The sequence below is a fragment of the Dryas octopetala genome, chromosome 5 (genome assembly GCF_963921425.1).
Source record: "Dryas octopetala chromosome 5, drDryOcto1.1, whole genome shotgun sequence".
In the NCBI taxonomy this organism is placed as follows: domain Eukaryota; kingdom Viridiplantae; phylum Streptophyta; class Magnoliopsida; order Rosales; family Rosaceae; genus Dryas; species Dryas octopetala.
In genome coordinates this window covers 14,104,174-14,245,744 of record NC_141370.1, presented here as the reverse complement: position 1 = coordinate 14,245,744, position 141,571 = coordinate 14,104,174, and the positions used below count along the sequence as shown (strand labels likewise).

At 36.2% G+C, this 141,571-nt stretch overlaps 17 protein-coding genes and 2 pseudogenes across 25 annotated transcripts; 9 read left to right on the top strand and 10 right to left on the bottom strand.

The window, feature by feature from the left end:
- Positions 1–7,659: 7,659 nt before the first annotated feature.
- On the bottom strand, positions 7,660–9,037 carry LOC147284615 (F-box protein At5g07610-like). Its single transcript, XM_086245712.1, has one exon. It carries the CDS (start codon positions 8,941–8,943, stop codon positions 7,660–7,662), a length of 1,284 nt encoding a protein of 427 aa, XP_086101838.1. The 5' UTR covers positions 8,944–9,037.
- Positions 9,038–17,545: 8,508 nt separating this feature from the next.
- On the bottom strand, positions 17,546–21,764 carry LOC147284614 (F-box protein At5g07610-like). Its single transcript, XM_086244720.1, has 2 exons — positions 20,388–21,764; positions 17,546–17,763 (listed from the first exon to the last, which is right to left on the bottom strand). The coding sequence occupies exons 1-2, from the start codon at positions 21,668–21,670 to the stop codon at positions 17,589–17,591; spliced, it is 1,458 nt and encodes a 485-aa protein (XP_086100846.1). The 5' UTR covers positions 21,671–21,764; the 3' UTR covers positions 17,546–17,588.
- Positions 21,765–23,107: 1,343 nt separating this feature from the next.
- On the bottom strand, positions 23,108–26,684 carry LOC147284613 (F-box protein At5g07610-like). The gene is made up of 2 exons (XM_086245167.1): positions 25,456–26,684; positions 23,108–23,354 (listed from the first exon to the last, which is right to left on the bottom strand). Exons 1-2 carry the CDS (start codon positions 26,682–26,684, stop codon positions 23,180–23,182), a joined length of 1,404 nt encoding a protein of 467 aa, XP_086101293.1. The 3' UTR covers positions 23,108–23,179.
- Positions 26,685–30,953: 4,269 nt separating this feature from the next.
- LOC147284612 (F-box protein At5g07610-like) lies at positions 30,954–35,521 on the bottom strand. 3 transcript variants are annotated; one of them, XM_086244997.1, is made up of 3 exons: positions 35,245–35,521; positions 33,890–35,145; positions 30,954–31,190 (listed from the first exon to the last, which is right to left on the bottom strand). In XM_086244997.1, exons 2-3 carry the CDS (start codon positions 35,095–35,097, stop codon positions 31,016–31,018), a joined length of 1,383 nt encoding a protein of 460 aa, XP_086101123.1. In that variant the 5' UTR covers positions 35,098–35,145; positions 35,245–35,521; the 3' UTR covers positions 30,954–31,015. The 3 variants fall into 3 exon arrangements, with proteins under 3 accessions (XP_086101123.1, XP_086101124.1, XP_086101122.1); XM_086244998.1 differs by having other exon boundaries at positions 33,890–35,053; XM_086244996.1 differs by having other exon boundaries at positions 33,890–35,521.
- Positions 35,522–38,326: 2,805 nt separating this feature from the next.
- On the bottom strand, positions 38,327–39,992 carry LOC147284611 (eIF-2-alpha kinase GCN2-like). Its single transcript, XM_086245711.1, has 7 exons — positions 39,933–39,992; positions 39,803–39,845; positions 39,617–39,734; positions 39,479–39,533; positions 39,023–39,150; positions 38,724–38,899; positions 38,327–38,631 (listed from the first exon to the last, which is right to left on the bottom strand). The coding sequence occupies exons 1-7, from the start codon at positions 39,990–39,992 to the stop codon at positions 38,327–38,329; spliced, it is 885 nt and encodes a 294-aa protein (XP_086101837.1).
- An 8,778-nt stretch (positions 39,993–48,770) lies between these two features.
- Positions 48,771–50,457, bottom strand: LOC147284610 (anthocyanidin 3-O-glucosyltransferase 5-like). The gene has a single exon (XM_086243619.1). The coding sequence runs from the start codon at positions 50,376–50,378 to the stop codon at positions 48,933–48,935; it is 1,446 nt and encodes a 481-aa protein (XP_086099745.1). The 5' UTR covers positions 50,379–50,457; the 3' UTR covers positions 48,771–48,932.
- A 5,016-nt stretch (positions 50,458–55,473) lies between these two features.
- On the bottom strand, positions 55,474–57,995 carry LOC147284609 (protein BZR1 homolog 1-like). Its single transcript, XM_086244555.1, has 2 exons — positions 57,493–57,995; positions 55,474–56,813 (listed from the first exon to the last, which is right to left on the bottom strand). The coding sequence occupies exons 1-2, from the start codon at positions 57,715–57,717 to the stop codon at positions 56,085–56,087; spliced, it is 954 nt and encodes a 317-aa protein (XP_086100681.1). The 5' UTR covers positions 57,718–57,995; the 3' UTR covers positions 55,474–56,084.
- Positions 57,996–63,367: 5,372 nt separating this feature from the next.
- LOC147284608 (Major facilitator superfamily protein) lies at positions 63,368–66,983 on the top strand. The gene is made up of 4 exons (XM_086243942.1): positions 63,368–63,583; positions 64,614–65,237; positions 65,441–65,616; positions 65,767–66,983. The coding sequence occupies exons 1-4, from the start codon at positions 63,501–63,503 to the stop codon at positions 66,363–66,365; spliced, it is 1,482 nt and encodes a 493-aa protein (XP_086100068.1). The 5' UTR covers positions 63,368–63,500; the 3' UTR covers positions 66,366–66,983.
- Positions 66,984–67,321: 338 nt separating this feature from the next.
- Positions 67,322–70,479, bottom strand: LOC147284607 (NEDD8-conjugating enzyme Ubc12). 2 transcript variants are annotated; one of them, XM_086243943.1, is made up of 6 exons: positions 70,304–70,479; positions 69,359–69,469; positions 68,542–68,650; positions 68,016–68,094; positions 67,778–67,894; positions 67,322–67,688 (listed from the first exon to the last, which is right to left on the bottom strand). In XM_086243943.1, exons 2-6 carry the CDS (start codon positions 69,462–69,464, stop codon positions 67,551–67,553), a joined length of 549 nt encoding a protein of 182 aa, XP_086100069.1. In that variant the 5' UTR covers positions 69,465–69,469; positions 70,304–70,479; the 3' UTR covers positions 67,322–67,550. The 2 variants fall into 2 exon arrangements, with proteins under 2 accessions (XP_086100069.1, XP_086100071.1); XM_086243945.1 differs by lacking the exon at positions 70,304–70,479 and adding an exon at positions 70,226–70,254.
- Positions 70,480–74,756: 4,277 nt separating this feature from the next.
- LOC147284606 (geranylgeranyl pyrophosphate synthase, chloroplastic-like) lies at positions 74,757–76,414 on the top strand. The gene has a single exon (XM_086244191.1). The coding sequence runs from the start codon at positions 75,085–75,087 to the stop codon at positions 76,204–76,206; it is 1,122 nt and encodes a 373-aa protein (XP_086100317.1). The 5' UTR covers positions 74,757–75,084; the 3' UTR covers positions 76,207–76,414.
- Positions 76,415–76,679: 265 nt separating this feature from the next.
- Positions 76,680–85,171, top strand: LOC147284605 (uncharacterized). Its single transcript, XM_086245710.1, has 6 exons — positions 76,680–76,700; positions 76,859–76,943; positions 80,503–82,362; positions 82,485–82,997; positions 83,134–85,092; positions 85,158–85,171. The coding sequence occupies exons 1-6, from the start codon at positions 76,680–76,682 to the stop codon at positions 85,169–85,171; spliced, it is 4,452 nt and encodes a 1,483-aa protein (XP_086101836.1).
- A 2,231-nt stretch (positions 85,172–87,402) lies between these two features.
- LOC147284604 (UPF0496 protein At2g18630 pseudogene) lies at positions 87,403–89,113 on the top strand (annotated as a pseudogene). Its single transcript, XR_015122443.1, has 2 exons — positions 87,403–87,638; positions 87,835–89,113. The product of XR_015122443.1 is annotated as a UPF0496 protein At2g18630 pseudogene (transcript).
- Positions 89,114–90,287: 1,174 nt separating this feature from the next.
- Positions 90,288–94,009, top strand: LOC147284603 (UPF0496 protein At2g18630-like). Of its 3 annotated transcripts, none has more exons than XR_015122425.1 (2): positions 90,288–92,410; positions 93,682–94,009. XR_015122425.1 is itself a non-coding variant. In XM_086245108.1 (2 exons), exon 1 carries the CDS (start codon positions 91,120–91,122, stop codon positions 92,281–92,283), a length of 1,164 nt encoding a protein of 387 aa, XP_086101234.1. In that variant the 5' UTR covers positions 90,288–91,119; the 3' UTR covers positions 92,284–92,294; positions 93,682–94,009. The 3 variants fall into 3 exon arrangements, 2 of the variants coding, with proteins under 2 accessions (XP_086101234.1, XP_086101233.1); XM_086245108.1 differs by having other exon boundaries at positions 90,288–92,294; XM_086245107.1 differs by lacking the exon at positions 93,682–94,009 and having other exon boundaries at positions 90,288–90,744; positions 90,939–92,553.
- Positions 94,010–95,996: 1,987 nt separating this feature from the next.
- Positions 95,997–99,223, top strand: EMB3111 (Tetratricopeptide repeat (TPR)-like superfamily protein). The gene is made up of 2 exons (XM_086244760.1): positions 95,997–96,875; positions 97,418–99,223. The coding sequence occupies exons 1-2, from the start codon at positions 96,104–96,106 to the stop codon at positions 98,419–98,421; spliced, it is 1,776 nt and encodes a 591-aa protein (XP_086100886.1). The 5' UTR covers positions 95,997–96,103; the 3' UTR covers positions 98,422–99,223.
- A 4,718-nt stretch (positions 99,224–103,941) lies between these two features.
- On the top strand, positions 103,942–106,711 carry LOC147284601 (calcium uniporter protein 3, mitochondrial-like). The gene is made up of 2 exons (XM_086245159.1): positions 103,942–104,591; positions 105,992–106,711. Exons 1-2 carry the CDS (start codon positions 104,019–104,021, stop codon positions 106,481–106,483), a joined length of 1,065 nt encoding a protein of 354 aa, XP_086101285.1. The 5' UTR covers positions 103,942–104,018; the 3' UTR covers positions 106,484–106,711.
- A 5,031-nt stretch (positions 106,712–111,742) lies between these two features.
- On the bottom strand, positions 111,743–113,905 carry LOC147284600 (fatty acid elongase 3-like pseudogene; annotated as a pseudogene).
- Positions 113,906–121,084: 7,179 nt separating this feature from the next.
- LOC147284599 (uncharacterized) lies at positions 121,085–122,721 on the top strand. Of its 2 annotated transcripts, none has more exons than XM_086243465.1 (2): positions 121,085–121,241; positions 121,822–122,721. In XM_086243465.1, exon 2 carries the CDS (start codon positions 121,849–121,851, stop codon positions 122,524–122,526), a length of 678 nt encoding a protein of 225 aa, XP_086099591.1. In that variant the 5' UTR covers positions 121,085–121,241; positions 121,822–121,848; the 3' UTR covers positions 122,527–122,721. The 2 variants fall into 2 exon arrangements, with proteins under 2 accessions (XP_086099591.1, XP_086099592.1); XM_086243466.1 differs by having other exon boundaries at positions 121,091–121,241; positions 121,839–122,721.
- A 6,016-nt stretch (positions 122,722–128,737) lies between these two features.
- On the top strand, positions 128,738–130,269 carry LOC147284598 (putative galacturonosyltransferase-like 1). 2 transcript variants are annotated; one of them, XM_086243463.1, is made up of 2 exons: positions 128,738–129,923; positions 130,071–130,269. In XM_086243463.1, the coding sequence occupies exons 1-2, from the start codon at positions 128,917–128,919 to the stop codon at positions 130,195–130,197; spliced, it is 1,134 nt and encodes a 377-aa protein (XP_086099589.1). In that variant the 5' UTR covers positions 128,738–128,916; the 3' UTR covers positions 130,198–130,269. The 2 variants fall into 2 exon arrangements, with proteins under 2 accessions (XP_086099589.1, XP_086099590.1); XM_086243464.1 differs by having other exon boundaries at positions 128,738–130,185.
- A 3,355-nt stretch (positions 130,270–133,624) lies between these two features.
- Positions 133,625–137,405, bottom strand: LOC147284597 (PQ-loop repeat family protein / transmembrane family protein). Its single transcript, XM_086243882.1, has 12 exons — positions 136,988–137,405; positions 136,749–136,791; positions 136,497–136,523; positions 136,057–136,155; positions 135,827–135,933; positions 135,533–135,704; positions 135,119–135,220; positions 134,874–134,969; positions 134,706–134,726; positions 134,529–134,587; positions 134,300–134,390; positions 133,625–134,007 (listed from the first exon to the last, which is right to left on the bottom strand). Exons 1-12 carry the CDS (start codon positions 137,209–137,211, stop codon positions 133,906–133,908), a joined length of 1,143 nt encoding a protein of 380 aa, XP_086100008.1. The 5' UTR covers positions 137,212–137,405; the 3' UTR covers positions 133,625–133,905.
- Positions 137,406–141,571: the final 4,166 nt, after the last annotated feature.

The following is a 141,571-nucleotide window of genomic DNA, read 5'->3' as shown; positions in this document are numbered from 1 at the left end:
AGTGCCATCAAGGTTCAGCTTGGTCTTGAAGATCCATTTGACCCCCACAATAGGTTTCTCACTTGGTCTGCTAACCAACTCCCAAGTTTGATTTTTCTCTATCATTTCAATCTCATCCTCCATTGCCTTTTTCCATGCCATATCTTTTGCAGCCTCAGCATAATTCTCTGGTTCAATGACACTGAGTTTGCAGTGTGCAAAAACCTCAGTTAAATTCTTCCACTTCAGTGGTGTGTTGTCATAAGTGTTTGATACTTCAACCTCACTGGTTTCTGTACCTTCAACAACATCTCCTTCTTGATTCTGTGCCTCAGTCTCCATATGTCTACTCTCTGATCTAAGACTTGATCCAGACGAGCTTGGTGACATGGTTGGAGTTTGCACAGCTTGTGTTGGGGTAGAAAACTCAAACACAGGTTCAATACCACTTGTCTCATCTTTGTTATCCCAAGGAACAGATACATAGACAGCTTCCTTCCTTTCCCAATTCCACATGCCTGCTTCCTCAAATGTCACACTCCTTGAGACAATAACTTTGTCACTGGTCAAATCATAAACTCTATAGCCTTTTTCCCTTGTTCCATACCCTACAAAGACTCCCTTCTGGCCTGTTTCATCCAGCTTGGACCTTTGCTGAGATGGAATGTGCGTGTAGCAGATGGAGCCAAACACTCTGAGATGCTTGACACCAGGCTTCCTTCCACTGAACTCCTCAAATGGAGTCTTGTTGTCTAAGGCTTGAGTAGGACACCTGTTCAAGAGATAAACAGCTGTATGCACTGCTTCACCCCAAAACTTCCTTGGCATCCTTTTCTCATGCAACATTGTCCTGGCCATCTCAACTATTGTCCTATTCTTCCTTTCTGCTGTTCCATTCTGCTGGGGTGAGTATGCAACAGTGAGTTGCTTGTCAATTCCCACATCTTCACAGAATTTCACAAACTCATGTGAAGTGTATTCTCCCCCTCTGTCACTTCTCAGTTTCTTCAGTTTGTAGCCACTTTGCAATTCAACCATAGACTTGAATTTCTTGAAAACAGTAAATACATCTGCCTTGAATTTCAGAAAATACACCCAACACATTCGAGTCTTATCATCTATAAATGTAAGGAAGTACCTGTTTCCTCCCATGGACTCAGTCATAGGGCCACACACATCTGTATGGACCAATTCCAAAGGTTCAGCAGCCCTTCTCACTTGCCCTTTATCAAATGTTGCCCTGTGAGTCTTGCTTGCAGCACACCCTTCACATACATGTATTTTGCCAGTTAACTTTGGCAGACCAATCACCATCTCTTTATCTTGTAATCTTCTCAGACTCTCAAAGTTTAAATGCCCCATTCTTCTGTGCCATTTCCATGTGGAATCAACAACAGTGGCTTGATTGACCAACATTGGATTTAGACTGTCAAATGAGAAGGGAAAACATCTATTTCCTTTCATTGGCACAGCAGCAATAAGTTGTTGCAGACTCTCATCACCATAGATTTTAACCATGAAATCACCAAACACCAACCAGTACCCATTCTCCACCATTTGCCCCACACTTAATAGATTTTCATCGAGTCCAGGCACAATCATCACTTCCTTGATGTATCTGACACCACCTTCATGTTCTATGGGAAGAGTACCTTTCCCAGTTGACTTCACCAACTCACCAGTGCCCATTTTCACTTTACATGTCATTGATCTGTCAATATCAATGAGCATAGCCTCATTGCTAGTCATGTGGTTGCTGCAACCACTGTCTAGGTACCAGACCTCTTTGTCCTTGTCAACAGAGGCCTTATGGCATGCATAGAACATGGCAGCTGGTTCTTGTACCTGATTTGCATAATTCACTGAATGTTCCTTCTTAAGTTGATGGCATTCTTTCATCACATGCCCAAATTTGCTGCAATTGTGACACCTTACTTTGCCTTTGAACCAACAGTCTCCAAGATGCATTTTGTCACAGATTCTGCATTTTTGTTTCCCTGCATCACTGTGACTCACTTGCTTTGAGCTTCCTGCAAACTTGTTATCCCACTTCTTGGGCTTGCCTTTCCAGAGCCTTTGATTGTGCTTCCCTCCATCATTGCCATAGGTCCTGCCTTGACCATTTCGATTTTTGGAACCAATGCTCATGCTAGCAAAGGCCTTTTCAGAATTCTCATCATCCTCTTCATGCCTACTCAGTCTCACTTCATAGCTTTTAAGTGATGCAACAACCTCATGAACAGATACAGAATTCATATCAACTGTTCTTTCTATTATCACACACATTGGATCATAGATTTTAGTCAAGCTTATTAAAACCTTTTGAACCAATCTTTGATGTGACATAATCTCACCATACTTTTCCATTTGATTAGTTAGATCAAAGAAACGACTAAAATATGCAGGAAGAGATTCATTATCTTTCATTTTCATGTATTCAAATTCCTTGCGCAAACCTTGTAGCTTTACAGATCTGGCTTGTTCATCCCCATGGTATTCCTCTTGCAGCAAATCCCAAGCTCCTTTTGCTGTCTCTTGGTTCACAATTCGAGGGAAGATTGTCTTTGATACAGCTCCTTGAATGATTCCAAGTGCTTTGGCATCTTTCATGTTCTGGTCCTCAACATAGGCACTGATCTCATCGTCTTCATCAGCACCTCCAGCCTCTCCATCTTTCTTCTTCTTCTTAGAGTCAGGGACTGTGATCCCTTTCTCAACCAGCTTCCAAAGCCCTTGAGACTTGAAAATTGTTACCATTCTCACCTTCCAATAATCAAATTCTGTTCCATCAAATACTGGAGCTCGTAGCTCCATACTGCCAGATCCAGACATTTCTGTAAGAAATCCTTATGTTTTCTTCAGTTTTTTTTTTTAACTTTCAATCACTCCATCACAGTAATACGCCCAGCTCAAGGTCGAATCCATGGCTCTGATACCATGTTGATTTTAGTGATTTCTTAGAGACATTTTTGATTAGGAAGAAAAAGGAAAACAGAGCTGTGTAAAAAATGGAGTAGCTCACAATTGCTTACTCACGTTGAGGGTGTGATCTTATATTCATTAAGGCAATTCTGTTACAAAAACTGTAAGGATGCGTGAGCCTATTACCTCACTCATTCCACACACACGCACTCGATCAATTACACACTGCCAACTGTCATGCCCTATTACATCATTTAATGAAACTAACTAAAATTACCACATCAGCATTACTAAGCTGCTGAGCTAAAATCAGACCCGAGAATCAGTGGAAGCTTTACTTCCAACAAAGACATCAGAATGTGGACTTATTGCATAGGGTTCAAGCCTTCAAGTCTATATAACTGAACATCTGCCACCTCAATCTTTTGCACCAAATACTGTATCTGAGAATCCATTCACCAGATTCACATCGATCATCATAGAGAAGGTCCGATGACACCCCAAGACATCCCATCACACGAGAATGAACTGGTTATGCTGTATAACACAGGGTGCAAGTATACAAAATGCCATGACTTGGACACCCTTTTGCATTTCACCAGGTCCTTCTCTGATAATCTACACAAAACCTTAAACAACAAATCCTCACACAAATTCCCCATATACCCAAATCTCAACTGTGCACTGCGGTGGTATTCAAGTTGAGAAACCGTACAACTAGAACTTAAAAGGCTTACAAGTCTACAATCCTATTTGCCTATTTGAATTGGGACTTGATCATTTGATTTATTTTGGGTCGGTTTGCTGAAACCCTAGAATCATATTATTCTCCTTTTGGCAGGGAAACCGAGAACTATTTTGAAATACAAAGACAGGAATTCTATCGACACACAAACTTCTTTCACAACTACCAAATCTCAACGAATGAGGCACAAGCACCAAATCTCATAAGGGTACAAACTTATGAATGAAGTTGGAAACCTATGTAAAATCAACTAAACTAATATTCCTCTGAATTGGATAACATAAATTTAACCATCTTGGCCATTAAAAATACAAACAAAAACAAAAAGCATGAATTTAATATAGAACATATATAAATTCATCTATTCGCTATTATATTTTTCAATTATTAACGTAATTCATGGTCAAACTAATAAATTATTTAAAGCTTAATTTTTCATTTCTAACCAACAAACAAATAAATAGAGTCATAATCCAAATCATAAATATTCAATAATTAAATAACCAAAATTCATAAAAATTGAAATTAATCATCTGCACATAAATCCATTTCACTTGGATAACTAAACGGTCTTGTTATAAAACGAGAGCGACATTTAATATTTCCCATGTATAGGTAGCCATCTTGTTCATCACCTTCCTGCTCATCACATGGCACTTCCGCACTCAAAATCTCTGCTCCCTCAGAAACCACTGGCCTGTTCAATAGGGAAAATATGAACAAAGGGCAAAGGGTGAAGAGCATGACACAGAAACACACCAAAGCTTCATGTAAAACAACAAAGAGTCAATCAAACATACCAATAATTTTTTTTTTCCTTTCTTGAATTAGTGTATAATAGATTAAAGCCCTGTTTGGGATTGCGGTAGAGGATCCAAAAGCTGCTGTGGATGACAATTCTCAATCACCTATAGCAGTTTTGGTATTTGGTAAAAAAATTAAAAACGGCTTTTCCCCACAATTCTCAACTCCTCACATCAAAAACAGAAAGCAGGTTTCTAGGTGCTTTTGAAAGCTGCAGTGAATCACAGTAACAATTGAATATTTTATTTTACATATAATACGTACCCTCATTGATTTTTATAATTTTTATTTGTTTATTTTAAATTAAAAAATATGTCAATTATTAGTTATATTTTATATTGTGATGATTAATTATAACATTTTATTTGTACGATTAAAATTATAATATACCTAAAAAACTAATAGGCATACTTATTTAATAAGGTTGTCCTTAAAAAAATTAAAGCTAATAAAAATTTATAGCAAAAAATTTCAAAAACAAGTAAAAAAACATTTTATTTTTATCAAACAAATAAGTGAAAGACACTTTCAGCATCATGTCCATTTTAGTAATTATATATAATAACAGCACTTTTACATTAACATTTACCAAACACTTTGATACTGTTTTTTGCACTCACAGTACTTTTGAAAACATAGTTTACCAAACACTCAATTGTTTTAATTACAGCTGACGTTACTCAATTGTTTTACTTCACAACTGTTTTTCCTCACAGCAATGCCAAACTGGTCCTAAAACCAACAAACACTAAACCTTTCGCTTATCAACAAGATCTTTTCCATGTCATGCAAGGTTGCAAGCTTACCCTTAAATAAACCCAAGGATTCAACTATTGGCTTACACCTAATTGACATTCTAAACATCTATTTTCTACCATGTTTATTCATACTCATACCAATCATATGGGACATGCATTCCCATTATATCATGCTTAAGCATGCATCCTCAGCATTTTCTGAAAGCTTAGAAAACATAACTTAGAAGTGTTTCAAGTATCATGTAATGGACCCTAGAAAAGGTTACTGCAGAAAGGTTTGCTTATACAGAAAGTAGAGTATAGCATCCAGAAAATTTCTTTCTTTTTAATAAGATATTAGAAGAATCCATAGGAAAAGAGGAAAAGTGGAAAAACAAGGTAAGCTTGAGCAGTGTAGTGGAAGCATGGCCAATACAAAGTAACAAATTTAAATTTAACTCCCTAAACTTTGAGGATTGAATACTTTCAATAACACCATAAAAGAGCAGATTTGGGGATTCACCCCAAGGCATTCATTCGGTGAAAGAATGATTGCAGAAGCATTACCGTAATCTTGTATCAAGAAAACTTGAACCATCAAGTTGCACTAAAAACTCTAATCCGACTTTGAAGATCTTTCTTTCTGACGCTCCAACAACTGTATAATAATCTAAGACAATATCAACTGAATCTACGCAGCAAAGATGATGCTCTGCCAAAAATCCCATGCAAAGGAAGAAATACAGCTAGTAGCAGATGTATAAATATACCAGCATTATCTTTAGACATAACACCAATCAACAATTACTTTCTCTTCCTACACAAGGTTCTCAATTATTTGCCAACCAAGCAGCCGAAGCAAAGAAACAACCTTTCTAAAGGCGTCCTAAGATGCAGTATATTCTTCGGTTCTTCCAAGGTAACACAGCAGCAGACACATTCTTGATGCCTCCTAATAGAAATAGTACATCAAACTGTATACCATAAACTTCCTACTGTTCCTATCCTCTCCACAAATCCTCAAGAAACAACAAATTTCTATCCTGAAACCCCCACAAATTAAGATGCCAGTGAAGGGTTCCTTCATATTTTCCAAATAAGAAGTAACAATGCTTGCTAGTCCTCATTTATGGGGAAAAAACTCATGTACAAAGTTTTTTAACGTAATGTTGTAATCACCAAAACTCACCTACAATCACCAAGAACTACTATGAAGAATGTTGTAATCAACTCCCAACTCCTCATGCCATTCCCAGTTTCCCACCACAGTGAAAGCCCATCGACCTTTAAATCCTAATATACTAAGTATTCTCTCTTGGTGCAGCATAGGCTGCATCACACTATTCCAGTTCTCTCAATAAAGCTTAAATAGAAAAGTGAAACAATGTTTTAGCTTGAGCTGAAACAGGGTATAAATTATGTTGTTATCACCTATTTTGACAGAATCTGTAGCAACTAACCCAAGTCACCTTGTTTAGCAAAACAAACATATAGAACCAGATGCACTAACACAGACAAACCTATTGAAGTAGAAGGAAGGATAAGATAATAACCAAGGAGATACAAGGAAAGATGAGTAAATAACCAAGACCTTTAATTGTCAAAGGACATCAAATTGTACAGACGCAATATACTAAGAGCAGGCAGGAATAAATAATTACAACTATTTCTTCCATATTTTTGTCTATCACCAACTGCACTCCTGATAATGGTACCATACAGTTAATGAAATAGGTAAGTGCCTGTCTAAGAGCAGACAGAAGACCATCTCTGATACTTCGAGCAAGCATGTTTATTTGATACCATTTCATACCAAATAATAATCAATCAATGTTTGTTTGTCAAACCCAAGAAGGTTTTTCATGCTCTTGAATGCTAGAATAACACCATCTATCCAATTGGAAACTTATGTGCCATTACTTAGCTATCTTTAAGTGCTCCATTTTTTCCATTGCAAATTAGGGTATTTTTCAGTTCCCATTGGTTTCAGGTTTTCAATTTGAGAAAACCAAAATATACATATTAGTCATCAACAAGAGGTGCATAAACATAAATTTTGGAAGGAATATGACTTCAAAAATAGTATATCAATACTTCATGTTTCTAATGATAAACTGAATGTGTTGGCATCCCAAAGCAATATCATAACAAACTGTTGACACGAATTCCTCCGACGAAAGCTTATGGCTGTTATTACTCTCAAATTTCAAGATCTATATGACATTAAATATAACAAACAATCCAAAAACCCTAATATAGCATCAAAGTTCAATGAAATTGAAAATGTGAGTTTAAATTGACATTATGTAGTAAGTGTTTAAATTGGTTCTACATATGAAGATGTGTAAATCTTACAATTTATATTAATATATGGGTTGAGTTGCAAAAATACTCTTCTTAATGGAAAGCTCCACATTAAAAGTAAAAGCACCAAAGACAACAACGGCCTTAAAGGGAAAAGAAACAGTCTACTTACAATGGAGTAGAACCCGAATTCCTCTTATCCAACCGGTAGAAAGGTAGGAAGCAAGCACGAAGAGTAAAGAAACGACCAGTAACGGCTATGTTAGACCTTGTTTGACACACGAATTTGAGCTTATTGCTTTCAAAGTAGTAGCTTAAGATAAAGTTGCGAGTGCCAAAGAATAAGACATCAGAATGTGGACTTATTGCATAGGGTTCAAGCCATGGGGTTGTACCACAATCATAGTCTATACAACTGCTTATGGGCCACCTCAATCTTTTGCAACAAATGCTGTATCTGAGAATCCATTCACCAGATTCACATCGATCATCATAAGACCAAATGCGAAATGTATTTGATCTATCACGCTTGAAATAATGGACAACGTCCGATGAAACCCCAAGACATCCCATCGCACAGGTCTTGTCAGCCTCAGGGTCAGGGAGTTCAATGGCACGAGAATTAACAGTATTGAGGTCAAAGCATAGAAGTTTCCATGACCTGGCTATGCTGTATAACACCCCGTGCAAGTATACAAAATGCCTGCACAACTCGAAACTTTTGAACCCCTCTGTAAACATGGGGTCAAGTTGCAAACCATGTCGAACCCACTGTCCAGATTCGGACGAGAATATGTCCAGCAGCGTCGAGGTTGAGGTTGGGGTTGAGGACATGGGTTCAGAATAATCAATTCGGACAACTCTGTAGTGAGGAGATTCGGTAGGGTCAAAAGCCAAGGCAGCACCAAAATGGTCATGGTGGTGTGCACTGACTTTAGGTATGGCCACAGTTTCTTTGGTGATGGGATTGCACACATACAACTGATAAGTGCGTGACTTGAATACGAGAAGCAACCCATTGCAACAATCAAGGTAAGCATCGCCATAGCGCCTCTGATGTCGAAAAAACTGCATCCATTCCTTGAAACGCCAAAAATCTCGTGAGGATTTGAAGCGGGTGTTTTCCTTTTCCTGGTTATCTTCCATGTATTTATAATTATAGAGAGAGACATAATTTATATGACGGAAATCAGATGCGACCCAGTCCATAGTGTAAAAGTAAAGACCCAAAACAGGGGACTGCGCCCAAAATCTCCGCACCCAAACATCTGAAATTATTCGATGCCATGACTTGGAAACCCTCTTGCATTTCACAAGGTCCTTCTCTGATAATCTACACAAAATCTTAAATAACAAATCCTCACACAAATTCCCCATATACCCAAACCTCAACTGCGCACTGTGGTGGTATTCAAGTTGACAAGTCTGATATTTTGGGGCCAAAAAAGACATCACCTTTTATCCTGATTTCTCCGTCAGAACAAAATGTTTTGAAGGCTGCTCTGAGTGGATGATATCTTCTCTTTCTTCTGATCTCCAAGTAGCAGACTTTGGGTTAACGGTGAGTGGATTGGTGGTTTTGAAAGCTTCTCTTTCTTCTGATATCTTCTCTTTCTTGTGTAGTTCTATACTTGTTTCTTTGCGCATAACTGTAAAGTGGGAGCCCTCGGTTTAAAATTCGCTTTCCCTTGGAACAAGTTTGTATTCTAGAAGTGGTACTTTTGTAGATATCCCTCTTGACAATCTTGACTAGTCTTTTTGGGCGTGACACTTCTCAATATCTTATTACATCTGTAGGTCCTAACTCTATGGTCATTTGCACTTTTTGTTGGCTTTTAGTTTATTGTATTAGTTTTCATGCCTTTTGCTAAGTTGTCGCATGTTTGGTTGGTCCTTTTGTTGTAAATATTTTTTAAACATCATCTTTACTGTCATGATGTTTAGTAGGGTTACTTTTGTATACTCCCTAGCAGGTTCTTATTCGGGTTGTTATTTTTGAAGTATTTTCAGTTTAGGTCTTGCGCGCATTTGTAGTCTGATTCAATCAGTATTCTATTAAACAAAGGGTTTAATTTGTTCTAGGAAACTTGAAAGTATAATACTCGAAGTAGGAGTATTGTATTTCCGGAATTCTTAGGATGGGTGCTGTTGTGGTGCTCCTAGATGAGACGTCACTTTTGCAATCTTAGAATAATTTTGAAATTTCGTCAAAAACTTTCAATTTTGGGGATAAATTACAAATTATATGTTTGTTTTATAAAAAAATTTTGTTGGGGGAATGAAAGACCTTTTATGGGCTTTCTAAAGATTAATTTCTATTTTCATGTTTATTTGCTGAATAAATTGAGGTTCACAAAATTTTTCGGGTTTGAACCTTAAGTTTAGGATTTATTGGATTACTTATTTGAAAATCAAATTCAAAGCTATATACAAGATTTTCGGCAATTCTTGAATAAAACTTGTGAGTTTAAAAACAACATAAAATATAAGTATCAGATTCACAAAATTTAAACCACAATGACCAAAAACCTAAACCACAAAGACCAAAGGTGATTTTGAATCAAAACATAAAGACCAAAAATGTAGTTGACCCTTTATAAATAAGAAGAAGAAAAAGGGGAGTATCTAGACGTTTCACGTTTGGGTGTGCATATATAGAACTCTCATTTATGATATGTGTGCAACCTCCAAACGGCTATGACCATTGTAGTGCAATTTTGTTTTGGCATCATGCCATCAGCCCTAGGGGTTAAAGTTGGATTAGAAAATCCGAATGCAATTTGAAAGTTTTCAAGTTTACCACACCTCAAACAAATCCGAAATCTAAGTTTTAAACACCTAGTGTGCAAGTTGGGTTTTTTTTCCGTCTCTTTTGAGAGAAGTGCAAGTTGGATTGAAAAATCTCATTAAGACTGATTATGGCCGGTTTACAAATTCCCACGTTTGCACACCTGAATCAAATCTGAGGTTAAATTTTTTTGACGGAAATCTGATAGAAATGCTTTTGTAAAATTAATCTGATTTGAATTCCAATCCAAAAAGTTTTGAAATTTTCCGAAGACTTTTTTTCCCATATTTCTGAATCATTTTGAAATCATTTGTTTGATCCATTTTATTTTATTTTTTCTGTTTCAAACATTCATATAGATAGATATATATTAAACAAAACTAATACTATACTACAAATATACACAGATATATACAAATATACTAATGCTATAATATAATATAGACACATATACTAAACTGTGAATCACCCTAATATAAATATTTTGCATCCTATAGTACATGCCAGTAAACATTAGCATATGTAATTACTAATTATTTATGCTTGTTATAAAAATATATATACATACACACCTAGTATCTATTTGTTTACTATATTTAACCACACAATGTGACAATATTAGATGAGGTTGAAGGTTAAACTTAAACCTCCTACCCAATATATAAATGCATACATATTTATATATATAGTAAACAATTTCATCCATTCTAGAATATATAGAGTAAACAATTTAATCAACTATAGGTGATATATAATGAAGCACGCGAAGTATTTATGTGACAAGTGGGAAGCACGTGAAGTATATAGGTCCCAAGTATATATGTGACAAGTGGGAAGCAGGTGAAGAATATATGTGACAAGTTATTTGACAAACAAGTTACTAGTGTATCTTCAAATCAGTTCATGCCCGCTTGGAAGCACTACAACAAATACCCCTTATAGCCACCTTGAATTGAAACTAAATTGAAGTTAGTGACAAATGACATTTTTTAGAGTCACCAATTAATATTTTAGTTGTTAATATTTTAGTTGTTTTAAAAAATTTTAGTGGAATTAATAGTTGCTTTACGATCCACTAATTTATATAATAATTGACTAATAAGTAGTTACACAAAAATGGTAACCAAACTAGAAAATTAGCGGGAGATTTATTCCTTTCCCACAACAATTCCAACTGAAAGAGGCAAATGTGGGATTCAAAAGTTGTCTTAATTATCATTTGCCACTTAAGGTTTAAACTAATTTTAGAACGGTGACATTGTTGTAGTTTATTGTCTGCAAACAATAGATGTACTCACACTGACACACCAAAATGTTCTCATTGCAGATTATGGGGAAGTGTGGAGCAGCACTGGAACACGAGAGCAGTTTTGCTCACCCCCTTTAACTAAGGTGTATGCTTACCTCCCATCTAAAATACTGACATGTATTTAAAAAACTAACCATGAGTTAAAAAGCTAACCATTTCATTATTTCTTGTTTATTTTTTTTCCCCAAAACCCGGTTCCCCCCTTTCTCCTTTTTTTTTTTTTCTTTTTTCTTCTCCTTTCTCTCTATCTCCCGTGCTTCTCTCTCTCGGCATCTCCATCCCCAGCCCAGCTCACCGGCGCCGACCACCTACAACTAGTCAACTACGCTCTCCCTCTCCCTCTCCCTCTCCTCTCCCTCCTGCAGCCTCTTTCTCTCCTCTGCTTTCTCTCCCTAGCGCGAAAGCTGCACACATCCAGACATTTAGAAGCCCATGGCATTTTCTTTTCAACCCTTTTGCTTTGGTTTTCTTTGCACTTGTCCCTTATATTATGTCAGCTGGTCCATTTTTTATAAGGTCTATATTTAAAAGAAAGAATAAATGACAGCAAGGTGTTGTTATTGATGCCATCCAAATCAAACATCAAATACCCATGAATATGTGCAGACAACCCACCCCAAAAATTTAATTGATAAAGAAAAATGGTGGGCTTCTAGATGTTCTGGGTTAACTCATGGTTGCAGGTGTTCGAAAAAGAACATGCATGTATGGTGGGAGGAGGGTGGGTGCAGAAGATCAATGGCAATTGTTGCTTTAATCTTTGTTGTGTGTTGTCGCATACAATCTGTTGCCACTTGTGCGGATCAAGAGTTTTTCCCAGTATCTAGTGGGTGATGGAGAGAAAGGAGGAGAAGAAAAAAAAAAAAAAAACAAAGGGAGAACCGGGTTTTTGGGGGAAAAAAGGAAAAAAGAAAAATAAAATATTTATGGGTTAACTTATGTTAGTTTTTTAACACTTGGCAATATTTTAGATGGGAGGTGAGCATACACATTAGTTAAAGAGGGTGAGCAAAACTGCTCTCCTGGAACACACACTTGCGTGTGAAATGAGACTTAAAGGTATATGTGTTAATAAATAACTCATCCTTGGACCATTTGATATTTCCAAATGGTGGGGCCGCTTCAAAATTGTGAAGGAGTAGATGTCTGAACACCCTTTAGATCTCCCTTTTATCAGATCTCTTGTTCTTAGTAAAGAAAAAAAGAGAGCTCTTGATCCTTTCATAGTTTCATCCCATCTGCTTCAGATCTCTCTCTCCCTTTCTTGCTCTTTCTCCCCCACATGCTTCCGATCTGTCTGTCTTTATTTTTTATTTTTTTATTTTTTTATTTTTTTACTTCAGATCTCTTGATCTTTCATGCACCACACCTGCTTCACATATCTCTCTACACCATCCCAACACCAAATAAATCGGGAAAATCTAAACAATAACAGGACCATACTAGAATCGATCGGCATCAGGTCTGTGTGTTCAACTATTTTTTTGTTTTTTGTTTTTTCTATTTTCTTTATGATTTTAGGGGTCTTTATTTTGGGTTTTGATTTCTCATTTCTGGCATGGATATTTGATTTCTCATGTTTGTTGCCATCTGCTGAATTACTATTTGAATTATATATTTTTGTTAAGATTTGGGTGCTTCATTTTTATTATGGACCAAGTATTTATTGGAATTTTTTTTCCAGAACACAGAAGAACCATCAACACCAATGGTGAAGAACAATCACACTTCAACATCAGCAGCAACAGCCATAACCACTTTACATATACGTTCCTTTTTTTTTTTCTTTTAAAGTTAGGGAATTTTTCGAATGACAAGAGAGATTAAAGCATTAAGATCTACAAATGTATTTTCTTTCATTGTTTTCTTTTATATCGTTATACACTGTATTTCAATTGATTTCAATGTATAAAGGGTTTATAATAATTAATTAATTATTTGCTTTGATTTTCAAATACTGATGTACTATCATAAAATTGTTAATACTATTATAATATCATATTGCACACAGACAATTACTAAAGTCGATGGAGGCATTCTTTTAATTCAAGTTGCTCTTCATGAATACAGCAACTATCTTCAAAACAATGGTGAGCCTTTATTTGCAACTACCTTGCAACTTCCTGCAACATTGGTGGAGGGAGAAATTGTCAGCAGCGTTGGACAGTTTTTGTCTCCAAACTCCACCATTCCAAAAATTTGGTTTGGGTAGCCACCTTGCCACCCCTTTCTCTACAACCATCAGCCTAAAAGTGACTGCATGGTAGCTATTGATCCTTTAAACCAATCTTTAGTTTCTAATGCATCAATAGATAACATAAACCAATAGTGGATTTAAGAGCAAAATGGTGTAGTGAAGACTCTCAAATGGATAGAAATGCCACAAGATCAGATGCTGAAGGCCTATTGGATGGGTCCTTGTCCAACATGCTGAGCAGAAGTTTTGTATGTGCATGATGAGTCCACGAAGTAGGAAGCTTTCCTGAATTCTTCAGATCTTCGACAACATGATACCTTTCAATTACCGTCGTAAATCTGGAAAGCATGACGAACAGCAGTAGCCCAGCACTGTATATGTCCACCTTAGTATTAACCTTTTCATCTGGTGCATGGTACAAACCTCGTCTGTCCTCCTCTTTAATTTCAACATCCTCACCAGTAATAAATCGTGCTGCAAAGAGAAAGGGAACAGTGTTGAATTTTTCTTTCTATAGCACTGACAGTGGCAGAAGTGAAGGAGATGCAGACGAATCTATTGAGCAAGGAGGGTCAACAATCATGCTTGATGAGGTCCTTGGTTTGTTGAGCCGAAGGTGGGACACAATAAATGGAGCTCAGGCACTCAAACTTTTGCCAATGGAAACTAAACTACAGGTATTGATCATATTGATTAAGGATTATGGACGTAAGAAACTAGTTAATTCCTATCAAATAACCAGACAAGGCAAAGTATCTCGAGGAATAACTAATCATTAGTGTCACTCTTGTTTTATGATTTTATCTACCACAACATAATGTGTTTGCAAATTGTGGAAAAGAATCTTTCAAATTTGTTCTTAAATATTATTTTAAAGCATCAATGTTGATACGTTCCTTAAATCCGGTTTGTTCAGACATGGTTTTATACTTATCTCCATGCTGAAGCCATGCCTTATCATCATTTTTCTGCAGGACTTGCTTCCATTTATAGGACCCCTACTGAGAAAATCCAGTGAAGCTTACAGAAATCTTTCAGTGATAAAGATTTTGAGATGCAAAGTGAGAACCTGCAGGTATATATGCATATATTCTGCTTGAAATCTTAGTTGGTGTTGGAGCTAAAATTTTCGGAAAGAAATTAATTAGCCAACAATAAATAAATGGTCGTAAGAACCTGACCTAGAGATGAAAATTATCGACTGATAAGCTCTTGTTGTCCGATGCGCGGGGGGTGTCCTCCTGTCATAGACATTCCGATGCCAAAGTAAGTAATTGCTCAATTTGATAGTCTAATTCAGAATTGGTTGCGTACCTTTTACTGTTGTGCATGGGACTACTTATACATCCCCAATCCTTGCTCTCCAAGCAACTCTTCCTATCTCCCCCACTTCCATTTCCCATGATTCCACGTCCTGCATGGATTGATCATGCTCGGAGTGGGGAGACCATGAGCCAGGTAACTCTCACGTTCCAAGTTAATAGGGACGTGGCTTGGTATTCCGCACATGGTCAATACATGGTCCTCAACCGGGGCTTTCACATATTTGTTTACGGGCTGATTCCACCATGGGCCTTATGTCAAGTTACAACAATGTTTAATGAGAAAAAGCCCATCGATCTATAATCCAAACAAGAGTGAACAATGTTTTACCTTGACCCAGATGCACAAACACAGACAAACCTATTTAGGTAGAACTGTAGAAGGAAAGGTAAGTAAATAACCAAGAGCTTTAATCGACTTTTTTTTGTGCGTAAAAAAAAATGATACTGACACAATATACTAAGAGCAGGCAGGTATCAATGCACTCCTAGTAATGGTACCTTAGATTAATGAAATATAAATATGTGCATATCTAAGAGAAGATAAAAGACCATCCCTGCAACTGCCGGCAAACATATTTATTTCATACCATTTCATACCAATTAATAATCAATCAATGTTTGTCAAACCCAAGAAGGATTGTCTTGCTCTTGAATGCTAAAACAATGTCATCTATCCAATTGGAAACTTAGCTATCTATATGTGCTCCATTTTTTACATTGCAAATTAGGGTATTTTTCAGTTTCCATTGGTTTCAAGTTTTCAGTTCTAGAAAACCAAAAGGTGCATAAACAAAAATTTTGGAAGGAATTAATGTGACTTCAAAAATAGTATATCCATACTTCATGCTTATAATGATAAACTGAAAGTGTTTGCAACCCATAGTATATCCATACATATTATTCATCAACAAAAGGTGCATAAACATAAATTTTGGAAGGAATATGATCGACTTCAAAATAGTATATCCATACTACATGTTTATAATGATAAACTGAAACTGTTTGCAACCCATAGCAATATCAAAACAAACTGATGACATGAATTCCTCCAAAGAAAGCTTATGGCTTTTACTACTCTCAAATTTCAAGATCTATATGACATTGAATCCAACAAACAATTAAAAAACCCCAAGTGAAATTGAAGATATGAGTTTAAATTAATATTATGTAATATGTGTTTAAATTGGACCTACATATGAAGATGTTCGTTTTGTTGATGGCGAGTACATATGATGTTGTGTAAATCTTACAATTTATATTAATATATGGGTTGAGTTGCAAAAATATATACTCTTCTTAATTAATTGTAAGCTCCACATGAAAGTGAAAGCACCAAAGACAACAACAGCATTAAAGGTAAAAGAAACAGTCTACTTACAATGGAGTAGAACCTGAATTCCTCTTATCCAACCGGTAGAAAGGGAGGAAGCAAGAAGGTAATTAAGGTAAAGAAACGACCAGTTGTAGCTATGTCACAGTCTGCTTGACACACGAATTTGAGCTCATTGCTTTCAAAGTGGTAGCTTAAGATAAAGTTGCGAGTGCCAAAGAATAAGACATCAGAATGTGGACTTATTGCATAGGGTTCAAGCCTTCAAGTCTATATAACTGAACATCTGCCACCTCAATCTTTTGCACCAAATACTGTATCTGAGAATCCATTCACCAGATTCACATCGATCATCATAGAGAAGGTCCGATGACACCCCAAGACATCCCATCACACGAGAATGAACTGGTTATGCTGTATAACACAGGGTGCAAGTATACAAAATGCCATGACTTGGACACCCTCTTGCATTTCACCAGGTCCTTCTCTGATAATCTACACAAAATCTTAAACAACAAATCCTCACACAAATTCCCCATATACCCAAATCTCAACTGTGCACTGCGGTGGTATTCAAGTTGAGAAACCGTACAACTAGAACTTAAAAGGCTTACAAGTCTACAATCCTATTTGCCTATTTGAATTGGGACTTGATCATTTGATTTATTTTGGGTCGGTTTGCTGAAACCCTAGAATCATATTATTCTCCTTTTGGCAGGGAACCCTAGAACTATTTTGAAATACAAAGACAGGAATTCCATCGACACACAAACTTCTTTCACAACTACCAAATCTCAACGAATGAGGCACAAGCACCAAATCTCATAAGGGTACAAACTTATGAATGAAGTTGGAAACCTATGTAAAATCAACTAAACTAATATTCCTCTGAATTGGATAACATAAATTTAACCATCTTGGCCATTAAAAAAACAAACAAAAACAAAAAGCATGAATTTAATATAGAACATATATAAATTCATCTATTCGCTATTATATTTTTCAATTATTAACGTAATTCATGGTCAAACAAATAAATTATTTAAAGCTTAATTTTTCATTTCTAACCAACAAACAAATAAATAGAGTCATAATCCAAATCATAAATATTCAATAATTAAATAACCAAAATTCATAAAAAATTGAAATTAATCATCTGCACATAAATCCATTTCACTTGGATAACTAAAGGGTCTTGTTATAAAACGAGAGCACCATTTCATATTTCCTATGTATAGGTAGCCATCTTCTTGTTCATCACCATCCTGCTCATCACATTGCCCTTCCGCGCTCAAAATCTCTGCTCCCTCAGAAACCACTGGCCTGTTCAATAGGGAAAATATGAACAACGGTCAAAGGGTGAAGAGCATACAACAGAAACACACCAAAGCTTCATGTAAAACAACAAAGAGTCAATCAAACATAGCAATCTGCAAAACATTTTTTTTCTTTTCTTGAATAAGTGTATAACAGATTAAAACCAACAAACACTAAACCTTTAGCTTATCAACAAGATCTTCTCCATGTCATGCGAAGTTACAAGCTTACCCTTAAAATTACCCAAGGATTCAACTATTGGCTTACACCTAATTGACATACTAAACATCTATTTTCTACCATGTTTATTCATACTCATGCCAATCACATGGGACATGCCTTCCCATTATATCATGCTTAAGCATGCATCCTCAGCATTTTCTGAAAGCTTAGAAAACATAACTTAGAAGTGTTTCAAGTATCATGTAATGGACCGTAGAAAAGGTTACTGCAGAAAGGTTTACTTATACAGAAAGTAGAGTATAGCATCCAGAAAATTTCTTTCTTTGTAATAAGATATTAGAAGAATCCATAGGAAAAGAGGAAAAGTGGAAAAAAAAAAAGGGGAGCTTGAGCATAGTGGATCCATGGCCAATGCAAAGTAATAAATTTAAATTTGACTCCCTAAACTTTGAGGATTGAATACTTTCAATAACACCATAAAGGAGCAGATTTGGAGATTCACCCCAAGGCATTCATTCGGTGAAACAATGATTACAGAAGCATTACCGTAATCTTGTATCAAGAAAACTTGAACCATCAAGCTGCACTAAAAACTCTAATCCGACTTTGAAGATCTTTCTTTCTGACGCTCCAACAACTGTATAATAATCTAAGACAATATCAACTGAATCTACGCAGCATAAATGATGCTCTGCCAAAAATCCCATGCAAAGGAAGAAATACAGCTAGTAGGGGATGTATAAATATACCAGCATTATCTTTAGACATTACACCAATCAACAATTACCTTCTCTTCCTACACAAGGTTCTCAATTATTTGCCAACCAAGCAGCCGAAGCAAAGAAACAACCTTTCTAAAGGCGTCCTAAGATGCAGTATATTCTTCGGTTCTTACAAGGTAACACAGCACCAGACACATTCTCGATGCCTCCTAATAGAAATAGTACATCAAACTGTATACCATAAACTTTCTACTGTTCCTATCCTCTCCACAAATCCTCAAGAAACAACAAATTTCTATCCTGAAACCCCCACAAATTTAAGATGCTAGTGAAGGGTTCCTTCATATCTTCCAAATAAGAAGTAACAATGCTTGCTAGTCCTCATCTATGGGGAAAAAACTCATGTACAAAGTTCTTTAACGTAACCTCCTCGCCCCAAAACTCACCTACAATCACCAATAACTACTATGAAGAATGTTGTAATCAACTCCTCATGCCATTCCCAGTTTCCCACCACAGTGAAAGCCCATTGACCTTTAAATCCTAATATACTAAGTATTCTCTCTTGGTGCAGCATAGGCTGCATAACACTATTCCATTTCTCTCAATAAAGCTTAAATAGAAAAGTGAAACAATGTTTTAGCTTGAGCTGAAACAGGGTATAAATCATGTTGTTATCACCTATTTTCACAGAATCTGTAGCAACTAACTCATGTCACCTTGTTTAGCAAAACAAACATATAGAACCAGATGCACTAACACAGACAAACCTATTGAAGTAGAAGGAAGCATGAGATAATAACCAAGGAGATACAAGGAAAGATGAGTAAATAACCAAGACCTTTAATCGTCAAAGGACAACAAATTGTACAGACACAATATACCAAGAGCAGGCAGGAATAAATAATTACAACTATTTCTTCCAAATTTTTGTCTATCACCAACTGCACTCCTGATAATGGTACCATACAGTTAATGAAATAGGTAAGTGCCTGTCTAAGAGCAGACAAAGACCATCTCTGATACTTCGAGCAAGCATATTTATTTGATACCATTTGATACCAAATAATAATCAATCAATGTTTGTTTGTCAAACCCAAGAAGGTTTTTCTTGCTCTTGAATGCTAGAATAACACCACCTATCCAATTGGAAACTTATGTGCCAGTACTTAGCTATCTTTAAGTGCTCCATTTTTTCCATTGCAAATTAGGGTATTTTTCAGTTCCCATTGGTTTCAGGTTTTCAACTCGAGAAAACCAAAATATACATATTAGTCATCAACAAGAGGTGCATAAACATAAATTTTGGAAGGAATATGACTTCAAAAATAGTATATCAATACTTCATGTTTAAAATGATAAACTGAATGTATTGGCATCCCAAAGCAATATCATAACAAACTGTTGACACGTATTCCTCCGAAGAAAGCTTATGGCCGTTATTACTCACAAATTTCAAGATCTATATGACATTAAATACAACAAACAATCCAAAAACCCTAATATTGCATCAAAGTTCAATGAAATTGAAAATGTGAGTTTAAAAAATCATTATGTAGTAAGTGTTTAAATTGGTTCTACATATGAAGATGTGTAAATCTTACAATTTATATTAATATATGGGTTGAGTTGCAAAAATACTCTTCTTAATGGAAAGCTTCACATGAAAAGTAAAAGCACCAAAGACAACAACGGCCTTAAAGGGAAAAGAAACAGTCTACTTACAATGGAGTAGAACCCGAATTCCTCTTATCCAACCGGTGGAAAGGTAGGAAGCAAGCACGCAAAGTAAAGAAACGACCAGTTGCAGCTATGTCACACACTGTTTGACACACGAATTTGAGCTTATTGCTTTCAAAGTGGTAGCTGAAGATACAGTTGCGATTGCCAAAGAATAAGACATCAGAATGTGGACTTATTGCATAGGGTTCAAGGCATTTGTCAGTACCACAATCATAGTTTATATAACTGTACATCTGCCACCTCAATCTTTTGCAACAAATACTGTATCTGAGAATCCATTCACCAGATTCACATCGATCATCATAAGACCAAATGCAAAATGTATTTGAACTATCACGCTTGAAATAATAGAGAAGGTCCGATGACACCCCAAGACATCCCATCGCACAGGTCTTGTCAGCCTCAGGGTCAGGGAGTTCAATGGCACGAGAATTAACAGTATTGAGGTCAATGCATAAAAGTTTCCATGAACTGGCTATGCTGTATAACACCCCGTGCAAGTATACAAAATGCCTGCACAACTCGAAACTTTTGAATCCCTCTGTAAACATGGGGTCAAGTTGCAAACCATGTCGGACCCACTGTCCAGATTCCGACGAGAATATGTCCAGCAGCGTCCAGGTTGAGGTTGGGGTTGAGGACATGGGTTCAGAATAATCAATTCGGACAACTCTGTAGTGAGGAGATTCGGTAGGGTCAAAAGCCAAGGCAGCACAAAAATGGTCATGGTGGTGTGCACTGACTTTAGGTATGGCCACACTTTCTTTGGTGATGGGATTGCACACATACAACTGATAAGTGCGTGACTTGAATAACAGAAGTAATCCATTGCAACAATCAATGTAAGCATCGCCATAGCGCCTCTGATGTCGAAAAAACTGCATATTTTCCTTGAAACGCCAAAAATCAGATGCTGAGTCTTTGAAGCGGGTGTTTTCCTTTTCCTGGTTATCTTCCATGTATTTATAATTATAGAGAGAGACATAAATTATATGACGGAAATCAGATGCGACCCAGTCCATAGTGTAAAAGTAAAGACCCAAAACAGGGGACTGCGCCCAAAATCTCCGCACCCAAACATCTGAAATTATTCGATGCCATGACTTGGACACCCTCTTGCATTTCACAAGGTCCTTCTCTGATAATCTACACAAAATCTTAAATAACAAATCCTCACACAAATTCCCCATATACCCAAACCTCAACTGCGCACTGTGGTGGTATTCAAGTTGACAAGTCTGATATTTTGGGGCCAAAAAAGACATCACCTTTTATGCTGATTTCTCCGTCAGAACAAATTGTTTTGAAGGCTGCTCTGAGTGGATGATATCTTCTCTTTCTTCTGATCTCCAAGTAGCAGACTTTGGGTTAACGGTGAGTGGATTGGTGGTTTTGAAAGCTTCTCTTTCTTCTGATATCTTCTTTTTCTTCTTTTTAAAGCTTAGTTTCTTATTGGGAAATTTTTTTTTGAAAGTCACGTATTTTGAGGTAAATCTTATTTCAGAATACGCATTTGTGTTAGTATAAAACACATATTTATAATTTGTGTTATTGTGTGACGCATCGTCAATTCTGTTACATTTTTAGTCCAAATAAAAGATAATTTAATTATTTCATATTAAATAAAACTTTAATTCAATTTCTAACTTAATAAATATTATTAAAACTAAAAAGATTAATACTAAAAATAAATTAAAATATTTAAAATTAATTTTAAAAAGGTTAAAACAAAAAAAAATGAAAGAAGAGGAAATCGATGTCGCACCCTCCTCCCCACCAGGCCCTTCCTTCCCAGCCCCAACCCACTTCCTGCGACGGCTCACCTTCCCCTCTCTCTCCATCTCATCATTTCTTCCTCTCTGTCTTTTTCTCTCTTTGCATATCTTTGTCTCTTTCCTATCTCCCAATCTCTCTCTCTCTCTCTCTTTACTGTAACCCACCGCAGAAGCGATGAGGGGGGCCGGCAAGGTCGCTACTCTCCAAATCGATGTCAAATTGATATGGAAAATTGATTGTTTTTCTTTCAGCTACAAAATTGGATTTTTTATTTTTTGAGTGTTTCTTACCCTAATTTAGGAAATTGGGGGTTTTGAAAGGCATTTGGTTGTGGTTGTTCTATAGGCTCTTGGCGTGGAGAGAATCTCTCTGTGGTTGTGGTTGTTCTATAGGTTCTGTATAGGGAGCTAAAGAGAAGTTTGAGCAATTGCAAAATGTGATCGCAATTCTTGGAAGAGAGAAAAAGAGACAGAAAGGAAGAAAGGAAGAGAGGGAGAGATGGAGAGAGCGGGGAGGATGAGCTGTTGCTAAAGGTGGGTTGGGGTTGGGTGCGGAGGGAGGGAGTGAGTCTTCAGTGGGGCGTGCCCCAGTGGGGCATGCCCCATACAAGATTTATCCGGAGGGAGGTGCGCTGCCCTGCCTGCCTCTTCCTTCTTTCTTTTATTTTTTTTTAGTTTTTCTTTTTTAAAAAATATAAAGGGTGAATTGTCAATTTTGCCACATCAAAATACGTCACGTGTCATTCACATAGTCTATTTTTAATAAAATTATTAACAGAGTTGACGATGCGTCCCATAATAACACAAATTGTAAATATGTGTCTTACACTAACACAAATTCAAACGCGTGTCCTAAAATAGGATTGACCCAAAATACGTGTCATTTTTGAAAAATTTTCCCTTTTTTTATTTCTAACCAACAAACAAACAAATAGAGTCATAATCCAAATCATAAATATTCTATAATTAAAATAACCAAAATCCACAAAAAAATTGAAATCAGTCATCTACACATAAATCCATTTCACTAGGATAACGAAACGGTCTTGTTATATGACGAGAGGGACATTTAAACCCTGCCATGTAAAGGTAGCCATCTTCTTGTTCACCACCTTCCTGCTCATGACATGGTACTTCCGCACTCAATATCTTTGCTCCCTCAGAAATCACTGGTCTGTTCAATAGGGAAAATATGAACAAAGGTCAAAGGGTGAAGAGCATACAACTGAAACGCACCAAAGCTTCATGTAAAACAACAAAGAGTCGATAAAAAAAAAAATTTCTCTTTTCTTGGATAACAAAGTCAAACCAACAAACACTAAACCTTGTGCTTATCCACAAGATCTTCTCCATGTCATGCGAGGTTGCAAGCTCACCCTTCAAATTACCCAATGATCAACTATTGGCTTACACCTAATCGACTTACTATGCCTATATCTACTTCTACCATGTTCATTCATACTCATGCCAATGGGACTGGCCTTGCTTGAGCTTGCATCCCAGCATTTACTGAAAGCTTAGAAAACATAACTTAGAACTTAGAAATGTTTCAAGTATCATGTAATGCACCCTAGAAGGTTACTACAGAAAGGTTGCCTATAATACAGCAAGTAGATTATAGCATCCAGAAAATTTCTTTCTATTAATAAGATATTAGAAGAATCCATAGGAATAGGACAAACAAGGAGAGCTTCAGCATAGTGGAAGCATGGTCAATACAAAGTAATAAATCCAAATTTGACTACCTAAACTTGTAAGATTGAATACTTAGTTTCAATAACACCAAAAAAGAGTAGATTTGGGGATTCTCCCCAAGGCATTCAGTCGATTAAGAATGATCGCAGAAGCATTAGCTTAATCTTGTTCCATGAAAATTAAACTTGAACCAAAAAAAGCTCTGCTCTAAAAAGTCTAATCAGACTTTGAAAAGACCTTTCTTTCTGACACTCCAACAACTGTATAATAATCTAAGACTATATCAACATCCTCACCCCAAGAAAACTCGCCTACAATTACCAATAACAACTATAAAGAATGTTGTAATCTTATAATCAACTCCTGACTGTTCCTCATACCATTCCCAGTTTCCCACCACAGTGAAAGGCCATCGACCTTTTTTTTTTTTTATGAGAGAAAGCCCATCGATCAATAATCCTAAGAAGAGTGAAAGAGTGAAACACTGTTCTACCTTGAGCTGAAACAGGGTATAAATCATGTTGTTAGCACCTATTTGGACAGAATCTGTAGCAACTAAACCACCAGCCCCCCCGGGCGCCGCATTTAGCAAAACAAAATATAGACCCAAATGCACTAACACAGACAAACCTATTGAGGTAGAAGGAAAGGTATGTAAAAAACTAAGACCTTTAATCGCCTTTAGAGAAGATAAAAGACCATCCCTGCAACTGCCTGCAAGCATATTTATTTGATACCATTTCATACCAATTAATAATCAATCAATGTTTGTCAAACCCAAGAAGGATTGTCTTGCTCTTGAATGCTAAAACAATGTCATCTATCCAGTTGGAAACTTAGGTATCTATATGTGCTCCATTTTTTACATTGCAAATTAGGGTATTTTTCAGTTTCCATTGGTTTCAAGTTTTCAATTCTAGAAAACCAAAAGGTGCATAAACATAAATTTTGGAAGGAATGTGACTTCAAAAATAGTATATCCATACTTCATGCTTATAATGATAAACTGAAAGTGTTTGCAACCCATAGTATATCCATACATATTATTCATCAACAAAAGGTGCATAAACATAAATTTTGGAAGGAATATGACTTCAAAAATAGTATATCCATACTTCATGTTTATAATGATAAACTGAAACTGTTTGCAACCCATAGCAATATCAAAACAAACTGATGACAAGAATTCCTCCAAAGAAAGTTTATGGCTTTTACTACTCTCAAATTTCAAGATCTATATGACATTGATTCCAACAAACAATTAAAAAACCCTAAGTGAAATTGAAGATATGAGTTTAAATTAACATTATGTAATAAGTGTTTAAATTGGACCTACATATGAAGATGTTCTTTTTGTTGATGGCTAGTACATATGATGTTGTGTAAATCTTACCATTCGTATTAATATATGGGTTCTTTTTGTTGATGGCTAGTACATATGATGTTGTGTAAATCTTACAATTTGTATTAATATATGGGTTGAGTTGCAAAAATACTCTTCTTAATGGTAAGCTCCACATGAAAAGTAAAAGCACCAAAGACAACAACAGGCTTAAAGGGAAAAGAAACAGTCTACTTACAATGGAGTAGAACCCGAATTCCTCTTATCCAACTGGTAGAAAGGTAGGAAGCAAGCACGCAAAGTAAAGAAACGACCAGTTGTGGCTATGTCACAGTCAGATTGACACACGAATTTGACCTTATTGCTTTCAAAGTGGTAGCTGAAGATAAAGTTGCGAGTGCCAAAGAATAAGACATCAGAATGTGGACTTATTGCATAGGGTTCAAGGCATTTGGTAGTACCACAATCATAGTCTATATAACCGTACATCTGCCACCTCAATCTTTTGCAACAAATACTGTATCTGAGAATCCATTCACCAGATTCACATCGATCATCATAAGACCAAATGCGAAATGTATTTGAACTATCACGCTTGAAATAATAGAGAAGGTCCGATGACACCCCAAGACATCCCATCGCACAGGTCTTGTCAGCCTCAGGGTCAGGGAGTTCAATGGCACGAGAATTAACAGTATTGAGGTCAATGCATAAAAGTTTCCATGAACTGGCTATGCTGTATAACGCCCCGTGCAAGTATACAAAATGCCTGCACAACTCGAAACTTTTGAATCCCTCTGTAAACATGGGGTCAAGTTGCAAACCATGTCGAACCCACTGTCCAGATTCCGACGAGAATATGTCAAGCAGCGTTGAGGTTGAGGAAATTGACTCGGAATAATCAATTCGAGCAACTCTGTAGTGAGGAGATTCGATAGGGTCAAAAACCAAGACAGCACAAAAATGGTCATGGTGGTGTGCACTGACTTTAGGTATGGCCACAATTTCTTTGGTGATGGGATTGCAAACATACAACTGATAAGTGCGTGACTTGAATAACAGAAGTAACCCATTGCAACAATCAAGGTAAGCATCGCCATAGCGCCTCTGATGTCGAAAAAACTGCATCCTTTGCTTGAAATGCCAAAAAGCAGATGTTGAGGCTTTGAAGCGCGTGTTTTCCTTTTCCTTGTTATCTTCCATGCAATCATTTTTATAGAGAGACAAATCTTCCATGTATTTATAATTATAGAGAGAGACATAATTTATATGACGGAAATCAGATGCCACCCAGTCCATAGTGTAAAAGTAAAGACCCAAAACAGGGGACTGCGCCCAAAATCTTCGCGCCCAAATCTCTGAAATAATTCGATGCCATGACTTGGACACCCTCTTGCATTTCACCAGGTCCTTCTCTGATAATCTACACAAAATCTCAAACAACAAATCTTCAAACAAATTCCCCATATACCCAAATCCCAACTGTGCACTGTGGTGGTATTCAGGTTGACAAGTCTGACAGTAGCAGCAGAAGAGGAAACCATTAACGAGTAAGAAACATAGTGGCCAAAATAGACATCACCTTTTGTCACCCAAAAAGAAAAAAAGACATCACCTTTTATCCTAATTTCTCCGTCAGAACAAATTGTTTTGAAGGTTGCTCTGAGTGGATGATATCTTCTCTTTCTTCTGATCTCCAAGTAGTAGACTTTGGTCTGGCCTAGCAGGAGACGTGATAATGGGGAGTGGATTGGTGGTTTCACGTCTAATTTGGGGGTTGGTCTTGTCTTGTAGGATGAGTTGCGGGCGTTATACAATAAGGGCCGTTTGGCACTTCTTGAAAGGCCAAAAGCACTTTCAAATGAGTAAAAGTACTTATGTATAAAAAATGTTGTTTGACAAAAAAAAAAAGTGCTTTGGTCAATTTTAGAAGCATTAGAAGTGGTTTTGGGAGATGCTTCTCCCAAGAAGTGCTGCAACTCAAAAACACGGGAAGCACTTGGTTGATTTAATGAAAATTTTAAACTTTCTATATTGTCTCCATTTTTTATTCAAAATGTCAAAAATTAACCTTTTAGCTAACCTTATGAGTTTTCCTACACTCTCTTTTCTCCTAAGAGCTCCACTTTATTTTTTTCAGTTTATTGAAATCGAGACTTACATGATCAAGGTGACATTACTCATACATCTTGTATGCTGAATTGCTGATCTATCCTTATCCAATCACATATCCTTTTCTTTTTTTTGGCCAGGTTCTTTAATCTTTTTTTTTTTCTTTTGCTCTTTGCTATATTTTAATTCTTTAAATACAATATTATATTAAAGTACTTATTTTTGGTCAAAACATTTTATTAAAGTACCAAAACAATTAAAAATATGCAAAGACCCGCCACAATCATGTCATCTATGTGATATGCAGGGAATGCATGGGCTTGAGTTTTTGACCTTGTACAATAAAAGTAGGTACTAATCTGACAATTTTTTACAATATGTTTTGGTATAAAAATTGTAAGTTATTATCTTATTTAAGAATTCTTTTAACTTTTACTTCATACGTTTTCCAAGTGTTCAATTTTTTTTCTTCTTATTATATATGATGATATAAAATTTTAAAAATAAACATAAAAGCACTTTTGCGCAACCAAACATCATGTAAAGCACTTATATACAATGTAAAGTACTTTAATGTTGACCACCAAACGATAAAATGCTTATGTGGAAAAGTTCTACTAATAAGAAGTGCTACTATTAAAAGAGCTACGACACAAAAGTGCTTCCTGAGAAACAGTGTCAAACGGGCCCTAGGTTTGTCTTGCTTAATCTGCCTTGACAACTTCTGTTTTGTTTAGATCTGGCTTTCGAAGTCTGGTCGGACTTGGACTCCCCTTGTGGCCAGGAAAATCTAGTTGGACTTGAACCCAAGTTACCCAACCACAGAAATAAGTGTGCAAAAATACTGAAAAACCGAGTTTCGAACTGAACCAAATCGACTGAATTGGTTTGGTCTGTTTGTTTGTTTTTTTTTTTTTATTATTTGTTTTCGGATAACAAACCAAACCAAACCAATAATGAGCGGTTTGGTTTTGATTTTCAATATTAAAATTTTCGGTTTTAACCGAACCAAACTACCACTTATAATATATATTCATTTTTATATATTAATTAGTTTATATATGATTTTAATACTTGCTATAAAGTAAACCAAATTTCCTATTATAGTTTATATATGTTTGTATATGTTTATTATAGTTTATAGTAAAGTTTATAGGTTTATAGTATATGTTTATATGTGTTTGTATATGTTTATAGTATAGTTTATATTTTATAGGATTAGTTTATAATTTATAGTTTGTATATACTATACTACTAGGGTATATATATACTAAAACAATTATAGTTAAAGGTATATGGTTTATGGTATAGAGTATAATAGTATAGGTAATTGGTATATAGTATACAAGTATATGGTATGAGTATATGCAATAAGGTATATGGTATGGCGTTTATGGTATATCAGTTGTTATCCGGTATTTGGATAACTATACCGATATTCTCGGTTAACCAAACCAGTTGACTTGGACAAGGCTTGGTTTGATTTTGGTTCTCAAATTGGCCATTTCGAAAATGTTGGTTTGGTTACGGTTATGCCTTTGTGGTTCAGTTTTTCGAACCATGCACACCCCTAGGAAATTCTATGTAAAAAGTTATGGACAGTACTCGGGTCACCTCGGAATAAAGTTATAAACCAACATAATGCTGAATATACCCTACATTTTTTCACCAGATAATTCCAACTTTGCCCTCAAACACAAATATACCCAATTCAGAAAAATTATTGTATGATCATGACACTATCACGTGGTGTTACCTAAATCATTGTGGTATTACCTGATTCACTTTTGTATTACGATTACACACAATTAATAATTTCTTATATATACATCCAATGTTTGCGACGTTAACTTCCTCCACCATTGGTGTCGTTATAGACTCCATCAATGACAGTGAATAGAGATAGAGAGAGAGAGAGAGAAGCAGCCCGCAGTGGAGGAAGGCAATGTCACTGGCGTCGGTTTAATAGGCAGAGTAAAAATGTGGTGAGCAGGGTAGGTGCTAGATTGGGAACAAAGGTGTGTTTTTTAATTTTAATTGAGGGCAAAGTTAGGATTATTAAATGAACAATTTTGTAGGGTACATCCAACATTTTCTTGGGTACGTATAGAATTTTCTAGGGGTGGGCATTTTAACCATGCACCGGCAAAACCGACCGGATTGCACAATAAAAAAATCTTAAAAAACCGCATTGACAAAAAAAAGTCAACACTACAAAGAAAACCGAACCGCACCGGTTCCGGTTCCATACTCCATTTAACCAAAATGAGTCATCTTCAACCTTCATCCAGCAACCCCTAAATTGAATTCGCATAAAAATATAAGCGAGCAGCCAACCACACACCAGCATAGCCCATAACACTTTATTTTTCCTTTGAGCTATCTTCAATTCATCTTCAACCGTGTTCATTTTCTTCAACATGTCAGCCAATCCCAAAACTAACAATCTCCTCTTTGCTGCATATTACAAAAAAAAAAAAAAAAGGTCAATTAAGTCAAGAAATTAACATCACCCAGCATTAAGAATCAAACAACATATACCCCATATCTGGGACAGCGAATGAACCTCCTCCAGGGATTCAAATTTGTCCAAGAGGTTAGCATGGTTGGCCTAAGTCCACAGCCACATCTTACCCACTCCATTTCAGTCGCGACAGACCTACAAAGATAAGAAGTACAAAGAAAAAGAGAAAGAAACTCAAGAACCCTAAAGATGAGCAACCCAGAGATTTACTAAGCATAAATCCTTCTAATGCCCGTATATATTTAATTCTCTGCACTTGTGCCGCCTTATAAGCATGGATGGCTCTTCAATGGCGCATGGTTTCAAGATTCGCATTGATTCCCATCACGATTCTGCAACGGCAGTGTTGCTTCAAATCATTCTTAAAATACTATATTTTATTATTATTTTAATCTGATGTGTAGTGTGTCAGACAACGTGACAGTGTGTTTTGGAGGGAACCACTTTGGGTCAGGACTGATGTGGCGAAGTTGGGCGGGAACCAACTTGGGGCCGACACATCAATGCCAAGTATTGGGTTCGCCTATGTCACGTCAGTAGTTAACAGACTTCTTGACGGTCAGACTAACGGAGATACCCAGTTGACTAAATACAGAAATTGATGAAACAGATGTACATTTATATAAAGTATGATTGATGGATTCTCAAATACAGTATTAGTTTTTAATATTTATAAATATTTTTGTGATTTTTTGAATGATTTTGTTATCCACGTGGCACTATTGATATACATGACGAATGTTTATTTTTCAAGTTAGATCTTAATTTGTGTATATTTTTTAAAAAAATATTTATTCATGAACCCAATTAAAATAGTCTAATTAGTTAAGTGTCTATATTGAACTTATGTCAATTTTTTCAATTAATTTTTTGCATGCCATTGATTAATACACATGACGCAGATTTAGAGTCCATGACCCTAAATTTCACCAACTTGGCTTACACCCAAAAAAAAAAAAAAAAAAACATGAATTTTAATCAAGAACATATGTATTCATCTATAGGCTAATAATTTTTTCAATTATTAACGTAATTCATGGTCAAACAAATAAATTATTTAAAGCTTAATTTTTTATTTCTAAATAACAAACAAACAAATAGAGTCATAATCCAAATCATAAATATTCTATAATTAAATAACCAAAATCCACAAAAATTGAAATCAGTCATCGACACATAAATCCATTTCACTAGGATAAATAAACGGTCTTGTTAGATAACGAGAGGGGAATTTAAACTTTTCCATGTAAAGGTAGCCATCTTCTTGTTCGTCACCTTCCTGCTCATCAGATGGTACTTCCGCACTCAAAATCTCTGCTCCCTCAGAAACCACTGGTCTGCTCAACAGGGAAAACATGAACAAAGGTCGATCAAAGGGTGAAGAGCATACAACTGAAACGCACCAAAGCTTCATGTAAAGCAACAAAGAGTCTATCAAAAAAATTTTCTTTTCTTGGATATGTGTAACAGATTCAAACCAACAAACACTAAACCTTTCGCTTAATTACCAACAAGATATTCTCCATGTCATGCGAGGTTGCAAGCTTACCCTTAAAATTACCCAATGATCAACTATTGGGTTACACCTAATAGACTTACTATGCCTGTATCTACTTTCTACCATGTTCATTCATACTCATGCCAATCATATAGGACAGGCCTTCCCATTATATCATGCTTGTGCTTGCATCCCAGCATTTACGGAAAGCTTAGAAAACATAACTTAGAAGTGTTTCAAGTATCATGTAATGCACCCTAGAAGGTTACTACAGAAAGGTTGCCTATAATACAGCAAGTAGAGTATAGCATCCAGAAAATTTCTTTCCTATTAATAAGATATTAGAAGAATCCACAGGAAGAAGAAAAACAAGGACAGCTTGAGCATAGTGGAAGCATGGTCAATACAAAGTAATAAATCTAAATTTGACTACCAAAACTTGGAAGACTGATAAATAATTTCAATAACACCATAAAAGAGTAGATTTGAGGATTCTCCCCAACGCATTCATTCAGTTAAGAATCATTGCAGAAGCATTAGCTTAATCTTGTTCCATGAAAATTAAACTTGAACCATTAAACAGTTATGCACTAAAAAGTCTAATCAGACTTTGAAAAGGCCTTTCTTTCTGACACTCCAACAACTGTATAATAATATAAGACAATATCAACTGAATCCAAGTAGCATAGATGCTCTACCAAAAATTCCAGGCAAGTTAACAAATATAGCTAGTAGCAGAAGTTAAAATATATCACCACAATCTTTTTAAAATTTATTTTTTATACCCATAAATCCCCAAACAGGCTTCGCTGACCCGAGATCGAAAGATTCGAAACAGAGGCCTCCTGCCAAACTCTACAATCTTTAGGAGGCAGGAAACTCTAGCAAATAGCTAGGTAGGTACCTTGAGGGGATTGGAACCCCAGACCACATGGTTCTCAATTGTAAAACAGTTCACTAACCAAGCAGCTAAAGCAAAGAAAGAATCTTTCTGAAGGCATCCTAAGATGCAGATCATGCAGTATTTTCTTCAAAGGTAACACAACACCAGAGCCATTCCCAATGCCTCATAATAGAAGTGGTACATAAAACTCTATACTATGCAAACTTCCTACAGTTCCTATCCTTTCCAAAAAATTCTCAAGAAACAACAATTCTATCCTGAAACACCCACAAATTTAACATTCCAGTGAAAATTTCTTCCAAACTTTCCAAATAATTTAGTAACAATGCTTGCTAGTCCTCATCTATGGGAAAAACAAAACTCATATACAAAGTTTTTGACCAAAACCTCCTCGCCCAAGAAAACTCACCAACAATCACCAATAACTATGAAGAACGTTGTAAACTTGTAATCAACTCCTAACTGTTCCTCATACCATTCCCAGTTTCCCAACACAGTGAAAGCCCGTTGACCTTGTTTTTTTAAATGAGAAAAAGCCCATCGATCTATAATCCAAACAAGAGTGAAACAATGTTTTACCTTTAGCTGAAACAGGGTATAAATCATGTTGTTATCACCTATTTGGACAGAATCCGTAGCAACAAACCCCCCTTGTTTAGCAAAACAAAACATAGACCCAGATGCACTAACACAGACAATCCTATTGAGGTAGAAGGAAAGGTAAGTAAATAACTAAGACCTTTAATCGTCTTTTTTTTTTTATGCGTAAAAAAGTAAAATGATACTGACACAATATACTAAGAGCAGGCAGGTATCAATAATTACAACTATTTCTTCCATATTTTTGTCCATCATCAACTGCACTCCTGGTAATGGTACCTTAGATTAATGAAATATAAATAAGTCCATATCTAAGAGAAGATAAAAGACCATCCCTGCAACTGCCTGCAAGCATATTTATTTGATACCATTTGATACCAATTAATAATCAATCAATGTTTGTCAAACCCAAGAAGGTTTGTCTTGCTCTTGAATGCTAAAACAATGTCATCTATCCAATTGGAAACTTAGCTATCTATATGTGCTCCATTTTTCACATTCCAAATTACGGTATTTTCCAATTTCCAATGGTTTCAAGGTTTCAGTTCTAGAAAACAAAAAAATATACAAATTATTCATCAACAAAAGCTGCATAAACATAAATTTTGGAAGGAATATGACTTCAAAAATAGTATATCCATACTTCATGTTTATAATGATAAACTGAAAGTGTTTGCAACCCGTAGCAATATCAAAACAAACTGATGACATGAATTCCACCAAAGAGAGCTTATGGCTTTACTACTCTCGAATTCCAAGATCTATATGACACTGATCCAACAAACAATTAAAAAACCCTAAGTGAAATTGAAGATATGAGTTTAAATTAACAATATCTAATAAGAGTTTGAATTGGACCTGCATATGAAGATGTTTTTTTGTTGATGGCTAGTACATATGATGATGTGTAAATCTTACAATTTATATTAATATATGTGTTCGCAAAAATACTCTTCTTAATGGTAAGCTTCACATGAAAAGTAAAGCACCAAAGACAACAACAGGCTTAAAGGGAAAAGAAACAGTCAACTTACAATGGAGTAGAACCCGAATTCCTCTTATCCAACCGGTAGAAAGGTAGGAAGCAAGCACGTAGAGCAAAGAAACGACCAGTTTCAGCTATGTTACACACTGTTTGACACACGAATTTGAGCGTATTGCTTTCAAAGTGGTAGCTTAAGATAAAGTTGCGAGTGCCAAAGAATAAGACATCAGAATGTGGACTTAATGCATAGGGTTCAAGGCATGGGGTAGGACCACAATCATAGTCTATATAATTGCTCATCCAGCACCTCAATCTTTTGCAACAAATACTGTATCTGAGAGTCCATTCACCAGATTCAAATCGATCATCATAAGACCAAATGCGAAAAGTATTTGAACTATCACGCTTGAAATAATAGAGAAGTTCCGATGACACCCCAAGACATCCCATCGCACAGGTCTTGTCAGCCTCAGGGTCAGGGAGTTCAATGGCACGAGAATTAACAGTATTGAGGTCAATGCATAAAAGTTTCCATGAACTGGCTATGCTGTATAACGCCCCGTGCAAGTATACAAAATGCCTGCACAACTCGAAACTTTTGAACCCCTCTGTAAACATGGGGTCAAGTTGCAAACCGTGTCGAACCCACTGTCCAGATTCCAGCGAGAATATGTCCAGCAGTGTTGAGGTTGAGGTTGGGTTTGAGGACATGGGTTCAGAATAATCAATTCGGACAACTCTGCAGTGAGGAGATTCGGCTGGGTCAAAAGCCAAGGCAGCACAAAAATGGTCATGGTGGTGTGCACTGACTTTAGGTATGGCCACAGTTTCTTTGGTGATGGGATTGCACACATACAACTGATAAGTGCGTGACTTGAATAACAGAAGTAACCCATTGCAACAATCAAGGTAAGCATCGCCATAGCGCCTCTGATGTCGAAAAGACTGCATCCTTTCCTTGAAATGCCAAAAATCAGATGCTGAGGCCTTGAAGCGGGTCTTTTCCTTTTCCTCGTTATCTTCCATGTGTTTATAATTCAAGAGAGAGACATAATTTATATGACGCACATCAGATGCCACACCGTCCATAGTGTAAAAGTAAAGACCCAAAACAGGGGACTGCGCCCAAAATCTCCGCACCCAAATATCTGAAATAATTCGATGCCATGACTTGGACACCCTCTTGCATTTCACCAGGTCCTTCCCTGATAATCTACACAAAATCTCAAACAACAAATCCTCAAACAAATTCCCCATATACCCAAATCCTAACTGTGCACTGTGGTGGTATTCAGGTTGACAAGTCTGACAGTAGCAGCAGAAAAGGAAACCAATAACGAGTAAGAAACGTAGTAGCCAAAAAAGACATCACCTTTTGTAACCAAAAAAAGAAAAAGACATCACCTTTTATCCTTATTTCTCCGTCAGAACAAATTGTCTTGATGGCTGCTCTGAGTGGATGATATCTTCTCTTTCTTCTGATCTCAAAGTAGCAGACTTTGGTTTGGCCTGGCCGGAGACGTGGTGATAATGGTGAGTGGGATTGGTGGTTTTTCGGCTAATTTGAGGGTTGGTCGACTCTTGTCAGGATGAGTTACGGGAGTTATGAAGACTGTCTTGCTTAGATCTGCCTTGACAGCTTCTGTTTTGTTAGATCTGGCTTCGAGGTCTGGTCCGCCTTGGACTCACCTTGCGGGCCTGTGGCTAGGAAGTCTCGTTGCACTTGAACCCATTTTACCCAACCACAGAAATAAATTTTTCTTTTTTGCTGAAGTCTGATTCGTCTGAACCACAGAAATAAAATTGGAATGGGAAATTCTATAATATAAACCAACAAAATGCTGAATATACCCTACATTTATTACCCCATAATTCCAAATTTGCCCTCAAATACAAAAATACAAAATCCGTCTACCCCACCTTTTTCCGGCGCCTCACCACCTCCCAAAATACAAAAAGTTATTGATGTTACTGTAACCCCATGTAATGGTGTTATTGTTAATTACCTAATATTACATGGTGTTATTGTTAATTACCTAATATACTGTAGTATTATACTCACACATAATAATTTATCACACACCTAATGCCTATGATGTCGACTTACTCCACTGTTGGTGTCGTTATGGGCTCATCAACGACACTAAGTGAAGAGAGATTGAGAGAGAGAGAGAGGGTGATGGTGATGGTGATGGTGATGGAGGAAGGCAAAGTCATAGGTGCTGCACCGGGGGCTGAGGTGTTTTTTAAAATTTTAATTGTGGGCAAAGTTAAGATTATTAGATGAACAATTTTGTAGGGTGTATTCAGCATTTTTTTGGGTTTGTGTGGAATTTCCCATTTGGAATGGATAAACTATATTTGTTGTTCTTATGTTTTGACCTAAAATCACATTTTGCAATTTTATGAATTAGATTCTTGTGTTTTATTTAGTTTGCAACCTTAGAGCCATTTTGAAATTTTGTCAAAAAAACACATTTATTTAATTTGGGGTTATATCTTTTTTATGAGATAATTAGGGTTGGGTCATTTAGAAAAATAATTTTTAAATAGAGACCGGAGGTATTTTAAAATTTATAAGAAAATCATTTTAATTCATAATAAAGTCCTTTAATTTATAAGAAATTTTTTAAAATTCATAATAAAGTCCTTTTAATTTATAAGAAAATCATTTTAATTCATAATAAAGTCTTCCCCGATTTGAAGAGTATTTCCCTTCCTAGGGTATAGAGTGGGCTTTATAGAGACTGCATGTTAGGTTTAACTCTAGAATTTTGGGCGGGATCTAAAATTCCAGAGTTAAAACCTATAAAGCCGTCAAAGAATAAAAATAAAAGGACTTGATTAAAAACCCTAAATCACTAATGGTCTTAGTTTAAAAAAGACTCATAAAATAGATTGTACTCTAAGTCTTCCTTTTTTTTATTGAGAAAAAATTTGTTGGGAGATTGAAAGACCATCTAATGGGCTTTCTAAATTAATTTCTATTCCTATTTTCATGTTTATTTGCTAGATAAATTGGGGCTCACAAATTTTTAGGGTTTGAAAATCAAATTCAAAATTATATATAAGATTTTCGATAATTCTTGAGTAAAAAAAATTTTTAGTCCCTTTATTTTACCCTGAAAACAGATTTGGTTCCTGTGGTTTCAAAATTCTACATTTGGTTCATGTGTTTTATGTTTTTTGCAATATGAGGACAATTTTAATAAACTCTAAATTTTAATTTTGTTTAAAAATCAAATTGAAGGTTATAAACATGATTTTTTGGTCATTTTTTAGTAAAACTCCCGAGTTTTGATATGAGAAAAAAATCTCATCTTGGTTATAAAATGTTCTTAAATTACAAACAATATAAAACATAAAAACCAAATGCAGAATTTGAAATCATAGTGACCAATTTTATTTTTAGGGTAAAACACATAGATCAAAAATGTTTTTTACTCTTTAGAAATAAGAAAAAGAGAAATGGGAGATTAAGAAGTTTGGGTGTGTACTGTGTATAGAATTTTCATTGATCATATTTGTACAATCTCCATAGGGTTACGACCATTGATGATATGTGTACGATCAAGAGAAAAAGCCCATAGGGCCGATGCCAGTTGGATTATAAAATCTGAGTGCAATTTCAAAGTTTTCAAGTTTGGCACACTTGAATCAAATACAAAATTCAAGTTTGGGTTTTTTTTTTTTTTTTTTTTTTTCAGAGAGAAGTGTAAGTTGGATCGAAAAATCCCATTATGACTGATTCCGGTTTAAAAATTCTTACGTTTGCACTCCTAAATCAAATCTTAGATTAAAAAATTGCAAAAGAAATCGGATCGAAATCAAAATGCTTTTTTAAAATCAATCCAATTTGAATTCCAATCTAAAAAGTTTTTGAAATTTTCCAAAGTCTTTATGATCCAATATTTCTGATTAATTTGAAATCATTCCGATTTATTTCAAAATCATTTCAATTTGTTTGATCCATTTTCTTTTTTAAATATATATATATAGATATATATTAAAAGAAAGAATTAATACAATTAAAATTAGGTTAAATACAAAAATAGTTCTATAATATATGCTAGTACACACATATTTTTAGCATACGTAATTACTAAGTATATATATATATTTTTCTTTTTTAGCATATGCTAACGATATGTATTTATTTAACTTTACACCTAGTATCTATTTGTTTACTACATTTAACCACAATGTCAGGACATTGAGATTCAAAGTTAAACCCCCTCCCCAAGATAGAAATATGTATATATAGAGTAAACAATTTAATCAACTATAGGTGATATTTACAGAGCCCAAGGAGATTAGAACAAACTATAGGTGATATTTATAATGAAGCACGCCAAGTATTTATGTGACAAGTGGGAAGCAGGTGAAGTATATATGTGACAAGTGTATTCGGAAACAAGTGACAAGTGAATTGACAAACAAGTTACTAGTGTATCTTCAAATCAGTTTATGCCCGCTTGGAAGACTCTCAAATGACAAGTCTCACAAGTTCAGATGCTGAAGGCCTATTGGATGGGTCCTTGTCCAACATGCTGAGCAGAAAGTCTGTATGTTCATGATGAGTCCACGAAGTAGGAAGCTTTCCTGTATTCTTCAGGTCTTCGATAGGATGCCACCTTTGTTGTTCCGTCGTCAATCTGGAAAGCATGACGTACAGCAGTAGCCCAGCACTGTATATGTCCGCCTTAGGATTAACCTTTTCATCTGGTGCACAGTACAAACCTTCTCTGTCCTCCTTTTTAATTTCAGCATCCTCACCATTAATACATCGTGCTGGAAAGACAGAGGGAACAATGTTGAATTTTTTCATTCTACATCATTAATTTTACTCCTCATTAAATATATGCATCAACTCTCATACTTACCAAGCCCAAAATCCGCTATTTTTACTGTCCCATCACGGATTAATATGTTGGCAACCGACAAATCTCCATGCATTACTTTGTTTTCATGGATATATTTCAAGCCTCTTACTATTTGCTTGAAAATAGTCCAACACTCATCCTCTTCCAGTCCACCATTTAGTTTCTTTTCCAATGAACTGTGTAAACAGAAAATGTTGACATATTACATGAAAGTTATGCCACAAGTTTATGCATTGTTAACAGTTGATTACAAACTGTAAATCCAACCAAAAAGAAATGATGAAGTTTTTTAATTATACCTTTCACAGTATTCTTGTTGAATATACAAACCAGGGTAAGACTGACCGGATTTGTCCTTGAATTCATCCTCAGAAACCAGTTTTCCAAGCTCATTTTTGAGGCCAACAATAGTGGGTTCAACCCAAGCCTGGAATATGCAAGTTGCTTATAAGTTTAAGTCAAGTTTAAGCAAACTATTAGGTACACTTATTTGTGCTCAAACAGAAAAAGTCCATTATCCACCACAATAAATCCCAAGTCTAATTTTTGACCAACAAGAGAGTGAGAGTTCTCCACTCTCTCTCTCAGCCTTTACTTATGCCTGAATCTAAATAAGCTAGTAGCTAGAAGCTTCGATATACTGTGTCATATATTTTGATGAAGTAAAAGTTTTAACCTTGCAATAACTAAGTGATCAAAAATTAAAAAAGATTCATATAAGCTAAAATAAGACAAGGAGCATGACTAAATTTTACCGAAAAATATCTGACCACATTGTGGTGACACAGTCCAGCAAGAACCACTGCCTCTCTGTACATAAAGAATTATTTAAGCAACATTAATAGCCAAAGAAATGCATGTAGAAAACATTGACAAGATGTACAGATATTTACCTCCTGACTTTTTCATAACCATAGTCATCATATGCTCCAATGGGAATTTTCTTCACAACATAGATTTGATCATCTACGTGATTCTTACAGAGAACCACACATCCGAAAGATCCTTTTCCTTAAACACCCAAGAAATTTTAGAAACTAGACACATTGAGATAATTCTGATTACAAAAAGAAAATTACCAATTATGTTGATCTCCTCAAACTCAGTCAAAAACTTTGATTCCTGTATTAAAATCAACACAAAAATAATGAGGATTCCTGTATTGCATCAAACCTAATTCAATTTGAGCCAACAATTGCTAAGACTTACTTCTTTGCCTGAATATCGCGGTTCCCGAATGACAACCCCTTCAATTTTTATCTGTCCCATACTAAAATTTACACACATAAATGAATATCTCGAAGCTATAACTAACCACATAAACAAATATCTCAAAACATAAACTAAGAAATCTGTAAGCATAGTTCTTCACAGTAATTAAAAACAACTTATTATAACTTTTTTACATAATTATGGAGCTATATGAATGAATTAATCTTATGAAGATAAATGTATACTGCATTTGAATTTAACAAGTTAGCGATAGATCACTGAACCACTTAGATGCATCAAATGCAAAACTCTAACTAAAACATCAGAAACTAATAAAATCACAACTATAGATCAAACACCTATGTCATGAAATTGAATAAACCATTCATTTTCTCTAAACATTCTCAGCATCCAAACAAATAATCAAGTCAAAATTGAAACAGCACTCTAATGGAGAAAACAGGGAATAAAACTCATACAAAAAAAAAAACCTTAGAAATCAATAGACAAGCAAATCAGATAATGAAAAAAAAAGAAAAATCAAGATTCCTTCAAAAAGGAGAACCTAAAGACTAGAAATGCCTCTATTCAATTCTAGAGAAAATGCCTCTTTGTAATTATTCATCAACATTGTCTCTCTTTTCGTGTTTGGTTTCTCTGTCTAGAAAGCTCTCCTGCTATCAGAGCCAATAGACAAACGTCACCGATTCATTTTTCATGATTCAATCTTCCAATCTTTGATGGATTTAGGTTTCGATTGTACAATTTCAAGAGAATTTGTAAGCACACAAACAAATATTTCAGAACACAAAATCAAGATTCTGTAAGCATTTGACCGTTTCTCTAAAACTCAAAATCAGCAAGAACTTCAATGTTTGGATAGTGAGAAAATAAATGAGAAATGCATACAAGCTTCTAGGCAAACGTCACCGATCCAAATCTCATGATTCAATCTTCCAATCTTCGATGAATTTAGGTTTCAGTTGAACAATTTCAAGAGAATTTGTAAGCACACAAACAAATATTTCAGAACACGAAATCAAGAATCTGCAAGCATTTGACAGTTTCTCTAAACTCAAAATCAGCAAGAAACTCACTGTGTTTGGGGAGTGAGAAAATAGATGAGAAAATGCATAGAATCCTTACTTGGAAGCGTTTTGATCGCAGACGATTCAGCGCGCCACTTTTTTTTTATGAGTCCGAAAATAAAATGGAGGGAACACCCCAGGTATATATAGAAATGGGATTATTAGAAACGGTGCGTTTTGGTAAAGTAAGCTATGTAAAAAACGGCGAGTATGAATATTTCATAAAAACGGCGTCGTTTCTCACTGTATTACGGAAAAATCCAGAGTCGCAGAGCAAAGATGTCGTTTCCCACATCAGGTCGTGAATGCAGAGCAAAGATGTCGTTTCATATTCTTCATCGCAAAACTCTGCTGCATAAAAAGCGGCATTACCCACCGGTTTAGAAAGTAAATCTCGGGTTCGGCGAGTTCACAATCATGGTACATTGTATTAATTAAAGCACCAATTTGAGTTCTTGTTTAATGGGTAGCTTTGAATTATTCATTTGGGTTTTTGGGTTGATGGGTTTACATAAATATTTTCAGTTTTTGTTTTTCATTTATGTGGATCAGTGGATGTGTTAATTTATTGGTCTAAAATCACAGCATAATTTATGTCTTTGTATTGCATATATACAGCATAGGGACCAGGGGGACACAGGCCCCCCCTCACCTCTAAATCTCTAATTAATTGATTTTTCTTTTCGATTTTTCTATTATTTTGTTAATATATTATGACATATATTTTCTAAATAATTATTTTTGGCATAAAATATGAAATAGTTTCTTGTGTAGCATGTGTAAATCCAAGTGAATAATTATATATATTTTTTCACTGGTAAAAGTTGATATGTCATGCTCATTTTATAAAAAAATATTTACTCTTGTTGGAGATACTTAGTGATTAATTACCTTAAGAACAAGTTAATTATCTTAATTTTTTGTTTGTGAAAGTAATTCTAATTATGTAAAGATGTTTTTTTATTGTTGTGAACATCTTGAGAAAAATAATTGTGCAGTCAAAACAATGAAATTATCATACAACAATGAAATAAGCTGTAGAACCATATAGATGTGCGCTTGGGCTTATTAGAAAACAAAAATGGGCTTCTATGTGTCATAGTGAAGATCAGTGAAGGCTCATTAGAAAAGTGTGATATGACCATTTTACCCTCAAATAGCAAAAGTTTTGGCCCCTAAACTTTTGCTATATGACCATTTTACCCCCAATATACTCTCATGCGACCCCTCCACCTCCACCTCATTGCTAGCCGGCAATTTCTTCGACGACCTCCTCTTTCAACACCAATGACATCGCTGGCTCTAAGAGCGCAGGGTTTGGGAAAGGCCGCGCCCCCTCTTAGTCCAAATTCCGACTGGTGAGGCTAATGTTAGGGGAGGCAGAGGCGAAGACATGATGGGGCCCTGGGGGCAATGGCGTCAACCGACCCCTACAGCTTTTTTTTTTTGTTAATGATATTGAAGATTTTTTTTTTTTTTTTAGAATATGTTGACCAGTTCAACTACTATGAGGGACAACATATCCACAAGTGAGGGTTCAAATCCAACCCTTGGATGTGTTGTCCCTCACTTGTCCCTTATATATTGTTCCTCATACTAGCCATTATGATATATTGACAATGAAGTTGATACATATAGTACAAATTTGGATAGATTTGTTTAATCTCGGATTGATCATTTTGAGGTCTCTTCTATCCATTCAAAAAATGTATAAAATTTTATGAAACGTGACATATTGGTGCAGGGGGAGTAATTCATTGGTCCTTTCAACTGGGTTACACCCCAGTGTGAAATTTTATAATTATAATTGATTCATACGAGTTAGGCTAAAGGGGGGTCAATTGGCTGATTGACTCAATAAGTTTTTCTACTTATCTTTAAGCATATAATCAATATTAATATTATGTGTTTTTTATAAGTTGCTCTTACGAAGTTTGGTGAAATTTTTTGAACATCTAAAAATATCATTTTTTAAATAAAACTATTAAAAGTGTGTTACAAAACATATATATATATAGTTAATAAAAACGAACAAATAACTTTGGATGTGAACTATGTCATATCAATTACATGTGCTAATTAATAAGTCCACAAAATTGTGCAATATTTTTGAACACTTTAAATGTGATTTGGTAAAAAAAAATCAGTGATTGTTAATAACTTTTACATGATAAGTTGGTCATAATAAATTTATTTTTCTAACTTATGATAACAAAATATAAATTTGTGTTTCAATGAGCTAGCATAAAAACTACTAATGTAAGTGCTTTCGAAAAATACTATCAATGTAAAAAAAAACTGATCGAGTTGATATGAATAATTTATTATTGATATATATATTTATTTGGAAGAAATTAAAAGAAACTATTTTTAATATACTAGGAGTTTTTTTTTCTTCGAATATACTAGGAGTTAAAACTCGCCTCCAATGAGTAAAGTTCCTAGCTACGCCACTGATTACATTCAACATGCATTTGGAAGAAACAAACTTGTATCTCTTACACCATGAATGTAAATTATTATCTCTAAGGTAAAAGCCATGTCTGTTGTGTGAGTTTTTGTGGAGGTTTAGATCCTTTCATGTTAAAGAGAGAGTAGGCGTGTGATTTAGATTGGAAAATCCGAATCCGACCGATTCCAATCCAAAAATTTCCAATTTTAGAACGTCCGAATCAAATCCGAAATTCGAAAATGCCGAATTCCAAAAATTCAGAAAAAAATTGGATTGAAATTGGAATGTATCTGTAAATTCTGATCCAATTCGAATTCCGATCCGAAATTTTCCAAATGCATTTCGATTCGATATTTTTGAAATTATGCCAATTTATTCCGTATTTATATTAATATTATATCATTTATTTAGTTTTTTACTATATGTTTCATTAATTTGTTATTTGTTTCAAACATACACATACATATATATTAAAAAAAAACTAATACTATTAATATAAACATATATATATTATAAATATATGTGTATCATAATAACATAAATGCTAACAAAAGTACCCACATTTTTTGTACGTGTAATTACTAATTTTTTTTGTTTGTTTTTACTAATAACAAAAAGTAACGTGAAGATTCCGATTTTTTATCTGAAAATTTCGAATTTTTATCCGAAAGTTCCGAAAATGTGATATTCCGAAAAAATTCGAAAATTCCGAATTAGAATGACATGTTGAAATTCCGATTTTTTGGAATAGAAATTTCATTCCGAAATTTTTTAGATTGGAATTGGAACACCCTATTTCCTATTCGATCTGTCCGAAACACACCCCTAAGAGAGAGTTTTGGATTTCGGAGCTATTTATAAATTTGGAGTTGTCAATGGCCAAGGACACATGGTTGGAGCAGCTTATTTGTTCATCACACCTAGACATGTATATTATTCTTATCAAGCTTAGGCTATAGAGCCTGATCAAATCTTGGGCTGGTTTGGGTTCTTTTAAATTTAGGTCCAGCCTACTTATGTAGTTATATAGGTTTCCCATACTGGCCATTGTGTTGGATCTGAAGCAGCTCTAACTCTAGAGTAATATGACATTATGTCTTATGCATATATATAGGTTCTATTTAAATATGAGTACATCATACAGTACATAAGTATGGTTTGTAATGCTTAACTATGTTGAAAGTTTACTTGACATGCTATCTAAAAATGCTTTAATTAATTGTGTGAACCATGCAGTATATTTAAAGAATTCATCATTGGCTGCTGAAGTAGATCATGCTTGTTCCATGCCTTAATTATGTTTTTACCTCTCATAGTTTCAGTTGATTCACACTTTACTACCCAGATGTTTATTTGTCCCACTTTACCACCTAAAACTATTTTCATGTCTCATTTTACCTTTTTCCGTACATTCCGTACCTAAGCCGTCAAAAATGCTGATATGGCATAGACATTTTTGTCGTCAATATTGATGGATTGTGAGGTCTTTCACTTTTGCCAGATCTAGAGATATACTACGAGTCCTCCGTCCTTCCCCCTTTCATTTGTTTTTTGTTTTTTTTTTTTGTCAGAACCCTTCATTCAAGTGTTAATTTAAGGCAATGGACGAAAAAAGGTAAAATGAGACATGAGAAATAGTTGTATGTGGTGTTGATGCAAAAATTTGTAAGATCGAAAGATGCAACAACTTAAATGGATGATCTGACTGATTGGAAGCCTTGTTGGATGATGATTATGATGATGACTTGGGATGATCAAGACTTGTTGAATTGCTGGTTGTTGTTGATGAGATCTTCCTACATGAACACAAGATTAAAGAAGATGGACCGGTGTGGTACCAGCCAAATACGCTCCGATGATGAAGTCAGTGGGATGTATTTGATGGTGTTTAGGTAAGAACAAGTGATGAACTTGGAAGAATATGGAAGAACAATGCAAGATCTTCTGGGATATTCTCAGCTGGTTGTATGTGTATTTGTGAACAATTTGTGACCCCTTTCATTTGTGCATATAAGTGGGTTTATATAGACAAAAGAAGTGGTGAAGGTTAAGTTACTTGCACGAGGATGAATAGCTGAGAAAATGTCAATCATTCAGTCAGGAACAGTAGCATGCCTAGCTACCCATCACCTTTGCATTCAATGCTGCATTAAATGAAAGCAAGGTGGATCAAGTAGAATGTCCTAATAGTCATGATTGTAAGTTGGGATGTCTCATCTGTCAGAAAGTCATGTCAGGTGCACTTGAGTATGGCGGTTCGTCCCAACTTGATCTTCTTAGAATGGAGGTAAGAGGCCGAGCCGATCTGAACACATATGTCCCCATATGTAGATGTGAAATCCATGTGTAATCGGATCGGACGTGGACAAATCGAGCTGAGCCGATCAGGTAGATAGTATAATGATCCCTTCAAGTGTAAATCAGCTGTGACTGGAATTAGGATGACATGTATATGTCTAGCCAAACTAGGTGTCCACTTCATGATGGATTTCTCCAAGTGTAGATAAACGGTGTTGATCGGTTGGGATCGGCGAGAGGCAGTCCCTGGGCCTAGCCGAACACATGTCATCCGTTAATCTCCCATGTGTAAGGCAGTCATATGTGCCAGTTTGGAAAGGTAGGGTATTGGATCGAGCCGAGCCCAATGATAGAGGCGATTCGGTGGTGGCAAGATTGTCCCAGTAAGTCTGATCATAATCGATCATTGGGCCGGACCGAGCCGAACCAAATGGTCGAGGTGATCCGGTCGTGTCAAGATTGTCAAAGCAATTCTGATCATGATCGGTTATTGAGCCGAGCCAAGCAGAACCAAATGGTCGAGGTGATCCGGTGGCTTTAAGAGAGTCCAAGTCAGTCTGATCATGATCGGTCATTGGGCCTGGCCGAGCCGAACCAAACCAAATGGTCGAGGTGATCCGGTGGCGCAAGAGCGTCTAAGCCAATCTGATCATGATTGGTTCGAGAGGTCGAGCCAAACATATGACTTTGTAAATGTCTTAAGTATGCAATGATTATCGTCTAGTTTGATCAACAAAATGATGATCTGGCCCTAGCCGAGCCAAGGTGAGTTGTACAATCGTTTTCTCGTCTGGCTGAGCCGAACCAAGCTGAACAATCATGGTCTCGTCTGGCAAAGCCGATCCGAGCTGAAGACTTGGAAGTGATGTTCCAGGTTCTAATAGGATGTTTGATGGTTGAGTTGTGACTGGAGAAAAATGATCTCCAGATCCGAGCTGAACTGATGGTGTCCGAAAAAGATGATCTATCGAATTCTTGGTGGATCCCATTGTCGGTTCGGATCGGATCGGACATGGGTAACCCGAAGGTAAGAGCTAATCTCAGATGTGCATGTTGTTGGCATTGTTGAGCTGACATGATGACATAGATGGCTGGGTCTGACTAAATTGACCGTTTGAAAAGTTAGAGCAAAAGTGAGACCTGACATGCCACGTGTTGGTATATGATTGGTCATTGAATCTATGTGGATATTTATCCACAAATATGTGGTAAAGTGGAACAAATAAATATTTAAGTGGTAAAGTGAGAATTAATCAACTAAAACTATGGGCGGTAAAAACATAATTAAACCAACAAACAAATTTAACCAGGCAGAGAGAACAATCAATTCAATTGAAACTAATTTAAATGAAAATGTCAATATTGCTACAATAGTTTGTACTTTTATTATTATTATTGGATATGTGGAATGTATTTGGCATAGCCATCAAAATATACAAGATCGAGTTTACCCCCGTAATTTAATGGGCAAATGTCGTAAATTATATGCATGTACCTCAAGTAAACACCATTTTTCACTTGAGTACCTCAATATAAAAAAAGTTACTCAGAAGTACCTCAACTACTGATTTTGCACACCCAGGTACCTCCGTCAACTATTCCGTTGGGAGGCCATTAATTGTCTACGTGGCACACTCACAAACGTTTAGAAAAATGCCACGTGGACAAAAAAATCATAAAAAATGAAATAAACTTTAAAAAATAAAATAATTATTTAAAAAAACTAAAAAAATTAAAAACACAATAATTAAATTAAAAAAACTAAAAAATAAAGAAAAAATGGAGTTGCAGCACCCCTCCCTCCGCTTCCCACCCTTCCCTCCGAGACCCACCCAACCCAGCCACCCACCCCTCTGACCCCAGCACCTTGCCGCCAACCCTAGCCACCACGCCGCCGACCCACCCTTTCTTTCCCCGCCCCTCTCCTCTCTCTCTCTCTCTCTCTCTCTATCTCTCTCTCTCTCTCTCTCTCTCTCTCCTCGAAACCTTAGTCCAACCCCAGCCCCGAGCCCTCCTCCCTCCTCCTCCCCCGCATCGGCCACCCAACCTAGTGACCCACCCACCTCCCTCCCCTCTCCGGCCACCAGCTTCATCTCTCTCTTTCTGTCATTCTCTCTCACTCTATTTCTCTCTCTCTCTCTGTCTAAGATCCAAGTGAAACACAAGCTCTAAAAGTATTGAAACATATATAGATCCAGCCTTCCAGCCTAATTGAGATGAATTTTAAACTACTACACCAATTGCATACCAAATTCTGACAAGATTATTTGTTGAAGCTTTTGACATTTGTGAACTGTGAACATAAAGAGTAGTGAAAATTTGTAATGTGAACCTTGGGGCTGCTAATCTTTACGAGGTTGGGGTTTCAAGGAGAGAGAGAGAGAGAGAGAGAGTGAAAGGCGGGGAGAGATGAGAGGGGTGCGAAGAGAGAGGGAGTGGGTGGCCGGGTGTGGCGGCGACATGGTGGATAGGGTCGGCGGCAGGGTGGCTGGGGTCGGAGGGGTGGGTGGCTAGGTTGGGTGGGTCTCGGAGGGAGGAGGAAGGAGAGCTGCCTTTTTTTATTTACTTTTTAGTTTTTTTAATTTAATTATTGTGTCTTTTATTTTTTTAGTTTTTTTAAATAATTATTTCATTTTTTAAAGTTTATTTTATTTTTTATTATTTTTTTGTCCACGTGTCATTTTTTTAAAGGTATGTCAGTGTGCCACGTAGGCAGTTAACGGCCTCCGCGACGGAATAGTTGACGAAGGTACCTGAGTGTGCAAAATTAGTAGTTGAGATACCTCTTTTATTAGGGTACTCAAGTGAAAAAAGGTGTATACTTGAGATATCTGCGTGTAATTTTTTCTAATTTAATTTAGACAGGTTGCAAGATATACAAGAAATTAAGTTCATTTACTATTTACGCCATAATTAATTAAATTAGAATACAACTTAACTCATTACATGTAAGGAGCCATTAATTTTTCATTAGCAACAATCACAGCACTACAGCAGTCTAATGTTAGGTACAACTATACAAGAATGAGTAATTAGATAAAATAAAATTTTATTTGATCACACAGACAACAATTAAAATGTAAAAACATCCAAAAGTAACCATATATATCCAAGTCCAGATCAAACCACGTACAACTGAAATTAATTAATGAGCCTTTATCATTTTGTGCATACCAACTGGCATTGGTTTTGCCATTGAAACAGTGCATTCCATGAAGATCCACATTCGCTCAAAGCTTTGAGTCCACTCACTTTCAACTCCTTCACTCTTGTCCTTATCGCGTACCCATCTTCCTCCACCATGATCTTCCTCACCATCCTCTCTATCTCCTCCCTCCCTACCACCTCCTTCCACGGCGGCACCTCAGACCTCACCGCCACGCCGAGCTCCTCCGCCAGCAACGTGGCGTTCATCCGCTGCTCCGCGTACAGCGGCCACACGATCATAGGCACTCCGCTTGTGATGCTCTCCAGGCTCGAATTCCACCCGCAGTGCGATAAAAACCCGCCAACGGCTTTATGGCTTAAGATGTCCACTTGGGGAGCCCAAAGAGGCACCACCCGACCCATGTCACGGGTCCGGGTGAAGAACCCGTCCGGCAAATGGGTTGACGGGTCATCATAATCACCTCCTTTCCCAGGACTGAAATAAGCAGCGTCTGCAGATTTTACCGTGGGGTGGCGTACCACCCAAATAAACCTTTGCTGACTCAGCTCCAATCCCCACGCCATCTCAGTCATTTGCTCCACCGACAGGGTCCCACCGCTCCCGAATGACACAAATATCACAGACTCGCTTGGCTGCTTGTCCAGCCAATCAAACAAGTGCTCCTGGTCCGGAGTTGGACCGGCTGGTTGGACCGGTCTGATTAACGGCCCAATTGGGTAAACCGGCAACCTATTCATCACTTCCCCCAAGAGGCTCTCATCTTTCAGCGCAGCCAATGTTGTGGGCTGCAACTCCTGCCACGTGTTCACCAAAATCCCATCGCTCAATGGGATCTCAATTCCAATCCGTACGTATTCAACGTACTGTTGGTTGGTCCGGTCCAGCATCGGATCAACCACGTCGTGGGGCCGAACCGGCTTGCAACCCGGAATTCTCAGCGGTTCAATTTGGTCCAGGTACTCTCCTTTCACTTCCTTATCGAGGGTTGGCGCGTAGACAGTCAACGCCAACAACCATGCATTGGAAGCAATAAAAACGTACTTAGGAATCCCAAACTCATCGGCAATGGGCAAAGATGCGGTGCCGAAAAGGTCAACGATGAGCATGGTCGGACGACACGTCGTCATGGCGGCGATGGCGGAGCGTAGGGACGGTCTGATTTCACGCATCATGACGGCGAGTCGTGTGACAACCGCGGCTTGAGGGTGGAGGAGGGAAGATATGTCGAGTGGAGGGAGTTGGACGATGTCGCAGAGTTTGGGGATCATGGCGGATTGGAGAGCTTGGGACTGTGAGGTTTGAGAAGCGGTGGCGAAGATGGTGACGGTGAAGTTGAGGTGGGTGACGAGGCGTTTGGCGAGCTCGAGGACGGGGATGAGGTTGCCGATGCCGGGGCTTGAGAGTATTGCTGCATGTGGCTTTGAGTTTGAGTTCATGGTTGTAGATGTGAGTAACGAATGTTTGGTGGACTTGAGCTTAACTGGAATCAAATTGATAAATATATCATATATCACTGTCTTATATAAGAAATTAAAATATGCTGAGGATATAAATCAACATTCAATAAATATAATAATTAAACGCACTGTTCGCGTCTATACTACTTTTTGGTTAACACAGCCCAAGCATTAAGCATGCATATGTGTTGGACTGTTGGGTGAACAAGAGTTTGGTGAGCACCTAAAAGTTGTGTCTACCGTGAACAAGAGTGTACGTGGTGGTGAGCAATATTCCCAAATTAATTGAGCCATTATCATTTATATCATGATCGATCTCTGCCAGGAGGATATGGTGGCACGTACCCAATTTTTAGAGTCGCTTATATATATTATATTATATATGTAGGGTGAGATGATGAATCATTGATATCAGAGGATAAATATATTATCACATATATTGGACGCCAATAATACGATATGAAATTATGAACAGCTTTCAATATATTGACTTATTGAGTTAGGGAATTAATGAGATGGTTCGTGCTACGCTACCTAGTTGATCCAATGAATTACAACATTGTAAATGTTGACAGATGGCTGGCAAATTTATCTGAACGTATCTTAAAGTCAAATTTTGTAGGACAGATATTGATCAACAAATTCTGCATTTCTCAAATGACAATTCTTTTCCAGCCCCATATATGCTTCTGAAATTCATTACTCGATCCTTAATTTGACCAGACGTCAATGCATGTCGGGTCTCGTGTACAACTCCCAAAGGGAGAAATTATTGTTTTTCCCAAAATGACTAGTTTTTTTTGTTTTTTTTCAGACCCAAAATGACTTAGTTTAGATTACATTGCAAACAGTGAAGAATTGTATTAGAGATAATAAGTTTAATAACTATTATCCTAATTTTTTATATCGTAATTGTTATGGTAGTATTTTATCATTTTAAACGTCATTTATTTGAGTCAAATACGAAATTATTATTTTATATATCACATAAGTTGGTAAACAATAATCACGCACACCTAGTAAGAAAGTTCATAATATCCATTCTTTCACTGATAGAGATAGTTTCATAGCCTTTTTTAATTAATTATCATGGTGAAACATAAAAAAATGTAATCATATGATATCTATTCTTTGACTAATAAAAATTTTCATTAGCCTTTTCTAACTAATTACTATTCACGATAATGATGATTATTATTTACTTTTCTAACTAAAATTTTCATATGCATGATTCAAGGTTTCTAGCCAATTTGGTGCAGAGTATACAAACGTCAACAATCATGGGTGTTTTTTAAATTTTCTGGATAATTTTTGTACAACTATGATTGATGTAAATGTATATTATTTTTTTAAACTGGATCCCATGGTGGACAACCAATATATAAACACGTTTGCTTCTTCCGGTCAAGTAAATTAATTGACATGTACCAAACGGTCCAAACCAGTTTGTTCCGAATACATAAATTATACAGTAGTGCTAGATATACCACATTTTTATACCATAATTTCATACCACCTTATGTGGCAACTTACATGGCATTCATACATTGGATACTAAAAAATAAAAATAAAAACCCAAAAAGAAAAAGAAAAACTTTGTCCAATAAAGTAATGACACGTGAGATGGTATAAGAATGTGGTATAAGAAATGTGGTAAGAATAGCATTATTCTAAATTATAATGTTTATTTTTTACATGAAAAAAAATTAAAAAAAAGTTAGGCATACCAAGTTATATACATCATTTTTTTGAGTGTGGTTTACCCTTTTTTATTTCATATAACAAATTTACTTTGTCTAATTAATCATTTAAATTTGAAAAATTAGTGCATATATATTTGTGATTTCAATTAAATTTGACCGTATCTACCAATTTACCAACAAACTGCAAGGGAAACTGGTTAATTAAGTAGCCAACTAAGCCATGGTGGCCCATCCTTTGTGCTCTCTTTTTTTAATGAAAACAAACTTATTTATTATGGGTGTATATATATGATGTGTTATCTCTTTTATTATATACTACGGTCACGTGATGAGCTAGAGGAATATAAAAAGAAATAATTACTCATAACTACATCTTTGCTATGGTTTTTAACTTCTAATACCATTATTGTTAATATATAACAATCAGGTTAATTTTATTAACAATCAGGTCACTTTGAGTTGGTATCATTATTGTACCCGCATTTATACTCTATTCAGACTATAGCTCACACAGACTTGCATTCACACACCCACACTCACATCCAAACTCAACCACAGCCACAGCCACACCCAAACTCATCCATCTTCTTCATCGATCTCCGACGAAGATGATTGAGCGCAAAGTTTAAGGTAGCTGGTTTTCCATACGGCTGTGGTTATAAGCTAGCTGGTTTTCCAATCCGAGAGAAAGAGAAGTCTGAGAAGTCGCGAAGAGAGAGAGAAAAGAGCTCGATCTGGACGACGTCGCAAGATCGAGAGCTCAGACTTCCTGATCAGCGAGTCGTGCCTCGGCGACAACCCCTACGTCGGCTTGACGCGCGCCGATTACAACAAGGAGTGCAAGATCTGCACGAGCCCTTTCGTCGATTTATGTTTAGGTTCTTGATTTTTTTGTTTAGTTCAATTTCTGAAACTGCAGTTTTCTGCAGTTTATGGAACTGCATAAAAAACTGCAGTTTATAGTGAACTGAAACTGCAGTTTCTGGAATTACAAGTGAACTTTCTGCAGTTTGTGAACTGAAACTGCAGGTTTCTGCAGTTTCTGGAACTGTAAGTGAACTGAAACTGCAGAAACTGCAATTTATTAGAGTTGAAACTGCAGTTTATTGGAGTTGCGGACTTGCAGTTGCAGTTTCAGAAACTGCAGTTTATTTGAGTTGCAACTGCAGTTTCAGAAACTGCAAATGAACTGAAACTGCAGTTTATTTGAGTTCCAAGCTTGCAGTTGCAGTGTAAGTGAAACTGCAGTTTATTGGAGCTGCAGACTTGCAGTTGCAATTACTAACTACAAGTGAAACTGCAGTTTCTGAAACTGCAAAGTGAACTGAAAGCAGTTTGTGAACTGAAACTGCAGTTTTTTTGAAGTTGCAAGCTTGCAGTTGCAGAACGATGCTTGTGAGTGAAGATGAACAATTGTCGATTTGGTAAAGTTGAAGAAAGAGATCGATTTGGCAAAGAAAAGAAGAAGATCAGTTTTGATCTGTTTGTGTAGTTGATTTTGTTGTGATGCATTTCTTTTGGAAGGTGTCCGCATATTATTTTTTGGGCTGGTAGATAGTGTCCGCAAGTTAATAAAAATAAATTGAGTGGTTTTGGTTAATATTTTATTTTGTTAGTACCTTATAATTAATGTACTCATATAAAAATGATATGTATCACCTGTTATATGGAAGTTTTAGTCCTCCTACATATGGCCCTCTTTTTTTGGTGGTGGAAATGGAACCGTGGAACTAAACATATAAGGCTCGATTTTTCCACCACTGAACCATAGCCCAGTTGAACAAGGCTCGAATCACACTATTGCTTCTCATTCTTTGAAATTTTTACTTGTCCTTAAGTTTCAAGCCCTTCAAAGAAAGCTAAGGTCCAAGGAGATTGAAGAGAAAGTCAATATGATAGATAAAACCCTAATTCTGAACTTTTTATTTTCAATGTTGTAATAGATTTTTAAATTGAACTTTCAAACCCTAATTTCTCTTATGAATTTATGATAATTGAACAGGAAACAAAATTTATGATAATAATTGAAGAAAAAATCAAGGAGATTGAAGAGAAAGCTAAAAAGAGGTAAAACCCTTTTTTTCAAATAAGTGTTAGTATTCAATTTCTTTCGCTAAATTTATGGTTATCAAGTTAGAAATTGCTTGTTATTGATTTTGTTTGTTCAACTCATTTTAGTTTTTATATGAGCAAAAGGTCTCAATTTCTAATCTTACCTAGGGCCTCCTAAATTCTCAGACCGGCCCAGCATGTGATGGATAAGTTTTCTCCCTATCCTATCTCCAAGGCCTCCAGCAGCTATAGTCAATTAGCCATCATATCCCAATTTACTAACCTGACTGTGATTAGTCTAAGGACGGGTGCAAAATCCCTATTGGGCCCATCCAGCTCATTTGTGATACTACTATGTTGCACGAGACAAAGCCCATAGCGCAAGTTCGGACCGTGAAAGGGAAAATAATTAGGAGTAAGATAAATCATGTATTCGATCTAGTATTAAAATATAGTTTAACGTTGCATGAGATACTTTGTAACGACGGTCAAAGACTTAATTAACCTAATCCTACCCACCATGGTGAATTGGTGACTAGTGAGTAGGTTTGTTTTCCAACCACCACGTCCAGATTGAACCATTTATGTCACCTTTCTATGAAAAAATAGTTCTTCCTAAGTCATCAGTAATGGAATGCCTAGGAGATTTTCTAGGCTTTCTATTTGGTTCTTCAAATTCACTGATGAAAACGCTTTTGATTTGGTTTTGCTTGGCTCAAGTTAATATCAATTTGCACCACACAAAGCTTCTCTACAAAGTTGGTGATCAACCCAGAAAGTGGTGTCCTGCTATTCCTCTTGTTCATATTGATTATTTGGTCCGGGGGCAATGCAGTCAAAAGCAGATATCGAGCAATAATTGGCAAGCAAAGTTATTGAAATGGTTGGTACACTGCGACATCAAGCGTGGTATAGGTCACATGTGATCATACAATACATATCACATGGCCAGGGGCCCTCTCTGGGAGGTCTCGTTCTAAGATGCTTTTGTTGACCTACAACTCACAAGAAGGCAACAAACTACGGGAAGCTCAGTATGACATGCATATGAAGGGATAAGAAACCAAACCCTTTAGGCACAAGGACATGTCCCTACTGAAGAAAATCAGATTCGAACTTATTGCACTTCTCATTCACCTCCTACTACTTGTACTCCCAATTTATGATTCTTTGTATGCTGAAACACCTACCTTATGAACCCCCAGATCAATTATTTTGAACAATGACTACTGATATGTACTGAGCATGCATCACTAAATGTGTTTGGTTGAGACTAACTACCGATTCGAATTATGGAGAACTAATAAGAACTTTAAACATGGAATGAAGATTGATGTCATCGATTACTGATAAAATACTAAAATCTAAAAGAAAGAGACTATTTCTGACAAGATAGATCTAATAATACCTTCAAGAAGTTTGAGCATGTTTTCTCGATAGGGTCTACAAAGGAATTTATGCTGAGAAGACGCATTCTCTGTGTTTGAAGCTCGTGAGACTATCCCACTGATGACAACTTAATAAGGGGCCTATCAATGAAGAATTGAAGATATTTCAAACATAATTGGGAGAAAATAGCATCCCCAATCTTAACTTGCTTGAGTTTTTCCCCTCACATGAAAGATTTGAGAATTGCTGGCCTTATGTGAAGTGTGCCTAAGAAAACTCGCTCTTTAACCAACAAATCCAATAGATTAGATTCCTGTAATGGCTCCAGGAGAGAGTAAACTGTACATTTAAAGAAATACATGATACACCAAATATGATTTTGAAGTCTCCCCAATTGTAGCAGAAGTCAAAGTAGACACCAAGAAATGCTACTCAGCTGCCAAAGAAAACCAATTACCATTGAGAAATGCCCAGTGAAATCCACATAAAGATCCTCCCTTCTGGTTATACACAATCTCAAGGTAAATCTTCTAGTGGATTCTTAACCATGGTTCTTCCCATTCCCAAGCGTAAGCTCCAGATCTTCCACTCCTATCTCATGTATTCTCTCACCCTCCCAAGCTTTCACCCTGCCGCTCTCAAACTCAAACTCTGAGCCTCGTGCCCTCTCTGCAGTGCTCCCCCAACCTATTCCCCCATGCCCATCAACAGTGTTCTGAAGAACACTCTGCTCCGCCACTGGTTTCATAAGATTAAATGTGGGCGAAGGTGGAGCGACTGAAGGTGCCCCTGTCTGGAAACTGACCCAACGACCGGAGTCCACAGTGGAAGCATCGGACTCATCACATTCTGGTATTGTGGCAGGTGTAAGATGGTGGCGACGCGTAGGGCTTGAAGGGGCAGAGGCTGCAAAAAGAGGGTGGCGCAAGGAGTTTAGACAGCCATTAGTAAGGGACTCCCAGTCATTTTTTCGCTTTGAACCTCTAGAGGTTGGAGAAGAAAGAGGTGGAGTCACAGGAGCACTATTGGATATTCTAAGAGGAGGAAGATTTGTAGGAATGGAAGCTATGTTGCGCAGGAATGGAAGAAGGTAAGAGGATGGGTTTGCATCAAAACGAGTTGGGCTTGGGAAGGAGGAGGATGAGGGGCTGGCATGGTAGGATGGTACAGGACTTGGGAAGGATGAGGATTGTGGGCTTGGTTGAATAGAGGAGCATGCACTCATATTTGTTGGAGTGCCTGCAATTTCAATTGGAGGTGGCCTGCATCCCTGAATACAAAGTGGGTAATTAGTTTAACACAATGATTAAAAAATAATGATATCATATGAATGAAGAAAATGCTTAAGAGAAAGCTAAGCTGCAAATTTTGCTTTGAAAATCATGTTTTTTCACCTAATATCAGTTGGATTTCAACACATTGGTACATGGAGCAGAGTAAATTGATGACCTTCTGCATACAGATCAAATCAACTATTGAAAAACAAAAGTGCATGATTAAATTACAGCCCTTTCATCATTAACTTCCAAAAAACCATGGAAAATGCACTAAGAGACCAGAAAAAAGAGACCCTTTCATGATAATCCAGATCCCAACTCATAAGAGAACCAGAACAGAGAAAGAGAGATAAGAACCTGTGATATCATTCGATTACAGTGAAGAAAACCAAAGGGTTTTTTTAATTTGATGGAAGAGATTAATTAGTGAAAGAGAATCTTTCAAGAAACAAGCTCAAGAAGGCTAAAAGCCCCTTGCTTCACCCCTCCTTCTTCTCCAATGATCATCCAAGACCAAATCCCAAAAGGGAAATTGGGATGAAGGCAAGGACTTACAGGACCATAAGACACCAAAAACCAACATCAAGTTCATGCAGATCTATGAAAATCAAAAGCAAAACCCAATCTGAAAATTAGTGAAGCTGAACAACAGCAATGAAATGAAAGCCAAACCTTGCGGTAGGTGGTGCCATCTTCTTCAACGACCCAACCAGCTTCAGTACAGAGAGCTTTGAGGACCTCGTTGTTGTCACAGTGCTTGGGAAGCTTGTAGCTGCCCTGAGCTCTGAGACCAGAATAAATCTTAGCAGCAATGGCTCTTCTCCTCCTCTCCCTCCTCTTGTTGTTCTCCCTCTCTTTCCACGTCGGCAACCTCCCCGATGACCCACCGCCTGTCATCGCTTTCTCTTCTTCCAGCTCTAACCCCTTTCAACTTTCTCTCTCAAGACCTTGTTTCCGTGTGGGGGAGAGGGAGAGAGAGAGAGAGAGAGAGAGAGAGAGAGAGAGAGAGAGGGGAGGTGTGTGTTGTAGTGGGAAGAGAAGAATAGAGAGAGAGAGAGACTACTTCTCAGCCTTTCTCACGAGGAAAGTGCTTTCTTTATTCAAGAGAATTGTGTGAGCAGAAATGCCACTCGGATTCTTCTTTTTTTTTTTTTTTTTTCCTTTTTTGTTTCGGCTATCCCTTCCCCACTCACACAAATCATGCAGTCTATGCAGATTGTGAGATTGCAATTTGCCCATGAAATTTATAAGAGTGGATTTTTACAGAGGGTAATTAGGTTTTAATACTCTGCTAGGAGTTAAAGACGAAATGAGAATTTTAATTTCTCGTTTACAGATACAAAAAAATATATATTTCTCATGGAAGAATCCAAATCTTGTGTGGGGTGAGTCATAAGGTTGAAATGACCATTTGTATAGTTTTGACCGTTAACTTAGATGTTTAGTCATTAAATATAAGGGGTGTTGATGGAATAAATAAAAAATTTAGTGCCTAATTGGAATAAGTCCAAACCTGAGAAAATGTAAATGGAATTAAGCTTGGTTAGAAATGTCATAAAATTGTTCATTATGCACCCAAGCTCGATCCCACTCTTCGAATTAAAAAAAAAAAAAAAAACTCTTATATTACTTTTATGTTATCTTAATTATAGCAGTTGGAGAAAGAAAATTTCAAAGGCTATAATCATGAATTGAATTTTTTAGAGCTCCAAAATGTTTTGTTAATAATAAGCATGGCCAGATAAAAAGCTTTATGGAACTCGTATGGTAGTCTAGTGTAAAAAGGATTTGTGAGCATACATCTGAGTTATTAGACGTCTTCATACATACTCAACTAAGAATATTAAGAGTTATCTACTACGTGTGATTTGTGAGTAATTTTGTGTATTTAAGGCTTAAAGTCTTACTCTCAATAAGAGATTGTGTCGCAAGGATTAAAGAGAAAGAAAAAAATTATTAATATTATTTTAGACATGCAGGAGATGGTAAGCTACACAAGCCCAAGAAGAGTCAAAGTAAGGTCTTGCCAAAAGATGTGGATCTATCATCTATAAACAACATATATTCAGTTGAGCAAACACTGTATTCCCAGTTCTAAAATGGGGCAAAGTGATATGGCTGACTCCATTATTGACGGATGGTTTCAATAAGATTGCCAACTCAAAGCAAACTGAACTAGATTGAGTACTATCATTATGGTAGCATGGCCCTCTTCTCCTATTATATATATATATATATATTTTTTCTAATAATCTTCAATATTAGGAATTTCGAGTCTATCATACATATTTAATGCCTCAAGAGCATTTAAAATCTGTTGAGAGTAATGTGGAGCAATGTCTCACATCGGAAAACTATAACTTAGCATATGTGCTTATAAGTCTTGGAAATCTCCACTCATTGCCAATTAGTTTTGAGTTGGATGCTATAATTCTATCAAAATCCACACTTAAAAGTTTAAAATGTGTCATGTACTATTTTCAACTTTTAACACATTGTCAATCCAACATAACCCGATTATTATTAGGTTGAATTGGCTCGGATGGTATACAAATATACAATATCAGTTCATCCTTAATTGTAGTTGTCATATTCCGCCCGAGAATAATTTCAATGTTTGATTGGATTCTAATTTTATCTAGGGAAATTTTTGTTTGTGACCATAATACAGTCATGTAGTGTTATCAATTCACATGTTATAATATGTGTAAATAATAAATTTATACTTTTTAAAATATAATATTAATAAAAATACATGTGCTATAACATAGACAAATTAATATTATTGATCGGCGGTATTAGATTGCATCAAAGAGCATAAAATTACTCCTTGATCATTTTTTAATTTTATCAATAATCCCTAAACAAGATATTGGAGAAACTAAGAATATCCAAAAAAAGAAATCATCCAAATTAATGTAGATCAAGAATGACAGTATAAGGTTCATACACATTTAAGTTATAAATGGGCATACAATATATGAAAAAATTATTAAGTGTAAAGATATTATTGAACGATATATTTATATTACTATAGTATAATATTAATAATATTTATTCATATTATGACACGTTAGATTAATTACACCACTTGATAATATATCGATTACACACAATAATTTCTCTAACATACGAAACCAATAGTCAATCGATGCTGCTCAATTATTTGCTATAAAAAAAATTGAAAAAAGTATTCGTATTGCTCAATTATTTAGAAATACGCTCCTTTGATCCTTTCCAACAAAAAAAGAGAAATAGGCGTTAAGAAACGAAAATGAATAAAAATAGCAAGTAGGATTTTGACACATTTCTTATAATGGAAAATGGTATTAATTAAGTGTTGAATACTTGAATCCCAATCCAGGCGGCGGAGCAGCACGTGCGGATCCAGCTAAGGTTGAGAGGGACGGAAGCAGTGGCTGAACTTGGCACACGTGCGGTGGGTGGCGGGGGACAGAGAGCCGTGCGTGCCGTTGAAGCGGGGACCAACTGCCGTGTCTTCATTTTCCTAGAAAGGGGCTTCTGCTCTCAAATCTCAATCTCATCGGTCTTAATCGGTCCAAGAGCACCACGTGGGGCTCCATTCACCATTCCCTATCAATTATTCACTATAATCTTAATTGCTTCAATTTTACTATTATTCATTTATTTCAATTGCATTTCTTGTAATCTTGATCGAACTAACTACCTTATGTGGCACCATGTCATGTTGAAGATGGGTTAACATAAATTTTTAATTTTTAATTATTTACATATCTAATCTTGCTATTAATTATATAGGATCACCATTCAGCTGTCATATAAGTTGGTCAGATAAATATATACAAATAATATTACTTGTCCATTCTAAAATAAGCTTCTCTCACTTTTTTATTTGAATTCGTATCTTCTACTACTTTTATTTTACTTTTGATTTTAACCAATTTGAACCATATAGTATAATCTAATAATGCTTAAAAAAAAAAAAACAAAAGAGATGGATTCATAATACTTTAAGTGTTCATACTTCATATTCTTGAATTCATAACTCTGGCCTTAGATTTGTAATATATGGTTTTTTGAGTTGTTGGTATATGTTTTGTTGCATGTATCAGATCAATCCATTTTTTACCCGGAGAAGTTTCATTTTCATATGGGCAATTCATCGATGTTGTTTGTGTTAGATAGCTATTGTACATGGGCCTAAACCCTTGTAATACTAGGTTTGCTTATACCCTAAGTTATTGGGCCTCTCTTGTACTTGTATAAATATGTTTACTGTTAATGATAATATCAATCAATTATACCAAAACTCACAATTTGATTGTAAATTTCTCCGAGTCTTATAAAGAATGTAAAACTGTATAAATCAATATTGGATGTCCCTTTTCTCCTTATTTTATGCAGGAAAAAAAATATATTAAGTGACCGTAACACTATCCGATTTTGTTACAATTTCACTTAAGTTATAACCGTGTACAATTATTAATATTTGAAATTCCAAACTCTAAAAAATAACCTTAAATCTTACACACTTATTATTTAAATGAATTGATAACATTACATTAACAAACAACATTAGATCTCACACACACAAATTATCTCACTTCATTATATATTTAGCAGAGTAATGAATCTAAATCTAATAATGAAGATGTGGCTATGAAAATAATTTGATGGTACGAAGTTATAAACTAGTGGCACATATTGTATTCTACTAGATTTGTTTCTTTCTAGTAACTGTACTGTCTGAATGCCAATCGACTCTCAAGGAGCTTGCGCATGCACCGGAGCATGCCTAGAGTGCAACCAAAGCTTGAGCACCTTTTGAACTTGTGTTTGGCCCTTTGCTAATCCGACACTGACTTTGGACAAAAGTACGAAACCCTCACGTGGCCTGTACTCTAATATTGTAATAAACCCCTTAACGGTTTATATTTTATTGTTGGCTTTCTTGGGTAATATATTCAAGGATAAGGGTGCAACACAAGCATTTTTCAGTAGATCATCCCTCCTAGAATTATTTAAACCTAAACACTTAACCACTGATGCAGGGATGAATCTATGCTTTGGGCTACATGGGCCGTAGCCCATGCTTTTTTTTTTTTTTTTTCAGTTTTTTCTAGGGAAGGTCCACCCCAATCCACTCCATTCTAGTCTATCCCTATCCCAACTCACTCCAGCCCACCTCATGTTAAAAACCTGTATTCATCCCTGCACGGATATGATTCGGTGAACAGAAAATTAGGCTTAGATCCGATTTCAGAGTCCCATCAACTTTATTGAAAGCTAAAAGATCGTAAAGAGGTCCATCAAACACTGTAAAGCTAAATGAAGGCCCACTTTGTATGGACTAAAAGAGGTCCATTAAACAGTTAAGCCCAGAGTCTAAGCCAGCCCACTGCTTTCTTTGCTCAAGCCACCAAGCCGGAAACGCGATGCTAAATGCCTATAATAATTGTCATATTGGGCCAGACCTTGGGTATGGTTGGAACTAGCACTATTCAATATATTCACGTTTAGACACAATTTAAAATGAGTGATGTATTATAAAATTCAAAAACTCTCATTTATAGCTTAAAAGTGATCAGTTATATCAAGTTGGGTGTTTGCACATTATACGTTATAAGTCATATCAAGTTGGGTGTTGTGTTTGCACCAACTAGCAATGGTTCTATACTTCTATTAATATTTCTCCCCACTTTCTCCCTCTCCAAAATAAAGAGAGAAATAGAGTGTTATTTAAATGTTCATGTTAGTTGAAGTGGTTCTTTTACATTGGACTCGCTGTACAAAAGTGAATTACATTGTTTTAATTAAAAGTGAGCCTATTACATTGCAACAAATTGTGGGAAGAGATTTTTTTTTCTTTTGGTAATATAAATTGTGGGAAGAGAGAAAGGAAATATTGAAAGACTAATTTTTTTAAAAAATTATTTGTACAGTAGTTTTTTTTATTTTTTATCATAATTTGTACCATAGTTAGATCACAAACATCTTAATTGAAACTAGGAAAATGTTGTTACTACAATTAGTCTAATATATGAATGTTATGTAAACCGAAACAGGAGTTAGTAGAAATGGTTGGGACAAATAGTTGGAACATTGTCTTTGAAACTATTTATGCAAATGGATCCAATATGAAATTCATGCATCTTTGTAAAAACGTATGTAACATTATTCAAAGAGATTGACTAGACAAGCTCAAACGAATCAAAAGTCAAAAGAACAGGACAGCAGAAAATTTTAATATTGAAAAGAAACCAAACAAAGTTATCAAAAAAAGGAAACCAAACAAAGAGACGTAGCCGTTTGTAGTTTGTACAGATTTCACGTCGGTACTGGATCATGGTATCCAATGGACGAAATCGAACCCCACAAGTGAATAAAATCTGATCGGACCATCCTCAGAAAAATTTACGTGGAACACATTAATTATTATTTATTAAAATAATTATTACGCGCGTTTTGGACAACCCTATCGTGAATATTTATTTGTAAACGTAAATATCTAGACATATAGTAGTAACAGTATTTGATTTGAATTTTCGTTTGGGACATTGCTATTTGCTGATGAGTCTGTGGAATGTCAAAGTGTGTTATATGGGCAAGTGGGGTGGTGTGTCCCAGATCCGCCATAGATGCAGAGGACCTGTCCTTCCGGTTTCTTTGGGCTGCTGGGTTCTTAATTTATTGCGTTTATGGGCCTTAAACGGGCCTTCAGATACCCTTCTGCTTCTTTCCGGTCAACCCCTTCTTTCTCCAGACGTTTGGGAGCCATGAGGTGAGTCACCACCATCACTTCTTTGATTCTTTCCATGTTATTCTTTCAGTTTTTAGGAATTTTATTCCTTTTCTGGGATTCATAGGTTATATGTGTGTGTTGTGTCAGTGACTCAGTGTATATATATGTGTTTTGGTTGGATATTCAATGCCTGTTGTCTGTTATCACTATTTCATTGGTTTTTTGTTGAGAAATTGATTGCCTTTTTTGGATTCTTGATGCCTGAAGCATCTCCTTTTCATATTCTATTTTAAGTGGCATTGATTTTGAAAAGTTTGGAAATATTCTTGGTAAAGTCTTTTTGAGTATTCAATGGTTCATTGTTGCTTGAATTTTTGGTTCTTGATTAGTTTAATCCCAAGTTTAGATCTGGCAAGCCACACTCTAACTGTGTTACAACTACGAAGTGGTTACCAGTCATGGTCTTCAGAAGTATATAAATTAAATTTGGTTCATTCTCATGCTTTGCTGCTTGAATTTTTTGGTTGTGAGATGAATCTTGCTGAGCTTTTTATTTAAGCTAATACCCAGAGGTAGAAGTAATTGTGGGGAAGTAATTGATTGGTCCCTCTAAACATATTCAAAGCAGCTGAGTCTATGTATCCTCCTAAGGAACCTAAAAGCAAAATATTGACATAAAAAAAAAAAAAAAAAGCAAACAAAATATCTCTAGCAATAATGCTTTGCAAACAAAAAGGTTCTGTGTATGGTGTTACTAATTTCTCAAACTTATTTTGTTCCAAAATTTCACATCCAAACATAAATCATCAATGTGATTGTCAACATATTATAGAGATGATTAATAAATATGATTGTTTTGGAAAATCATCCTGCCTGTTTCTGATTCACCTTGAAGTTTGGAATGAACAGAATTCCTCTATTTATGACACAAGATTGCAATTCCCTTTGTTGTAATAATGTATGTGCTTCTATGGCTGATGAAAATTTGTGCAAGAATTATGCTCTCCATTAAGCAGCGCTTATGCATTGACTGTATTCTTTATCCTGTAAATATGTATCCTTTCCACAGGACAAGAAAGTTTTTTGGGGTTTCTCTGTCTCTCATTCTTATCAACCTGGCTGCTATAATGGAGCGTGCTGATGAAAACCTCCTCCCATCTGTTTACAAAGAAGTCAGTGAGGCTTTCAATGCTGGACCATCTGACTTGGGCTACCTCACATTCATTAGGAACTTTGTGCAGGGAATGGCATCACCCCTTGCAGGTGTCCTAGTTATTACTTATGACCGCCCTGCAGTTCTTGCAATGGGCACTTTTTGCTGGGCCTTATCAACTGCTGCAGTGGGTGCAAGCCAGCATTTTTCACAAGTTGCATTTTGGAGAGCAGTGAATGGCTTTGGATTGGCAATTGTTATACCAGCACTTCAGTCCTTCATTGCTGATAGCTATATGGATGGCGTGAGGGGGGCGGGATTTGGGATGTTAAGCTTTGTTGGTTCCTTGGGTGGCATTGGAGGCGGTGTTCTTGCCACACTCATGGCTGGCCAACAATACTGGAACATACCAGGATGGCGTCTTGCCTTCATTATGATGGCATCATTAAGTTCACTAATTGGGTTCCTTGTTTTCTTTTTTGTGATTGACCCAAGAAAAACAGCTACTATCACTCATGGTACTGACCAGAGTTCTGAGAGGTACTGTACTACTGTTATCTAATTTTTTTAAAACTCTGCTGCTATTTTAGTCTCTTTTGCAGCTAATTTGGTTGATTATATAAGTTTTCAAATTCATGAACAAATTGTGGATTGGTGATTGTGATTTGTGAATGAACAAAGTGTTCATCAAATGCCTTTTCTGTATCTGTCATATCTGGTGACTTAGCTACCTTACGTTGCAGGGCTGATTTGATAAATAAGGGCACTACAAGTGCAGCATCAGTTTGGTTGGAGTCTTGGACAGCCATGAAGGCAGTTGTTAAAGTGCAAACGTTTCAAATAATTGTCTTGCAGGGCATTGTTGGTTCACTGCCATGGACTGCTATGGTGTTCTTCACTATGTGGTTTGAACTAATCGGTTAGTACCACTGAAAATTCCAGTCTTATTTACATTATGTGCAAATATTTTTATCTGTATACATGTTAGTCTACAAGTCATTGGAACAGCTGTTACGAATTTTCAACTTCTGCTTGCATGAATATGATGTCTTCTTGTCCATCATTGTAGGTTTCGATCACAACAGTACAGCAGCCCTCCTTAGTCTTTTTGCTGTTGGATGTGCTATGGGATCCCTTCTCGGAGGACTAATAGCGGATCGAATGTCACGAATCTACCCCCATTCAGGTCGTATCATGTGTGCACAGTTCAGCGCTTTCATGGGCATACCCTTTTCATGGTTCTTACTTAAAGTAATCCCACAGTCAGTAGACAGCTATTATACCTTTGCTGTAACGCTCTTGCTGATGGGCCTAACTATCAGCTGGAATGTCACTGCTGCAAATGGTCCTATGTTTGCTGAGGTGGTTCCTGCCAAACACCGAACCATGATTTATGCCTTTGATCGGGCCTTTGAAGGATCATTCTCTTCTTTTGCTGCTCCCTTGGTTGGAATTCTTTCAGAGAAGATGTTTGGCTATGATGCAAAATCTGTGGATCCAATTAAAGGGTCTACGCGTGAAGCCTTTGCATTGTCTCAAGGGCTTATTTCAATGATGGCAGTTCCATTTGGTTTGTGTTGCTTGTTTTATACACCTTTGTATCTGATTTTCAGAAAGGACCGTGAAAATGCTAGAATTGCCAGTATGAAAGAGGAAGAGATGAGGTGACAAGTCATTCTCAATTTTGGAACCTTGAAGGAGCAATCAGTCATATGACTTCTCGAAGCCTAAGCCATGTTCTTGAGATTTAGCCTTCAGCTGCAATATGCAGTGACCAGTTTGAGAAGCCATTTTGTGAAGACTGATCCTCTTTACTTTGGGGCTAAATGATTGTGATAGCGAAGCTAATTTCATTTCCACACTAATTTTTGTGGGCAGTGTGCCCAGTGGAACCATGTCTTACATATTTGGATTAGTTTAGCATGCCATAGATTGCTGAAATTGCCACATCTGATCAGAAAATAATGACACTTATTTTTATAAGCTAGTAAGACATCATTATGCTGATACTTATCAAGATTATCAAGGTCATTACTCTGTTATGCTGAAGCTATGGACCTGTAGTAAGCAACTGAAGCAGACTAGTTTAGCTTTAGACCATGGTGGAAATGTAGGCTTGTTTAGGATTTCAGATGGTCTCAAGATAGTTTGGGCCAATGAGTTGCCATAGTCCTTTTTGTAGTTCTAGTAATACAGTTTAAACTGTTAATTTTTAAATGTTATTTTATATTATCTTTTCACTGGATGACTTGTAGAATTTTTTATATGATCGTTCAGTTGACAGCCTCTCTCAAGTAAATATTCACAAACTCTAGTACTCTACTACTCGTCTACCTATTAAATGTCACCCCAGAAATCATGGCCATTTGTGTAAAAAAGCACAAATCCAGAATTTATTCTCAACCCACTGCAACATAGCACTCGAACACAAAATGAGGCAAGACACACCCTTATCCGAGAGAGTTGGGAGGAGAAATTCTTGCATACCAGTGTATACAATGCTCTACTCACATTGGAACCCTCGTGTTGGTGACTGAAAGATATGTCTAGACCAATTTTCTCCTTGGGGAGAGAGATTGGAAGAGAGAATGAGATACCTTTAAGACAATGCATTGAGTCCAGCATTGAGTCCAAGCAGCCTATCCTTATTACACATCAAGATAATATTTTGATATGTCAACTTACAAAGCATCGAAAAAGTTACAGTGATACATTTTAAAGCCCCCAGCTCCATCCATTAAATAGAAAAAAGATGAAAAAAGAAAGTGTAATCTGCAAACCAATATTACACCCCCACATGCATTTCAACCATTGATAACATGTCAATTGACACTTGGTGTTACCAAACAAAAGCTATACGCAACGCGGGAAGAAGGTTTGCCCCACATACCCACCAGCAATAGCCCTTCTTACATTAGACTCGAACATTTTCGGATTGTCTCTCAACACTGCAGCTGCATCATGATTTAGGGGATCTTCATAATTTGGCTCCTGAAAACAAAAATGAAAGAGAAAAGTAAGCAACATCCAGATACCACATGATACAAATCGCAGAGGACTATCAAGACAATTAGAATTACCGTGAAAAGATGGTACAATCCATAAACGATAGTGTTTATATTAAGGACAGGTTTCCAATCTTCTCGTAGGATGTTGAGGCAGACATTTCCTTCCAAGTCAATATTAGGATGGTAGACCTGTGAGTGAGTTTAGTACCATGTATGAGACAATGTACCATATAAGCATAACAAATACAAGACAATAAACTAATAAATTTAAACAGCATTCAGTGAAACAGATATGATGTGCAAGTCTTACCTTGGTCTTACACTTGACTTTTGGTGCCTCATGTGGATAGACAGGGGAAACTTGGAATGTAAACAAAAATGTACCACCTCTGTAACAAGAAATGGAAGAGAATGTAAGAAACTAATCATTATTCTAATTTTAAAAGGGAGTTTACAACAATATAAACATTTAAATTTTTGTAGAGTCCTGAACGACAACAATATGCGACAACCCTGAACACCTTTGATTGATTGATGTTGACTTAATAGCTTAGTCCACATAAAAGATGTCTGCAGGATGTTTGCAATGTCCAATATGTCCCACAATTTAAAATCCGCGCACACATGTATATGTTTAGACAGATATGTGTGTATATATATGTGTGTGTGTGTGTGTTTGTGTGCAGAAAATGAAAGAATAACCGTCTACCAAAAAAAAAAAGAATAACTCGCGTCCCCCGTCAAAGGAGAGGTGTCTAAAATTAGTCTTTGCAGTTGTGATAAAAGTTTTTGTTTGACCAAATTTTTAGCAGACAAAAAGTTGAACAATTACTTACGAGTAATATCCTTCGTCCGGTCGAATTGAAACCTCAAAGTTCATCAGCTCATCCTTGCCATTGGGAAATGCTATGGCACAAGATTTTGGTAAATTCAACTCTGATATATCTGCATCAGATGCCAAAACAAAAAACTTTCTTTAGTAAGTGGATGATGTTAAAATTTAGGAAGACAATATAACTAAACACATAGTTTAAAAGAAGCCACTAGAATAATTCAGCATGAGAACCAATTTAAAACCCGCCTCCTTTACCAAACTATAACAGATGTGAATAATGACATATAGTAGCATCGTTTAAACATGCAATCATGAATGCTGGACATTTCAGTTGCCATTCCAGTTGCTGAGACTCTTTACTCAGTCTAAAATTATCTCAACTTGATCTATCAATCCAATGCAACAAAGATGACACACTTCACACTCCTGGGGATAATCCATTTGCTTAAACTGTTATGTTATAATCTGACTTACAACACCACCAACCTGAGAACCCTTTATTACTTCTAATTGCGTGCAGGGACCAAGAAGGATGTTCTATATTCACCATTCAAAAACTAACTCATAATTGTGGCTTCGAAATTTAATTTCAGTCCAAGATAAACTCAAACTCATCATCAACCCCAAAAATAAATAATAAATCCTTCAATATTATTGAAATCATCCCACTGATTTGATCCATACTGCTTAACAATTAACAAAACTCTTTCTGGAAAATCAGTAATCACTGGCTTGCAAAGACTAGAAACATAATGAAGTAACAGTTTCAATCACAAATAAAAAAATCAGAGGATGTGATAAATAGAAAGAAGGAAAACCTTTGTGAAGACGCAATTCCCCGGCACTTTGCTTCTTAACATGTGACCCTCCATTGGATTCAGCAAGTTCCCTCTGCTTTTCCTTTACTTTGAATAGCCTAATCATATTTCCTGAAAAGAAACCAAAAAAAAAAAAAACCAATTAGCCTAAAGGGATTATAATTTTGTGCTACGCAACAGCAATCACACTGATACACTTGAAAAAGAAAAGGTTAGTGAGACAGAATGGGAGACATGAAAAAACAATGGCATAGAATAAAAAAAAACAATGACACAAGTAGACCAAGGCAATGAATGAATGGATACAAAGAAATTTCTTGTGGAACATAACCAAAAGAAAATCATCTTTAGCACACACCAACTAAAAAATACATAATCAAGATACCCTGCTATTCACCAGTGAGGCAGTGACTGGTCCTTCTTCTTGTTTATTGCCTATCATTTTTCGAGTTAAATGGCAATACAATTATCGATTCATCGGAAGCTTTATAGTCAAAATCATGAAATTAAAACTTATATCCTCCAACAAATTGCAACATCATCTTTGATCACAAAAATAATGATATCAAAGTGATCAAACACTCAAAAATTACTCATAAATCATAACCCTTTTCAGATTAAGACCAGTTCATTGTAAAAGAAGACATATTAAGAATAAAAAAGAGAAGAAAGCAACTAAACAAACACAATAAATTGTTAAAAGGAGACAAAAATCAAATTTTGCTCAAAAGGAGGAACCAACAAAACTAAAACCCAACAGACCCAATAAAACATAATTATCCAATCAGATGCTAAGACCCAAGTGGTACAAAAAATAATAATAGCAAATTACGGTTAGGGCAGAAAAAAGTTCAATACTTTAAGCACCTGAATGGATTTTCTGAGAAATCAAAGGCTAAGAAACAGATACATGTATACATATATTACGTATGTATAGGTGCTGACCTGGTTGAGAGTGAGCTGCAGAGAAGAGTTGTGGATGAGTGGGAAAGTGAGGAAAGAGAGACAGATTTGGCCAGGAACGACCTGTCGTTCAGGTTGTTTGGGGACTTAAAAAGCTTAATTAGCTGCTGGGGTTTATGCCTTGCCTGATTTATTGGGATAGACTGATTATAGAGTACTCAGTACGGAGACAAGTATTACTGTATTAGTGTTGCTTTATCTGTACGCTAGTCAGTTCTTTTCGAAGATGGATAAGGATTAAGGAAAGCTACGAAAGGAAAACGTTTCAAGTAACCCGAATAATGCCACAAGCCGTCCACATCCAACCGTTTCGGGGGGGTTTGTTTCCTTTTTTACCCGTTATATATTCATAATTCATCCAAATCCTAAGTTTGAGTCATGCACTTGTCCACTTATATCAAGTTTTCATATAATTTGAAGTTAAAAAAAAAAAAAACTCATTAGGTAAAATACCCCAAGGCCACAACTCTAGATTCCTTTCTCCTTATCTCTTCCTCTTGTCGTGTCCCCACCCAAGGGTCCCAAACCAAAAAATAGAGAGAGAACGAGATATAGAATGCCTTTCATATGGGAGAAAGACATTACTAATCAAATAATCAAATATAGAATGGAGGCGTCTCAAATCTTCATTGCTTCAAGAATTTAGTGAAGATCAAAGAACGGTAATTTATGTTTCCGTTGTGATGTGATGTCTTATTTTCTATGGGCATTGTTTTTTCTCTTCCTCAATATCTCTCTACTCTCCCTCTAGTCCCCGTATTTGATCATAGAAATGAATCAATTAAATTTAACTTAAGAGTAAAATGCATAATTAAAATCTAAACTAAGCATAAAATAAACGCATAAATTAAATACAAGAAAATCAAAGACGTAAAGTAAAGTGCATAGACCTTTACCTAAGTGCATAAAAATAAATCTAACCTACTTGCAAATTTAAAGAAACAATGCTTGTAAATAAAATGCAATCAAGAATTGAAATTAAAGCATGGTAATCACCCAAGATAGGAAAAACACACAAGGTGTTTGAAAATGTGAAAGAATTAGGTGTTGTGTTGTGTTGTGTTTGACCTAGGGGTGGGCATTTGAAACCAAAATACAGAACCCATACCGTGTCAATTTTGTGCCGAAAAACAATATCGATTACATACTGTACCGATACCATATCGTACCAATTCAAAATTGGTATGGTATCGGTATGAAATTTTTAATACCGTAATATATCATACCGTACCGAATTATATTTAATTTAATTATTTAATATTCTTTTAATTAGATGTCGTCATATTAGTGGCTATTTGGGCAAGTCTATAGACTATAGTAGACTTGCCCACAGCGAATTCACAATCCCCTATTCTAGTATTGCCCACTCCCCAGCGACATTTGGGTAAAAAAGTTAACTAACCTAATATGTAAGAATATTAGGTTAGAGTTAACAATTACTAGCAAATGATTGACAATTAATATGTAAGAATAAAAGTGCAAAGAATTGACAGTATGTCTTTTTGGTTGTTAAATGTTGTTTTTTGACAACAAAAAAAGTTTAAAATATTGGCACATACCGAAACCATACCGAATTTAAAGAACACTGGTATGGTATAGTATCAGTTTTAAAAATATCTATACCGTACCGAATAAAAATTTTGGTATGGTATCGGTATGGGGCTCATACCGTACCGTGCCTACCCCTAGTTTGACCCGTTACTCTTATTCAATGTCTGATTGTCTTCAATGTGTTATAGGGTTAATTATTGGCTAAACTAGTGTGTTATTATGGTTAATTATTGGCCAAACTAGTGTGGTATAGGGATAATTGCGTTGAAAACCTTAAGCTTGGTTCACAAGTATTCGGAACCTTTTGGGATTTAGTTTCATGGGTTTCTTCAGACTTGGTCTCGTTCTTTGGTAAGGGCCTTGGGCTTTTATTCTAAGTATTGGGTTGCCTACTTATGCTTTTGGGTTATGTTGAAATCGTTTCGAGGTTGGTCTATTGAGCTTGAATGGGGCTTTTGGGTTGTGATCCACATCTTTGGGCTTATGTTCTCAAAATCAAAATCAGGTCCATACTGTTTATAAAATATTAATATTGAAGTGGAAATAATAATAAATATTGTTTTACCCTATTTTATCTCTATAAAAAGTAGAATTACTTATGAAGATTTGAAATCCAAAATCAAAAAATTAAAACTTAACTTCAAATCGACAAATCAAGTGCCAACCAATCAGAGCTAAAAAAATTTGCATTACTGATCGCTCGCCGCCTCTTCCCAAGTGCTCAGCATGCTACGAGTCTCTCCATCTTCGTTTATTGTTCCAATGGTGCAGATGGCTGGGTTTTTTTATCTTCAGCATTGTCTTCCCGTACAAGTAAAATGACAATATACGAGAGAACTTTGCACTGAGCATAGCTCTAAATTACTCGAGGGTCACTAGAATCCTTGAACCAAGATCCATCCACATTGATTTTTAATCTTGGAAAGCAAGCAAACCACAATAGAATATGGGTTATTTGAAATGTCGTTGGCCACTTGGTCGTTTGCTGACAATGCCAAACATGGACCAGCATACACAGTGTGGAAGGTTAAATTCGATCAAATCGACTTGGATAAAAAGGTCACATCGATTTTCTTTAAAGCATGCGAATGAAGTTCTTTTCAAAAGTGATTCATTCAAGCAGGCATTTGTTTCTTGCTCTTATTTCTTCCCCATTTCCTCATCTGTGCTTTTACGTGCTGAACCAAATTAATTAGCTGAAGAGATGGATTCCTAACCGGATGTTTATAATGCTACTTATCTTTAATTTCTTTTTCATTTTCATCCACATATATGCTATGACGCTATGGTCATATCGCATATATATATATATTTTTTTTTTAACATAAAAATCACACCGTTAACATGTCATGTATCATGTAGGTTGGAAAATAAATGTTGACAAATTGGGTAACATAGCATTGTCCTAACATGTCAAATAGTTTGAGTACGTGCTACTAGATGCTAAGATTTACTTATTTTAAAAAAGGTTGAGATCGTTGTTTTTAATGTTATATACTTATATTTGATTCAAATTGTTACACATGGGAGCTATATCAAAATAAAATCAAGGTTATGGGATTCTGCCTTTTACAAAATCATGGTTTGTCTTAAAAAAACACAAAATGTTTGGAACTATGTTCTTTAACTTCTTTTGCCTCGTGTGAGTCATGTGTCGGACATGCACAAAGATACATGGCAAGTTGGGGATTGTCTCTCACAAGTTTGAAATAAGAGAATATAATTCAAAATTAATTAGTAATAAATGAAAACATTCTGACTTTGTACATAACAAGGCAATGTTTTATATTCTAAATATAAAATGTCTTGACTCTTGACGTATAATGCGATTTGAGCTAAATACATAAATAATTTTTGTTAAAGAAAATAAAAAATACGTATGATTTGTATGATTTGTATTGAGAATCTAATTCAAAATTAATTAATAATAAATGAAAACATTTCTGATTTTGTATATAACAGGTCAATGTTTTATATTCTAGATATAGAATGTCTTAAACATATGACGTGATTTAAGCTAAATACAGTGAACGATTTGTATTAAATAGTATGAAAAACACGTATGATTGTTTAATTTTTCACGTAAATTACTTATTTTGCTATTTAAAAATATACGAACATTTAACTCAAAATTAATTGACGTGAGTATGTGCATAACATTACATGTTATAAAAGGTAAAATTATGCATCCTACAAGTGAGAAACCTCTCAATAGTCGATACTAGTGTGATAGAACAACTTGGAAGGTAGAAGGTTGCCGGCAATATTGTATAGACCAGCTTGGAACAGTTTAATCTAACATTCTTGGGTTGGGTTGAGAGAGCAACAACATAACATAAGATTTGAGACCTTCATGTCAATAAGAGTCAATTTAGTTGGTCATTTCTTCTTGTCCCCCTATCTCTTCAAACTCTTGGCTCTTTGACGCATCCATGTTACAACAAAAACGCGTTTTCCATGATACTATGCTTCAATGCCATTGTATTCAATTACACTAAACAAAGAAAACAATGACAACATTTTGATTTGCCTACACTTTGTTGCAGTCAGAACTGAACCTCTTACTTGACAGCTCCAACTTAGATTTATAAAAACTATATCCCACTAAGAATCATCATCTTGATAACGTGTTGATTAAACAGGACCTGTAAAAACCAATAAACCCATGTGCATGTGATGTGTCCCGGCCCTTGAGGAGCAAACCATTTTTCATTTCTCAAGTCCTACTAGCCAACCAATTTTGTAAAAAAGTACAAAGAAATGAAGAATCTCTTAATCAGATATAATTATAAGCAAAGAAATTGATTTGGATGGTACATGGAGATACACAATAGCACATGGAAAAACAAGGGTGTATAATAAATGGCATGCCAATTGTCATATTGTCACAGAGACTCTGAATTCCATCCAACCCCAAATCCCAAATCCTATCCTTCCTCGTCCTCTCTTGGTTGGTTCATACTCTGTATTGCTCTCACCACTTCCTCACTCACTCTCTCTCTCTCTAGACTGCCACTCTTTCTCTCTCTAATTGGGATGTGGGTTGGGTTGCAATGACTTAATTAGACCGATGATGACTCAAAAACAGTCATAACTCTCTAATTTGTCAGACTGTGGAAACCTGAGATACATTACCATATAAAGACTGTGAATTCAGCCATTGCCAAAATCACCAAACCAACCTCTTTGAGCAAAATTGGAGAAGAACAAAGATGAGCTGTGCGAGTCTGAGCACTTGGGTCCAAACCTGCTCAATGTTGAACCCAGCAGGCAGATCCAGATCCCCACCTTTCAATCTCAACCTCCTCCACCCACTCAAAAACACCATACCCATTTCCTTCGTTTGCCCAAAACGACGTCCACCCATTTCCCCTTTTTCTGTCTCTGCAATTCTCACCAAGCAAGAGACTCTCAAACAAGAAGATGAAGAAGAATCGGCAAAACCCAATTTCAATTTCAAGTCCTACATGGTCCAAAAGGCGGAGTGCGTGAACCAGGCCTTAGACGCTGCCGTTTCGCTCCGAGACCCGCTTAAGATCCACGAGGCCATGCGGTACTCTCTATTAGCAGGAGGCAAGAGGGTCCGACCCGTTTTATGTCTCGCGGCGTGCGAGCTCGTTGGTGGGTCTGAGTCCATGGCCATGCCGGCGGCTTGCGCCGTCGAGATGATCCACACCATGTCGTTGATACACGACGACCTGCCGTGCATGGACAACGACGACCTCCGCCGCGGCAAGCCCGCTAACCACAAAGTCTTCGGCGAAGACGTCGCCGTTTTGGCCGGCGACGCGCTCTTAGCTTTCGCTTTCGAGCACGTCGCCGTGTCCACAGTCGGGGTCCAACCTCCCAGAATTATCCGCGCAATCTGCGAATTGGCCAAGTCAATTGGGTCCGAAGGGATCGTTGCTGGCCAAGTCGTCGATTTGCACTCGGAGGGCGTATCCGATGTGGATCTGGAGCAGCTGGAATTCATACACCTGCACAAAACCGCGGCTCTGCTCGAGTGTTCTGTGGTTCTAGGGGCCATTTTGGGAGGTGCGTCGGATTCAGAAATCGAAAAGCTGAGGACTTTCGCGAGGTACATTGGGTTGTTGTTTCAGGTTGTGGATGACATTCTTGATGTGACCAAGTCTTCACAAGAGTTGGGTAAGACTGCAGGGAAGGACTTGTTGGCTGACAAGGTCACTTATCCGAAGCTAATGGGGATTGAGAAATCCAGAGAATTTGCTGAGAAACTCAACAGGGACGCCCAAGAACAGCTCTCTGGGTTTGACCCAGAGAAGGCTGCCCCATTAATTGCTTTGGCAAATTACATTGCTTACAGGCAAAACTAAAGACTCTTTCTTTGTTGTATTAGAATTGTTTGTTTACTAGAAGTCTAGATTTAGAATCTTTGAAAATTAATTGAAGTAGAGCTTACGGAGTTACTGCATAATGTTGTGTTTGAGAAAAAGGTTGAAAGTACCAGGTGAGATTTGTGTCAAAATTAGCATCATTCTTCAACAGGGTTGGGTCCAATACATATATCTTTTTCTTCTTCAATCTCTATGTGTCATAATCTTTTTTTTTTTTTTTAATATGAAGTGAATGTTTGGCCATCCTCTTCGCACAAGTAATTACAATGGTATGCAGGACAGTGATTAATTTCGTACTTCACCTAAGCTTATTAATTACAATGGTTGCTGAACAATTGTTTGAGAGCTAGGTAGGAATGCAAGATTGTAAAGGCTGTTTGGTCTGACTGAAGGTGAGGTCACTGTATTCTGTGGTATACTAATTTGTGAGAACTTTGAGATTAAAGTCAAATATGCTGAAGAATTTATTGCAGGTAATAGATGAATTGTTTTGTCTTTAGAAGTAAAGGGCACTCAACAGTGTACATGAGAATTCACCTATACAAAGCTGCTAAGAAAGTAGTTGATGTCTTGCTGACAGGGTCACTTATGCAAAGCTGATGTCTGAAAAATTGAGGGGAGTGATGTTCAGGATCAGGATTTGGGTTTTGATTCAGGGAAAGCTGCTTCTTTGATTTCCATGGCTAAATACATTACTGAACAGGCAAAATCTGAAGGTTCCAGATTTTCCTTTTAGGAATTGAATGTCAGTATATGCTTAAAAAAGATGGTTACTTGGGTTACACTTTTTCATAATGGATGAGGGAAAATTCTGTCATACTGCTATGTATAATAAACAACCACTTTTCAATAATTGAATTGAATCTTGATGGGTTCACATTTTTACTTTTATAACCACTGTACTATAGATAAACTCAATGGATGAGTTAAGTTCTACTCCTGCAGTGATTCAGTTGTCCAGTACAAGGTTGCTACTCTGCATTTCTGGGGTCGATTTGTTGTGAATCTTAGGCAGGGTCCATGCCAATGGTGTCCCCATAAAAATCATTATGTTCCATTTATTTTTCGGGTCATTTGTCCAATGAGGACTTAGCTAGGTGCTTAAGATACCAGTTCAAGTTCAACTAGGGCCTGCATTGCATAAACATGAATCTTTGTCACGATTAAGCCATGGGCACATTTTTGGGTGTTTGTCTTCTCACTTCCCCAAACGCTCTACTTCACAGTAATTGCACTACCTGTATTTTGTGAAGTATAAACCATTCCCATCTGTGTAACGACAAACCCATCATCCCTTCCATTTCCGATTTACCCAAAAAACGCAAACCCATCCTTCCCATCCTTCCCATTCACCCAAAAAATGCAAACCCATCTTTTTCGCAATTTCAGAGCATCGAAGTTGTCCCACTAATGAGTACGCTGAACCTCGTGTGTACGTCAGACTCGTTTGTAACTTTGAGCATGATTATTCAATAATTCAATTTTATAAACTGTTTTAATATTTATTTAACTGAATTGTAGTTTATTTATAGTGGTAAAGTACAATGACTTCATATCAATAAGCATATTTTTTAAATATTTTTTTACATACTCAAATAACATAAAATGGATAAATTTAAGGGAGACTTAGAATTCAGTCAATTTTATAAATTTTTTTTAGACTAAGACCAGTAGTGATTTAGAATTTTTAATCAAATCTTTTTATTTTTCTTTTTTTACGACTTTATGTTAAGTTTTTAACTCCGAAATTTTGGGCTCCATCCAAAATTTCGGAGTTAAAACCTAACATGCAGTCTCTACAAAGCCCACTATATACCCTAAGAGGGTAAATACCCTTCAAATTGGGAGAAATATCCTTCAAATCAGGGGATAACTTTATTATGAATTAAAAAGATTTTTTATATATTAAAAAGACTTTATTATGAATTAAAAAAATTTCTTATAAATTAAAGAAATTTATTATAAATTAAAATGATTTTCTTATAAATTTTAAAACACGCCGGTCGCCATCTATAAACTGTTTTTCTAAAAAACTCAAACCTAATTATCTCTAAAATTAATTACGTTAAAAGTTATACCATTAAAATGGTCTCAAGGAGATCTTTAAAAAGTGACCAATTTTGGATATAATTTAAAATTTTAATTTCATGCGCAACTTTTAAATTTAGATATTCTAACAAAATTGTTTATTTAAATAATTTTCTATGTTGCAAGTTTTTTACAAACAAGAAAATATATAGGTAAAGGGAGGTAACAAAAATTGTATTAAATGACTAATTACATAGAATAAATGATACATTTATTTTTAAAAATAAAAAATAAGAGAGACATCAGAGTAAACGTTCAAAAATTTATGATGACAGACAGAGATATAATGAAGCCCACGTTGACAAGAAAGAGGTTGTAGAGATATATAATTTTTCCTATGGTGTGCCAGCTTATTAAATAAATTTCACTTCATAATTCATATTTGTGATATCTAAAATGAAATATTGATTCCCAATTTGAAATTAACTCTACTACTACAAGTCTTTCTTTTGTCCTACAACACACAAACAAAATAACAATAAAGGAAGAAATTTATATTTTTGGTAGTGAATTCATTAAAATTAAATGATTAAATTGTATGCATGTAAGTATGTAACACATAAATACAAAAAAATAATGGTAAAAAAATCTATACTTCAGTATTGAATCCATTAAAATTAAAGAATTAAAATGTTAATTTGTATGACACACAAATACAAACATAATAATAATAAGGAAATCTATACTTCAAAAGTGAATTCATTAATATCGAAATATTTAAATATACATACAAACATAATAAAAGTAAAAAAATCTATACTTTAGTACTGAATCCATTAAAATCAAAAGATTAAAACGTATTTGTATGTCAAACTAAGATAGAATCTTCCCTTACCATTTACCCAAAAAGGACAAACCCATCTTCCCAATTCCTGAGCATCTAAATTGCCACAATGAATGATAAGGAATGCAATTGGTATTATTCATCGTTTTGGAGGATGAACATTCCACAAGAATATACTTCCTTTTATTTATTTTTCTGTCTTTTTTGTCAACATACCATGAAATCATTGTGCGTCTAGAAGTTTTTAGTTGTATATTTCCATATGTATAATTCTATCCCAAGTGTTGAATCCGAATTTAGTTAACAATAGCTGAACTTTCCTTTTTATTTCGTAAGCTTCAACTCCTCGTCGATGGGGTGAATTTCTTGTAATAAAAAACTCTCTGATACTAAAGTAAGAAATGAAATTCTCTAATTGGTAAATAATAATTTTTCACCTATCTCTTATCAAAGATTTCCATGGATTTTATAAAGACTTTCTTCATTAATTTCCAGATTTTGTTTATTATTCTTACTTTTCAAAAATCGTGAAATTAATGAGGGAATTTATGAGATTTTCTCCCATTAATGTCTTGACTGTTGACTTTGGTGATAACGTGAAGAGTTATTTCCCACATTTTCTTCCTCATTAAATCGCTCAATTAATTTTCGTCATTATTACTATAATAAATATAAAGGTCTGTTGATTTTAGGTACCAAATTATAATGTTTTTTTATTTTAACTACTAAAACATTTATTTCATTTTACTTTAGGTACTAAATTTCAGTTTAGGTAACAATTTTAAAAAATATGGTTATATCGAGCTGTGACTGTCTAACAGTCATAACTTTTTTATTGATTTGTTGTTTTTTCAATATTTGCAAGGCTTAAACTTTAATGGTTATATGACTTTATCCTCCAAGCCTAAATCAAAAGTATTAAACTCTTAAAAATTTTAAATTTTTATAAATTTGAAACAGTCACAGTTCAATCACAACTGTGACTGTTCGATAGTTACAACTATATAACAAACTGATTTGTGACCTAATCCAAAATGTCTTACTCTAGGTTATTACCTAAACTAAAAAAAATTAGTGTCATGCTGCTTTATTAAAAAATTATTGATATTTGATATTTAATCCTAATTTTCTATAAATATAAAACATCCTAATCACTCTTAATTATTATTTTAAATATCTAATTAATTATGAATATATTTCTTTCTTTCACTGGATCTCCTTTATTTTCGGAAAATAGAAAATCGCCACGTGACAACGACAATTTTTCGCTCCAACACGAAGTATGAATGAACAGACATATATGAATTCTTACCTTGTAATTAATCATGAAAAAAAAAGAGAGAGTAAAGATTAGTATTGTGAATAATTGTTTGGACTTATTACTAGAGTATTGTATTGTGTAGATCTGAAATCTTTGTACGCGCCTCACGCGCTTCTCTCTTCTCCCTGTTTTCGTCTGTCTTCTCCATTCTCGTCAGTAACAGTGGCTGCCTCCGTACCTTTTGTGTTCTCTGCTCCTCCTTTGGTGCGGCCTGGAGCTCCGAACGGTGGGCCTCCGCCGGGTGGGGGTCCTTGCTGTGGATCTAAGCGGCTTTGCGATGAGGCGGCAAAGCGAGCTCTCGATGATGAAGAGGTTGATAAGGCGATTCCGTTAGCTTCAGATCCGATTTCAAGTTTTAAGGCTAAATTGTTATCTCTTCCTGGTGTGGATCGATTTGCACGGGGTTTAGATGACGATAAATTTGTGATTGAGGAGAGTGATTGTTTTGTCTCTAGATCTGAGAAGGGTCCTTCTATTCGATTCTCGGAGAGGATTAAGGAGAAACTCTATAGGCCATGGCGGTGCTCTCTAATTGTGAAATTAGTAGGGAAATCTCATACCTATAATTTCATCCTTGGTCGTCTTCAGCAGCGGTGGAAGTTGAAGGGCTCGTTTCAACTGATTGATCTGGGTAATGATTTCTACATCGTTCGTTTCTTACTTGAGGAAGATCTGAACTATGTCCTCACTGGTGGTCCTTGGGTCATTGCGGGTCAGTATCTGGCTGTGCAACGGTGGCGGCCGGGTTTTTTTGCGGCCGAAGAGAAGATTCAGAAGCTTATTGTCTGGGTTAGGTTGTCTGGAATTCTTGTTGAGCTATTTAAGTATGAAACTGTGAAGAAAATTGGTGATGTTATTGGTACTACTTTCAAAGTAGATGTTCATACTGCTGCCCAATCTCGAGCCAAGTATGCGCGAGTGTGTGTGGAGATTGATTTGACTAAACCTCTTGTGCCTGCTGTGGAGGTTGAAGGGCGATGGGTGAATGTGGAGTATGAAGGTCTTCCTCCGATCTGTTATCGATGTGGTATAGTGGGTCATACTAGGGATCATTGTATTGGTGAGGGCTTGTCTGAAGATGTCAATCCTATGGAGGCGGATGTGGCCAGGGAGGGCATGAATTTAGATGAAGCTCAGTTGAAGGACGGTGTGAGTCCAGTTTGCTCTGTGGTGCCTGATAAGCCTTCTTTGGGCCCTTGGAATGAAGTCTCTTACAGAAGGAATAAGCCTTGGAAGGGTGATAAGGCTTTTGAGGGCAAAGTTGGGAAGGCTCAGGAGGGAAAAGGTGGGAAGGTCCCAGAGGGTAGAGGAGGGAAGGCTCATGTGGGCAAGGCTGCTATGCCTCAGTCTAATGCTAATAAAAGTGCTTCTGGTGCTCAGGGTTCAAGATTTGGGGTTTTGCAAAATGGGAATGCGAGGGAAGTTGATGTCATGGCTGTGGAAGCTGGTATTAAGGGTTGTGCTATTTCTCAGACTCCTCTTTCGGAGGCTAGTAAGGCTGTGGGTTCTGGAGAAGCTAAAGGCAAGCAGAAAAAGAATCTGAATGGAAGTGGTGGGTCTAGTGTTATCACTAAGGGAAAGGGTAAGGGTTCTTCTGATTTTGGGGATAAGAAGAAGGTGGGAAGACCGAGGAAGGCACTTGGTGATATCTCTAATCGGCTTCCTACTGGTTTCAAAGCGCCTGAGTTAGCTAGTACGAGCATGGCTGGTCCTGTGAGTAGGATTGGGGATGAATTTTCCCCAGTCAATTCGGTCACTGTGCCTAATGTTTCATTGATGGAGGGTTCTGGTAATGATGCTGTGATGCAGGATGAAGGAGGCATTCCTCCTGATCTCCCTGATGTTCAGTGGATGAGGGGTAATCCTCTTTGGAGTGATATGGTGGATGAGATTCCTTCTGTGGATGATGAGGAGCTGGAGAGCTCTGGTGACCAAGATGAAGGTCATGTTATGTCTGCTTCTGTCAGTTTAGCAGAGGGGTTGTGTTTGACTTGATTAGTGTGTGGTGGTCTTTCCTCTTTCTTCTCATGATGAATATTTTAATCTGGAATGTGAGGGGTGCAGGGAGTAAAGGGTTTGCTGGGTTGATTAAGGATTTGACTAGAATCCATGATGTGGATATCTTGGTGATTTCTGAGCCTCGTATTAGCTCTGCGAGAGCTCTTAAGGTGGTTAAGTGTCTTGGGTTTTCCCACCATTTCATTGTTGATGCTGTTGGATTTTCTGGTGGTCTGTGGCTTCTTTGGAATGATACTAAGACTCAGTTACAGGTTATTGGTAATAATGGTCAGTCTATCACTGCTTTAGTGTCTTGTGGGGCTGGTAAGGATTGGTTGTTCTCTGCCATTTATGCTAATCCTTGTGCTGCCCTTAGGGATAACTTGTGGCAGTATTTGGATGGGGTTATTTCTAGCTCTCATTTGCCTTGGATGGGGGCAGGAGATTTTAATGAGCTGCTTTCTGGTGCTGATAAAAGTGGTGGTAGAATTGTGTTGGGTGGTAAAGGTATTGGCAGTTGGGTTGAGAGGAATAGTCTGATTGATATGGGTTATATGGGGGCTGATTTTACTTGGCATGGTAAGCGAGATGGTATCCTTATTTGGGAAAGATTGGACAGGGGCTTCTGCAGTATGGGGTGGAGACATTTGTTCCCTGATGCTTTTGTTAGGCATTTACCTAGGATTAAGTCTGATCATTGTCCTATCCTTATTAGCTTGTTCAGTGATCATCTTCCTAGAATTGAGTTACGTCCCTTTCGGTTTGAAGCTATGTGGCTTGGGCATGAGAAGTTTGGTGATTTTGCTAAGGAGGCTTGGCCAAGTGGTGTTGGTGCTGTTGCTCAGAAAGTATTTTTCTAAGCTTTTTGAGTTTAAACCTGTGGATGGAATTTCTGAGGGCCTTCCTAATTTGTTTCCCCGTCTGGACCCTTCCTTAGTTAATGGGTTGAACTGTGAGGTCACTGAGCTTGATGTCAAGAATAGTCTTTTCTCTATTGGAGGTCTCAAAGCCCCGGGGCCTGATGGTATGCCTGCTAAATTCTTCCAGTTTATGTGGAATCATTGTAAGGATGATTTGCTAAACTTTACCAAGGAGTGCTTCCAGTCTTGTCAGCTCCCTGCTGGTTTGAATGATACTCTGATTGTTTTGGTTCCCAAAGTTAATAGTCCGAGTAATATGGCTCAGCTTAGACCAATTAGCCTTTGTAATACTCTATACAAGCTTGTGTCTAAGATTTTGGTTCAAAGGCTTAGACCTCTTATGGTGGATCTTGTGTCTCCAACTCAGGTCAGTTTTGTTCCAGGTAGGCAGATCACGGATAATGTGGTGGTGGCTCAAGAGCTGTTTCATAAGTTTAGGATTTCTAAAGGGAAAAAGGGCTTTTTAGCTTGGAAAATTGATCTTGCGAAGGCTTATGATAAAATGCAATGGAGCTTTGTTTTGGAGGTTTTATGGGAAGCTGGTATTAGGGGGAGGATTCTTGAGTTAATCACGCAATGCTTGACTACTGTTAACTTTAAGGTCTTGGTTAATGGGGAGATGTCTGGTAGTGTGGTTCCTGGAAGTGGCTTGAGGCAGGGAGATCCCCTCTCTCCTTATCTCTTTGTGTTATGCATGGAGAAGCTTGCCCATTTAATTTCTTCTCAGGTGGATAATCATAAGTGGAAGCCTGTTAAGATTTCTCAGCATGGCCCTGCTGTTTCCCACCTATTTTTTGCGGATGATTTGATTCTTTTTTCTGAAGCCAGTATTGAGCAGGCTAAACTAATGAAAAGTTGCTTAGATGTGTTCTGTCAAGCTTCTGGTCAGGAGGTGAGTTTTGAGAAGTCAAGGGTGTTTTGTTCGCCAAATGTGGACCCTCGTTTGGCTAGTAGAATCTCTGATATTTGTGGCTCTCCGCTCACTGATAATCTTGGTAGGTATCTTGGTGTTCCTCTTGTCCATTCTAGGGTCACTACTGAGACTTACAAAGTGTTGGTGGATAAGGTTCATGGTCGGCTTGCTGCTTGGAAGAGTAGCACTTTATCTATGGCTGGGAGATTGACCCTTTTGCAGTCTGTTGCTTCTGCTCTCCCCATTTATACTATGCATTCGGTTAAGCTGCCTGGTACTATCTGTGATTATTTGGATCGTTTATCCAGAAATTTTTTGTGGGGCCACACGGTTGAGAAGAAGAAAATTCACTTGACTAAGTGGGATGTTGTTTGCTCTCCTAAAATCAGTGGAGGCTTGGGGCTTAAGAAGACTTCCCTGATGAACCAAGCTTTGCTTGCTAAATCTAGTTGGAGATTGTTGCAGCGTGACCAGGGCTTGTGGGCTAAGGCGTTGGAGAAGAAGTATTTGAGATCGGATAGCATTTTGCATGTTAGTGGTAAGTCCTACCCTGTGTGTTCTAGTACTTGGCGTGGTATTTTGTATGGGGCTCAATTACTTGCTAATGGTCTTAAATGGAGGGTTGGTACTGGTTCTAGCACTCGGTTTTGGGATGATAATTGGACTGGGGTGGGTGCCTTAAGGGATTATGTGATTAAGTCCATTCCTCCTTCTATGCTTGAGCTATCTGTTAATAATGTTTGCACTCCTTCTGGTTGGAATATTGGTCTGTTAAAAGAATTTCTTCCTGACTCTATTGTTCAGCTTGTTTGTGGGATTCATGCTGGTGGGGCTGCTTGTGGTGAAGATAGATTTATTTGGGGCCTCACCCCTTCAGGAATTTTTTCTGTTAAAACTGCTTATCAGTCTCTGTTCAGTAGGGAGGAGTGGCCCTCTTGGAAATGGGCTTTTATTTGGAAAATGAAAATTCCCCCTAAAATTAAGACCTTCCTTTGGTTAGTGGCTCATGGTAGGGTGTTAACTAATGAGGCTAGATTGAGGAGGGGTCTTTCTCAGGATGCTAAGTGTCCTAGATGTTTTTCACAATGGGAGTCTTTGGAGCATTTGCTTAAAAGTTGTAGGTCCTCTATGCGTATTTGGGCTGCCATGAATTGGAATGAGGAGTTTTCTATGTCTCTTACTGCTGATTTTCAGGAGTGGTTGTTGCAGAATTTAAAATCTAAAGTTTGCTTGTCTAATGGCTTGCCTTGGCCTTGTCTTTTTGCTATGGCTCTTTGGTTTATTTGGAAGTGGAGGTGTAAATATATTTTTGAACCTGGTTTTCAATTGCCTCTTGAGCCTCAAGCGTTGATTAGGAAATGTACTAATGAGTGGTATATGGCTAATGTTGGTCAGGCTGTGTTGGGTGCTAAGAAGTCTCTTATGGTTTATTGGGTGAGGCCTCCAATTGATTGGTATAAGATTAATACTGATGGTAGTCTGAGAAGGGATGTTGGTAGAATTTGTGCAGGTGGAGTCCTTCGTGATGCTTCTGGTGCGTGGATTATAGGGTTTGCTTATAATTTGGGGAGTGGAGGTGTTCTTGATGCTGAGCTATGGGGTCTATACACTGGCCTCCGTTTAGCTTGGGACTCTGGGATTAGAATGCTTGAGGTGGAGTTGGATTCTGCTGTGTCTGTGTCCCTTTTACAGACTCCTCTTGAGGTTCATTATCCCCTCTTTAGCATTGTTAGCAGTTGTAAGGAATTACTCAGCAGACAATGGACTTGTGTTGTGCGGCATGTGTTTCGTGAACAGAACTGTGTGGCTGATGGGCTTGCTGCTCTTGGTCATGATTTGGATCTTGGATGTCATCTTTTTGTGACCCCCCCTCCCTCCATTGCTAGTCTGGTGTTGGCTGATGGTCTGGGTCTTGGGAGACCCCGGTTAGTTAAAGGCTAGTTTGTTGTGTTGTTTGGGCTTTGGCCTGCCCTTTTACCAAAAAAAAAAAAAAGAGTATTGTATTGTGTTCTTGATGAAGAATGGAATTGGATATGTGGCGGAGAGTCCAAAAAATTGAGGTGGGCTGGAGTACTGGGCCTAAGCAGGTGGAGGATTGGAAAGCTGGGCCTTGGAAGTAGGGGTTCAAGCGTCTAAGGTGGGTTATATTAGTTTCTTTATGTGACATCGATTCTTGTATTTAAGGTGTATGAGAATTCACTTTAATTATATAGTGAAAATTATAGCTTTAGGTAAAAGATTTTGTGAATCTCTAGGCTTAATGTAGATTGTCTGTCTTTGATCAGCTAAATGAATTAATCTAGTGTGTGAAAATATAGCTTTAGCTTGGAGCCAGATAGCAAGAGAGGTAAAATCTTTTGTGAATCTCCTAGGTTTGGCGTGGATTGCCTGTTTTTGACTAACCAAAAAGATTAGTCTGGTGTATGAAAACTAGCCTAAAACACCCTCGGTTACCAAAATTAAAAAAATATAGTTTAGCATAGTAAATGCTAAATATAGTTTTAGCATAGTAAATGCTAAATATAGCTATTAACTAATTTATGTATTATTACATGAGTAGATATTGTATATCCTAAAACAATAAACTCGTTAACCCGGTACAAGCGTTTATTATACTAGACACATATTGTAATACGTAAATTAATTACATTATGCAAAATTTTGAAATAATATAAAAAATATACCTTTTATATAAATTAATATGTTAGAGGGTAAAGTTAGATTAAAAGTTACTTTCAGAGGCCAAACTAGTAAATAAGCCTAATTTTTATTATGAAAATGACAAAGCGATATTCCACTGGACCCATATTGAGTGACAAGTCAGGTAAAATATATAGCATTGATTAGAATTTGAGAGAATAAATTAATCTTTGAAACTTTAAATATGTATTGAGTCATTGAGAGAAGTCTTATTTGGAAGAGGTTTTAACTTTTAAGTTCAAATCATATAAACATTAATGATTGATTAATAAATAAAAACTTTAATACGTAGTGTAGTTGAAACCTCCACTGAACGGTGACATTGTGCCTAGCCCTCACCACTTTTCCATTTTCTTTTCCCTTTCCTCTGCATCCCTTTCCCTTTCCATCCACTTAATCAATCTCTCAAATCGCCTTCAACCCTTCATTTCCAACGAAACCTCTTCTCTTATTACCATTTTTCCAGTTTTAAAAGTAATTCTTTAATTCATTGGTGACTTTGTAAGTGGTCGTGCGAGTTAAACCTTTTGCGTTATTTAGGATCATTAATTGACTTGTGAGTTTTGCAAGACTTGGTCTTTGGCTCGTTCTGTTGGTTTAATCTCTGTCTGAATTTTGGTACTATTGCTCTTTGTGGAGAAGTGGGAGGAACATCCATCTTATCTTTGTATTTAAGCTCGATTTCAGGTACCAAGATCTTATCACATTGCACATTTGATTTCCATTACTTTCATCTGGGTTTTATTTTACCAAGTGAATAATAGCTTTTAAGGTACGTGGTTGGGATCTAAGCAAAGTCTAAGTATTTGGGTCATTAATTTTCTTGTTCTTCATCCTACTCATGGACTACATTTGACTCATAGTTTGTTATCTCTTTTAATAGCCAGTCATAGTTTGTTTTCTGGGAGTTTCTGTTATCTGAATCCACATGATGGAAGAGGAATCCAGTAAAAGCAAGTGTGTTGATACCCCAAAACCACCACCACCCCCACTTGAAATCAATACCATGAGCTCGTACGTGGCAGCCTGCAAAGATGACCCAGGCTTACAATCATTTGATGTCGCTCTCCAAGAGCGCACTAGCCGTGTCATCAACTCGCTTGCCACTCGAATCGAAGCTCGGTCCCTATCTCTTGACACAATCAAAGTGATTGCTGATTGTTTGCTTGAAATGAACCAGGAAGTGGTCAACCTCATTCTCGAATGCAAGAATGAAATATGGAAAAATCAAGACATAATCCCTCTTGTGGAGGAATACTTCAACAACACTACTAAAACATTGGAATTTTGTACAGACCTTGAGAAATGTCTTAAGCGTGTGCTCAAAAGCCAGGTGATAATTAAAGCTGCGGTTAACGAGTTTGAGGAAGAAGTAGAAGCTGGGGTCGAAGGGAAGGGGTGTGTGAAGACATTACAAGCATTGAGGTCATTTAAGAATGCTGAGGACCCTTTCAAGGGGGAGTTCTCCAGACTCTTTGAGTCCGTTTATAAACATCAGGCTGATACGTTTGAGAAATTGAAACTCCAAAAGAGAGAGCTTGATAACAAGTTGAAGTCAGTGAAAGCTTGGAGGAGACTGTCAAATGTTATTTTTGTTGTCACTTTTGTCTCTGTACTGATTTTTTCTGCGGTGGCAGCTGCACTTTCTGCACCACCGCTTGTAACAGCCTTGGCAGGAGCATTGGCTGTTCCAATAGGTTCAGTTGGAAAATGGTGTGATTCGTTTTGGAACCGCTACGAGAAGGCATGGAAAGGGCAGAGGGAGATCATCTGCTCAATGCAGGTTGGAACTTATATTACAGTGAAGGACATGGACAACATCCGAGTGCTTGTTGGGAAATTGGAAATTGAGATTGAGTCGCTTTCGCAGAATGCTGGTTTTGCTGTTAGACAAGAGGAGGCTGTGAAGCTAGTGATAGATGAGATCAAGAAAAAGCTGGAAATGTTTATGGAAACCATTGAAAATTTAAGCCGGCATGCTGATGAGTGTGGCCTGAATATAAGGACGGCAAGGACAATGATTTCGCGGAGAATAATTGGGTATGCCAACGAATGAATTGATAAGCAAGTAAAAAGCCGATCATGATTCTTTTTTCCCAAGTCAACCTGTTTTCTCTTCCTTGTAATTAAGTTATAGAATTGGTTTCCTTATGTAATATTGATTCTAGCTTGTATTGTATCTATCTATCTATCTATCTATCTATATATATATATATAGAGGTGGAGTTCATTGTTAAGCAAGCTTATTCTTGATCTGCTTAAAATTTCAGAGTAAGCTTTAATCAAAAGGATTTCTTACTTGTTTTGGCTTTGACTCTTTCATGATGTACTAGAATTGCATGCATGGAGAAATGCTCAGGATCAGGATTTGGGATTTGATCCAGGGAAAGCTGCTGCTTTGATTTCTGTGGATAATTACATTACTTTAAGGCAAATCTGATGTCCCAGATCTTCTTTTATAGGAGCTCTATGTCTCTATATGCTTAGCAAACATGATTACTTGCTGTACTTTTAATAAGTGTCAAGATTAGAGGTATGTTATTGTAAGTAATTCGAATTAGACAGTCTTCAGTTACGGCCCTGAATTAGATTATTTTTTAATTTAATAATAATGCAGTCATCTTTTTGTAGGATAGTTTGACGGCTTGATCATGTCATTTTGAATTCTTTTGTAGTTTTGGTGTAAATTTTTTTTTTCAATCAATAATTACCGCCTATGAAATTTGGAGTAAGGAATTCCTTCCACAAAAAAAGACTAAATGCCATTTACTAGATCAAATAGTCATAAAAAATCTTATTAGTGTAAATTATTTTGTAATTCCAAATATATAATTCATTCATTTTTTATACCACCAAACTATAAAATATGGCACACTACACATATTATGTGTACTGTAAAATATAATTTTTAATTTATTCATTTTTAGATTTATTTTGAATTTTATTTATTTATTGACTGACATGTTATAATGTGATGTCTGTACTATTAGTAGAAAAAAGAAACGGAAATGCTCCATGTAAATTATCTATTAGTACTAAAGATGTCAAACCAATTTTTCTTCCATTGGAGTCATATTGGAAGAGCGGTCAGATGTTAGGTGGAACGAGATTGATTAGAATATCAAAAGATAATTTGACCTTTGAAATTTAGAGTACTAGAATTTTCAAAATAAGTAACTAATGGAATAGGTTGTGAGCTAGGTACTTGTTTGACAAGCCAGAGAAAAACAAGTCTACAGACTCTACACAAATATTGTTTATCGGGTTTTGCTTTTTAGTTTCAGATATTGTTTTGTCTATAGTCTCTGAGACTCTGACATAACATAATCTAAACATTAATACGAAATTACGAAGCGTAGTTGAAACTAACACTGTGTGTCAATGTGTGTGTGGACGGTAGGGAAGGTACTCTTCGTGATTGACGAAATTGTGCCTTAACCCCTCACCACTTTCCCATTTCCTCTCACTTTCCTCAGCCTCCCTTTCCCTTTCCATCTGCGTAATTGATCTCTCAAATCGCCTTAGACCAACCCTTCATGTCTCTTCTCTTATCACCGTTTTTGTAGTTTTCCAAAGCATTATTTTTGTAATTTATTGGTGATTTTTGAAAGTGGTCGTCTTTATCATATCTTTTGCATCATTCAAGCTCATTGACTTGTGGGTTTTGCAAGACTTGGTCTCTGGCTGGTTTTGTTGGGTTCTACTTGGATTTTGGTGTTCCTGCTGTTTGTGGAGGATTGAAGAGAAGTTGGAGGACAGTACATCTTATCTTTGTATTTAAGCTCAATTTCAGGTACCGGTTATAGTTAGCAAAATAATCAAATTTCACATTTGATTTGCATTGCTTTTATCTGGGTTTTTTTTTTTGTTTACTCTTTGAAAATTAGCTTTTGGGTGCTTAAGATCTAAGCAACGTCTAAGTATTTGGGTCAATTCCTGTTCTTCAACCTATTCATTGACTAGATTTAACTCAAATTTTGTAATCAGAGTATTTCTCTGCATGGAGAGCACACTTTAGTTAGCTGGATTTTCAAGGCTTTCCTAGATTTAAGATCTTTTGAGCTCTTTCCAAGATTGAATTGGAGACAAGAAAGAGGAAAAGGAATTATCTTTTTTTTAATAGCCAATCAGAGGTTGTTTTCTGGGAGTTTCTCATTATCTGACCCAAATGATGGGAGGGAAATCCAGTAAAAACAAGGGTGTTGATGCCCCATCACCACCACCGCCCCCACCTCCACAACAACCCTTTGAAAGCAATACCAATTCCCAGGACACAGCCGATTTGAGCTCGTACGAGGCAGCCTGCAAACTCGACCCGCGCTTACAATCATTTGATGTCACTCTCCAACAACGCACTAGCCGTGTCTTCAACTCGCTTGCCACTGGAATCGAAGTTCGGTCCCTATCTCTTGACTCACTCAAAGAGGTTACTGATTGTTTGCTTGACATGAACCAGGAAGTGGTCAAAGTCATTCTAGAATGCAAGAAGGATATATGGAATAATCAAGATATGTTCTCTCTTGTGGAGGAATACTTTGAGAACAGTCTCCAAACATTGGACTTTTGTACTGCTCTTGAGAAATGTCTTAAGCGTGCACTCAATAGCCAGCTGATAATTCGAGCTGCGGTTAACCAGTTTGAGGAGGAAGTAGAAGCTGGGGCTGAAGGGAAGGGATGTGTGAAGACGTTACAAGATTTGAGGGCATTTAAGGAAGCTGGGGACCCTTTCACGGAGGAGTTCTTTGTACTATTTCAATCGGTTTATAACCAACAGGCATCAATGTTCGAGAAATTGCAACTCCGAAAGAGAAAGCTTGATAAGAAGTTGAAGTCAGTGAAAGGTTGGAGGAGACTGTCAAATGTTCTTTTTGTTGCCACTTTTGTCTCTGTATTGGTTTTTTCTGTGGTGGCAGCTGCCATTGCTGCACCACCACTTGTAACAGCCTTGGCAGGAGCATTGGCTGTTCCAATAGGTTCAGTTGGAAAATGGTGTAATTTGCTTTGGAACCGCTACGAGAGGGCACTGAAAGGGCAGAGGGAGATAATCAGCTCAATGCAGGTTGGCACTTATGTTACAATGAAGGACTTGGACAACATCCGGGTGCTTGTTGACAAATTGGAAATTCAGATTGAGTCGCTGTTGCAGAATGCTGGTTTTGCTCTTAGAGAAGAGGAAGCTGTGAAGCTAGTGATGGATGAGATCAAGAAAAAGCTGGAAATGTTAATGGAAACCATTGAAAATTTAAGTCAGCATGCTGATAAGTGTAGCCGGAATATAAGGAAGGCAAGGACAGTGATCTTGCAGAGAATAATTAGGCATCCCAACAGATGAATAGCCTTTTGGTATGTTTTTTCTGAACTGTCTTTGGTGGTCTATTAGTGAAATGTAAGAACCCAGCCAAAGCTAACTCTTCTCCTTGGGTCAATGACTTTGATTTGGCCTTTCTTAAAGGAAAAAGGTAGAGTTCATATTGTTAAGCAGGCTTATACTTGATGTGTTTAAATTGTCATAATAAGCTTTAATCAAAAGGATTTCTTATTTATTTAGCCTTGACTGTTTCATCTGGTTTATATATTGCAAGATGTACTTGAATTTGATAAATTTTAAGGTTCTTTGCTGCTTAATGCTGTTATAGAAAACATGATTGGTTGGTAATGAAGTTAACTGTTGCACATTAGTTTTGAGTTGGCCATACATTAGAATAGAGGGTGTGCTGAAAGGTTGAATTACTTTAATATGTAAGTTACCAGATTATCTTGAAAAGGTTTTCTATACATGATTTAGGGATAATGATTGTGTGTATTTCTGCAAAATAAAGAGGTTCCAACTGGCACTTAGTCAGGAAGGTGCCTTGGTCCAATGATGATCTAGAGTCATTGCAAGGAGGATGCAGTAGATTAGATTTTAGGGATAAGTACACCTTTTACCTAAATGATACAATTTGATCCTTGTGGTTCTAATTTGAACAATGTTAACCTTGTAGTTTTGAAATTGTTGCAATGTGGTCTTTCCAACCATATCCGTATAATTCAATTGATGGAAAAGTGGACATGTGCCCAACACATGACCCAAGGCTGAAAACTTATGTATAAAACAATGGTTTTTTTGAAAGGAGAGTAGTGGGAAACAAAGGGCACTTCAAACTTTTTTGTCTTTTTCCATTTTTTTGGCTAAGGACCAAAATTGAAGGGCACTTTTGTTTCCAGTGTCATGGTTGCAGGTGGCTTTTGAATCCTATGACTGTGATGGATGCACAGCATGCACTGGACCTTTTGTTGCTGATGTTGTTCTCTTTCTTTTGATGAATTGATGGTGGAATACTGTTTTGTATTTGATTAGTTGCTAAAAGATCTCTTGTAAGACTAAGTTGTACCCCCTCTCACAAAAGTGGTGGGTTCACTGTTATATAGTTGATCCCATCACACTCTTGTGAGAGGGAGTCGCGGTGTGTCCAATGCATACAAAAATTTCTTCTCGTTTGAATTCCCCTTTCAGCAAGCATTAGATTTTTCGAGTTCTCTTTCTAGGATGTAACGTGTTCATATTTACACAGTTAAAACCTCCTTTTCATTCTCTGTATCTGATATAGAACTATTTGGACTTTGGAGTCCTCTTTCTTTAACACTGTGTTTAAGAACATCTGTATTCAAATTGAGCTCTCTACATATTTTGATATGCAATATGAGATGGGTTTACGAATAGTTCTTTTCTTGCTTCTCTATCATATAGGTAGAGTTAGCGATTGTTCATCTTCAGTCTGATGTATGTCCGACAGTCTGTATGGCTTCAATGACTGAAGAGCAGATATATTTATGAAGATGAAGAATATGAAGGGACTCGGTGTCTGGGAAGATGCGGAGTACTGAAGTTGCTCTTGGTTCTTTGTCAAGATGCTGAGAACGGCATGCATTGTTTATAGGAAAGATTGTTTCATAATTTTGTTTCAGTTGTTTTTATTTAGTTCATGTATGAAATTTTTGTGGACACATTATTGTCACATGGTTTATTGATTCAAGAACTTGAAAACATGAATGGATTCCTTTTAGTTGCTGTTTTACTAACATCTTTTGAGATGATAGTTTTGAAGAGTATCTTGAGATAATGTTGATTTTTTGGGAGTGCTGAAAAAGATGTGGGGTTGGGAGGCATGCATTATAGTGCAAATAGTCTATGGCAGTAATATACTGAAAATAAGGAGCACTTTGCTTAACAAAAAGTAAAGAAAGAAAATAATCAGCCTTCCAGACTGTTTGATTCTACAAGACCTTGGACTTCTGCTAAGTTGAATACAAATGCAATTTGCCCAAGACCCAAGTCACAATTTCAGCATGTTGTATGAATGTGTATCAGGTTGATGAACGACATGACGTTTTGTTTGGTATTGTGAGGTTTTGCCTAATTACACTTGACTGTCTTCAAAATAGTAAAGACATTGATCTGTCATGACCTAAATTGTAGTTAAAGTTCCTCTGTATGGGTGGGTCAGTGGTAAATGATGAGTATAAGATTGAGTTGTAAACTTTGAGGTTTTAGCTTCGAACTTTCACGAACCTAATGCATCCAAGTTCTAAAGCACCCAAGTTTATATAATACATGTATCTTGCAGATGATTACTAATGTCGGAGTTTATTTTAAGATTTTGTACTGTTACAGAAGTGCGGTGTGATTTTTTTTTTTTTTGTTATCTAAAAAATTATATGAGTTAAGGCTGAACACAACATGATTAATAAAGGAATAAAGTTAATATTTAGTCCTTTAACATGATTAATTAAACGAATGAAATTGAAATGAACTATTAATTAATTAATACTAAATAACATGAATGCTAACTAGGGTGTGTTTCGGACAGATTGGATCGGAAATAAAGTGTTCCAATTCCAATCCAAAAAATTTCGGAATGAAATTTCGATTTCAAAAAATCAGAATTTCAACATCTCATTCCAATTCGGAATTTTCAAATTTTCGAATTTTTTCGGAATATCACATTTTCAAAAATTTCGGATAAAAATTTAAAATTTTCAGATAAAAAATCAGAATTTTCACGTTACCTTTTGTTATTAGTAAATTAAAAAAAGTAGTAATTACACGTACAAAAAATGTGGGTGTTTTTGTTAGCTTTTATGTTATTATAATACACATATATTTATAATGTACATATGTTTATATTAATAGTATTAGTTATTTTTTTTAATATATATGTATGTGTACGTTTGAAACAAATAACAAATTAATGAAACATATAGTAAAAAAGTAAATAAATGATATAATATTAATATAAATACGGAATAAATTAACATAATTTCGGAAATATCGAATTGGAATGCTGTTGGAAAATTTCAGATTGGAATTCGGATTAGATCGGAATTTACAGATATATTTCAATTTTTTTTTAAATTTTTCAGAATTCTGCATTTTCGAATTTTGAATTTGATTCGGACGTTCCAAAATTGAAAATTTTTTGATTGAAATCGGTTGGATTCGTATTTTCCATTCCAAATCACACCCCTAATGCTAACACAAATTGTCATTATTAATTTCAACCAAAAGTGTACTTAACAAGTCCATCAAATGCTTAAGTAGAAATATGACATCCAGCTAATTAAAAAAAGTAAGTTTCAGTCCAATTTGTTCGTGTACGCACGCGCAGAGACAAAAAAATACATTATTGAGCACTCATTAAGATATTGAGGGCTCAGAAGGCCGAGCGCTCGGTAGCCTTCTGAGTGATCAATGGATGCATCTACATCATGCTTTTTTTCGATTGCAAATATATTTTTTTAAATTACAGATACATATTTTTAAATTGCAGATAACATGTTTTAAATTGTAAATATAAGTGAAGTTTAGGTTATAGATGCAACTTTTAGATGCAAATGAAGTTGGCCCAGATCCATCTGCTAAGCACTCGGCAATTCCCAACAAGTGTTCGAAGGACAATTTGGGCTGAATTTTGGCATAATTTCCTTTTTTATTTTGGGTTTCTTATTAAAACACCCTACAATCTTCACATAATCATCCACAACAAGTCGGCATGCCCGCTCAAACCAGTTACAACTCAGTCACTCATTTGACTGGGGCGCTTCTCATCTGACTGTCAACAATACAAAAGTGCGCGAGTACTGAACGCAGTGGTTGTTAATGAATAGCTTCTATGCGGAGTTTCTATAACTTCCATGGATTTCTCAAACACCTCGCAGCACTCACGTCCATACATGACTATCAATATCAGAAGACCTCCATTAAATCCATCCATTTGCTCAACCAAATCAGACAAAACAGACCCAGAAATCCAATTCCCCGAAAAAGCACCAAGAAGCCTCTCAAATCCAGTCGAAAGCAAAAAGAAGAAGTAGTAGACCCAAAGGTTTACATGAGAGAAACCATTGGAAACATATACAAGATTCTCAAATACTCGACATGGAATTCTGCTCAGGAGCAGCTACTGAGGCTTTGCATAAGATGGGACTCGTACACTGTCAGCCAGGTGCTCAAAACCCACCCCCCAATGGAAAAGGCCTGGCTTTTTTTCAACTGGGTTGCTGGGTTTAAAGCGTTCAAGCACGATCACTTTACCTACACAACAATGCTGGACATTTTTGGAGAGGCTGGGAGGGTTGAGTCCATGAACCATGTTTTCCAGCAAATGCAAGAAAAGGGCATAAAGATTGATGCTGTTACTTACACTTCGCTGATGCATTGGCTTTCTTGTGCTGGGGATGTTGATGGGGCTGTCAAGGTTTGGGAAGAGATGAGAGCTAAGGGCTGTGAACCCACTGTTGTTTCTTACACTGCTTATATGAAGCTCCTGTTTGATAATGGCAGAGTGAAGGAGGGTACTGAGGTTTACAAGGAAATGCTTCAATCTGGGTGTGCTCCAAATTGTCATACTTACACTGTCTTAATGGAATATCTGATTGGGTCTGGTGAGTGCAACTCTACTTTGTATACTTAGTGCCATCTATTTGTTTGTTAGAATGTCTAAATGGCTATTGTTTGATCGTGGGCATGCTTTATATGCTAGGTAAAGTAAATATACACTGAAAGTTACCATTCTGTGCATATGGTAATACTGGTTTTTCTTCACACTGTGTTGTTTATCAATGGAACAGGATATTTTTTGTTATTGGTCGTGTTCCTTCAATAATTTATGCTCATAATTTGAAGTTACCATTTTGTTATTTGAGCCTCAATATTCCTTGTGATTGTTTTTATTTGAAGTGTGCAGATGATATGTTAGTATGTTACCAACGTGTAAATATATTTCTTTGCTTAATCGTATTAAGAAAAGATATCATCTTTGAATAAATTCACATATTAATCATAGTACTTGAAAGTTAAAATGGACTCCTCTTATGCATGTGCGCTTTTGGTGGGATTTTTTGGCAAATGGACTCATCTTTACTATGTTCCTCTCCTGCCTCTCCTAAGATTCAGATAAAATTAATCAATTTGTGGCGGGTTTCAGGTAAATGCAAAGAGGCATTTGAGATTTTTGGCAAAATGCAAGAAGCTGGAGTACAACCTGATAAAGCGGCTTGCAATATTTTGGTTGAGAAATTGTGCAAAGCAGGGGAGACATGGACAATGAACCAAGTCCTTGGGTTTATGAAAGAAAATCGCCTCGTCCTTCGTTACCCCGTATTTCTAGAAGCACTCAGATCTTTGAAAATTGCTGGAGAGAGTGCTTCCCTCCTCGGGCAAGCTCATCCTCATTTTTCCATTGAATCTGTCAATAAGGAGTCAGGTGAGTTTGGAGCAATGGATGCTGATGCTCCTTTAACAATGGATGAAGGGCTTGTATTGATTCTTTTAAAAAAGGAAAATCTTGTTGCCATAGACCACTTACTTGCTGGAAATGTAGATAAGAAAATAAAATTGGATTCCGCAATCATCTCAACCATCATTGAGGTAAATTGTGGTCATTGCAGACCTGATGGTGCTTTATTGGCTTATGAATATGCTGTAAAAATGGGAGTGATCGTTGAGAGAAATGCATATCTTGCTTTGATAGGAGCTATGATCAGATCAAGTTCATTTCCGAAGGTAGTGGAGATTGTTGAGGAGATGATTAAGGCTGGATATTCTCTCGGAATATACCTGAGTTCACTTCTAATATATAGGCTTGGGAAAGCTAGAAGGCCTACTTGTGCTGCAAAAATCTTTAATATATTGCCTGATGATCACAAGTGCACTGCAACTTACACTGCTTTTATGGGAGTTTACTTTTCTGCTGGGAGTGCAGATAAAGCACTTAAAATTTTCAAGGAAATGCGAAGGGAAGGGTTTCTTCCTTCCTTGGGCACATACAATTTGCTCTTAGCTGGTCTCCAAAAATATGGTAGAGTTTGTGAAGCTGAAATGTATAGGAAGGAAAAGAAGAGTCTGCAGACTGATGGTCAGTCTCAGGATACTGTCCCCATTGATCAAAAGATCTGTGACTTTCTATTCGCTGGGGATGTGGTCTCTTGATGTGATTTGGCACCATGAGATTCTCCATATTGATCGCGTGCTACAAAATGTGGTGCTTTTCTCTTAAGAGAATATGTTGTTGAGGGAAGGATTTCTCCTGTTAACATGATGAATTTGTATATGATAGTGTCAAGATGTTGTCAATCCGAAGATCCGGACTCAAGAAGAGACCATGCCACAGGGGTTTCTTATATCAAAATGCTTAGATAAGAAATCTATGCAGTGGATGCATAGGAACTCTTAGAAGGGACAGATTGATAATTCATTTTTTTGTAACCAAGTTCAACACAGTGGCGTGGAAGTTCTGCAGATTAGCTCAGTTGGCCTAGCTGAAGGTTATGCTGTTGGTGTTGTTGTCAAGCTTGTCAGACAGATTCATCATTATTTGGACCGTGAGGTGCTTCACACAGCCAGAGTTCATTACTTTGTTGACATTAAGAACCAATGTATAGCTTGTTATTTTGCTTTATCTACGTACAAAAATTGATGAGGTACTTTTCCTAACTTTAACAAGACCAAGTGGAGGGGTATTTGGTTTCTCATGCATTTTCATTATCTCTGGCTGTCTCTGCAATATGGTTTTTCTCTTGCGCTATTCTGTTGTACAAAGGAAAAACTCCTCCTAATAAGCTGATTATTAGGCATTATTCTAAACTAAGTTTGTTAGCTTAAATTAAGGTCTAGTTGTTTAATTAGCTTAATTCAAGGCTTATTGTCTGATTAGCTTAATTCAAGGCTAATCTTCGGGGCAGGTATGTCTTGGTGTCATTATTATAAACACCCATGTATTCTTCTATTAATTAGTAATGCTATATACAGAGTCTCTCCCTTTCTTTCTCTTAATTTCAACACCCAACATATTTTTCATGCTCCAAAGGCTTTCTAGATGATCTATATTATGTTTAGTGGTTTTTACAGACAGTATAAAAGCTGCACTTAATAATATAATGTACACAAATCTGACAAAATTGGAACATCAATCTAGCTGTAAACAAGCTTGAATTGCAACCGGAGTCCATTATTGGCATGCTACACTCTTCATTCATTCATCTAAAACAAGAATGATGAAAGATATGACTGTGTTATGTTTTTAGACTATAAATCATAACTGCACATTAAAGTATAATTCCACCTAATCAAAGGTCTTGATTTATAATTTAATAACATAACATATTAAGTTAAATAAAATTACTCTCTCTAAATATATATAAACATATATACCTGAAGGTGTAGTATGTAAGGAATATCAGTAGGGTGGAATGAAACGAAAGCTACAGAGGGAAAAGACAAAAGAGAATATGTAGAATCATTTGAGAATTAAGTTGAGGTGGAGTACCCCTTACTTACCATGTCCTGGTCAACAGGTCAAGCATGCCAAATGACCCAGAAAAAACCAGCATTACTGCAACTCTTATTTTATTTTATTCTTTTATGGGGTTGAGGGTCAGAAGCATTGCTGCCATTAATTGCTACTATTGCTTTTTTTTTTTTTTTGGCCAAGAATTGCTACTATTGCTTTAAACATTGGCAAAAAGTCAAAAACTGAGAGAATAAAAATAGCTATGGGAATATATGCTGTCCAAAATTAAAAAATGGTTTGAAAATCATTGCTTTTCCCAACTGACATTGCGGATTTGCGGGCACAATTATTGCTAAACAAGTTACATGGTTTAAGTGCAAATGAGAGAAGGAATAAAGCATTATGTACTCAACATTGGATTCTTTATAAACAAGAAGCGCGCTGTTCGATATATCTTTGCCTCAAGTGTGTGTTTATTAAGCATTAATGTCAACCAGACCAGTCTGTTTCATGACTTTGGTGCAGTAATTCAGTAAACCAGTTACAAATTTGGTATGCTATACTTCAAAGCTATCAGATAGATTGAGCATATTCATTGAGATTTGCATATAAAAGATATGACAAGGAATTTAGATTTTTTGGGATCGTTCATTAAAAGGAGTGATAACCAGTAAAAGCCTTTTGGTTTTAGCATGAAGGAGCCTTTATTCTTGTCCCGAATTTTCTGCTTATTCTATGGCCTCTAGTTATGTGGTGGATTAATATTAACAAAAAAAAAAGGAGATGAATACATGAATTAGCACGATGACACGTAATAGTACAAACTTTCTTATGACGGATTAATTTATACATCCGTTATAAGAAATTTTTTTTTTTTTTCTTATTACGAGATAATGGATACATTCTTTATATAAAAATTTTACTCCTCGTCACATAAACACAATGGTATATAAATCAATTCATTATATAAAAGTTTTATTCTTAAGTGGTCATGTTTCTACGAAGCTTCTAGAGTTATCTCATCACCATATCAGAACTTTTACAGTGTTGTGCCAATATGTTGACTTTCAAATTCTGTCATGAAAAAATCTACAAATGAAAATAGATTTATGAGGATGAAAAATTTGACCAAGTGGAAGACAAAATGGCAATTCAATATGATGCTAGTGAAAGGATAACTGGATAACAAATAATTAAGCTAGAGAGCATCAAATCCTCCAAAATTATTTGAGAAAAAGCTGCACATCTACAATTATGTTTCTCTACAACTCTGATTCTTATTGGGACCATATCAAGGTTATATTCTCACCATCCATCCAAGCTTGTTATTGTTGCCATCCCATTCCCCAATTCATTGCAGATTCAAAAGGAAAAAAAAAAAAAACTCTCTAATTTTATAAGTTACAATTAAGATATCAATGTAACAATAAAACGTTAATTTCCAACTAAGAAGAAAGAAAAATTCAAACTAAAAATTATGTATGCTGACAGGCTAACAGCTGTTAGCTGTAGTGGGCAAACATGATTACGTAATTTGATTAAGCTTGCTAATGAATAATTTAGTAGCAGGAATTGAGTTTGAGGTCGACCTTACGTATATGCAAATTGCATCTGTCTACGTGTAGATTTACTTGGTTGCACACGCAAATGCATGGTTTGAGTGATAAGGATATGAGCATTAAATAAGCAGCTTTTTGCAGCTCGTGATAAACATTCATATGGAATTGCAACCCAAATACAAAACTATGCATGTTTGGATTAGTTTGGCCCATAAATTAGTAGTAGTTTAATGGAGATGATCAAAACTAAATATATATAATCCCAATGATCATTTTAACTTGGAATGAGGATATGGATGGCCAAATTTCAGTGATATTAATATACATTCGAACTAAATTGACCAAGGAAATTGGAATGGGAAAGCACATGTTAATGGTGTGATAGATGTGGATGAAATTTATTAGGAAATTTGTAACAGCTAGTGGTTTACATTTATTATTGACCAAGCTCATATGCTATACGCACCCTTTGTTTTTTTCTCCTGTAGAATTCAAATTGATTTATTATGCAGAAGTTTCAATGGAACTGTTTGCTCAACGGACCATATTTGTTGACAGAGTCCCGCGCGCACAAGATTGTGCAACGTTTTTGCATCGTTTAATTTGAAGCAGCGCATGCAGACGTGTCACTGCCCGATTAAGTAGAAGTTGAGTTGTGTGTGATGCGTGAATTCTGACTTCTATTTTGACCGTTGTGCGACAAATAAAGGGACAAAATTGGCATGACGTCCATCCCCATTCAATGATTCTCCATTTTTGTCACTTTTATTCTTCACAGTATATTATAAATATAAATAGAAAAATGCTTGCTGCCTCGTTATTTCTACGGTTCTACCTTCTTCTTATACTTTTTATCTTCCCCCCCCCCCCCCCCCCCGCGCCCCACCCACCCACCCACCCACCCAATTTTGCTACATATTTTCACAATTTGCCAAATAATTTTCAATTAAGTTAATTTTTTGTAAATATAATATTTACAAGGTGATCTAGAAAATGAACCGATCTGACCATAAAATTATACTTTAGAATAAGAGGGAGAAGAGAGAATGTAGAAGGAAAAAGTGAAAAAAATAAGGTAACTAGAATTCCTCATCCAAATATGTGATGAGAAAAAAAATGAATTTATAACATTTTTTTTTGTGTGTTAAGAATTACATCAATGTATTTATAACCCATATATAAGAGGAAAGTGCTCTATCCCGTGGCGTATTAGTATTATTATTAACGACATTAAGTTCTGAACTACTGCCTTTGAAGCTATTAATTAGTTTTAGGCATAATTTAAGAGAATCAAACTTTGTTGTAGATGTTTGTGATAATCTGGACCACTCTATAGACACAAAACTATTTAGTTCCATTCCCTTGTTAGAAAGACATTCTCAGCTTTAACTTTGATAATTTAGGATAGGAATGTAGTTGAGGGTTCTCATTATAATGTATTTTCCCCTATTGAAAAAGAAAAAGCCCTCTTCTCCGAAACAGAGTGCTTGAAAAATCATTTCAAGTTAGCAAAATTGACTATTGGGTCCATACAAAAAATTGGAAAAATGACCATGACGTACATTTCCATCTAACTAATGGAAGAATCTTTAACCTGTCTTTGATTGTAAAAACAAAGACATTAAAATTTGATGTACCATACATTAAAGGAAAAAAAGAAAAAAGAAAAAGACTATGCCTCCATTAGACTATTAGCACCCACCGTCCATTGCAAATATGCCATTAGAGGCATGTGAAAACCTTAATAACTTAACCCAACCCACTCAAAAACAATTGGGTGGGGTAGATATAATCAATCAAGATGTGAAATACATCATTCAAATTATCCACAACTCCCTTGATTAAAAGAAGGAAATATTGACCAAAAAAAGAAGAAGAAGGAAATAAACCTCAACTTTCTTTTCGCCCCAGAAAAAATCTCAACAATATCCTACACACTTCAAATCCTTACCAAATACTACCATTACAACCATTCCCAACGCTCTTGTTTTTTTTTTTTCGACCAAAAAAAAAAAAAAAACGCTCTTGTTTTTTTTGGCCAAATCCCCAACAGGCCAACACTCTTCTTAGATATGAGCAAACTCAACCTTATTAAGAGCAAATGTGTATTTTGGCCAAAAAAAAAAGACAGCGAATGTGTATGTGGCGCCACGTTTGCGTGAACGTTATTGCCTTAATTTCCTTTTTTTTAATTGCACCACTTATTTCTGAGCTGAGCTGTGCCACCCCAACTTTCTCGCAGCGTATCCCATGTACCCAAAACCATTATTATACGGATAACGATGGGTCTCTTCACTGCCACGTGTCAAATATCATTACTCCACCCCGCGAGTCCACCTGCACCGTCAGTCAACATCCAACAACTACTAAACTTTCCTCTCATCGGAGAGTAGGCAGTTCACGAGGTTACGTTGCATAAAGCCTGGCCAGCCACGTGTACGGTTATTCACCCTGGGTCGATGATATTTTCCCTCGTGAACGCGGCCTTGGTTCCCCGCATACGAGATATTGAGTGCTATTAAACGAATATTCCTCACAAACGTATGGCATATGTTCATTTCTCGAGTCGTCGAGAACCGTAGATTACGGATCTCGCGGGATGTTCATAATATCGTGGTCGTCCCGTCAATTGGGACACCTATATAAACCAACAGAGGCCTCCATTGTTGATACGCTCTATTGCAGTAAAAGCTCTCTCCCAATAACAACCACAAACCTCTCGCTAAATTTCTCATAAGATGGCGTTCAAGAAAACTTTAGCCGAGCGCCTATTCAACCTCTCCTCCAAGATCTCCACCCAAACCCTAAGAAATTGCCGGATATCCTCCTCGGCAGTCCATACCAGACCCCAATCCAAACCCCGCGAAACCAGCATCGCACCCGACCCGGGAGACAATGTCGTTTTCCGGCGGTTCCTCCACAAGAGGGCGACGGCTCCGTCGTTCCAGTCGCCGGAGATCTGGTCGCTGCCGATGAAGGAAAACCTCATGGAGAAGCTCAAGTGCGTGGCCATTTCCCGGGACAGGATCCGGTTGGACTGCCTGTCCCCGCCGGTGCAGGAGAACTCGCCGGCGGTGAGGCCTGCCCTGACGGCTGAGGAAACGAAGAAGTTGCTGAGGGTGGCACATTTGGAGGCAGTGAAAACGAAGCTGCGGGAGGTCCAGAAAAGCTGGATTTCGTATTCGGAGTATGTTCGGATCTGCAGGGAAGGTTGTTCGGATCCGGATCAGGGTCTCGGGTTCGCCAAATCGTTGGATGAAAACGGGTCCGTTATCGTCTTGGGAAACGCCGTATGCTTAAGGCCTGAGCAGGTTAATTTCTTCATCCTTATCCATATTTCATTATTCGCATTTAATTTTCATTTTAAAATTTATTACCTTTTTTGCTTTTTTGTTTGTTTGTTTTTATAACTTTTTGTGGTTTCAGATAGTTATGAAATGATTGATGGTCTTGGTCTGTGAGGGCCGAGAGGGTAGATTTAATTAACGAGAATTTACGTTTTTTGTGATTTAAGGACTACCGAAAACTGATATTATTTTATGGTTATTTTTTTTTGTTTTCTTCGACAGGCCTGATCTAAAACGTGAAAAGGGTTCCACGTTTCAGTTTCTACGGTGGCAGATTTAATTTTTCACCTTTGGGTGTATGTTGTTCGTGGGATTTAAATCCCATGTAATATACACTGTTTGAGGAGACTACAGATAATTAAAAACACACAAAAAAAAAAGAGACCTTTTTTGAATTTTTGTTAGGTGGGGATTAGAAAGTAATTTTGTGGTGGTCTATAGATTTGAAGAAAAAAAAAAAAAAAGAGTAATTTTATTTTCATAAAGAAAAAAAGATTATATTTAATGTCTAGAACAGACTAGAAGTAATAAGAAGAAAGGGGTATTAGCTAGTAAATTGAATATATAGTAGGTCTATATTACATGAAAAATAGAAAGGAAGAAGGGGGCAAAAGGGAATGTTTTTGTTTTACAAAAATAAGTAGATTTTAGCAGGTGTCTTTTAGTAGGGGTGGCATAAAAAGTAGAAGGGTTAGGTTTACTTCTATCTTATTCATTGTGGTGGTGGCAAGGTGTTGATATACCTAACAAGTATTATGGGAATGTTTGAATAAGGGAAGTGCTTCATATTTTAGACAAGCTCACAGAGATGTAGTTCTTGTATTTGTTTTGATTGCTAACATTCACTGATGCACCAATTCTATGACTTTTTTTTTTAAAACTATTTTTTAATCTTTTATGTCCATAACCATTTAGGGTGGGTGGCCCTTGCTTGTGGCCTATCCTTGAGGCTTGAGCTAATTCATTTGCCCCCCTATCTCAATCTTTTGGTCTGCCCGCATCACCCATGAACTGTAATGGGGTTTCCCCCACCCTATCCAGATACCTCATTGTGAAAAGACCCTACTTTATTTTAAAAGATTTTTTACCAAAAAAAAAAAAATCCTTTATTTTTGTTCGGTGTTTTTAAAGAATTGACAGGAACCAGATCAAGTTTTTGTGTTATCTTGAATTCTTGATCATAGTTTAGGCGATTTTTTGAGTCCAAAGTTTTGATGTAGGTGGTGAGGGGCCAAGTTAGTGTTGTTCATTGTATTTGTTATATATGATGAGCATGATGAAAGGCCAAGATTGATGAAGATGATAGCAAAGTTAGTTAGGTTGAGCATGCTTTACCCAAACGTTTCGAACTGTTTGATTTACAGGTAGCCAAAGCAATCCAGGAACTAATTCCCATCCCAGAAGCAAACCCACATGACCCAAGAATCAAGGAGCTGGAAGAGATGGAGAATGAGAAGTCTGAAATAGACAGGAAGGCAGAGTCCCTGGTGCGCAGGGAACTCTGGCTCGGGCTTGGTTATCTGGTTGTCCAAACAGCCGGGTTCATGAGGCTGACCTTTTGGGAGCTTTCATGGGATGTCATGGAACCCATTTGCTTCTACGTGACCTCAGTGTACTTCATGGCTGGCTATGCGTTCTTCCTCAGGACCTCCAAAGAGCCTTCTTTCGAGGGCTTTTTCCAGAGCCGGTTTCACGCCAAGCAGAAGCGCCTAATGAAGCTGCAGAATTTCGATGTGAGGAGGTATAATGAGCTCAGAAAAGCTTGTTATCCCTACTCATCATCTTCATCAGAACCAACCCCATCAACTAGTTTTCATGGGTCAAAGAGGATGGAGTTTGGTTCAGTACATAATTAAATACAGAGGCAATTAGGCAACAAAAAAATAACAAAATGATGATGAAAAACCCAATTTTGTTTAACACCCCCTTCCCCCCATAATATTTTACTTAGAATTTAGTCCCGGCTTTCTGTAAACATGATGTGGAGAGTGTTTTTGTAGTAGTTTTTCATTTGACCAAACATGTCACTCTAGTTCACAAACTATGTTCATGAATGAAAAATTAAAGCTGTAATATTTTTCAAATTGAACCCTTTTTTTTTTTTTTGCGTAAGATTATAAGAATACAAGTTATTAAAAATAAAAGGAGAAAATAAGAGCTGGAAAGCTTGAAGAATGAGTTAATTTAGTCCTTGGACAGTGAATCCCAAACTGCCGACTTCCAAGATTACCTCATGGTCATTGGGGAGGTCATTCAAAATTTCAAATGAATCGGCTACATGTGCTTCAAATGAATCCAACCTTACAGTCTCACCTAGTTGGCACTTGTAGGCTTGTAGGCTTGTAGCACACCAACAAAGATTATTTCACACCCAATTTTTTCTTTTGTTTTTGATAAAAATATGGCACCAATTTTTGAAAGAAACTACGGAAACAATTCAAGTAGGGTGCAATGTCGCAATGCCGATTACCTACTACTCCACACAACTTTCTAGCCATGACATATGTATTCATTGTTCTAGCTTTGGCATGTGCTGTAAAGTGAATTGGTTTTGAAATCCCCGAGTATTTGGGCCATCTATGAAACTATGACCAATAATGGGGCATTCCTCGACAACCTTGTGGCTGTTAGGCCAGCCAGGGGAGGTTCAATTGGACAGGCCAAGTCTTCATTGTCTTTACCCTTTCAGCCTTGTGGTCGTTGTTTTCGATGTGGAACATTGGGACCATATGATGAGTGCATGCATGGACCGACCAGCCATTCACACTAGCTAATTCACTTTTGTGGTACAGACTAGGTGGATTCACTGTTATATAAAAATTTGCATGTAAAATGTGTATACAATTATATTTTCATAATATTTTCTCATCATTTATTGTGAGAAGTAATATGTATATCTGTTATATTCAAATTTGTTTAAATATATATTTTATATTGATTTTATCCAGAATGAGTCTAAACTTAAATAAATAAAATACTGCCACATTATTTGATGAATGAAACATTATCTTTGATTCATAAGTTATATCGGACATCATTTCATGATGAGTTGAGACCCACAATATTTGAGACTCACTTCATTTTTAGATATAAGATGGGTATGAGTTTTATTTTAAAATCATTTTCTTTTCATTTTATCGATGTAAATTCGATTGTACATTTATAACTTGTATCAAAACCAGGCAACTCCAATTTATGAGTCCTCCTCCTCTTCAGCCACGGGCTATGTAGCAAGTGTGCTTGACCAAGGAAACCTCCAAGAAACTAGGGCACTCTTATTGCCCCAGGCCAAGTTGTGAAGCTTATTCTGATTGCCTGGATGGCAGGGGACAAAATTTGGACTTGTTCTTGTCAGTGTGTTATCTTTATAACAAAAATCCAATCCAATCCCTCCTTAGTCCTATCCAATACAACCTTCTAGGAATTTTAATCTCATGCCTGCCACCGACTTGGTTCAGCTTGTCATATGGGTTATGTCTAGGGGGTGCTTTTTTTGTTTTGGCCGGGATGTCTAGGGGGGTGCTTAACTGAGAGGAATGCATAATTTAAAAAGAAATTAAGAAAAATACGATATTAGCCTTTGTATAAAATAATCTCCCAGATTATTTCATGGTTATAATTACAATGAGATAACATGATAATAAGCATCAGCATTATAATATTATGTATGGCTCATCTCATGCCAACCCAGGTTTCGTGTGATGGTGATGAATAAGTCAGTTCCGTGCCAAAATTATAATATTTTTCTTGTGGCTTCATATAATTGTTAATAAGTTATGCCTTTTCCATTATTCTTGTTTGGCAGTTAAGAAAAATACCAATTCCCATGATTAAAATGGACCCATCTCTCAAAGTTTTCGTTTTCATTTTCTTTTTCTTTTTCTCCTCTTAGTTGGGAAAATGTCTCCAATGTTCTCGCATTGTTAAGTGTGGGACCCACAAATTTTAATGTGTCCTACATTATTTATGTGAAAAACGGGTGCAATGTACCCGTTTTCTAAAAGAATCACTCCGTTCTTGGAAGAAGAATAGCTGGATAACGGAAAGTATTATTTGATTGACTTACCAAAATGAGAACAAATGAAATGATCGAAACTTGTATATTATGCATGGCATTGTGAAAACAAGAATGATGATTTTGGTAATAATCATGGCTTCAATAGAAGAATACTCTTCTTCTCCGATTATACACAAGATTATTGTTTTTCTTTTCATTGGATATTATGAAACTAGTATTCTATGAGTCTCACTGAGTTGAAAAATTAGGAACTAAATCTGGATGAGGGGTAAAATTTGATGCTCTTATGTTGTTATAGGCAGTAAATGTCTGATGAAGAATTATGGCAATTACCTACTTTTCCATGGATACTAGATTTTAGCTGAAACGTGAGGGCAAAATTTAGGCCCATTATTAATCCATATTAAAAACAGCCCACTATTCAAAACACATATTTGGATGCCTAGGCCAACTCCAACCTAGGCAACTTGTATTGGACTAAGCCTGACCGATTTCTCTTAATATGATTTTAGAAGTAAATTTTAGCACAAAGAAAAATAAACTTATCATAAAATGAAAGCAAGTCTTCATTTGTAATGTGAGTTTTCAACTTAATGTTACATACTCCTAAATTCATAACTCTATGATTTTTACCATCTTATTGATACCGATTATTCATGGGGATTCCGAAAGGAAAGGAATACTAGGAGTAGGAGTTGTAACACATCATAATAAAAAACAAGTTGGGAATCTGTGGGTATCTGAGAGGAACACATCATAATCATAATCATAATCATGGTTGTCATATTTCATAGATTGCTAATAACAAATACAACAACAAAAACAAATGGCCAAGGATTTTCCACGGGAGTTCCTTACGTTACGTTACTGTCATCTTTGTTATATGTTACTATCATTTCAACGGGAAAGGACAATAGAAAAGAGAGTTTTAATATTTTCTGGCCAAACTTTCATATCACAACGAAACCTACACATCCCATGTCATGCTCAAGCGTCTAGTTATTATGATTACCATCGTCCATTGATAAAGAGAAGAACAATTCTTGCTTCAGTCCTGGTTGGAGGAACTCTTCCTGTCTTCCAACCCCTCTCATATGTCTATGTTTTTTTTTTTGGTCTTTCTATTTAATTTATGAATTAATTTTTTATTTATTGGAATGAAGAAAATAAAAAATGACATACTCTTGTGAGAGACGGTTGAAGGAATTTTTCCAACTAAAAATGTAAGGCAAATATTGTCACTACCAGAGTACCAGGTTGGAATCGGGATCCTCTACCAAATTTTTTGGTACAAGACCTTTTAATCTCAACTTTTCAATAAGCAAGTGTATAGAGAACTAGTCAATAATGAGCTCTCATAATCAAGTGACAGCTTAGCAAAGTTGAGTTTTGAGTTACTCGGGCTCACAGGTGCTCGTGGAGCCCAGGCCTACTTGTTTTGTAATTTACAGGAGGGCTGGACTGACTGGTCCAGGCCCAGCCTTGTAATTGTTTGTTTGATTTTTTTTATTTTTTTCTTTGGCCTGGACTGACTGGTTACAAGTTTTTTGGGCAGAAAAATTCTTTTGGAACCAATTGAATAGAGGTCGCTTACGGGTTGAATCTATGGCTCACTCATTTGATATTGACCCGTCCATTTATTAATATATATTTATACTGTATGGCTAATATAAAGAACACAAGAGTATATACCTAAAAGTTGGATTTACTTCAACCAAGAATGCTCTAAAACTAACTAGTTAGTAAGTTAATACAAAACTAACCACCATGTTGGGCTCACCGCACAATGTAAACTCAAAATCCGAACCGTCTATTTTTTAGGCTATATTTCAAAGATCATCCCTGTAAAAAATCTCCAAATTTGGAAATCATTTAGTCATTTGATTATAACAACAACTATTTATATGCTTTTATCGAAAACACTGACCATCTATTTATTTGATCTCAATTAGATGACTAAATGATTTCCGATTTAATTGATTTTTTGTAATGATGATCTTTGGAGTATAACCTAAATAATTGACGGTTCGGATTATGAGATTAGTTATGTGGTGGTCCCAAAAGTATGGTTAGTTTCGTATTAACTTGCTAACTAGTTAGTTTTAGAGCACTCCTCTTACTTCAACTATATATTAGTTTACAATTATGTTAAATCCAAACCTTGAATGTGTTGTCTCTCATTTGTTTCTTATATTAGATTCTCAGCCTCTCCTCTCTCTAATTGCCACCTCCTCCTCCCAACCGCCACCTTCTTGCGAATTGCCATGTGTCCTTGCAAAGTGATGCCCACCCCTACTTGCACATTGATCCTCTTGGAATGGCCGGCAGTTTGGGTCCCAACCCGACCCACCCCTAGTCATAATCACTTATACTAGCCCAATCAAACAAAAGGGATAGCATAGCAACTGGTCATCTAGACTTAATTAAGGTTTTTTGTCCTTGGTTGTTTATTTTTTTCTTTATATTAACTGGTCCCCTCAAAAGCATGCATACTATTGCCAGTTGAAAACCTCATTTTATGCTATGAAATTTTATATTCGCAAGTCGCTACCCTTTCTATGCAAGAATTTATCATTTTATATGATTCGCTGCTCTGCATTTGTCATGTATATGACTCTCGGCCTTAGTAGATCGCATATATTTTTTTTTTTTTGGTTAACAGTTGATCGCATTTTTTACTGTGGAGTGGGATATTCCTTCCTTGATGCCAAAACAATAAACCAACCAAAATTGATTAACGTAGGAGAATATCCGTCTTAGATTACATTCTTTCATTAGATTACAAAACAAACTGATTACACAACAAGAAGTAAGCCACACAAATATTTAATTCTCTATGTTTGTTTGTTTTGTTTTTTTGGTGAAGGTTTTCTAAAGCATAGTTGTCTATGATTCATAAACAAAACAATTTTGACACTTACACAGCATGAATTCATTTGAAAACTAGCGTAGGATCGATCAAATTATATATATACAACATGAGCATATATTCTATTTACATTCCCTAGTCGGCTGCTAGTTCCTACTTCCTACACATCTAAACAAAACAAATTATAATTCACAAGCAAACAGTAAAAAAAGCGTTTTGAGAAAGAAAAAAAATTGAATAATGTATAGTACACACTACTGTCAACTCGTCATTCCTCAAAATCCAGCAATCAGAAACCTCTGAATGATCTTGAAAAGAAACATTAATATGCATGAATGCATTATGCATGATCATCATCAGGTATCAAAAAAGTGTACCCTCTCCTCTCAGACATTAATGCAGATGTTGAAGTATTGGGTTTCTCTTCCTCTTCCCCAAAGTTTTGCCCACTAAATCACTTAATTACAGCATAACCCATCACTCAAATCTCCTTCTCCTTCTTCTCCTTCACCACTCCCTCCCCCTCAACAATCTGATCTGAACCCAACCCAGAACAAGCCCCAACCATGGACCCAATTGACTGAATCGACGACTGGGGACCCTCACAGACCCTGACCCTGACCCTGACCCTGACCCTTCTCTTCTCCAGCTGCATTTTCACATAGAAATTCAAGAAGAACAAGAGGATGACCCCATTGAGCACCGAATTGAAGACCCACGCGCCGATCCCATTGCACCCACCTTTCATCAAGTGCAGCAGCAGAACCCCCACGTGGCAGGCCAGGTTGCAACCCAGCAGCGCAATCTGACAGTTCACCACGATTGGAAAGCACGCGCTCGGCAGGCCAAGGTCGGTCCAGAACCGGTACCCGTACACCAACGCGTGCATCAGCGTCGTCGAGAGAATCGCCAGCACCTGAATCGACTGCGAGAACTCCAGCCACAAGAACGACATGAAGGTCAGGATCGAGTGGTTGAACAGCTGGTACGCCACCAGCTTACGACGTCGTAGAATGGTGAAGAAGGTGCGGAACATGTGGAAGAATCTGGAGAGGTAGTAGATGTAGGACCAAAAGAAGACCCGACCCGAGGGACGGGTCCCCAGGGGGAAACAGAGGAGCCATTGAAATGGGGTTTTGGAGCGCCGCCAGAACCACCGGGTCTCGCGGATTTCGGCGGCGGAGGAGAGGGTGATGCCGGCGAAGATGGTGAAGGAGATTAAAGCCATAGAGAGGCTGTGGAGGGCGGGTAAGGGTCCGAGGGGGACGGGTCCACCCGAGCGGTTGGTGAGGGCGAGGAGGAGGTATAGGAGGAGGGAGAGGGAGAGGTAGAGAGCGATGGCGGTGAAGAGGAAGGACCACGTGGATCCCCATGAGTGAGCGTGGCTCCAGCGGAATCCGACGATTGATGGGTGCTCCGAGAGCCAGAACGTCAGGGTCTGGATCACGGGTTGACCCATCAACAGCGTTGATGGGCGAGGATCAGACGGTGGAGGTTATGGTGGGGATGAGGTGGCGCTGTCGAGTTGGCTGGGGACAGGAGCGGTGGGGCCCTGCAAACGATTTGCTAGGAGGGTTCCGGTGGCTCTGTTTCGCGTCCGCTCATCCGATTCGGGTTTTAAGAGGTCTATAAGTTTTTTAGAGAGAGAGAGAGAGAGAGAGGGGGAAGAGAGAGAGAAGTCGTTTGATGACTTGTGAGAAACGATCAAACGAGAGACAGTGACCTGGGAGGCAATTTAATTTTTATCAAGGGAATGACCGGTGGGCATGGAACGATGAAACCATCAAGTGTTGGAAATAACTACTTTTTTGGAAACACGCGGGTGGATATTATTGGACGTTCGTGTGGATTTGTGGTGGGGCCCGATGTTCTTACTTGTGTACATGATTGTTAGAGGTGGGCATTCGTCGGCTCGGGGCTCAACCGGTCACCATCCGCACATTCATTGGTCGGAGCGGGTTCATATTAGTGGAAATGGCGGTCGGAGCGGTCACAATTGGAGTTAAGCCGACAAGGTTTCATTCTCTCTCTCTCTCTTGCCGAAAAAATTGGCAGCAGCTACTACTCTCTCTCTCTCTCTCTCTCTCTCTCTCTCTCTCTCTCTCTCTCAGGTCAGGTGCCGATGGGCGGTAGGGAATGGAACCCAAAATTAAGCCGACAACTATCGAGTTGGGTCGACTTCAGGTGGTTTGGTCGGCCGGTCGGTCGGAACATCAGCTTGAATAGGTTAATGCCCACTTTTAGATGGTAACACTATAAGCTCTATAACGTGTTATAATATTAGTGTACGATGAGTTTATATTTTTGAAATAGTATTATAAACACACCCGTCACAACAAAAAATTTCTCCTCATTGAATATGTGCATGCATTTTGTTTTTCTAGTATATAGAAAATTATTGAGATTGGGACCATTGGGACTTCCCATTTCATGTACTTATTTATTGTTTGTTGTCCATTCATGTATTTATTAATTGGTTAGAAATATTGATTTTTTTTTAATGATTGATATGATTTACTCATTTATTGGCAAAAAAAAATATATGATTTACTCATTTCTATTTCATTGGAAGATTTTTATGTTTGAAATTCTCTCTCAGCAAAAAATTGTTTATTTTCTTTTGTTAAATTAAAAGAAATCGAATATTAAACATATTTTAATCCTAACTATATTCACTCTCACCATTTGACCTAATTTTCACATGTACAAATAAGTGCTAATAGTTAGGGAATTCTGTTTGTGAAATTTCAGTGATCCTTGCGAAGAAATACTCCAAATACTCATTTAAAATTAGAAAAATGTAATGTTAGATAATGATCGATTGAGGGAATGCAAAATAGTTTAGGAAGGTGAGCTAATTTATCTTGAAAGAAATAGACTAGCCCTCTTACGCTTGTATTATTATTTTTTTATTCAAAGGAAGTCCAAGGTCTATGGAGGGATCTTTAATGTGCATGTTGTTGGGTTGTTGTGTATATGTGGGTGGTAAGTGTTTCACTATTGAAGCTACAAGCCTCCATAGATTGTAAATTTAATTACATAAAACAATGTCAAAATTAAGTTAGAAAAGCTAATGCTTGTTACCTCATCCAAAGTATACATTAATTATATTTAATTTCTTCAGCATATGTACATTGATTTCTTCTGACCACGGTCAACATACTCTACACCTATTCTAACTTTTACAAGATTAGCATGTTCCTTCTCTTTCTAGACCTAGCATAAATAAACTTTAGAGTTTAGACTGCTTGATTTGAGATTAATGTATATCCTCAACGCAATATTCTCACATGTGTGTGACCGAGTTGTAACAAAACATGATTAATTATATTAGTTATGGAAAACATGCACAAGGTAAATTTAGGCAAAAAATGTAGAGACATTTTTTGCTTTGATATAGTTCAAACATATAACTCAAAATCAATTGAACATCAGTTTAGATGTAGTCGGTGGACAGTCCAGTTGGAAGGGTCATAGAGTTTGCCCCTCTGTACCTAAGTTCGATTCCCTCTTCTTAAATCTAAAAAAAAAAAAAAAAAAAGAATATTAGTTTAGATAATTTTAGAATTTATATGAGTAATGTTATATATATATGAACCACATTTATGTGGTAACTCATTTGTACTTACCACATCAATAATAATAATAATAATTATTATTATTATTAGATATGGTTCACACAATAATTCATATCAGTGTCTCTAAAATATACTTCTTATGCCCTTTATTTTAAATTTTAAATTATTATGTTTTATTTTGTTGTTTAAAGAGTTATCTTGCAGATTGATAAAAGAAAAGACTTAATAGCCATTTTCCATCATCAACTATACATAATTCGATCATGAGTTAAATTGCTTTCCAAATTAAAAATTTGGTTAATTAAGCCATCAAAATTTTCAAAATATGTTAATGTGGCCAAATTTCCTAGAATTTCAACTCAATTTTCATCAAAAATGTCTTGTGAAAAGGCATGAAATTTCCATTTGCCACAAGTACTCAAAGAGCACATTATATTTTTTCGGTGAAAATTTGGATGAAATTCTAAAATTTGCCTCATTGATATATTTTTAAAAGTTTGATGGTTTAACTAACCAAATTTTTTATTCGAGGCCAATTTGACACACGAGTCATAGTGTAGTGGACAAAATAACTATAAGCCGAAAAAAAAACAACATAAAATAATGAAATTGTTGCATCAAGTCGAGCTTTGGAGTTAAATAATTATAAGAAAGCAAAGAACTCGTTGCAAGAGAAATTATTAAAGACGTGGAGGTCTACTTTCAGCTTTTCAAGTTGGATTTAATTAAGCATATCTTTTAGTGGCATAAGATCGACTTGTATTTCACGTGGGCTAGCTCTTAAGCTAACTGTAATTGACGTTTTGATAAAAAAAAAAAGGGAAAAATTGCATGCGCTTTGGAAAGTTAAAGAAGAAACTGATGGTAAAATATTCAAGTGATCGAGATGCATGCATGAAGGTTGGAGACACGTTTGTTTTGCAAATTATGAAGGAAACGTTAATCATAAAAATGAAGAAACTGAAGGAGCTAGCTAGCTAAGTGGATGGCGTGAGGAAAATTAATAAACTCAAAAAAAATTAAGTTTCCGTTTCGTATTTATTTCAAAAACAATTCTCATATATATATATAATAATTATGAATGAAATAAACATAATAATTATTTGAAACATGTTTAAGTAGAATACCAAACACACCTAGTGTGCACCAGCAATGCAAATAAACAACAGAAATATTGGGGGACTTCGATTGGGGATTTTTTGGTGACAAAAGAGAAAATACTTCTTGGATCATGACCAAGAACAACATTTATAGTGAAGCCAAGGAAAAAATTTGCTACATAATTATTGGATCCTCCTAGGCAAACATATAGAGAGATACAAACAAATAAGGGCAACCCACTATGCACTTTTCAAATCAACAAAAAAGTGATTCATCCATTCAATTCATAATTCTTATATATATTCCTCTAAAAACAAAAAAAGGGCTGCTCTGTATATTAATTTTATTTTATACCTATCTGTAGTGTTTCCAAGATAGATTTCACATGCACTGATGCACGAGCGAGTGACTATAGCAAATTCTTGTGAATATTTTCGGAAGACCAGCGCCTTCGTTTTGGATACCTCTGAAAGCGCATAATATAATTACTAAGCCAAATAAAAGACAATTGCGTGTGTGCTTGGTAGCTGTATAACATACATACAATTATTTTAATTTTAACATTTAAATGTTAATGAATTTACATTTTTATTTAGAGTATAGATTATTGTACAAACACTATACCAAACCAAACTCGGCATATATATTTTGTAACAATGTAATTAGATGTTTATTTTCATGTGCATGATATCTTTTAGGGCTAATTACAAATAAATCAATAAAACTTTTTATAATTACATTTTAATTAATGCACTTTTTTATAATTTCATTTTAGTCACTATTGACAAAAAAAAAATAATAGATAACTAAACATATATTACTATTTAAATTTAGATTTGTATTAGGTTTGTTTTTTACTATTACACAGCAAAACGGCTTAGGATTTAGCTCCCGAGTTTTGGGCTCTACACAAAACCTGAGACCTAAACGTTAGCTAAGCCATAAGCTCTAAAATCCTAATTCTAAACCTTAAACCTCATTTCTAATCCCTAAATCTCATTTATATACTCTACACTTTATTTCCAAACTTTAAACTAAATTAAGAGTAATGTCATAATTTTACGCCCATAAGTAATGAAAAAAATGAATGGGCAAATTGATATTTTCCAATGCACTAAAGTACATGACATCATCAACTGAATTGAGCTTTGTGACTAAAATGAGATATAATTTCAAAATTTATTGACCTTATGGGAAAAAAAAATTACATTGACTATTAGTAATATTGAAATATTTTATTAATTTAAATATAATTTGCTATATCTTTTAATTAGTTGCCGAGTCCCTTAGGAGAGAAGTCATCTACTATCAATTATATTGTTGTTTGTTGGTCATTTGAAAAAGATAGAGGGCGATTGGACACTGAATTGTAAATTACTTTAATTACTAACTCTAGTACTCGATCTAGGTCATGCTAGTTCTCGATTATTACTTGTTGTTTTAGTGATTGAACATATCTTATCTAGTTTTTATCTTATTTAGTGCAGTACGTGTTAGCTAGAATATATTCCAAACAACTTTGTAAACTTTTTAGCACTCGTTTGGTGTTTAATATTGGATTAAATAAGTTAATTTATTAGATTCAAAATTAGAGATAAAAATGTGTCTGGGAAAAGACTAAACTGTTACTTTGAAAAATCTCAATTTCAAACAATTTAATTTAGTCATTTTTGTTGAAAATCTCACTCCAACAGCTTCTTCACCACCGTTTTAAATTTTACTTTTGGGTTGGCCAAATCTAAGTAGAGGCCCGAGAAAGGTAGAATATATTGACAATTTGACATTATGTGGGTGGTTGGGGGTCCCTATGAATATAGGGAGTTGGAAAAACAATTTCCAAAGTTGCAATCGATCAGTTTTAGCACTCAAAGTTTGAATCTGACGAATGATGAATTCAAATGGGGTCCTCTCTCTTAAGTACTGAAGTCATTTTCAGATCATCTGTTAGCCAGGCCATGTGCTTCACGAATTAAGAAAATGTAGCAGATTGTTGATATTTGTAGTCTATGTTCAAAAGGCAAAGGTATTTTCAGAGACATTATTAGGTTGTTGCTTTGCCTGTACCACCCTGCGGGTAGCTTACACTCATAGAGAAAAGACTAGAGAGTCGTGTGTATAGTACGTGTAACTTTTGTTTCTTTGAATGTTCGGTTTAGTATGAGCGTCCAACACTAATATAATATTTTGTATGTCGAATATTTGATAGTACGTAGAACATTTCGATCAATTCTCCCAAAATCTTTATGTAAACAATATGAAAAAACAAGATGGAGGTCGATATTTTCAACACCAGGATTTGCATGAAACACGAGTATTAGTAAATAGCTATATTAGGTTGTCATCTTTGGATAAGATTTAGTATATATATTTGTAGAACATCATATATATATATACACGTCGATACTTTATTAATCGTAGATACATTATAAATTAATATTAATTTATGTACAATATGTACTTACCTGAATAATACCTAGTCGAATGAATAAAATGAAAAGGAAAATATTTGGGTCACCCCTTCTACCAAAATAACAATTTTGATAATGTCGGCGCATGATCAGAACCGCACTTTTTAGATCACCTATTATAAATCATCTCTGCAAAAAATCAAATCAATCGGAAATCGTTTGGTTATATAACTATTATCAATTAAATAGAAAAAATTGATAGTTTTTAATTAAAGAGTGATTTTTTGACCAAATCGTTGATTTTTTCTATTTAATCAATAACAGTTATATAATCAAACGATTTCCGATTGAGTTGATTTTTTGCAGAGATGATTTATAATAGGTGATTTAAAAAGTGAACGGTTCCGATCATGCGTCGACATTACCGAAATTATTATTTGGGGGGAGGGGTGACCTTGGGGTACCCCCAAGGAGTGACCCAAGTAGTGTCCAAATGAAAATCCAAATGACATGAGTACATGACATATGCAAATACGTAATGAATTCTTTGTTGTCATTGTCTATGACTCTATAGTTGGCGGAAGGATGACAATAGTGATGGTTATACACATTATTCTCGTAATAAACATTAAAATCACAGTTTTACACTTTTACGGCGTCGACTAATTACCTTCTAATTATCATGAACAAACATTAAACTAGCTACCAAAACTGACTTTAAAACTTCATAGCCCTACTCCATTAAACATGTGCGAAGTGACTTGATGTTGATGCTTTAAATTAGGCTCAATAGTTGTGCAGTTTGGTTGGCTCATTCAAACGTTCCTAATGTGAAAGTGCATGCAAAACTACACAATTGCTTCTTCTCTCTAACAGAAAGAAAAGTGCTTTTTATCTCAGTTACTTGGGCTTGGGTTCAATGTTTTGGGTAGATAATAGATAGGATGGGCTGGGCTTCCATGTCTGTTCTTTAGTGGATTTAGGTTTTCTTTAAATTCCTACTCCTAGTAGTTTTAGTTTGCTTATACTATTATGTTTTCTAATATAGTAGGGTTTTGTTTTCTCTATTAGGGGGTTGGTTGTTGATTAAAAAAAATTGAAAGAGATTTTCTCCATTGTTCATATTTTTCTAATAGGTTAGAAGATTATTAGATTGGTAGATACTTTATTCTAACGAGTCTTATTATAGAAAATCAACAAAGTAAAATCATGAACTGTTTGGTAAGCAGATTATTTAGATGTCCCTTTAATATATTTCCTTTTTGGAGGAGAGGGGATCCAACTTGGGTGCAGGGAGCATGTCCTTTATGTATTGTGTTCTTTATTAATAAGCCATAACATACAACATTTTTTAGTCATAAACCCAAACTTATAATTTATTTATTTTTAAGCCACAAAAATATTTCTAAGCCACAATAAAAAAAAAAAATCAAGTATGAAGCATTCAATACTATTCAAACTCAAGCATACCCAAGTTTTAGTTTATTATTTTTTAAAAATTCTTTTGAGAGTTTAGGGTTTATCTTAGTCTTTAAAATTTTAAAACCTAAACTTTAAATGTTTAAATGTTAAAACAATACTATATCATTCAACAAAGTGTAATTCTAAAAAATTATAAAGTGTAATTTTACAAAAGTTATATTATGCATCATAATAAAATAAAGTGTAACTCTTTACATACTGTATCATAACAAAATAAAGTGTAACTCTTTGAGCGTTACATATGGCGTCAAGAAAAAAGTTTAGTTTTAAGCCACTGATTGTGGCTTAAAAATAAATAGATCTTTTACATGAGTTTATGAGTTAAACTTACAATTTTTTGTGGTTTTTGCTAATTTACTTTTAATTAAGTAGTCATTCCTAAGGTATTCCATATTAGAATTAATGTAAAATTTCTATATTTCATTATTACACTACCAATTCCTAACATGTGAAGTGGTCCCTTTTGAGCTCCTGCACACATCAAAACCATCCTTTTGGAAGTAATCCAAACCCAAAATGGGCATAATTCTAGTCCAACATGACCCCAAACTCCTCCAAACAAGTCCAACTGTCCAACAAGGACTATTATTCCTATTGTAACATGTGATATATTTGGGAGCTGCGCAAGCATCTGTATATTAAACTTCATTTTTTTAATTGAAATTTTTTTGAAAAATATTTATTAAATGTAGAAAGATGTTGTTATATAGCATTAAATTGCCTTATTTTTTGGCAGGAGCTTACTTTCCTTTTCTTTTTTGGCGCAAGAAACATTATTTTTTCATGAATTGGGCCCTAGCCGACGTTCTTGACCTTTAACGGGTTGGGCTTGTAAAAGCCTTGGAAATAGGCGGGTAAAACCGTAACAGACATAACAAATTATAATCAAAGCCGTCGGTATAACGAATCAGAACCGTTGGATCCAGATCTTGAGACGCAACAGAGCCGTCCGATCAACGAAGACAGAAGACTCCCAAATTGAAAGCCAAACTAAATTTCGGAAAAACCTGGAATCTTCCGCGGAGGGGGACAACAGAGTTTCTCGGTTGCCTCCTAAATAATATTTAGGAGACTCTTTTTTTTCGAGAAGCTACGTTGGCTTTTGGCTGCTCTCTCTTTCTCGCTAACGAGTACCAATCAAATTTCTCAAAAAAACAGGTAATTCTTTAATTTAGTTTCAATTAAACTATTTTCATTGATTGTTCTCTCTCCTTGATTTAATTTAATTTTTTTTTTTTTCCATATTGGGTTTGATTGTGTGGTTCATTCATGATTTAGGATTAGAAAATTGAAGATATTCTGTGTTTTGCTGTAATATGTTGAATAATTTTTTATTTTTATTTTTATTTTTTTTTTCTGATCTGTGTGTTCTCTTGCTTAATCCTTTGATCTGCGTGTTAATTTTTGTGGGTTCTGAGAAATTTGTGGTTTTGGTTTATTGGGTCGGTTATTTGATGTATTTCTGGGAGATCTTATCTTGTTCACTGATTTAGTTTATAATTTTCACTCTAACTTGTTTATATTGGTATTTTCCTTCAAACTTTTTTTTTTGGTCTTGGAAATTGAATGTTTGATGTGTTTTATGCTTATGTAGTTATTGTTTTTTGATAGTTTGAGTAATTCTAGATTTCTATGAACAATCTGAAGTTGTGTATTTGGATCTATTTTCACGTGGTAGTGACGATTAATTTTATTTCTAAGATTCGTACAAAAAATTATGGATTTCTCTAATTTACAGGCATTTCCATTTTGAAGCTTTGTGGGTATGGCAAGTGATTTTGGGGAATCAACAAACGTGCCACCCCAAAGCCCGTCTTGCTCGGGTAATAATGCCAATGATGCAGGGGACTTTGAATGCAATATTTGCTTCGATTTAGCCCAAGACCCAATTATAACCCTTTGTGGTCACCTCTTCTGCTGGCCTTGTCTGTACAGATGGCTCCACCATCACTCACATTCTCAAGAATGCCCGGTTTGCAAGGCCCTTGTACAGGAGGATAAGTTGGTTCCTCTTTATGGTAGGGGTAAAACACAAACTGATCCAAGATCAAAGTCATATCCGGGTATCAATATTCCTGATCGCCCTGCTGGGCAGAGGCCTCAAACTGCCCCACCTCTGGAGAACAATCACTTTACTAACTATGGCTTTGGATTCATGGGGGGCTTTGTACCAATGGCAACTGCTAGGATTGGTAACTTCACCTTGGCCACTGCATTTGGTGGTCTGATACCGTCTTTGCTTAATATTCATTATCATGGGTTCCCGGATGCTACTGTATATGGAACAACTTCTGGTTTTCCTTACGGGTTCAGTTCATTCCACGGTGGCCATGCACACGGGTTCCCCCAGCCAGCGACTCAAAGGCAGCAGGTTGATAATGTTTTGAAGAATCTTCTCTTGTTAATTGGTGTCTTTGTGATCCTTGCGCTGATTTTGTGGTAAATTGATTCGTCATTTTCAAGTTTCAAACCGAAATGGTTGTGTAGTGTTACTGCTCTTATATGTGTAAATACATTAGCTGCACTTCTACTTATATTTTCTGCTTGAGAATGTTGCCCAGCTGGCACTTTTGGTCTATTCTGTTAACTGCTATAGTCTGCAACAGGCAAACTTTCATAATAAATGGCTTGCACTCTCTCTCTCTCTCTCATGTGAATTTGATTTTTGTGGGATTTTTTTACTTCAAAATTAGATACATATTCACTCACATGAATGTAGGAGTGTACATGTTCTGTACCATGTGCACGGAAGCAGTACTTAGGCATATTTCTTAGCTTGTTGTTCACGAGTTCAAAATTAGCTGCAGAGTGAGAATCAGGGCTGTTATGCAGTGGAAATGGAAAAACATAGGTTTTTTTGTCGTTGAGGGTTCATTTGGTTTTGCTGAAACTTGACCCGTATCAATTGAGTTAATATTGTGATCCATCTATTGACGTTTGCCTGTTGCAATATGGTGTGATGGGAATCTACTGTTTTGCTGAAGTTGACGGGAGGAGTTAAATTTGAAGAACGAGTTACATTATCCTTTCAAGTCGTTTATGTTTATGCTTCGGAACTCAAACAGGAATGATATGAAGGCCTAGCATTGTTTCAAGGTTTTCTCAATAAAGAAGACGGTAAATTAGGGAGTTGTTCTTGTAGCATAAGAACAAAATTAATTTTGTTCTCTTTCTCTTTGGTCTTACCCCTCTACTACAAAGACAACTATTAAGAAATAAAAGAGAAAATACCTCTTTAAAACAATGTTGTCTTGTTATTAACTTTCTATTAGAATATGAGTTGCCTTGGAAAGTTCTGTCCTTAGGTAGAGGTTCAAGCAATGTTAATTATTCCTTTGCTTTAAACTAATTTGAATTATTTGAGAACTACTTTGCTTGGCTATTACAATGCAAAAGTATCAAGCATCTGCAATAATCTGTCTTTTAGGCAACATCTGCATTGTCCATTTCTAAATGAAGGTGCTCTATTCGTGCATAGAAACTCACAGTCCATACAAGACTGGTTGGTCTCGCATCATTTTCAGTTCAATTGGATTTGTAGGTGAAGTGTTTTTTCTTGTGTTGCTGATGATGGAGGAAAAGAAAAACCATCTTAATTTTTGGTTAAGAAAAATTCAAAAGAGGACGTATAATCAAAGCAAGCATACATTGGGTGTTCTGGTATGGATAATGTATGAAAAAGGTCCATGTGATTGTAACCAACTAGTTGTAAGCATCATCATCTTCTTCCTGTCTTTTAGCAATTATCAGTGGAATATGAAAACCACGACAGGGGACAGAGTGATCTTCTATCTCCATTATAACCCTTTTGATCTGGCACCAACAAGCATATTATTTATTTATTTTTTCGTTACAAAGGAGGGCTAAAGCCCAGCAAGAAGCATATTATTAATCTTGGCTGGTCCATTATTATATATGTATATCAGTATATGTATATGCATATGTGCACGTGTTGCTTTAACTGCAAACTTGGGCCTTTTAAGTTTTAAGTGTTGACTTAATATTATATTTACTAAAAAAAGTGTTTGATATAATAGTTTTGAAGATTGTGCTAAAATTATCTCGGTTAAGTTTTGACAACCTTGCAATTTTTTAATAAAAAACTGGGGAATTAATTGAAAATACGTATGATTGATTTGGTTCTATTAAAAAGTGATAGGTAAAAGCTACGTCTATCTCAGATTTGCTGTTATTTTCTATCCCCTTTATTAGTTTATTTTCTTTATTAGTTTATTTTATGAGGAGTGGAGGTCACCAAGTTACTTGAGGTTTAGCTCTAGTTGTCTAGTTGTGACTTGTGAGTTGCGAGCAATGATGGAATGGAATATAGCATGAAAGACAAAAAAAAGTTTATAAATATATTTCAAAAATTATGAAAATCTCTTCCCTCGAAGCACAACACAAGCGCCAGTGGTGGTAATGATTGATTTTTTTATTTTACATTTTTTTCTTGACATTTAAAAATCAAAGATAAATGAGGATGAAATGAGAAATTTAGGAACTAATTTGGCCATTTGGGCGACTCTATTCACATTTTATTAGCCAAAAGAGGATTTTATTCACAGTTTCCTCTTTGTATCTGTGCACACAAAAATGCAATAACGATATATATATATGTGGAGATAGATCCATAGCACCATATTGCTATTTTACACTTTCCATGAGGTGCACCCAATTAGTATAATTATGGAGAAACTGTGAAAAAGAGACGTGGACCCAATTCGTGCCACTGCCACCAATCTGCCAAACATCCCCCCTTTGGTGTACTGTGAGTCTATGACTTGCTGTAATTTTGTTTTGGTAGGCTTAAAGGCTTTGTATAGAGTGGTGTAGTTGGAAAAGTACGTGCTTTACTGCTTTGTAATTAATAAAAGAGTCCACCATCCATTTTCTTGTGCAGGCCTTGCCATGGGTAAGGGGAGGGCCCCATGAGAAAATGAATGGGCCCATTAAGACGTCTGGGCTTGTCCTTTTATGGAAGAGATATAAAGAATAAAGTGCTGACCTAATATCAATATATAGGACTATAGGAGTATACGCGTTTTCAAGACGCGCACAACTACCATAGCATTTGCAATTGCATGGTCACCTAAAACTCTTAGATCTCACGTTCGTACCGCATCCAATGCCACTTATTTAGATTTAAACTACTTCATTTAAATTGAAGATAAAAAATCCTACATATTTTGTAGCATTTCGGATATCTTAAGATTTAAAAAATTATATTAGTTAATTATAATATTTAAATGTCACTTATGCCCAAAACACTTCTTTTATATCAATCATCTCCATGTAATTACTGATTAGAATTTTACAAGAAAAGCATAGAATCTAAATCTTATTATTAAGACAACATTTAGACAACGATCCTGCGCATTGGGCGTGGAGCTGACTTTTCGACCGCCCTTGCTTTGTTGCCCCTACCATTAGTGTCGGTGACACCACAGTCACTCGATCTGACATACACCGTACAAATCAAATCCTCACTCCTCTCTAGTTAAATAAAATTACAAGACTGTCAAGAAAGCAAAATGTGAACAATATAATTAAGCAAGAGAGCGAGCCAGTAAATGAAAATGGTTCATCATTAAGTTAACATGCATGTACGTGTAGTACGTAAAATGGGAAATAAAAAAAGAAAGAGATTGAATATGTAAGAGTTAAATGATCGACCCTAATAATTGGAAAGTGCTTTGTGAGTTTCACATGTGTCGCACATGCTTCAGTTTATATAAAAATGCTAGCTGCAATGAAATGAGATTAATGGAAGGAGCTTCACCGTCTTTGTTTGTTAGAAAGCGAAACCACTTATAATTGAAGAGGCATGTGAGCACCACATGCCATTCAATGATTTGGTTGAGGACCTGAGGTTGTATATATATTTCAAATGGGAAATCAATTGTAGTTTACTGGATGCTAGCTGATCGAAGAGGAATTCAAACTAAAGAATGAATTATTTGAGCAAGTAAAAAGAATATAATAAATATTCTAAATGTCCCTTCCATTCTTATTATTGTGTTTTGTCCTTACCGGCAAACCGACAGACCCAAACCTGTTTAGTTTAGAGTTTAGACCTAGCTTGCTGTTAATTCCATCGAGTCTATAGTAGTTTGATCGAGCACATGTCGACTTTTACTATAAAGATACTAGTACTGAAAAGAAAATTAATGCAACAGGCAAAATTAAAAAGTCATACAAACATTATAGACAAACATACTCTTAATTTTTAATTTGATCGATCATTAACTTTGAATTCAAGACTCATCTATCATGCATATAATCGATCTACTATATTGATGAAGTAAAATGATAATTTTGGCTCAACTATGTTGGTGAAGTGTCGAGAAATGTTGTGTGGCGAAAAATGATTTCGTATTAATTTCTTATCAGCTAAATTTGATGCAAATCTAATTTGAAAATGATTGCTTTAGAGCAGTGTTGTTATCTGGTAACCGCCATATATAATATATTGTACGTTAACCTTATACTTTTTATTTTTCTTTCTCTAGAGATCTTCTTAAACTGCAATATAATTCAGATGACAAACGAGTAATGAGTAATGACATGATTAATACTGAAGATGCAAAGTTATTAAAAGGCTTTGAATGGATTTCTTTGGTAAGGACTAAGGACCTCTTTAGGCTTCATGTTGAAGTAGTTAACTGGGGTGAAGTCGATAAAACAATGTCAAATGCTCGAAAAGATGAGAACAACTCGTGAGTCATGAGGACCTCTTTAGCTCATTTATCTTTTTCAAGTTTAAATAGATATTTTAACGCAAAAATGATTATATTTTCCTTTTGGCAAATTAGTAATGAATGAAAGGGTAAGAGAGATTGGGACAATATAAAAAAGTGTTAAGAGGATCACAAGGAAAGAAATCACTTGCTTTCCACTATTTTCTAGTTTGGCTGTCTCTTTCCATTTTAAAACTCAAACAACCAACTAAATTAACTAATCCCTTTCAAAAAAGGTCAAAGTCCAGGTGGCACCTTTGGGTCCCATCAGGGGGTTATGTGGCAAGTCTCTTATAATACTAATATCCTGATGAGCTACTTTTTTTTTGTTTTTGGCCCGGATATCCTGTGCTAGTTAAGGCTATAAAAATATCAGGCCGTACAATCATCAATCAAATGAGGTGGCTAACTATGCAAACACAAATTTCGGATCTCAATTTTCTTAGTGCTCCCATCACTGAGACATGGATTGTCTGTGGGGCAAAGCATTACCGGAACAAAGGGGCATAGAACAAAAAACAAACAAAAGCTCACTACTTTCTTATGGTATATGTATATTTTTTATTTGTTTTATCACGTAATTTATAATGTCAATATTAAATAAGAAAGACATATAATATAATAAGTATGCTAACTTGTTGCATCAAAGTTTTACTCCATAAATATTTAAGTTCAAATTCAAGTGGTGCCGCCCTGAGGGCCTTTTGCTTAGTAATCATAGGCCCAAATTGAAGTATATTATGCTTTAAAGAGAGTTTGGTAATTAGGAAAAGAAAGAAACTAGCAGAGAATCTAAATCCTTTCTCCGCATACCACTAATAAAGTGTTTCTACACAGTTTTGATACTTTCTAAAGCAACATTGCTAGATACGTAGGTAAGAAGCATATATATTTGGATTCTTAATAAAAAAATGTCTAATTTGGTGTGCATATTTGAATTGAATGAATATATATAACACCAGCAGCTATGTTCTAATTTAGTGATGCATTGATGAAGATTCATTTCTTTTGTTTCTTTTTATTTGTAAGATGATGATATTTCTCTATCAAATCAGATGCGTTTGGTTTGGTGGCTATATATATATTTTTGGATGTAGCATATATTTTATTTTCATTTCGATCACTCTTCATAACTATTAGAATCATTTCTCGTTGGGAGTTGTATATACATCTCCACATGATATAACGTTGTATAGAAGCATATACCTAAACTAACTTGCATGCGGTTGGAGCTTAATTAATTTCTCCGAAGTGGATGGCTCACCTAAGCTTATATACATGAGGAACACGATTGAGATCGAACATCAGAGTTCATTTCTTAATTCATGCAGTAATACTCTTTTTGTTGTTGTTAATGCTTGATTAATTTGATGGGAAGTTTGCTTAAAACATCAAGTAGTCCACAAACTCCAGCTCCAGGGTATGATGTACATGTCGTACGTAGTAACTTCTTTAGTTGATATTCAAATTAGACTAATTAGGAATTTTTTAAAAAAATTAGCTAAAATTAAACTGAAGTTGTCAATTGTCACATGAACAATAAATTCACACATACCTTATAATATATATATATATATGTGCCTAACAGCCTAAGATAAGCCATAGCAGAGATTAGCTGTAGCGGTCTCGATTTTAATGGGATATTACCAAATATGTGGGTTGGCAAATTGGCAATAATTTGGTCAAAAATCAGATTAGGAGTTTAGAACAATTATCATAATATTGGTGAAGAAATAATTAATTTGGTCAACAGTCCAACAGTCCAACTTGGTTTTCATTTGTTTTTGTTCTGAACTATAATTACTTTTGTCGTTGTTGTCGGTGTGAGAGGTGAGAGGGACAATGGTTGTAGTCTTGTAGAAGTAGAAGACGCTTGACTTGGCTTCGCAGCAGCTAGCAACTCAGTTTCAAGTTTCAACCAACGTAGGTTCAAAGCCACGCACAAATGGCAGAAATAGTACTGTCATCTCTCTCTTTCGCTCTAAAACACTAAAAAAGTAAGACCTCTCGAACTCTTTCAAATTAATTTAAAGTCCAACTCTCTCTCATCATTTCCTCATCCGGCCAAGTCTCTCAACTACGTACACACAGCTAGCATGCCTAAACAGGCGGCGCCACCGCACCACCTCCTTGGTTTCCTTCTGGCCTTGTTGCTTTTAAGCAACAGCAATGCCGCTGCCGCCAGTCAACGATTCAAGGAAGCACCCAAGTTCTACAACTCCCCCAGCTGCCCCACACTCAACAGCACCAACAACATGTGCTCCGAAGAGGCAGTCCACGTGGCAATGACCCTGGACGCCACGTACCTCCGCGGGTCAATGGCCGCCATCCTCTCCGTCCTCCAACACTCCTCCTGCCCGGAAAACGTGATCTTCCACTTCGTGGCCTCAGGCTCGTCCGGGGAATCTCTCCTCAGTCTCACGCAAACACTCGCCAATTCCTTCCCCTACTTGAAATTCCGAGTCTACCCCTTCCGCGACTCGGCCGTGTCGGGACTCATCTCCACCTCCATCCGCTCCGCCCTCGACTGCCCCCTCAACTACGCCCGCAACTACCTCGCCGACCTCCTCCCCCGCTGCGTCCGCCGCGCCGTCTACCTCGACTCCGACCTCGTCCTCGTCGACGACATCGCCAAGCTCGCCGCCATCCCGCTGGGCCCCGCCGCCGTCCTCGCCGCCCCGGAGTACTGCAACGCCAACTTCACCTCCTACTTCACCCCCACCTTCTGGTCCAACCCCACCCTCTCCCTCACCTTCGCCGGCCGCCGCGCCTGCTACTTCAACACCGGCGTCATGGTCATCGACCTCGGGCGCTGGCGGGCCGGCGGGTACACGGGTCGGATCGTGGAGTGGATGGAGCTCCAGAAGCGGATGCGGATCTACGAGCTGGGGTCGCTCCCGCCGTTTTTACTGGTGTTCGGCGGGGAGATAGCAGCGGTGGAGCACCGGTGGAACCAGCACGGGCTCGGCGGCGATAACTTCCGGGGGCTGTGCCGGGATTTGCATCCGGGGCCGGTGAGTTTGTTGCATTGGAGTGGAAAAGGGAAGCCGTGGGTGAGGCTGGATGCCAACAGGCCTTGCCCCTTGGATGCTCTGTGGGCCCCGTATGACCTCTTGCACACACCCTTCGCGCTCGACTCTTAGCTAGCAGTCTAACACAAACACAAGCAAACAATATTAATTAATTAATCAATTTTTCATTTCTTTTATAATAAAAATATTTCTGTTTTTTCGGTGGGAATTATTTGTAGGGGTGTTTTTCAATTGATCGATCTGAGTGAGGCTTCGGGAAATCTCTCTCTGAGTCTCTTCGCCTTCAAAAGCTCATGGGTCCATCCAGAGGTGATGCTAGCTTTTTGTACATTGTACAGCCATTAACAGACCTTAATTACGATATATCATCATCATCTTTGCATTAATTTTGTGTATCTGCTCCAATTAAGAGATTAATTAGTGAATTGAATATATCATTTTATATCATTTGCGGTTACAGGCTTACAGCTAAGAGGAAAAGAGGAATTGAATACAATTTTTTTTTTCCTTTTTGGGTTTTATGTTATATATATATATTATTGGATATGGATATATGTGATGATTCATCACTTGCTTGGTTGCTTGGTTGGTTTCTATTTAAATTTGTTGTTAAGGTTTTTTGAATGAATTCTTTGTCCAGATCATGATTTTACTATAAAAGAAAAAGAGAAATTGGAATGACTCTTTAATTGCCCAAATTCACGAATAAAATGGAGTACACTACCTGCATGCAAATTAGGCATCAACACCCAATTTGCCACGTGGCATAGTTCATGATCTCCAACTTTAGCATGCAAGAAGTAGAATAGGAGAATGAAAGAAAGCCCGAACAACACTTCTTCTTTGAGTTCTTGCTTTCTTTTCTTTTTTCTTTATGGTGTTGTTTTATTTTATCTTTCATTACGTAAATGAATTTCTTGTGCTTGGCTATTGCTTTAAGGATTTGACCATTATTTTCAGTAAGACGGATCGCATTGAAGCCTTGGATTTGATTGCTCAGTGTGTGATTGATTGCATATTAAATGTGTTTACATCAATTATCTGCAATCATATATCATATATATGCAGGTGTACGTATAGATAATAACTAGCTTCTTTCATGAATTGTAAGTTTTTTTCCCTTAATTTGAAATCATGCTTCTTAAATATTGGTGTTGTACAAATACAACTAATGAGTTCTATTTAAGACAAAAAAAAAAAAAAAAAAAAGAAGAAGACTGGTGGGGCAGTTTTGGTGAATTAAAATAGCTTTATTATTTGCCAATTGTAGAAGGAGAAGAGAAGTACAGCTAAACAGCATAAACCTACAGAAGTATGAAGGAATTGGACAATTATTAGTTGTTATGCTGGGGCCGGACCCGCTACAAATTCACTTTTAAGATGGGGAGTGCTCTTCTCGAAAATTCTGCATATGTGTGGCTTATTCTTCATTCAAATAATAATACTGGTAAGGTATTACTTGATATTTTAAATATTAATAATTTTATGTGTTATAAATTGAATAAATTAGTTATATTACTACGTAATATTAAGGTTACATGAAAAAATTTCTTTGGTGTAATCATGTAAGCTTACATTTCTACTCCTCTGTGCACAACTAAATATTACACTGTATATATATATATATTGTTATTGGCCGAAAAAAATAAAGATATTGTCAATTTATTATCACATATGTTATTCTTTTAGGAAAGAGTGTTATTCTGTAGAATTATAGTTTAAACAAATTCAACCAGCTGTCTGAACTTTCATGCATAATTCCTTGACATGCATCTTGTCGTAACTTGAATTTGTTTTACTGCTTAATTATTGGTAAAATACAAAAATAAATGGCATGCACGCACTTGCCTGCATATATACGGATCAATAGAATGCAAAGTTCATACCATATATGGAATTAATGCACCAATTTGTATAAAGTCAATGAGAGATTGCTTTAACTAATTAATTAAATCCATGGACGCGTTTTCTCCTTTTGTCTTTGTTCCTTGTACGATTATTGATATAATATCAATCAAAACCAATTAATTTTAATTAGGAAGTAATTACGAAAAATCAAATAAATAATTGAAAAGATTAGATAGAATTGTGTCAGTGACCCCGCCATTATGGGTATTTCTTTCAGAGCGAAAAAATAATAGTAATTACTAATATATTAATATATTAATGGTCAACATGAAAACGAAAAGAGAAAATGAGAGCTTTATGAACATGATGATGGTGTTCCCAAATTTTTTATTCGAGGGAGCAATCAGCGGCTGTTATTTAGCCCCGACAATCCAGTTTGTGCAGCCGCGGGATCTTAGGCCCGCCCATTTCTGTTTTCGGAGTTGAAGCCAATATGCATGGGGAGTCTTAATTGCGTCCATACTTAATTTATTGGGATTAATAATGTTTAATTAATTTGAGATTAACTGTGTATTAAATTTTGTAGATTCTCAATTTTAGTCAACTTTTTTTTAATCTCTACTTATAAAAACACGACTTCACATGAAAATTTAATGTGAATCCATCGCGGAGAGTTAAATTCTACGTTGTTGAGTAAATGTTAATCAACATTGAACCAATGGTTTAAACAGTATAACATGCATGTATGAAAGAATTTAAGCTTGTATTATGCATTAAACAGTATAACATCAACTACCAGATCCCAGCAACTTATAATATGTTGCATCCAAAATCATGGCATGATGATGAATTTGATATAATTCATATTGCCAGATCCGAATACTTTGTTAGTATCAAGATGATAATATTGTATTCATGTTATTAATATGCTCACTGAATCCGTGACACATGAAGCAATTAGCCAATTGGTTGGATTAACTTGTATAATGCTCCTAAAATTAATTAATCCAATAATTAATGCAGGAGTTCTTGAATTGAAGAAATATCCTCCCTCTACCTATTTTGTTCTGAAAAACAAATCTCAAAATTAAGAGAAATGAAAAATATTAAAAATCCAATGGATGAGTCAGACCATTTGTCACGAATTAATTAAGACCATGAGAGAATTCAATGGTTTTGAAATTTGTAAGCTAGACTTGGGCTTACCTCCTGCTTCCTTGTGAGTTGTGTCCGTCTTCTGATAGATGTAGAATATTGAAGGCTAGAGTCTCCACTGCTTACTTTTGGGCTTGGGCCCCCATAATACAAAAAAGAAACTTGAGCTGCAGATCAAGCAAGGATTGAGCCTAGTTTATGGTTTTTTGAGTGTTGTTGGTCAGATTTGGGCTTAAAATTAAGGTCCCAGTGTCATGGCGCACTTGGTTTGGGCCGGGTCACGGGCTATCGGGCCAGGACAAAGCCGAACAGACTTGACAATGACAGCAAGAGCCCTCACTAGCTAGAACATTGTCTTTATGATCAAGCTATAAGGTAATATATTAGGATAATGTATGATTGAGTGTTTGATTTTCTCAATATAACAAAACAAAAACTAGAGAATGATTTTGAGGTTCAATTGTCTTTTTAAGTCGTACCTAGATATTAATATGGAAAAGTCCAAACAGCCCATCTGCCTAATATTGAGGCTAATGATCAGAATCGACAAAAACCAAAGCACAAAATAAAGTTGAGCAGCACAAACAAAATATCCCATTGGTGACAGTGTGACACCCACCAAATTGACCAAACATTTTAGACGTTTTAGCTTCACTTTAATTTGTCAAATCTCTATAAGATCACCTTGGAAAAAACATGTGAAAATCGATCGCTTTCCACAGTAAACAAAAGCAATCATTAAATTAAGACCATAGCCACATACACTAAGTCACTAACACTAGTACTATATATAATATATATAACTAGCAATGGTGGAGACGACTTCAAGTCCATTGCTTGATTGACATGACTAATGACTAATGCCTAATGGCTTGCACTTTAATTCCCAAGTTAGGAGCTCAGGCAAAAATAGATGACTGTAATTCGAAATAATTAAAATACAAATCACTCACTCAATATATAATAGAGCAAGGAGATACAGAGACTAATTATGGTGCAAGCTAGCTAGCTGATTTGGATTTTCAGCATACATGCATATGCATTGCACAATCAAGAGACTACAACTTTATTTGTTTCCTTGTAGTATGCGCAGTCTTTCTCACCTCTTGTAGTCCTCCTCAAGTGTCTATAATATATGTACTGCAGTATAATCTGTTGTCAAGCTTGTTAAGGTACTAATCAGTCAAATTATCTATACATGCAAAAATAAACATATAAGATATTTATGTTGTTAAACTGTGAATTTGAATGAAAACCAATATAATAAATAATCCAAATTCACAGTCTAACAAGGTAAGTATCTTATGTTGTGCGATAGGATACTCTTATTTATATATTATATTATTGACTACATCTTTCACAAATACAAGACTCATGTGAAATTTTCTCTTTCACAAGAGATGTAGTAAATTAATAATCCGACACGGGAAGTAGTAAAGGATACAAATAAGTCAAGTCCGACGCAAACTACAGCATCGAGCAACCATGGCATGTTGGCCTTAATAATATCCCACTCGATGGTTCTTACAAGTATGCTGCATTCATTCAAATAAATTAAGGAGCCTGAGAGATCGAATTGGACCCAGATCGACATACAACACCAACAAGATAATACATAGAAAGATGGCAAAATAGAGAGAGAGAGAGAGAGAGAGAGAGTATTAGAGCAGGACCTTGCCACATAAGTGCAATTTGCAATCAGTGCAAAGACGAACATTAGAGGATTCAAGCCCTGTATATAAACATAAATAAAAGTTTTAAAACTACTGCAATTAACATTTGTTTACAAGTCCAAAATATATACTGAACATATGATTAATTAAAAAGCAAGCAAATGATAAAAGCATTACCTCCACACTCCCTCTTTTAATCTAGCCAATATAAGAACAGTAACTAAGTTAGAAACAAAACAACAAGGGAAATAGGAAAAAGAAAAAAAAAAAGTTTGATAGTGACATACACATTAATAAAATGAGAAGTTAATTATTTATTAGTGGACTGTGTATGTAATAACATACATTGAGCCAAATCTGAGGGAGTCGACCCCCCATGTATATAGCAGCCATTAGCCATCCCAACCATTGCCCAGTCACACTATGCTCTGTTGTGTGTTCCTGTAAATATATACATTATTATACAAATTAACCCCCCAATTAAGGAGTACATTAACTGTAAAGTGTAAACAAATTAAATACTATAGTGCATGTATGATATATTTATATAGGTCCAGTATGAATATAGTATATATAGTTTGCGTAGTGACCTGTAAGAGTTTCCTTCCAGCAATTCCTATGTATACATGGGTCAAAGCCTTGCTTGTAAAGGGTAAGTTAAGTGATGTAGCTATAAATGTTCCATAACCTACCTGCAATATTATACAATAATATTCATGGTCAAATCAAAATGATGCAGTAGATCTTCACCAACAAAAAAAGATGATATAGTACAGGAATGAATTACACTAATGATGAAATCAAAGGAGGTTTCTTATGTCCAAAACTATGTCGTTTAGGGTTTAATTTGTTAAACATTGAAGTAGTTTAATTTGGACATAAGTACAATCTATCAGTACAAAAAACAAAACAGAGTCCAAACCTTAGAACAATTAACAACAAGGTAATCAATTCTAGGAAAATGAATGATGATTTAGTGGGTTGTTAATTAATTAGGGTCTCACCGATCTTGGGATTGGCCTAGGCTGGGTCACAGAGTTCTTGGATTCATGCTGAGTTAACTCGTCCTCAGATGACGAGTCACTGTCTACTGCCATTGTAGAAGGACCACTTCTAGCTGCCCTCATATATGTTCGAAAGGGTGGAGTTCCACTCCCAGCCAATGATCTCGCTGACCTGTATGTCCAAATTAACAACAACTCCATCGTTTTATATATTCATCTCATCATCACCAAGTTAACAAGATTAATTATCATAATTAAGAAATTAATGAAAAATTAAGAATATTGTACACGTACGTATAGTAGAACTCCCTTCTAGGGGTGGCTCTGGGTGAAGCACTGGGTATTGGGATGCCTGAATCAACCAACTTTGGATTCAACGGTCTTTTATGCTCTTCTTCATCCTATATAACATGTATGGTAGAAATTAATTAAAGGAAACATATTAATTTATTAGAGAATAATTGATATATAGATTGAAAGATTTGGGTAGTACACCAAGAAAATTAAGTTAGAGATTAATGTACCACTTGGTTAACTGTGATATTGCCACATTTCAACCATGTATAGATGTAGTCATAGTACACACTCTGCAACACTAACACTACAGTACTTGTTGTGTAGAGCTGTCAATTAAAGAAAAAAAGGGGAAAAATATAGTGTTACATTATGTCCATCATAAATAAACTCATAAAGGTGATGAACCATTTGCCTAATTGATGGCCAAAATTTGGACAAAGTTATCAAACAGCTAGGCCCAACTGTAGTTTTGGACTGGGCCTAGAGTCCATATTTGAACCTTATAAGGCTGACATTCATGCATATCCAAGCCCAAACTACCTTAATTGCAAGCTTGACATGTGTAATAGTGCAATTACAAAGTCTTTAGTCATCTATATGATGTGGTGCAATAGAGATTAGAGAATTGAACATAATTGTCTTCCAAAGTTAGGAAGTGCAATTTTACCAGAGCTGTGTAATACTGGGTCGGCAGCTGCAATTCAAATGGTACCAGAAAAAAGAAAAATTAGATCAGAAAAATTGCTAAAAGTGACCGGAAAATTGATTTTGTGACAAGATATGATAGAGACCAGCCATGTTCATGAAAAATAGAGATAGCTTGCTAGTGGTTTAACCAGACCCATCCACAGAGTTCTGGTGGTTCTCTGGAGTCTGGACCACCCCACTAGCAAACAAAAAACCCATGGCAGAGACTCACCGTAGCTGGTTCCAGAAGACAACCCACCAGATTGAACACATCCCTACATCAACAAAATCAACAGCAAACAAAATTGAAAACATTAATATATATATATATATATACACACACACAACTCTTAAAATATTTAATTAGTACAACCCTTTTTAATATTTTATTAATGTGTTGTTGTTTTGGTTTTTGGGGTTGTGGAGAAAATGAGAAATTGATGAGATATCTAGCTAGTAGCTACTAATTACCCAGCAACCCAAGTGAGGAGGAAAGCAAGAGATACTCCATGGCTGGACTTGGAGTGGAAGTTGGTGATGATCTGAGGGATTTCTGCGACTCCCCAACACACCAAACTGGCCAACCCAAACCCAAATGAAAACTCATCCTTGAGATTGCAGAGGCAGTCCTTGAAATACTTGTCAACCCAGCCCACACAGGGCTTGTTCCCAGCTACACAATAAGAAACTGGCATTCTCTCTTTCTCTATCTGTCTTTGAGTGGCTAGCTGTTGATGAGTGTTTTGTGGGTTGTGCAAAGCTGAAGATAAAGCTGGTTTTTAAAGAAAGAGAGAGGGGCACCAATTAATAGTAGTTATGAAGCAAACAACAAAGGGAAGTGAATTTCGCATAGAAGCAAGCTAGCTACATAGTATATATAATATATTAGTATCTCTAGCTAGTGTTGTGTTGTCTTTTCTTTGGGTCGATTTGTAAATATGTAAAATAGCGAATGCTGAACATGTGGTAGGCCTAGTCTTTCGCCTCGTGCTCTCAGAAGTGTGTGTGTCTGTTTGTGAGTGGAAAGGAGAGTTATGTACACAGGGTAAGCATATTCTTACACAAAATGCCTTTTCTTCTTCTTCTTCTTCTTAAAATTGAAGAGTCATGAGATGTAGGTGCGATTGTTTTCAAGAACCATAAAGGTGTTCTAAAATACTTACAAACGGTTATTTTTTTTTGGTGTTTGATTGAAATACACAAAAGCACTTTTTAGAATGAAGAAAACACTTTTTTCTTTTCTCATCAGAAGCATGCAGAGCGTTATCAGTTAAAGATATTTTGGTAGATACTAACCAAAGTTCTTCACATAAATGCATCAAACACACATTTTCAGTCTTCTTATAAAATTGAGATATATACATAATTGATGAATAACTTACTTCAAAATTGTAATACCAAAAACTTTTTTAAGTCGGGTAACAAAATATATTCATCGATATGAAAATATTTATTTATTTGCATACGAGTTAACTCTTATTGTCATTTGTGCCTAATAAGTAAATTATTAATAAATTTAGTGATCATATTATAAAACGTAGAAATCTTACCTGCTTAGATGTGAGGATATTCCATATACCAAATATTAGTATATCAATCACAACATAGGAAAATGATAAGTAGTAAAAATGTTGGGACCTGTTTGATATTGTTTCTTTGGAAGCGCTTATGTTCAGAAGCATACAAATTTTTATAAAATTTTTAAGTATTTTTGAAGAAGCAACTGATAAATGTTTCTCAAAAAAACTATTTAAATATGTTTTTACAACTTAGAAACACTGTTTTTTTTTTTTTCTCTCAAACACTACAAAAAATGTTATTACTAATTTAAAACCATTTGTAGCAATTCTAAAAACAGTGTCAAACGAGTTAATTAAACAAGTCATTTCTTCAACCGCTTGATTTGAACTATGAATATGATTAAACATCTTAATTTTCTCCCGGGCCAAAGAAATTAAACATCTTTGAATCATGCTATGTTCATACAATCTTGAAATCAATAAGTAACCCATCAATATTTAGATAATCATTCATAATCATTAACTAAGTTTAGGGGATATATCCATCAAATGCGAATCTTTTTCATATGCTTCCCGGCCCTCATGCTTGCATAACTATAGCGGACATGAAATGTCGGTCTAGATCATAGATGACTAGTACAAATAAAGGGTTTTTTTTTTTTGGCCATTAACTAGTAGTACACAAATAAAGTTTAATAATGCACATAGGTACAAAGATGTCAATAACATGTCAACATGCTTGCAATTAAAGATCACTCGATCGTTGGTTTATTCTTGTTTTCTCTTTTCTCGTTTCACTGCTCACAGATTTTCATAATATTTTTCTTTAGTTACTACTTGTCTCTTTGATAAACTTTTTTTTCTTCGTTAAATTAAAAATTGAAGTGTGAGATAAATATATATTAAAAGGAAAGCTAGAGATGTGAGATGTGAGGTAAGGGTGACATATACACATATGGACACATATATATAATATATTTTAATTCTTAGATTTTAAAGAGTTTGTTTTTTATTATTAAAATATAAATTGTACTATTGTTAAACCTGTTTTTATATTTGGCCAAAAAAAACCCTGTTTTTATATTATACATTTTCTGATGTTGGTGTTTAGTATCTGTATCGCAAATGAAGTCGAGGGACATATAATGAGATTCTAATTTGAAAATGTTGAGTACTTTGGATCGAAATATATGATCATCAATTGAATTGAATGACTCTCCTACTGCATGATCTGAGATTCATATTGATTAGTTTTCTTCTTTAATATTTTATAAATGTGCTCAGTGCTTTAAGACATCCACTAGGAATATAACCAAATATTCAATGATCCGTTTCTTAATTTGTTTGAGCTTTTCTGGACATGAATGCAGTACCAATTGGAATATCGTATCTTGGTATCAAACAAAGATATACTTGAATTTACTCCGGCCACGTACTTTTTTGCAAGTTGCACTTACTTTATATGGGAAATAAGATTATATATGAATGGCTTACAAGTTACAATAGTTAATGTTATTAGAAAAAGTAAAAAAATTATCAGACCAAAGCAAAAGTAAAAAATTAATATAGTTATCATGTATATAAAGGAGATGATTGGTGATGGAAAGAGTGATGGAACCCGACAATTTAAGTATTCATCATCTTGTCAACATATAAAGATGGCATGAAACAAGTCGGGAGAGTGTGAACATTTGTTTTGCGAACTGGGACCGAGTGTTAAATAGTAATCATCTACACCTGCTAATGTAGAAAAGATTGAACTAATTAGGAATGACTATGAGTGGTAATTAATTAATCTTACGTCCCTATTACCCAATTTTAGCATGCCCCTAAAGACTCCTACACTAATTTAAGTTGCTTAATTTGTTGCTGCTGTTAAACAAGTACGTATGAAAATAAAATGGTTCTCTTTAATTAGGATCGACTCTGCCAAAAATTTAGTCTGGTGGTACCTAATTTCTATTTTGTAGAAAGAAGTCTGAATTCAAATATCATAAATGATATTTATTGATGAAAAAAAACACTTATGATATATGGACTTAATTCGTTCAACCTCTATTCGATCTTGTTTAATACATATATAGAGAAACACATACCTATTCGATCTTGTTCAACCTCTATTGGTTTCTTTAGCAGCCACAACATGCGATATTAAGAAGATAGCGCAGCCAAGTACTAGGCATATATATTGTGAACCATGCCCACAATAGAGACCAAATTCAATGAAGAAACCAGACAAAACAAAGCCACATGCACATATATACATATATAGCTAGCTAGATTAGTTGCGTACATATATTCCAATTTCCAAGTAATTGATCGATCATGAGTCGAACGTACCTGGCCTCCAAATTGATCCAGGTTCATGCAATATATATCATGCTTCTCAACCTAATTAGCAAATTACACTTGGAAAATCCTACTTAATTAAGTGCTCCTCATATACATATATAGCAAGCTAGATTAGTTGTGTACATATATTCCAATTTCCAAGTAATTGATCGATCATGAGTCGAACGTACCTGGCCTCCAAATTGATCCAGGTTCATGCAATATATATCATGCTTCTCAACCTAATTAGCAAATTACACTTGGAAAATCCTACTTAATTAAGTGCTCCTTATATCAGGGGTGTAAACAAGCTGAGCCGAGCCAAATACCACCGTGCTCAAGCTTGGCTTGTTTTAAATTTTTCGAGCTTGAGCTTGGCTTGACTTGTTTCTTATATAAGCCGAGCTCGAACGAACGAAAAAGAAAAATCAAACCCGATACGAACTCGAACTGTATCGAGCTTATTTATATAATTTTATCTAAGATATTTTATTAGCTACTATTTTTAAAAAATTAATTTCTATCGAACATTTTCTTCTTGAAAGCATTATAATATGTTAATTTAACTTAGAGTTAATATATATTTCTAATTAAATTAGATAGGCACCAAAGACTTCTTTAAAACACCATATAGATGAATATGGTTTCACTGAAATACAACTGTACCAAATAATTTCTTCTAAACATTCATAACTTATAACATTTGCAAAAATTCTCATTAAAAAAGAGACGTAAGGTAAGTCTTATAACTAAACAATACAAAAACAAAATAGGAAATAAAAATAGCAAGTCCTTATATAAACTATGGAAAATGAGGTATGAAACATATAAACTAGAAAATACGAGCTGCTCACGAGCTTTCCGAGCCGAACATACTAAAGCTCAAGCTTGGCTTGTTTTTTTTACGAGCCGAGCTTAAGCGAATCAAGTTCGAGCCGAACTCGATATGAACTCGAGCTGTATCGAGCCAATTTATAGCCCTACCTCATATACATATATAGCTAGCTAGATTAGTTGCGTACATATATTCCAATTTCTAAGTAATTGATCGATCATGAGTCGAATGTACCTGGCCTCCAAATTGATCCAGGTTCATGCAATATATATCATGCTTCTCAACCTAATTAGCAAATTACACTTGGAAAATCCTACTTAATTAAGTGCTCCTCATATACATATATAGCAAGCTAGATTAGTTGCGTAC

Bases quoted from the DNA above. Each gene is read 5' to 3' on its own strand.
- LOC147284615 (XM_086245712.1), bottom strand. From the start codon at position 8,943: ATGTCTTTTTTGGCCCCAAAATATCAGACTTGTCAACTTGAATACCAC.
- LOC147284614 (XM_086244720.1), bottom strand. From the start codon at position 21,670: ATGTCTTTTTTGGCCCCAAAATATCAGACTTGTCAACTTGAATACCAC. The intron at 17,764-20,387 runs GTAAGTAGACTG...CCTATTGAACAG, and splicing joins AATTCGGGTTCTACTCCATT to GCCAGTGGTTTCTGAGGGAG.
- LOC147284613 (XM_086245167.1), bottom strand. From the start codon at position 26,684: ATGGGGAATTTGTTTGAAGATTTGTTGTTTGAGATTTTGTGTAGATTA. The intron at 23,355-25,455 runs GTAAGTAGACTG...CCTATTGAACAG, and splicing joins AATTCGGGTTCTACTCCATT to ACCAGTGATTTCTGAGGGAG.
- LOC147284612 (XM_086244996.1), bottom strand. From the start codon at position 35,097: ATGGGGAATTTGTTTGAGGATTTGTTGTTTGAGATTTTGTGTAGATTA. The intron at 31,191-33,889 runs GTAAGTTGACTG...CCTGTTGAGCAG, and splicing joins AATTCGGGTTCTACTCCATT to ACCAGTGGTTTCTGAGGGAG.
- LOC147284611 (XM_086245711.1), bottom strand. From the start codon at position 39,992: ATGGGACAGATAAAAATTGAAGGGGTTGTCATTCGGGAACCGCGATAT. The intron at 39,735-39,802 runs GTAATTTTCTTT...TGGGTGTTTAAG, and splicing joins TGAGGAGATCAACATAATTG to GAAAAGGATCTTTCGGATGT. The intron at 39,534-39,616 runs GTAAATATCTGT...CTTTATGTACAG, and splicing joins GGTTATGAAAAAGTCAGGAG to AGAGGCAGTGGTTCTTGCTG.
- LOC147284610 (XM_086243619.1), bottom strand. From the start codon at position 50,378: ATGAACTCAAACTCAAAGCCACATGCAGCAATACTCTCAAGCCCCGGC.
- LOC147284609 (XM_086244555.1), bottom strand. From the start codon at position 57,717: ATGACAGGCGGTGGGTCATCGGGGAGGTTGCCGACGTGGAAAGAGAGG. The intron at 56,814-57,492 runs GTTTGGCTTTCA...CTTTGTATTCAG, and splicing joins ATGGCACCACCTACCGCAAG to GGATGCAGGCCACCTCCAAT.
- LOC147284608 (XM_086243942.1), top strand. From the start codon at position 63,501: ATGGGCCTTAAACGGGCCTTCAGATACCCTTCTGCTTCTTTCCGGTCA. The intron at 63,584-64,613 runs GTGAGTCACCAC...TCCTTTCCACAG, and splicing joins AGACGTTTGGGAGCCATGAG to GACAAGAAAGTTTTTTGGGG. The intron at 65,617-65,766 runs GTTAGTACCACT...CCATCATTGTAG, and splicing joins TATGTGGTTTGAACTAATCG to GTTTCGATCACAACAGTACA.
- LOC147284607 (XM_086243943.1), bottom strand. From the start codon at position 69,464: ATGATTAGGCTATTCAAAGTAAAGGAAAAGCAGAGGGAACTTGCTGAA. The intron at 68,095-68,541 runs GTAAGTAATTGT...TTCTTGTTACAG, and splicing joins CCGGACGAAGGATATTACTC to AGGTGGTACATTTTTGTTTA. The intron at 67,895-68,015 runs GTAAGACTTGCA...ACTCACTCACAG, and splicing joins AAGTCAAGTGTAAGACCAAG to GTCTACCATCCTAATATTGA.
- LOC147284606 (XM_086244191.1), top strand. From the start codon at position 75,085: ATGAGCTGTGCGAGTCTGAGCACTTGGGTCCAAACCTGCTCAATGTTG.
- LOC147284605 (XM_086245710.1), top strand. From the start codon at position 76,680: ATGCTGAAGAATTTATTGCAG. The intron at 76,701-76,858 runs GTAATAGATGAA...AGTGATGTTCAG, and splicing joins TGCTGAAGAATTTATTGCAG to GATCAGGATTTGGGTTTTGA. The intron at 82,363-82,484 runs GTCATGTTATGT...TGAGGGGTGCAG, and splicing joins CTCTGGTGACCAAGATGAAG to GGAGTAAAGGGTTTGCTGGG.
- LOC147284603 (XM_086245108.1), top strand. From the start codon at position 91,120: ATGATGGGAGGGAAATCCAGTAAAAACAAGGGTGTTGATGCCCCATCA.
- EMB3111 (XM_086244760.1), top strand. From the start codon at position 96,104: ATGCGGAGTTTCTATAACTTCCATGGATTTCTCAAACACCTCGCAGCA. The intron at 96,876-97,417 runs GTGAGTGCAACT...GGCGGGTTTCAG, and splicing joins GGAATATCTGATTGGGTCTG to GTAAATGCAAAGAGGCATTT.
- LOC147284601 (XM_086245159.1), top strand. From the start codon at position 104,019: ATGGCGTTCAAGAAAACTTTAGCCGAGCGCCTATTCAACCTCTCCTCC. The intron at 104,592-105,991 runs GTTAATTTCTTC...TTTGATTTACAG, and splicing joins TATGCTTAAGGCCTGAGCAG to GTAGCCAAAGCAATCCAGGA.
- LOC147284599 (XM_086243465.1), top strand. From the start codon at position 121,849: ATGGCAAGTGATTTTGGGGAATCAACAAACGTGCCACCCCAAAGCCCG.
- LOC147284598 (XM_086243463.1), top strand. From the start codon at position 128,917: ATGCCTAAACAGGCGGCGCCACCGCACCACCTCCTTGGTTTCCTTCTG. The intron at 129,924-130,070 runs GTATGACCTCTT...AATTATTTGTAG, and splicing joins TTGGATGCTCTGTGGGCCCC to GGGTGTTTTTCAATTGATCG.
- LOC147284597 (XM_086243882.1), bottom strand. From the start codon at position 137,211: ATGCCAGTTTCTTATTGTGTAGCTGGGAACAAGCCCTGTGTGGGCTGG. The intron at 135,934-136,056 runs GTACATTAATCT...CATGTTATATAG, and splicing joins ATATCACAGTTAACCAAGTG to GATGAAGAAGAGCATAAAAG. The intron at 135,221-135,532 runs GTGAGACCCTAA...ATAATATTGCAG, and splicing joins CTAGGCCAATCCCAAGATCG to GTAGGTTATGGAACATTTAT.